The 104636-nt window shown below is 38.6% G+C and overlaps 3 protein-coding genes and 1 pseudogene across 5 annotated transcripts; 1 reads left to right on the top strand and 3 right to left on the bottom strand.

Moving 5' to 3' along the window:
- Positions 1–685: 685 nt before the first annotated feature.
- Positions 686–11353, bottom strand: Rbm22 (RNA binding motif protein 22). The gene is made up of 11 exons (XM_076855926.2): positions 11191–11353; positions 10703–10756; positions 9757–9786; positions 8904–9036; positions 7208–7308; positions 6909–7081; positions 5968–6168; positions 4817–4981; positions 3218–3306; positions 2902–3033; positions 686–1874 (listed from the first exon to the last, which is right to left on the bottom strand). The coding sequence occupies exons 1-11, from the start codon at positions 11242–11244 to the stop codon at positions 1744–1746; spliced, it is 1263 nt and encodes a 420-aa protein (XP_076712041.1). The 5' UTR covers positions 11245–11353; the 3' UTR covers positions 686–1743.
- An 8964-nt stretch (positions 11354–20317) lies between these two features.
- On the bottom strand, positions 20318–53017 carry Dctn4 (dynactin subunit 4). The gene is made up of 13 exons (XM_076856697.2): positions 52858–53017; positions 49870–49940; positions 47692–47870; positions 43326–43369; positions 41118–41225; positions 39476–39549; positions 38715–38827; positions 38304–38413; positions 33492–33565; positions 30257–30311; positions 29029–29136; positions 27204–27301; positions 20318–22935 (listed from the first exon to the last, which is right to left on the bottom strand). The coding sequence occupies exons 1-13, from the start codon at positions 52990–52992 to the stop codon at positions 22722–22724; spliced, it is 1383 nt and encodes a 460-aa protein (XP_076712812.1). The 5' UTR covers positions 52993–53017; the 3' UTR covers positions 20318–22721.
- A 20342-nt stretch (positions 53018–73359) lies between these two features.
- Smim3 (small integral membrane protein 3) lies at positions 73360–98067 on the top strand. Of its 3 annotated transcripts, XM_076855924.2 has the most exons (3): positions 73360–73608; positions 90722–90973; positions 96738–98067. In XM_076855924.2, exon 3 carries the CDS (start codon positions 96749–96751, stop codon positions 96929–96931), a length of 183 nt encoding a protein of 60 aa, XP_076712039.1. In that variant the 5' UTR covers positions 73360–73608; positions 90722–90973; positions 96738–96748; the 3' UTR covers positions 96932–98067. The 3 variants fall into 3 exon arrangements, with proteins under 3 accessions (XP_076712039.1, XP_076712038.1, XP_076712040.1); XM_076855923.1 differs by lacking the exon at positions 90722–90973; XM_076855925.1 differs by lacking the exons at positions 73360–73608; positions 90722–90973 and adding an exon at positions 92197–92260.
- LOC143399373 (H/ACA ribonucleoprotein complex subunit 3 pseudogene) lies at positions 86811–87004 on the bottom strand (annotated as a pseudogene).
- Positions 98068–104636: the final 6569 nt, after the last annotated feature.

Here is a 104636-nt window from a genome sequence, read left to right as displayed (position 1 = left end):
GAAATAGTTTAGAAGACATGGAGAATATGAAAATGCTCATAATAGCAATGTTTTCCAACATAGTAGAAAATCATCTTGAAGAAGTGTGATGGTTAATCTTGGTTGTCACTTCTGAGTGTGTCTATGAGAGGGTTTCCAGAGAAGACTGAAGTGTGGGTCAGTGAACTAACTAGGGGAGACCCACCCCGAGTGTGGCAGAACATCCAATAGGCTGGGAGCCGGCATGGAATTGAAAATGCAGAAGGGGAAACTTGTTCCCTGCTCTGATGCATGGTCGTCTGTAAGTACACATTTTAGATAAAAGGGACATAGGATTGGCTTTAAGTAAGGGGGATTACATAAATTTCATTTGTTTCCTTTTTTAAAAATATTTATTTAGTTGTAGTTGGGACACAATACCTTTGTTTATTTATATGTGATGCCAAGAATCGAACCCAGGGCCTTGCACGTGCTAGGCAAGCTCTGTACAACTAAGCCACAATCCCAGCCCCTTGTTTGTTTCCTTTTAAAATGACTTGTATAAGGATGCCTTTTAAGGCTGCATTTATCAACATGTCAGGTTCTGGGCTAAGTGCATTATTTTAACCTCACAACCAACTTCTGACACAAGAACTAAAAAGACCTGGTCTTTATTACCATTATGAAACGGATTTAAAGATAAAAATCAAGACAATCTAAAACAAGATTTAAAAACTTCACATTTATGTATAAATTGTTTTTCAACTTCCACTAATTTAACTACTGAAGGACGAACAAAACAGAAATCTAGAAAAAAGCCAACAATATTTGGAAAATTGACCCGTTTTAATTATTTAAAAACAATACAACACAACATCAAATTTCCCTTATCATCTACAATTCAGTTATATCCAAACATTCTAAGACCAACAGTCCTCTGCCCAGAAGCAGGGGATCACAGGGGACGCTGAAGACACACGAAGGTGAATGCTGAAGATCAGAGTTCCAGTGGTAGCTCACGAGTCTTCTGTTCAAACACACTCCAAAGTTTGCCTTTTAGTTTGTTACAGACGGAATTATATGGGAAGTTCTTTAAAATAATTTCATTCCAGACACCAGATTTCTTCAATGATAGATCCATAAAATTTGTGTTTCTGATAGGAATAAAAAGTAACTTTTACTTTTGCCCCTTTTTTGGTGACACAGAGGAGTAAAATTATCAGATTCCTTTTAAAAATGAAGAAAAGAAAAATTCTGGGCTGTGCTGGGTCCTGGTTTCTTCTTGTCTGAGCATGTGACTTCAGAAGAGTTAAATCACACTTATGCCACTACGATGATTAGTACTATTTTTTTTTTTAGATGATAAAAAAAGAAAATACCCAATAGACATAAAAATGGTCAAAAGGTTTTTTTACCGCAGGTCAATTTTTGTTGCCCCCACCCCAAAAGGTACAAAATGAACATATAATTGGGATGGTAACTCCATTGGCTATTCCAATTTACCCATCTGCTCGCCCCCATACAGGTTTAAGGGGACTAGCAGTAGGTTTTCTTAGTAATATAATCAAGGTAACTAGCTGTGTTCGTGGCAGTTTATTTGAGGTCCACTGATCCTTTCAATATAAGTAGGGAAGCAAGGCTATGCTTCTCCAACTGCCCACATCTGAACACATTCAGCTACCATGGAAACTACGAAGGAAGGAAAAATATATTTATTCCAAGATCCATTTACTGGGATTTTAAAGCGCCCTTTCTTCCATGGAGCCCCAGAATGCTGGCAATGTGCTAGGGGCTGCTGTGTTTTCCAGCATGTGCTCCCATCCTCTGAGGGTCTTGAGAAGGATAGTGGATTGGTCCTGGAGCTCTCATGAAAGGAGGGGGTGGTCCCATTGGGTGGAACATGTGTGGCCCAAAGCCTGTACATGGGAGAGAATAAATTTGTTAGGTTTGTTGTTCCTTTGACAACCTTTCATATTTTTGAATCTTCCTAAGATCAAAACTACCTACATATAAATCAAGCTGACATGGGCTTAAATGAACGTCACTCCATCAGACTTGCTTAGGGAATATCTACGTGTATTATTTCCTTGGTTTTAAAACGTTTCCTCTCAGTCCAGAATACTCCTCAGGACTCAAGGCTTCTGCTAGCATATCATGTGAACCTCTGCTATGTATCAAACATGCCAGATCCTACCAAACAAGACTCATTCAGGATGTGGGAAGTGAACAAGAAATCAGGCCAATGGCAAGACCCTGTCATCATTAACTTCAATGCTTGATACCAGGATGAAAGGTGTTCAGACACCACTTTAAAGATATGTGCTCTCTGCCACAGAATTGGCCACATGGGATTTGCTTACACTGTTCATACTGTCACTGATATTTTCTAGAGCAGTGCTCTATACAAAGTGCTAGTTCTCTAAATTGTTTATTACTACCTTGGACAAAATAAAGATGTGGAGCCAAAATGTAACTCAATTACACGATCAAGTATGTTGCTTATGAACGATCTTTTTTTTTTTTTGGAATGAGACTTTCTAATGAAAAAAGTGGCTCATTGCTTTACATCCTGGCACAAGCTAAAGACCTTACTGTAGATAGTTAATACTTTGTGAAATGATAATCAAGAGCAGCCCATACTTTGAGCAACAGTGCTACAGGGGCATCAGTTAGGATTTAGTTCAGAACAGATAACAAATTAGTGGTAGATCACTGTAATCCCAGTGATTCCTATCTTGATAACACATATATTCAGATTTTCAGAAAACTGGTGCTTTTCCTCTCCTTGGCAGGCTAGGAAAAAAATGAAATATTAGAACTCTCAACCTATCAGCATTACCTATAAACTTTTTCAGGGCAAATGCAAAGGATTTAGCTGTCTTAGACATGGTGGTGAGGTGTAGGACTTTCACAGAACTTCTCGGGAAGGAAGAAGGAAGTTACCTGGGGGTGGGGGCGGGGCAATCCCAGGGGGTGGTGGCAGGGCAATGTTTACCACCGCGGGAGGACCACTTGGAGGGAGGTTGAAGTAGTTGGCAGAGGCTTCCTCTTCTGCTGCAGGAGGAGGAGGAAGAGCTGGAGAAGAGAAAACAGGCAACACTCAGAAGGGAAGACAATTGGCAATACTGTTTCTATCACCTTAATGTCCTCAAAAGGGTTCTCTAAAAGTGAGAGTTGCTGTAGGAGCCATACAAGCTTCTCTTCTAATAGAGGAACATTGGGCAAATAGCTTCAGTGGTTAGCACAAGTCTGCATTTACCTCCTGGAAGTCCTGGAACTGGCTCCAGTTTGATCCCAGAGTCTGTGGTTCCGTCCTTCTCTTTTTCTTTTCCTCTGGCTGCCTGGGATCTGGGAGATATGCATGCACACAGGACATTAGCACCTTGTCCCACCTTCTCTCATACCTTTGCTTGTCAAGTTCCCCAGTCAAATGGAGTTCCTTCAATCCTTGCCTCCTCTTCAGCAAGCAGTCTTCCCATAAATACGAAAGTGCAGAGTGGATAAGAGCGATGGTTTTGAAGGCAGAAAGATCTGGGTTCAAAACTTTCTAGAACCATTGTTTGCCAGGTTTTTGTTCTCCCGACTAAAAGGCTCAGGGATCAATCCAGTTGAACTGGGCTAACTGGGCTGCGCAAAATAACCACACAAGAGATACAAATACTTTTTTCTTTGGGGTCACTGAGACGTTTCCTCTGACCTTAAGGGTCTGCAGGAAGAGAGAGCGAGAGCATATGCTGACCCCTTTTATTGAGGAGAAGCTATTCAAATGAGGCAAGGGGTCAGGTTTCAGGGGGCTGAGTCTATCTTCATGATGATCACTGTCAGCAGGTTGACTGACATCTGGGTAGGCCACACCCAGGGGCATAGTAAGAGAAGGGGACATACACAAGGCACTTCCATGGAAGATTCCACCCTATAAACAGGGCAAGGGGTTATATTACAAAGGAACAGGTGAGCATAGCTTCACCCATGGGGCTGTAGGAAGACATAGTCACTCGAACCCTAGAAGAGCAGGGCAGTCTAGCAGCATGGGTGCCTGATGCCACATCGCTCAGCAGGGGAGTTAACTCAGTCACATATGAGGTTGGTCTCCCACAACATATATGTGTTTGGCAACGTGCTTAGCACATAAGAAGAGCTGTTCCTATTAGTCACCTCTTTCTTGGTTCCAAGCTGGAAGTAAGTTCTCCCTCTGAACTTAAAATTCAGAGTGTTTTATCTGTATCTCTTACACAATTACTGTGTCTTTCTTATGTAACCATCACTTTCAAACTTAAAATAGATATTCTTCTGTTTTATCTCTCCCCCAGTTTCTGAAGTAGAATCTAGGTCTATAGATTCTATAAACCCTTGAATCTATCTTTTATGCCTAGGCAATATAATTGGTCTATGATAGGTGGTCAAAAAAACATGAAGCTTCACAGAGGCAGATTACTAATAGCAAAACCCTGAATACATTTCCAAAGCAGAACTCTTCCAACACCCATGGGAATTAGAAAGTGACCTTCTTAAGATCTTTCTAAAGATCCTGTTGATTAAAGTCTATTTACCAAAAGCTTACTACTTTCCAAATAATTAAACAATTTATTAAAAGATTCAATATAGCCAAGTGCGGTGGTGCATGCCTGTAATCCCAGTGACTCTGGAGGCAGGGCAGGATCACAAGTAGTTCAAAGCCAGCCTCAATAACTTAGCGAGACCCTAAGCGACTAAGCAAGGCCCTACAACTCAATAAAACCCTATCTCTAAACAAAATGTAAAATAGGCTGAGGCTGGGGATGTGGCTCAGTGGTTAAGCACGGGGGTTCAATTCTCGGTACCAAAAGAAAAAAAGTCTCAATATATAGTCCATTCTTACCTTCCCCATTTCACATTGAGTCTGCGTCCATTGACAATCAACTTATTAAAGGACTTCTCAGCAGCCACTTCTGCAGCCTGCCTTGTGGCAAACTGGATGAAAGCACACTGCTGTCTCTGTACAACCGTGATTGTTCGAATCTCTCCGAACTGGTAGAAATGATTTCTGAAGGGACACAGGCAGAAAGAGAAAGGTCAACAAAACAGACGTGCCCACTAGATTGACAATGGATATGAAATCTTTCTCTGACTCACCATTAGGCAGGTGGGCCCCATGATTATGTACCTAACTACTTGCAGCTGTTTCCCCTCCATATCTTGCCCTTCTATAATTGCAGCTTACTAAGATGGGGGGAAAAAGAATAAGCAGGGTTCTCAAACATCTCAGTGTTGTTCCCATGGAAGAAAGGGGGCTCTAATAGGTTCCTTAAGGACCCTAAGCCCTACATACAATGTTGGCAAACTATAGTGCTCATGGCCCATGAGCCAAGAATGTTTTTTTTTCTTTTCAGAAAGTTGAAAGGGAAAATAGAAGACAGAAAGATTGTATGAGGCCCACAAAGTCTAAAAATATTCACTCTCTAGCCTTTCATAGAAAGTCTGCCAACCCCTGGGGATTATCTAGTTCACTAAGATAGGGTTTAATGGAGACAGGCTATCAAGGGCAGGTTATAAACTTACAGGAGTTTCTTCTCCACTTTATCTCTTTGGAAGAGGTAATTTCCATTACTATCTGCCCAGATGTCTCATCTAGCCAAGCATAATACAAGCCAAAAATAACACAAATTTATGAAATACCAGTCTCTCTTTAAAAAGCCAATAATTTAAACCATAAGAGTTTTAGAATCACAAAGCTCTCCCTCCCCTATGTAACTGATAATACTTGGAAGTGTGCCATTCTTTAAAAATTCTAATCAGCCTATTAGGTTCCATGTAATTATTATCATATACAAGGATAGATAAGCACTCCTGATGAACATTACAAATTCCTCTAGCTTCATAAAAGATAATTTTATAAAAATTTGAGGCAGCATGATACTAACTACCCAGTTAAAAAAAAAGTACTTTATATAGATGATCATTCTTGTGTTTTTGCAAATAAATAATTCCAAGGCAGTTAAAAGCAAAATAGTTCTTAAAATACCCACAAACCTGAGATCTGTCTCAGTAATAGTATCGCCCAGACCACCAACGTATAGTGTGGTGATAGTTTTATCCTCCGGTGGGTCCAGACGAGGCATTGTTGAAGCCCGCTTGAGAAGCTTATCTGCTACAGGGTCATTGATTCCATAATACCGATCTTTAATATTCTGATCAGCAAGGGGGTCATCTGGATCTGTAGGCTTCTCATGTCTATGAGAAAAAAGCATATAAAGGTGAAAAAATGCAGATATCACCCAATAGTAACTACATAGTAAAGTCCTATGCCTTTTGAACTAGAAACCAGGGCCATACCAAAATATAATTATCAAACAGTGCTGATACCAAGGGTTTTAGTCTATCAGTCTTTCCCAGCCTCCTAAAATCCATTTTAATGGTCATTTAGGGTGTGAGACTTTCCTTATAAATACTCTTGGCACAATTCATACCAAAATAAAAAGGGGCAAATGATCACCCCTTTCTATGACAATGATTCTTAACATATTTGAGGTCTTGCATCTACTGAGAATCTGAAGAAAGCTAGGGACCTAGCCCCAGAAAAATGGCTTGCTTAATTTTTAGGGAAGTGGAGTTAATCAAACTCAAGTTAAGAACTCCTAATCCAGATGCTTGGTGGTCTTAACTGGAATATACACACCCTTTTGAAGTCTGGCTCATTTTGACTTCCACTCTACATTGAGATTTAGGCCATTATATGATGACAGTGAGGATTCCCTTCTTATGCAGAAGCTTTCAGGGTTAGAATCTACTTTACACTGCATAGCAATGTAGTTTCCCAAGTTTCAGTCATAAGTCAAACCCACAATTTAATCAAGCTCTTCTAAATTTAGTAAGTTCTATGAGACAGAGTACACTAGCTTCATGAGCTTTAAATTTTAAAGTACAAACTCATTATGCAAAAGAAAATACTGAAAGTTTGTCTTAGCTCTTGCCTGTATGGACACTCTTCTCCTCTTTTACACTCTCCTTTTACCCAGAAGGAGCAAATGTGGGGCCGATTCCTTTTGTAGTAGGGTGTAGTCCGGGCCAATTTGAGCAGCATGTCACTAGTGGATGTGGCTTTCCCAAGCATGCCAACTGGCCGTGTTCCATCAGAATTAGAAATCTATATGGGTATGACAAATTATACAAAAGTACATAAGTCAAAAAGGTCTAGGCTCAATCTCTAGCACTAGAAAAACAAATAAACACCACCACCCCCGAAAAATACATCATGAAAGTGCCAGCATACTTCTCTTTCCATGTTTTGTGTGTAGTACTCTTTGTTGACATCTGACTTTGGCATGTCATCTTTAAAAGACAATCCTGCATCACGAACTTGGATGGGCAGGCCTGGTACAAAGGAATAGAGAAGAAAACCTCAAATATATTTAAAAACATGTCCATATTAAATAAACAAACAGAATAAAAATTCTTCCTTTCTCTTGGTCCTACTTGGTATCAGACACCTTAATATATATATATATATATATATATATATATATATATGGAGAGAGAGAGAGAGAAAATTTTTTAATATTTATTTTTCAGTTTTCAGTGGACACATCTTTTATTTTTATGTGGTGCTGAGGATCGAACCCAGCGCCCTGCGCATGCCAGGCAAGCGGGTTACCGCTTGAGCCACATCCCCAGCCCACTTTACTATATTTTTATTTAAATTCTTCAGCATCACCAGACTGATACAGCTACATGGCATTCTAAAGAACTGTCTAAATTCCTAAGCTGCCATAAAATTTGATGGAGTGAATATTTTAGAAAATCTTTTTGTTTTGTTATCAGGGATTGAACCCAAGGATGCTTAACCACTGAGCCACATTCCCAGCTCTTTTTCTGTAGAAGTAGTTCCAAAGTGGGAACAGAACCATGTTTCGCTAAGTTGCTTAGGACCTCACTAAGTTGTTGAGGCTGGCTTCTAATTCATGATCTTCCTGCCTCAGCCTCTGGGGTCGCTGGGAATACAGGCATGTGCCATCGCATCCAGCATTAGAAAATCTTTTTTTTTTTTAATATTTTTTATAGTAGATGGACACAATACCTTTATTTTATTTTTATGTGGTACTTAGGATTGAATCCAGTGCCTCACACATGATAAGCAACTGAGCTACAAACCCAGCCCTAGAAAATCTTTTAAATAAACTTGGGTTATAGTCATATTTGACCTGAAAATTAATAATGTATCTAAACTTTATTAACACAACTTATTTAAAATAAACGTAAAATTTATCTTAAAGAAATTTATTTCAAGGCTGATCCTACAGATGCTACAGATAGTCACAGACACACAAGGGTGATTGTACTTCAGGATCAGAATTCTCATTAACAAACATATAAATACTATTAAACAATATGTGGCTAGGAGTCTGATTACCAGAGTCCTTTCTGAGCTTAACATATATTAATACACATTTTCCTTTCCCCTCTTATTTAACTATATTGAATTCTTGTTGGCAAATTTCTTTTCTTAAAAAGTCACCTACAGTTTAAAATAAAAAAAATAATTCCCAAAGTAGCTGTTATAAAACAGTAATAATATAATATTTTGGTTCTAACAACCCAGATGAGAAAAAAGTTTAAAGCATAATTAGCCTTTGAGCTTCTGATTGGGATTGTGGGAAAAAAGCTCTGGCTGAAGAAAAAAGCCCAAGGCCAAGAATTTCCTATTACAGGATCAATGTCTTTTACCTCACCTTGGCTACAGAGATGGAGGTATAGGTCAGTTCTGTTTACTTCTCAACTGTTCCTTAAGATCCTAATATATTGTTCAGGACTCTAGAGTGGATTAATTATGATTCTACTCCTGGGAGAAGTACACCACAACAGACATTCCAAAGTAGGATCAGAGCCAGAGGCAGGGAGAGAAGTGAGAGACAAGTTTGTTGTTTAGGGAACATTTACACTTACAGACCTATTGGACATGGCAAACATACCATACTCTAGGTCTAACAGGCAGGTTTGACAGACATTCTTCAATTTACTGCAGGTTTGGCACACTTCAGTCTTCTTGAAGCGCATGCGGACTCCAGGACACCAGCGAAACACTGTGAATGGCCTGGCACAGATCTGAACACAAACAAGAGCCACAGAGTGTTATGGGTCATGATCTGGATAATCAACACAGGAGATTTAATAACAACGGGGAATTCAAGAAAGGATTCTTGAATCTAGGGTTTAGAAGAGACCTTAGCAATCACCTGTTTAAATACCAACTGTTTCAATACAATTTACAGCACACTTTGCCAATAGTTAAAAAAAATCCACATAGTATAGAAACAAAATATTTAAATAGTTAAAAGTCCTCCCACCATAGAAATGAGCAACATTAATAATCTGACTCTGCCCGGGGATGTGGCTCAGAGGTAGAGTATTTGCCTAGCAAGAGCAAGGCCCTGGGTAAAATCTCCAGTATCACAAAACAACAACAAAGACAAATAATCCTTCAATCTTTCTGAGAGAGGAGGAAGTGGGGAATATCACATAATCATTTGAGAATCTTATGTCAGCTATGACTTTCCTTCTCAGCTAAAATGCTCACATGCACAATCATAACAACACTTATTATACAAACTTCCGATGTTCAATGCCTATTCACCATCACTAGGTCAAGAATCAATACATTACAAGGTCATTTTTCTTATCTCCCACACTAAATAGTTACCAGCCAGTGATATATCGGTGACATATGAAAGTTATAGAGTACTGACTTTTATGCTTAGTATGTAAAGGCTAGTTTTGTAGAGAAAAAGAAGAAAAAAATCATTATTTCTTAACAGACATACTTACTTTGCATTCTTTCCCATACTTTTCTTTGGTCTGAAATAGAAAAAGAAAGAAAAGAACTAGTTACAGGAAGAATGTCACGCTTACCCTATAGACAACCCAAGAAATGCATCTGGAGATCTCTGGCATCCTAAAAGGGGGAAAACCAAAACCAAACTAAATAGGGGAGTTTAGTTAGAATATTTCCCCCAAAAGGGAGAGTAGGATAGAGGAAATATTCAAACAACATACTCTGAGTTATTCTCTCTCAAGAGTCTATGAATCTAATACCAGGCAAATGGTTCATTCTGGCTCCCAAGAACTAAATTCCTGATGATTTCCACAGTTCTTAAATCAGGATACAGCTATGGATGGTCCCTTTCACAAAGTTTGGTAAGAAGATAACTACTCTAGCCTATGCAGATACCTTGGCATAGAGAGCATAGAGAGTAAAGGTTCTGTTTCCATAAGTTATTCATACAACACATACTAGTCACAATAATGGAGTTCTAACTTAATTACTATTGCTCTTTTACCCTTGTTTTTTTAAGAATAGTGTCTTTTACACTAAAGACTACGAAGTACAGTGGCTGAATTGCATATGACTTAGGAGTCAGGAATCTAATCCTGGTTCTCCTCCTAATTGCTGAGGTCTCTGAAGTCAGAATATCTGAATTTAAATCCTAGTTCCACTCCTTACTTGCCATATGAGAAGACATAAGCTTTTTAGGTCTCTGGAATAGACGTATTTCCTAGCTAAATGCTCAACAAATATTAGTCGTTATGATTCCTACATTACAGGATCACTGCTAAATTCCTAAGTGAGAAAGTAAGAATGACAGTCCTTTGCAAATCATCCAGAACTCTGGGTTAGTAAAAAAGCATCATTTCTTCTGACGGAAAGGGAAACACTTTCCAGAGAATGTCAGAACATATGCAATAACTCCCGTTCACACGCGAAATCACTCACCATTCGGATATATGGGTTTTCTCCAAGACAAGTCTGGCATAGAATGGGGAAATCCTGGTGAAAATGAGAAATATGGATGAGGATCAAGCTCCAAAGATCCTGCCACCCCAGTCCCACTCGTGGGGGCGGGGGAGGGCGGGGAGAGAGAGCCGGGAGGAAAAGGCAGGAGGAAACCCAGGTCCGGCACGGGCCGGGTCGCGGGAGGGGGCGCTGTCTGCACTTCCGGCAGGCGGCGGGAGAAAGGAAAATCGGCTGGAAAAGGTTGGAGGGGGCAGGGATGGAAAGGCGGCTGTCCTGGGACCCTGGCTAAGTCCCCTCCCTCCAAGCCGCAGGAGGGCCACGCTCCAGCCTCCTGCTCCCGCCGAGTTAGGCCGCAGCATCGGGTCCTCCCTGGAGCTCCCTCGGTCGCGCCGCAGCCTCAGTCAGCCCTCCCGCTTGAGGCTGGGCTTCGTCGCCTCCTGCCGTTCTCCTCCGGCGGGTACACTCACCGCATCCTCCCAGTTCTGCCTGTTGTAGGTGTTGGAACCCAGCGAGGTCGCCATCTTGAGAGCGTCCGGGGGGCAGCGGTAGCTTCCGAGTTGGGAGACAGGACCGCCACAATCCCGTCAGGCCTGGGGCTGGCGCCCCGCTGTCAACGTCTTATTTACGCGCCTAGTGCCGCCCTCGGGGCGGGGCCTTGTGCGTCGTGACGTCACCTCTCTTGGAACGTTCGCTTAATAGTTGGGGTTTTTGTGTCCTACGCTGCGACGCTTCCTTCGCGTTGGTGTCTACTTGGGATAAAGCCACGCGCACAGGTCCCAGAGTGAAGGAGCAGATGCTGAATGAGGGGCTGGGGCTGGGGTTCAAACAGGGCTGGCCACCACTGGGCGCTAATCATGACAAACGCTGGGGGAACGTCTTGCGGTGCCAGTCTCATTTAATTCTCACAATAACCTCTCTGTATGGTTGCCAGTGTTAGCAGTAGAGAATGTCTGGTGAAGTCGAATTTGAGATAAACAAGGAATCACTTTTTTCAACATAAATACGTTTGATACATATTTTATACTAAAGTTGGTGTCATTTTTTTAAAATCTAAAAATCATATTTAACTAGGTGTCCTGTAGTATGTTGATTCCTCTTTTATAGATAAGGAAACAGATTTCGGAAGATTAAGTAATCGGCCCTTGCTTGTGGAGCTAAAATGGCGAAACACAACTGCAAAGGCATTAATACTATTTTTTTTTTTTTCTGAATTCTGACACAAGAAAGGTCTTGGGGGATATGGATATATATATATATATATATATATATGATTAATTTTTTCTTGGAGCTAGTACCGGGGATTGAATTCTGGCGCTCAAACACTCATCCATCCACATCCCCAGCCCTTTTTCGTATTTTATTTAGAGACAGGGTCTCCCTGAGTTGCTTAGTGCCTCCATGAGGCTGAGGCTGGCTTTGAACTTGTGATCCTCCCATCTTAGCCTCCTGTGCCGCCACCGTGCTGGGCTTATACATTATTTTTTCAATTTTGGAATGACTCAACAGTTCTGCCAATAGTTTTATGATCTTCAAGCCATTCTAGTGTCACTTTTATTAAACAACCTAATAAGTTCATAACTTTTAAAAATCAAGTTTATTTGAAGTATAATTTATATTTGTTAAGTTTTTATCTTTTTAGTTGTACAGTTATGAATTCTTGCATACATTCACCACAAATACAGAATAGTTCCATCATCTCCAAGGAGCTCCTTGGTGCCAGTAGAAGATTCACTTACTCCTACACTCAGCTCATCACAGCAACCATCCTATGCCTGTGTTCCTGGTTTTACATAGGAGTATGTCCTGATAGATCCGTTATTTGGAATTTGGTCGATCAGTTCAGGAACTGAGCTGGTTTTTGTTTCTTTTCCTTTTCTTTCTTTCTTTCTTATTTATTTATTTATTTATTTATTTATTTATTTATTTATTTATTTATTTATTTTGGTACTGGGGATTGAACCCAGGAGCACTTTATCACTGACCTACATCTCCAGTCCTTTTTATTTAGAGACATGGTTTTGCTAAAGTTTCTGAAATTGACCTCCAATTTGAGATCCTCATACTTTAGCCTCTCAGTGCCTGGGATTACAGTGAGTTTGGGTTTTGTTGTTGTGGTTGCTTTTAATGTCATTTTACATCCTCTAGCTTTTTTTTTTTTTTTTTTTTTTTTTTTTGCTTTAGACTGGGGCCAGAGAACTTTTCCGAAAGTTCATCCTTGAGCATATAGCTATTCTGCATAGCTGTTCAGTAGAGGTATGTTTCCTTCTGTGCCTTTGCCCATCCCCCAAGCACTGATGCTTGTTACTAGCTGCTGACTAGGCTGTTAGTGAAGGAGGGATAAAGGGGTTCTCTGTTGCTCTAATTCAATGCAGCTTAAGTCTTTAGGCCTTGTGTGTCCGGGCTTTAGGAATGGTTCCTTCCTCAGTATTCTTTCCCCTCTTCCCTCTAGCAGTTAAACTCTGTGCCTGGTATGGTAGGGGAGAGTTTCTGTCCTTTCCACAGACCTTTAAGGGCTGTCTGTCCCTCTAGAGATAAAATGCATAATCCTTGTTTTACCACAAAGGTGTCTTCTTTGTGAGATTGCCCTATTCTTTCTTCAATATGTATGTACTTTCCTAAATAAACCTCTGTCTATGCCTCTGGGTTGGGCAGGACCCTTTAATGGCATTGATAATCTGGGAAGACAGGATATTCTGTTCCTCTGTCAGTGGCTTAGGCCTTTCACTCATTATGAGGGAAGGGCCCAGGCAGGGAGGAAAAGTTTTACAACCTTTCTCACACTCAACCCTCCTACATCCCTCCTAACCAAGCAAGACTCTCTAGAGCTCCTACCTTGCCCATTTTTCTCATGAACACCTGGTGGAGGTTTTAGAAAGAGCTTGTGAGTGCTCACAAACTAGCTCCCTTTCTTGTCTTGCACTCCCAGAATGTTATGCTGTTGTGTAGCTTGTATTTGACCTTTAGCAATTCTTTAACTTTTCAGTTTATTTCCTCTTACCTTCTTGTATGTTGGCTAACACGTGTCCCACATCTGCCATTGGTGAAGCAGTCTACATGTTTTCTCTCTCCTTTGGGGGCTCTGTCTCTCATTGAAATTGAGGCCATTCAGTTACTGTGTCACATGGGCTCTCCAATAGATCCAAGAACAGTAATGATTTTGTCATCTGTTCACTCTTTGGTTTTGAGTAGGGGTAGGATTCTTTACAGATGTCTACATGATAGGCAGAAGTTCTGTAGAACTCTGGAGTCAACCAATTTTTATTTAAACTTATTTTAAGAGGAATATTTCTATCACTTCTGCAAATGGAAATCACATGCTTATATGTGGCCTTAAAAACAAGTACAATGACAATGAAACAGTGTTATTTAGCAAGTGCTATTGTTGACTTTGAAAGCTTCCATCCAGAAGTCTGATAAAAACAACAATGAAAAACAAAACAACAACAAAACAAGCAAACAAAAAACCCAGGAAACAAGGATGTATCAGCTGTCACAAACATAATAGTATGGACATTTTATTCTTAGATGTTATAAATATCATCAGTGCTGATATTTTTTTCCTTTGATTTAACCACAAAGGGGATGGGAGCATGAGAACAAGAAGGAAAAAAACAACTCTTCCACCATTTGATTTCCATATTATTTAATGTTACTTTCATTTAACACTTTAAGTTGTTGCTTTGTGTAGGAATTGAATACTGTGAAATATACTTTACTATATTATTAATGTCCTGACTACCAGAAAATGTGTCACTCAATGATAGGAGTAAGTCTGAGAAATGCATTGCTGTGTAGTTTTGTTATTGTGTGAATATCATAGAGTGTACCTTACACAAACTGAGATGGCTATAATCTCATTAGATGATATAATCTTAGGGGACCACTGTTACATATATGGATCATTGTTAACTGAAAATGTCATGTGGCACATGACTGAATTGCCATTGAACAAGCAACTTAGCTTGAGTTTTGGAGTTTGCTGTACGCTGCCCTTTGAATCGAGTGTGTGGGAGAAACAGATGGCAAAGGGACCTGGATTTGGCTCCTAGGGAATCTACTGTCCAATAAATGAGCTAGGTTCATATGAAACTCTACAATGAAAGGAAGAAAGAGGTACTTGCCTTGGAGAAATACAGTGTTGTGAATTAAGACCATATTTAGGCCAGGGGTGGTGGTGCACAAGTGTAATCCCAATGACTCCAGAGGCTGAGGCAGGAGTATGACAAGTTGAAGCCAGCCTTGGCAACTTAGATTGTCTAAATGAATGAATGAATGAATGGGGGGGGGGGCGTAAAGCTCAGTGGTAAAGCACATTTGGGCTCAATTCCCAGAACCAAAAACAAACAAAAAACCTCTCACATTTAGGTGAGAGCAGAGAAGTAATCCTAACAGTTCAGAGAGCAGGAAGAGAATCCTAGGTATAAAAAATACTAGAACAGCCGAGCACAGTGGTGCACACTACTGTAATCCCAGCAGCTTGGGAGGCTGAGGCAGGAGGATCATGAGTTCAAAGCCAACCTCAGCAAAGGCGAGGTGCTAAGCAACTCAATGAGACCCTGTCTCTAAATAAAATACAAAAAAATAGGGCTGGGGGTGTGGCTCAGTGGTTGAGTGCCCCGAGTTCAGTCCTTGGTACCAAAACAAAAACAAAAACAAAAACATCAGAACAAGAAAGCCTAAAGTAAGAAGCCCTTTGGCTTTTTTTTTTTTTTTTTTTTTTTTTTTTTTTGGTACCAGGGACTGAACCCAGAGGCGCTTAACCACTGAGACACATCCCCAGCCCTTTTTTATATTTTATTTACAGACAGGGTCTCGCTGAGTTGCTTAGGACCTCACTAAGTTGCTGAGGCTGGCTTTGAACTCTCTATCCTCCTGCCTCAGCCTCCTGAGCTGCTGGCATTATAGGTGTGCACCACTGTGCCAGGTCCCCTTTGACTTTTGACAAAGTCTCTGTCCCCCTCCTCCCTGTATATATACACATATTCAACACATACACATATTTGTGTATATATATTTTAAATGATAAAAGGTCAATATTCACTAAAAAAACAAAGAAAAAACAAAAACAAAAAAACCCCACCAACAATCAAGTTATCAAGACATGAAAACACAAGGAAAAGCCTTTAATGTATATTACTAAGTGAAAGAAGCCAGTCTGGCAAGACTGCATACTGTGATTTCAACTATAACATTCTGGAAAAGGCAAAAGTTATGGAGACAGTAAAAAGATTTATGGTTGGGGTATGAGAGGGATAAATGGACAGAGCACAGAGGATGGTACTGTAATAGTGGGTACCTATCGCATATCTTTGCCTAAATGCACAAAATGTACAACATGAATGAATTCGTGAACTATGGGCTCCGGGTGATAATGATATGCCAATATAGGCTTATTAGGGTTTTTGTTATTGGTGTATTATAATCATATATAATAGTGGAATTTATTGTGATTTTTATATATGCACGATGTAATTGGTCAGTTTCATTCCCCACTCTTCCTTCCTCCCCTTGGCTTACCTTTTTTCACTCCCATTTTCATGAGATCCCCCTCCTCCATTTTTTTCTCTAGCTTTCACATTTGAGAGAAAATATTTGACCCTTGATTTTTGAGTCTGGCTTATTTTGTTTAACATAATGCTCTCAAGTTCCATCAATTTTGCTACAAATGACATAATTTTATTCTTTATGACTGAAGAAAACTCACATTTTCTTTATCCATTCATCAGTTGATGGACACTTGGCTACAGTCAATTGTGCTGCGTTTTATAAACAGGTGTGCGTGCACGTATCACTATAGTATGTACACTTTAATTATTTTGGATAAATACCAAAGAGAGGTGTAGCTGGGTCAAATAGTGGCTTCATTTCTAGTCTTGAGGAACCTCCCTATTGGTCTCCACAGTGGCTCTCCTAATTTACAGTCTCACCAATGGTGTAGAAGCATTTCTTTCCCCTGACATTCTTGCCAGCATTTTATGTGTATTCTTGATATTGCTATTCTAACTGGAGTGAAATGAAATTTCAGTGTAGTTTTGGTTTGTATTTCCTTGATTTCTAAAGATGTTAAACATATTTTTCACACATTTGTTGGCCATTTATATTTCTTCTCTTGAGAGGTGACTATTACCCATTTGTTGATTAGATTGTTGTTTTGGTGTTCAGTTTTTTGAGTCTTTGTTTATTCTCAATATGAATCTTGTCAGAAGAATAGCTGGCAAAGATGTTCTGCCATTCTATTGGCTCTCTCTTCACACTCATTTCCTTAGCTCTGCAGGAGCTTTGTGATTTGATGCCATCCTGGGTGTTAATTCTTGGTATTATTTCCTGAGCTTTAGGAGTCCTATCGAGGGCAGTTATTTGCCTGTGCCTATAGATGTGTTGACATTTATTTTCTTCTAGCAGTTGCAAAGGCTTCTGGTCTAATTCCTAGGTCTTCAATCGATTTTGTGCAGGGTTAAGGATAGGGATCTAGTTCTATTTTTCGACATATGGATACTCATTTCACCCAGCACCATTTGTTAATGAGGCTGTCTTTTCTCTGGTGTATGTTTTTGGTGCCTTCGTCAAGGATCAGATGATTGTGTCTGTGTGTTTGTTTGTCTTCTATCCCATTAGTTTACATGTCTATTTTCATTCCAGTGCCATGGTGTTTTGTTATTATAACCCTGTTGTTTGAGATCAGGTATTGTGATGCCTCCAGCATTGTTCTTTTTACTCAGAATTGCTTTGGTTATTTTGAGTTTTTTATTCTTCCATATGAATTTTAGGAGTGTTTTTTCCAGTTCTGTTAACAATGTCATTGATATCTTTTTTCTTTTTTTTAAAGATTTGTAGTTGTAGATGGACAGAATGCCTTTATTTATTTTTATGTGGTGCTAAGGATCAAACCCAGTGCCTCACACATGCTAGGCAAACGCTCTGCCACTGAGCTACAGCCTCAGCCCCAGTCACTGATATCTTAATGGAGATTACATTGAATCTGTAGACCACTTTTGATAATATGGCCATTTTAATGATATTAATTCTGCCTGTCCAAAAATGCAGGGTTTTTCCATTTCCTTTTGTCTTCTTCAGTATCTTCTATGTTCTATAGTTTTCATTGTAGAGGTTTTTCACTTGCTAGGTTAGATTTATTCCTAGGTATTATAGTTTAAATATGAGATGTCTTTCAGAAGCTCCTGCACTGATGCAGGTAAAAAAGATTAGATTCTAAGAGATATAACCTAATCAGTGGTTTAATCCACAGGATTACTGTATTGGGTGGGAACTGCAAGCAGGTGGGGCATGGCTGGAGGAAGTAGATCTCTAAGGGCATGCCCTTAGGGTTATCTTTTTCTTCCAGCTTCTGCCTTCCTCTCTCTGCTTCCCAGATGCTGTGAGCTGAGCAGCTTTCTCTACCGCACTTGTCTGCCATGATGTTCTGCCTCACTTTGGCTCAGAGCAATGGAATCAACCAACCATTGACTGAGACCTCTGAAACCATGAACCAAAATAAACTTCTCCTATTCAAAGTTGTTATTGTTGGATATTTTGGCCACAGCAATGAAAAACACATGAGGCATTATTATTATTAGTGAACACACTAGGTATTATTATTTTTTGGCTCATCTGTTTTAACAGATGTACCTACCACAATGGTGTTATAAGCTTTAGTGGGGGAGGCTGTGTACATGTGGAGGCAAAGGGTATGCAGAAAATCTGTTTTTGCCAATTTTGCTGTGAACCTAAAATTGTTCTAAAAGCTTATTAAAAATATAGCTCAGTTGGTAAAGTGCTTGCCTCGCATGCACAAGGCCCTGGGTTCAATTCTGAGCACTACTAAATAAATAAATAGATAAAGCAGCTACATAGGGATAGTATTTATCTGTTCAAAAAAGAGAGGGTGCCCACTACTTGTTATCATTCTGTTTTGTAAAATTAACAGTTATAAAGAAAAACAAAAATCCCAGCCCTAATGGGGCTTCTGTTTTAGAATGGTGAGACAGAAAACAAACCAGAGTATACTATGTTGGAGGGCGACTAATGCTTTGGGGGGCAGGCATGAAACCAAGGGGGATAGGAAACAAAGTTGGGCATAGGAAACAATGTCAGGGAAAGCCACATGAAGGCAACATTTGAGCAAAGACCTTGTGGTGAGGGTGGGTGCTATGTGTATCTATGACAGCAGAGGCAGCCAGTGCAAAGGCCCTGAGAGTGCCTGCCTGGGGAGACTGGGGTGGCATGTGCACAAGGAGGAACAGGAGATAGATTTTGGGAAGAGGTTGGAGAATATTTCAGGTCATATAGGACCTTATATGCCACTGTAGGAATTTTATAGTTTACTGTTGAGTGAGCTAAGATGACTTTCATGGATTTTAAGCAGAGAAATGACTTAGTCACTCTGCCTTGTGTTGAAAGTGGACAAAGGTAGGTGGAGGGACCAGGGAGATTTCTATGCCACTGGGAAAACATTCTAGGGGTGTATACAGATGATGGTGACTTGATAGGATAATAATGTTGGAGATGGTGCCAAGTGGTCAGGGTGTGAGGACAGCTGGCACGATTTACTGACTTACTGGATATGGCATGTAAGAAGCAAGGGATTATTATTTAATTATTTTATTGTAACTGAAAAATACAGTTGCCATTTAATTTAGGAATCCCTGGAGAACAAATTTGGTGAGAAAATCCAGACCATGGTTCTGGACTTTCAGAGAATATTGTAGAAATGGTACTTGAATATGGGAGATGGTCTGGAAATGAGGTGATACCACTAAAAAGCACAGAAAAAAGTGTTAAGAAAGGAGACCTGGACCACTGCAAGGCTGGGAAGATAGGAGGGAACTAGCAAAGGATATGAGAGACAAGTTCCCAGTCAGGCAGAAGAAAACCAGTGTTGTGTTCTGGAAGCAAATATAGTCTTTGAAGAAGAGAGAGATCAACTGTTGGATGCCACAGATAGACAACCTAATTAAGTACTGAGAACTGACCTTTGTATTTAACAGTGTGGAGATTGCTGGTGACCTTGACAGGGGCAGTTTTGATGAAGCAGTAGGAGTGAGGGCCTAACTGGAATGGGCTTGGGTGAGGATGGCAGGAGGAAGGTAGAGTTGTTTTGCTATGAAGAGAGCAAAGCAATGGGTGGCTTTGTGGGAGGAGGGCGAGGTCCACCTCTCAAAGATGTGAGAATCATGCCAACAGAAATGATACAGACAAGGAAGGAAGCTTAAGCTAATGTGATATCCTTGAATAGGCTCAGAGGATGAGGTGAGTATTAAGAGGAGAAACAGAAATAACTCAATTGTAGCAACAGGAAGGATTATGTGGGCACAAAAAGTGGATGAGTGTCTACTTGTGGAAGTAGGACCATTTTGTACATTTGAAAGGATATTGTTGTGAACAATGACCCAGGATATAAAAGCTGGCAGATATCTAACAACAATTACATAATGGTCATAAGAATATGTGTATAAGTAGCTCAAGCAATACCTACAATGAACTACCCTTATATGAAGTTTTAGTTTAGTTCATGTAAATAAAGGGGAGGGACCACCCATCTTCTCAGTTTCAGCCATGCTACTTCCAACCAGTTGTGAAATGAAACAAAAGATACACTCAAGCTTTGTCTGCTTTATTTCACTACATTAAGCAATAAGGCAAAACAGTAACCTTTCATGAAGACCAAAGAGTGCCTCTCATTCCCAAAAGGGACCAAAAAGGAAGCTTCTTCACAATATGCATGACACTTAGCTCATTATGCCTATAACATGTACTTTGAAACAAATAAAACTTTGGTGAGTGAATCAAATCACAAATCCAAACTAACTTAGCCTTATATTTCCAAAATTTTAGTTTCCAGTGCAGACGAGGTCAAACTCTCCTGTGGTGGTGCACACTAGCATTAAAAACCTTGCACCTGATCTAATGTAAGAAAGGCAACAGACGAAATTCCTAACTCACCAGCTGCAGGTGTTGAATTGTTTCTATGAACACACAGAATATCAATTTGCACTAAAACCCATCTCAAGGAAACATTACTCCAGTGGCTCTTGTTATTCTGTGTTAATTTGGCTTCTGAAGAAAAAAATTCTATGATCAAAAATGTTTTTATGTTTCAGTATCATACTGGAGTGAGGAGACCTATTACTGCAACATTATTACTTTTGGGAACAAATACCAGCTACAAGCCATAAAGGCATGACATAAAACTGCAAGCAGCCTATGCAAATGTGTAAACATATGAAGCTACTCTCTCCTTTGTTGCCCATTTCCTCCACTGGCAAATATGAAGCAGTGGTTTCACAACAGACTCTAGTACATGGGGAAATAAAAATTAATTTTGACATTCTATGGGATCACGAAAAATCAAGCTCTTTTTATAGTCTGCAAACTTATAATAGCCATCTCCCTGCCCCAATTCCCGAGAGGCTAAACTTTAGTTATTATCACAATATTAGAGATGAGTATTTTTTCCCTTATGTTGCAGCACAATATATTGGGCTGTGAGAATATTGCTTCATAAAATTGACCTTGAGGGTGCAATTTAGTGTCCTTCAAAAGTTTCCTAAATAGCTTTGTCTTTCAAGAAGAGCTGACAAATATTATGTATCTCTATTCTAGATTACATATCTAATTTTTTTTAAGACTGAAAATTAAAAACAAAACCAGGGTAAGTAGGAAATTTTTCTTTCCTCAAAAGTCTGCTGACCACACACCAAGAATACTTTTGAGAAAATGTGGTGCAGCTGGTGGTCTACTTACTGTATTAAGTCTCATTTGAGAAAACATCACAGAAATTAAGGTTAGCAACCCAGCTAGAACCCAGGTGAAAAGAGCATGTCTGCTGTTAGGTCAGCACTCTGGGCTACTTGCTGAATTATGTTATGGTTTACAATCAAAATGGTCTTATTTGATATACCATATGACAAAAGGCTTAGACTCAGTAAGAGGTGTTTTTTGCCCCCTATCTTAATATCCAATTTTGGATTCAAGACATTGTAATAGTTCATTTCTTCTTCAAATCAGTGGGAAGAACTTCATTTCAGGTCATACTAAAAATCTAACCTTTAAAATGTTTTTTTACAGTCTCAAAGTAAACTTGTCCACTCAGGTTTCAGAGTTTTTCAAGTCCCAAATACTCAGAACAATTTATTGAATTAAAAAGGCAGAGCAGAAAAGAGAGGATGAACGGTAAGAACAAAGACTGTCTCCTGTGGCAGCATTCATTCCTAGGTATTGGGGCAAAACTTAAAACAAATGGAATTTGCTACCCTCTTGATATGACATGTAATTCCTTGCTTCTTTCACATTCTTAAAAGGAAAAGCTTCATATTCTGGGAAAAAATTAAAAGCAAGTGATAAATTAGTGTCCTATATTCATCTAGAAAGAGGGTAAATGAGAGTGCCTTATTTCACAGGTTTTTCCAAACATCACAAAACTAAAGGTAATATGTCAATTCTATTTTTTTTTTTTTTTTTTGCCAAACAGAAATCTATGACAAAATGAGAGCCATGTTGGCAAATAAAGGGGTAAGTTTTAAATGGCTAGATGATATATACTGGAATGCAGAAAGCAGCTGGTACATTGAGACCAATGCTGGATCATTAATAGCAGGTCCACCTTTGGATTATCACTGTTAAGTTTCAACTGTCGGATTATGATCCTTTGTGAGATCAGACCAAGAGATAGTATAGTCAGTTTCTCAGGTGGTAAATATAACACCATTCTGAGGAACAGCCATCCCCTTTACTGGGATGGAGCTATGTTGCTGTTATTCAACGTGCAGGGCTCAGTGAGGGAAACACAGATTGACTGGTGTCAATAGAGGTGACAGCAAGAGGAACAGCAGTTACCCTGTGTTCCTGATGCCTGGCTTGTGCTCCCACTCTTAGGAAGAGGACCGAGTAGTGCATGGGTACATCATGATAAACAAAGCCTAATGAAGCAGGAGCTTCCATGTTTTAACACAGGTCTGTGCTGACATTGTCTCAGGTGGAATCTGCCCACCAAAGTAACCTTTTAAGGAAGAAGTGGGCCCAAGCTGAGTTCCACATGCTGGGTGAGCCAGATGACTTCTGTGCTCTGGTCACTTTCTTCAATGGGGCGGATTGGGGCTGCCAGATTTTTAAAATCATGCTTCATCTTGAAGGACACGGTCACTTCACCCTCCTCGCGCTGGGGGGTAACTTTGATGAAAATGCCCACTTTGTTGGCCTTTCTGAAGGCTATAATGCTATGGAAAGAAAAAAGTAGAGTATTAGGTAGGTCACAAGTCAGCCAAACCACTAAGACTTAACAGTCATTTTATGGCACGATGGGGAATCCCTGATAAGACTACCATTTTAATTATCAACAATGAAGCATTTCTCTAGTAAATATTGATCTCTTTATTTTCTTAATATTGCAAAAGTAAATACAGTCAAGAAACATTCAAGTAGGAAAAAATAAGTTCTTCTCCTTATATTCAGTACAGAGAGACAACTCAAAACACTATTTCTTAACCTATCAGATATTTTCCCATGAGCTTATACTTTTCTGCTTTTTTAACCAAAACAAATGGGATTATATTATTATATTATAATATAATTATATTATATTATATTATATTATACTATATTATAGTTTGAATCTGAGGTGCCCCCAAAAGCTCAGATGTGAGACAATGCAAGAAGGTTCAGAGGAGAAAAGATTGGGTTGTAAAAGTCTTAACCCAATCAGTGAATTAATCCCCTGATAGAGATTAAAAACTGAGTGGTAACTTTAGTGGTAGGGTGTGGCTGGAGGAAGTGGGAATTAGGGCATGACTTTGGGATATATATTTATATCTGGAGAGTGGAGTATCTCTCTTTCTGCTTATCACCGTGATGTGAGCTGCTTCCCTCTGCTACCCTCTCCTGCCATGGGGTTCAGCCTCACCTTGAACCCCGAGTAATGGAGCCAGCCTTCTATGACTAAGACTTCTGAAACTTTGGGTCCTAAAATAAACTCTTCCTCCTTTATAATTGTGCTGGTCGGGTCCTTTAGTCACAGCAATGAAAAAGCTGACTAAAACATAGTATATAACTTGCTCCCTCCCTCCGCCCCGCTCTCTGGTTTGTACTAAACACCTTTCCATACTGGTGTCCATAAATTTTCTACATTTCATACAATTGTTGCATAGCAGTCCATCATGAATTTATCACAACTGTTATGCTGGGGTTGCTGCCAATTTTTCTCTTATAATCATGGAGTGTAAACATCCATTTACCTCATTCACCTTCATGCACATAATATTTCTATCAGTCATACGCTGATGTCTGAAGTTTTAATAACACAAAGCTTTAAGACAATGCCTTCAATTAGTGTGTTTCTATAAAACCTGTGCAAATTGGGAATTTTTAGAACAGAAAAGTCTCTTTGGTTAGGGTTCCCATTTCAGTTTTCCTTCACCTGTACCTGAAGTTTATTCTTTAATAACTTATCTTCAAAATGTAAAAAGGCAATTAAAAGAACAATTTATTATCCAAATAATACTGTTACTCGAAGAAAAGTTACTGGAATTAAGAACTTACATATTTATACAGTAGTATATAGTACATCCATATATCTGAATGTTCTGTTAAGTATAACAACATAAAATGTATTTTTTTAACCAATCTATTATGTATTCAGACTGGAATTTGATATCTCAGATGATCTTCTCAGACGTTCACCTGGCTTAACAAATGTTTGTACCTAATTACTACAACTGAAGGACCCACATAAAACAAGGATTTCAGAGAATACATTCTAAATTATATCAACTCAACACATTTTGTACTACAATAACTAACTAAATCCTTGCAAAAAAAAAAAAAAAAAGTTAAAATCAGTAAAAGGGAGGGGCTGGGGATGTGGCTCAAGCGGTAGTGCGCTCGCCTGGCATGTGTGTGGCCCGGGTTCGATCCTCAGCACCACATACAAGCAAAGATGTTGTGTCCGTTGAAAACTAAAAAATAAATATTAAAATTCTCTCTTTCTCTCTCTTAAAAAAAAAAAATCAGTAAAAGGGAAAAAGCCTTCATTGTCTTTAATTTCCAGGCAACCCCTGATATCTAGCAGGTTTTTTAAAAAACAAAACCAATTCAGATTTCTGGTCTCTAGCTAGACCTGCTAAAGAGATCCTCTGGGGGTGGAGTCTTTAATACCACACATAACAAAACAGAATACCTGCCCTGGTATCTTCTGAAGCTAATGGAAGTTTACTATATCTGTACTAATCTTTACCTTTGCCTTCACTTAGTTTTCCAACCCATCCCATGTTCTCTCTTCTCCCCAGGAGGGAGCCTTTGAACCATTCTATTATAAAAAACCTTAAATGTTCCCTGTGACTATTTGTCATGATATTGTTTTTCAGCTCCAAACCCAGCTTTTTTGACCTTGCTTTTCGACATAGGATTCCGCTTTGTAGGCTGGCTCCCACTTAGGTTCTGTCAACAGGGGACTCTAAAGGAGACAGAAGCTTAGAGGAAGAAGGGTCTTGCTTCTCCATTTCAGTTTCCTGTTTGCTTGTGGTTCTTGTAGGCATCGCTCTATCCAGATAGTGGCAGTATTCACCTAAGGTTTCCAATTCTTTTCTGAGTGGCTTTATCAGGCCACCCTGAGATGCCAATAAGATATTGTTTCCTGTACTTTCCATTAGGTCTGAATTTTAGCTCCATGGGGTGCTTCTTTCAAGTTTCTGAATTTTAATAATTCTGAATTTTCATTGTTATTTTAGTTCTACATATTTATGGGAACAGTATAATAATCTGATACATGTATACAATGCATAATCAAATCAGGTTAATTAGAATTTCCATTTCAAACATTGTTTTAAAACATTTTTTGATTATTATTCAGCTTTTTTCAAAGATTTAACCTTGAATTTTCAATACCCACTTAATGTGCAGGAGGATTCACTTACTGGCAAGCAAAATTTAATTTGATTAGTATAAAATAGATTCTACTACTATCTCTGAACTCTTAATTTTATTACAGTAATTAAAAATTACAGTGGCATTAGCACTTTTTTTTTATTTTAAGAAAGCTGGTGTGTTGTGATTTTGTGGCAAGTTCACTAGCTACAGAGACACTATTTTGTAAACGGAGAGAGATAGGTGTTATGCTTTTCTTTACATACTGGTGTTCTTGTGCTATCATTGCAAAAGACAAGTGCCAGCTCTGCTACAAATTTACATGAATAAATCTTTGCAGTTTTATGGTGCATACAAGGCACTTAGGATCTTGTTAAAATGCACACTCTGATTCAGTAGGTCAGGAATGGGACCTGAGTCTACATTTCTTATAAACTCTCAGGAGACACCCATGTTGTTCCATAGACCACACTTTGAGTAACAAGGGTCTTCGAATTTAATTACAAAATGAGAAATATTTTCTGTACCTGGGATCTGGTATTAAATCATATCTATTCTATGTTGCAAAATTTAAAAATATTTTTTTATTACCATGTAATAAAACAGTACATATTTATGAGGTATAATGTGGTATTTCAATATATGTATACAATGGGTATTGTCCAAATTATGGTAATTATTGTTTGCATCTCATTATAATTCAGAGTTTGGAGCCTTTAAATCCTCTCTTCTAGTTTGAATTTTAATATTTCTAACTATTTCCCTTTGTTCTCTTAGCCCTAAGGGAGGTGGCTGCTTCATAAAATTGCTGCATCAGAGATCTTTTTAATCTCTTAAGTAGCCAAGTTAACAATTCTTTGTATTAAATTCTCTCTGCTCAAAAAATGGATGCAGTTTCTGATTTTAGAATGGATCCTACTAATGCATTCCCTATCCAAGGAAAAATTTATTATTTTACTTCTCAATTATTAAGGATGAGAATAGGAACTATGAATTATTCTAAGGGGCTGTGAGGAACAAATCCAATAATAAATCTACAGGGATAGAATAATATCTTATCCTATTCAAAATCACTTAAAAAACATGTACATGAAACATTTTTATTAAGGTGAGAAAATATATAAGTAAAAAAACAAAGGCTGACCAGGCATGATGGTACATGCCTGTAATCCTAGTGACTTGGGAAGCTGAGGCAAGGCCAGCCTCAGCAACTTAGCAAGGCCCTAGTAACTTAGTGAGACCCTGTCTCAAAATAAAAAAAATGATAATAAAATAAAAAGGGCTGGAATGACTCAGTGGTTAAACGTTCCTGGGACTAATCCCTGGTAAGAAACAAACAAACAAAAAGAAAAGCTAAAAATTGTTCGCAGAATAATCCCAAAGATGGAAAAAATATTAGGAAGGATAAACGCTAAAATAGAAAAGATGCTCATCTTGGATAGTAGGGTAATTTTATTTTCTTCTTCATGGTTTTAGATATATTTCCCAAAGTTTACACAGTGATTATTTTTATAAACAGGCAAGGAAAAAAAGTTATTTTCAATATTCAGATAAGAAAATTTAGGCATATAAATAGACATCTTATATCAGCCAATTGTGTTCTGGGGGTCACAAAAAGATCACTCACTCAGGATCATCCTGAAAATCCTGGGGTTCTGCCAACTCATCATATTCTGCTGCTGCATCCTTGCCAGCTAAAATGAGCTCTTTGGGAGGCACCACCACCTGGAGAACACAGACAGACCTGCTTCAGAAAGGAGCAATGTGGTGTTGCACACTCATGACATGACAGAACATGACAAGTATTATACTGCTCTAGACATTCAGAGGTGAACAGCAAGTTTCAGGACTTATATAGCATATATTACTTACACAAAGTTTAAAAAAACTACTTAGGAATATGTGTATTTTCAATAAATAAGAATGAAGAAACTTATGGGAATGATACATCGATTGCTTACTTCTTCACTGGAGCTGAAGCAGGGATATCAACAGGGAGAACTGATTGCTTCAGTTATATCTTTAATGTTTCATTTCTTTTTTTTTCCTTTTAATTATTTATTTTAATATTTCCTAAGGGGATACATTAGTACATGGTGTTTATTATACTATTTTTTGGTATATCTGAAATAGCTCAACAGTTTAAAAAAACATAAAAGAGAAACAGTAGTTCAATACAACATTTTATGACAAGGGGCAGAGTATATTATGGTCATGCTGGCTTCAGACTTATCTATATGTAGCAATTAGGCCTCAACTTTGCTGTCTCAGAGTGTAATATAAACAATGCCAACCACATTTCTAATTATGGATATAAATGTAGCAGGGATGGTGTATAGAGAAACAGAGAGCGAGGGCATATATATTTTCAAGCTGGCTATCTGTTTCAGGCACTCACTCACTTCTGTCTCTATCCTAATTGGAATTGCTTATGAGTATTATTAAAAAAAAAATGAAGCAAAGACAGGTAAGTGCCTCTCTGGAGGTGATGCTAGTAAGGAAATTACTAAAAGCAGAAGAAAAGGGATAAAGAAATTCTTTAGTAATATTATTTGAATAATAGCTAAAGATATAGGTACCCTTTCTACCAATTTTTGTTGAGTATCATGCTGAATTACAAATCAGTAATAAGTGATCTATAAAGAAAAATTCTTGTCCCCAAATTTCCAGTACTAGAAGAATCACTGAATAACAAAATATAAGGAGGTTGTATTTCATTCATTCAACTCACACTAATTTTTAAAGAGTCAAAAACATCATCTTAATATTTAGTAAGTTCTATGCACAATTTAAGTAGATGAAATCTAGAAGAGACATCCCAGCTTTTAAAAGAAGATGATATTTTATATGGGTCTTGAAGAATGAGTATGCATTAGACTGAGGCTGAAAGGGCGTCTACCCTAGGGACATATGTAAGGAGGCATTCTATGTAAAATGAACAGTATATGCCATTCCCCAGTATGTAAGTTTATAAACTCACTGGATCTGCTTGGATCACAATCATTAATGTAGTAATATCGAGAGAATGCTAAATTTGAGAATCTGGAGGAAGGTCTGGCTGGAAGAAAAGTAGTGATGTTATTATAGAGCTCTTCTGCTATGCCAAGGAATTTGGACTTCATTCTAAAGCCAGAAAGATGATAAATGATCAGCATGCTGTGTAGCTGGATTTTAGAAAGATCACCCTGGTGGCAATACAAATGATGGGCTGAAACACAGGTGGGGTATGTGAAATATGGTGAGGTCAGGTAGAAAGTACTATCACAAATCAGGGCAGAAATCATGAGAGCTTCCAACAGAGCAATGGCAATATGTCTGGAGATAAAGAAAAACAATTAGAAGGTGAAAATAGAAGTTGCTGACTAGATGTGGAAATGACAGTGCAGAGTCTTTTAAGCCAGGTCAAATGAAGCTCCCACAGACAAAGTTAGGATGAGGCAAAACATTCCTACCTTAGCAGTGCTATTGATATCATCAGGATCCCCCTCCTCACACTCAAACAGAGTCACATGGGTAAGGTTTTCCACAGGATTCGTAAGAGTCAGAAGGACCTGGCTCTCCTGGAAGATGAGAAAAGCATCTCTCAGACATGTGCCACTACTGCCACCTATGTCCACTTTCTTAGCTGCTACACCAAGAATTTCACAAAATCATTCCAGTTCTCCTAGCAATGAGACCTACCTATACCTCTACATTACTGCATTCTCTGTGTTAAGTGATCTCCATTCTATTATTTATATAGTAGGCTATGTTCTCTGGACCTGCTACTTCATTGAGGAAATGAAAGATTCCAGTTACTAGATCCAGAAATTCTCAGGAATGTGTATTATCCACGCTCATCCCACCTAGATGGCCATTTAGAGACTAAAAAGAGGAAGACCTCATAAATAAAATATGGGAGCCACAGGCTAGCAAAATTTATTTAAAAAATTTTTTTAGTTGTAGATGGACATAATACCTTTATTTATTTTTATGTGATGCTGAGGGTCAAACCCAGTGCCTCACGCATGACAGGCAAGCAGTCTATCACTGAGCCACAACCCCAGCCCTAGCAAGATGTATTAACACAGAAAAAAATGACACACCAAGACAATAAGACCCTTTTAAGACTTCTTGAACCATGGTGACTTACCTCTGTTTGCTATTCTCAATATCAGCGAAATACTTTTTCAAATGAAGAGACTACATTTAAATGTTTTTATTAGCAGCATGAAAGGAAAGAGCTGTACAGATATTACAGAATATATTATAATTCACTGGAGAGAGAGAGACAGAGGTGTGAGAGAGAGGAGGGTGAGGGAAAAGGGTATACACCAGGACTTTAAGAGAAGGGCTTTGGTAGAGAAGAAATTTAGCTGATTCCCGGTGGAGATGTTTAGACACATGTAAGACCATAAGCATCTCCAGGCTGGGAAGAGTGACATATGCCTATGGGGTCCACCATCATCCTTCTTTCCCTCACTTACGATTCTATCTTTATAGAATGTGCATCTTGCTCCTTCTATATACATGCCGAAGTTGCTGCTGTTGAGAATCCCAGCTTAAAACAACTTAAAGCCTCAATCTTTATTATTCCAAACTGACTCCTTTTCTACACCTTGCTCACTGTATCCAACAGCAAACACACATGCACACATCAATAATCAGTCAATTCTTTCTGCTAATAAGTAAGGTACTAACCTTCATGTAGCGAAGGTTGGGAATTGACATGATTCTCACTTCTGGAATATAATTGCTATTGATGAATAGAAAAATGCATTAATGTTCACCGGAATCTCTTGAAATTATTATTACTTTTTAAAAAGGTAGTACAATAAATAAAGAATTTCTTATGTTAAATAGAAAATATAAGAGAAAAAAATTTTAAAGAATCTTATCGGCACAGTAACAGATAAGACACAAAAACCCAACTGGTAGCAAGTGCTTTCAGAAATCTTAGTACAAAGCCTATATGTATAGCGCTAGTTTATAGCCTATGTTGTATTTGTTTCATGACTGATATTTTCCTCATTAGATATATATTTTTTGATCTTATTTCATTTTTATAGTTCTAGAAGGCAACTGCTTATACAATCCAAATCTCATTTAATATGTTTTCAGGATATAAAAACATATTCTTACAAGTACTGCACACTAACCAATTGTGCCACTGCAGCTCCTACAAAAACACATTTTTTACCAAATACTTAAATAGCACTTGTATGCCAGCCCATGTTCTAAGCACTTTATAAGTACTGGTTAATGCAATCTTCACTGAAACTGCACGAGATGGGATTATCCCCACCATCAAATAAATAAATAAATAAATTGAAGAAACTGGGCATGGTAAATTCCAGAATTCAAACTCTGGCAGTTTAATTCCAATGACCTTGCTTTTAATCACTATGTTTTATGCTGCCTTTCTGAATAAAACAAAAGAATATTGTGTATGCTTGTAATCCCAGTGGCATGGGAAGCTGAGGCAGGAGGATTAGGAGTTCAAGGTCAGCTTCAGCAATTTAGCAAGTCCCTAATAAGCAACTTAGTGAGATCTGGTCTTAAAATATAAAAAGGGCTGAGGCTGTGGTTCAGTGCCCCTGGGTTCAATCTCTTGATACCAAAATTTTCATTTATAAAATGAGGACAATAATGGTATTTATCTTTTGTGAAGAAAAGTTAAATAATATGTACAAAAAGTGTTTGCAATGAAACGTGTAAATGTTAGCTGTGCATGTATATTAACATAAGACAAAATCTCCTGCAGTAACACTAAAAGTGAAAAAACCCACATCTTATAATCAAGGAAATAAGATATTTTAAATTCAAGCTACATATTTGTCATAGAAAACAGCAGGATTAATTGAGTAATTTAACTGAAATTCAAGGGTTCCCTAAAAAGAGTTTGGATTCAGTTGGTCTAAGCTAGGGAATCTGTATTAAGACTGTCAGACGATTCTACTGAGATGATAGGAGAAAAAAAAAAAAAAAGCACTTTTTCTCAAAGCAAGCTTAAGAAAGTGATGCTACCATTCAGGGTTTCTGTATGAAATTAGTCTTAATTAAGAAAGGAGTTAATCCTAGAATTTACATGTGCCATTTTTGTAGTTCTCTTAATTCCTAACCAGTTATATATTAAATAAAGAGTAATTAGGAAAAAGAACATATATATATTTTTATTTTTAAAACAACATTTTTAAATGGTAAGTTAGAGTTACATGGCATGCAAATAAAATAGCTTATATAATTCTTTTCAACAACCTCATGGTTGGCATTACTCCCATTTCAAGATGAGGGAAATAACTTTAGACAAATAGAGTGAGAGACCCCACACCTAACTCTCCTAACTTCCTAACTCACCAGTTTAGTACTTCCCAATGTTTTTGCCCCCCTCCCCTTTTTGCAGTATTGCAGACTGAAACTAGGGGTGCTCTACCACTGACTTATGGCCCCAGCTGCTTCTTCCTTTTCAGTTTTTCATTTTGAGACGGGGTCTTGCTAAATTGCCAAGGTTGGCCTCCAAGTTGAATCCTCCTGCCTCAGCCTCCTAAGTAGTTGGTATTACAGGTGTTTGCCACTGCATCCAGTCCAATGGCTTTTTAAAAAATTGCTGTATGATAATGTATTGTAGGAATGTATCTCAATTTAATAAGTAATTTCCTCATTGATGGCTAATCAGTCTGACACTGAAAATTGTTTCCAGTTTTTACCATTAAAATGCTACAATACATGCCAGCAATAGTGGTGCATGCCTGTATTCTCAGCAGCTTGGGAGGCTGAGGCAGGAGGATCTGGAGTTCAGAGCCAGCCTCAGCAAAACCAAGGTACTTAGCAACTCAGTGAGACCCTGTCTGTAAATAAAATACAAAATAGGGCTATGGATGTGGCTTGGTGGTCAAGTACCTCTGAGTTCAATCTCTGTTACCAAAAAAAAAAAAAAGAAAGAGAGACCGTACATCAACTTAAAAAAAAAAGCTACAATACATTTTTAGGATATATTTGTGTAAAATGAATCCTTATGTATTGCTTTTGCTTTTGTTTCTACAGAATAGATTCCCGAGATAGCACTGTTGGGTTAAAAAGTCTGTAATTTGTCTTGATATTCTCAGACCATTCTCCAAAAAGATTCTAGCAATTCATAATCCTATCAATAATGTATGTGAATAAATATTTACCTACATTCTCATGAGCATTAGATGCTATTTTTAAATCCTTTCCAATCAAATCTTAGCATTTTTCATATGTATCTTCTGGCCATTTTGAATTTCTCCTCATGCTGCCTGTTCAAACCCTTTACCCTTACAACCCATCTCACTACTTCTATTTTTATGTTGGAATTGATGAAAATCCTACAAACCAGGGCTATTAACTTTTCACGAGTGCCAAATACTCTTTCCTGTTCTACTGTCTGTTAATTTTATCTTTTACAGCTCATGTTTCATTTTGCCAATGTCAAAGGTGTTTCCTTAGTGGTTTCTTTCTTTGCTTGGAAGGAAATGCTTATTTTACATTTAGTCAATATTTTCATAATTTTTCAAAATATTTTTCTTATTTGATGGGTGATTTTTATTTACAAAATCTCCTTCCACTGACAAGCCTCAGTGAGTTAACACTACTTTAATCACTTTTATTCCACTCAAAATAAAATTAACATTGCTTCAGGCATACTCTTTAATTTGTTATACTTTATTATTTTTTAGTTTTTGAAAGTATTATCCCCAAACTTAGGTACTTTTTAATTTGTAAGGAATGAATAATGACTCTCCATCTAATAATCAACATACCACTCTGCCCCTCAAATTTCATAGAATGTAACTAAATTCAAAACTTGAACAGGAATGGAATGATAACATTATTCTGATACAATTTTTCTATTTCTTTCGTACTGAATAAAACCCCAAACCAAAATCAATACAAAACACCAACCCCAAATACTCACACAGCAACCAGTTGGATTTTGAATTTGATAGATGTTGGATTAAATTCCGGCTTGCTCAAATTATGTTCACATTTCTAGAAAGAAATATATCAGAGAAAAACAAGAATATACTTTGCTGATCCATAGAGCTGATAAATTCAGAAGGATGGCATTTAATAAGAATTTTCTTTTATCCTGCTGTAAGGCTATGGTTTGAAATACAGTGTATTCTATTGCTAACTGAAAATTATAAAAGACAAGTGATCACACTATCAAATACTATTATACCTTTATATGACTTAAAAACTACTGAAATCACTCATACATAGCAAGTAGTATTTACTGTATATGCTGAAAAATGTGGATTAAATGGATTTAAACATCACATAAACTTATAACATGGGTGTAAGTACTTTTAATGTTCCCACTTTACAGATGATTAAAATGGGACACAAGAAGCATAAATAACCTGTACAACCTCACAGAGCCAATTAGAGTGGAAAGTAAAATTTAAATCCAAGTAGCATAATTCCAGTAGTATAATCCCATGCTTCAAAATACCACAATGATTATTTACCACTTTTGTTGTCTTTTTTGGGCACTCTTTACTATCTCCTTAAAAAAAAGGGTATTATATAAAACTGGTTCAATTTTTAAAAAAAGTTTATTTATTCTAATTAGGTATACATGACAGCAGATTGTAACTCGATTCATTATACACAAAATGGAGCACAACTTTTCATTTCTCTGGTTATATGTTGTGGAGTGACACCATATGTGCAGTCATAAATGCACCTAGGGTAATGATGTCTAAATTTTTGTTTTTTTTTACCTGTACAAAAAAGGTATCCAGTGTAAAGATTACCCATTACCTGTATCCTCCCTTGTTCCTTGCTCCAGAGCCAAACTAAATCTACATAAGCCTATACACATAAAGACATAAGATCTTTCTTTCTTTACAATAATACAAAAAGGAACATTTTATACATTCTTTTGCCTTCTGCTTTTTTTCACTTAATCTAGCTTGGTATTAATTGCATTCCAGCATACAAAGAAAAGCCTTTCAGTCCCACTCTAACAATTTTTGTTAATTTATTTAACCAGACATGATTTGATGGATATATAGTATATTTCCACTATTTTGCTATACAGGTAAAGCAGCAATGAGTATTCTTATACTTCAATTACTTTCCAATGTATACACATATCTATACGATAATTTCCTGAAACCAGATCAATGGGTGTATGCATTTATTAATAGATACTGCCAAACTGCTAGCTTTTGATAATCAGATAATTATGAAGTGGTGTCTTACAGTAGTTTTAATGTACATTTCTCTAATTACTGTGTAAGTTTGAATATTTTTCAGGTTTACTGGCTATTAGGATTTCTTGGCTATGATTTATATGTTACTATCTACTTGTTATTTTTTATATTGGACTATCTTTTCTTTGCTGATTTGCTAAAGTTCATTATATATTCTGGGTACTAATTATTAATTATATACTTTATAAATTACTCTTCTCAGTCTGTGGCCTTTTGTATAATAGGTTTTCTTTGGGATGGGAGCACAAATTTACTTTTAATGTGGTTGAATATACAGCTTTTTACTTTATAGTAAAAAATTTAAAAAAATAATTTTTTTAGTTGTAGATTAACACAATATCTTTATTTTAATTATTTTTATGTGATGTTGAGGATCGAACCCAGTGCCCCACACGTGCGAGGCAAGCATTCTACCACTGAGCCACAACCCCAGCCCCTATAATAAAAGATTTTTAACTTAAAAATTACTCTATAGTAGAAAGTTACATATTTGACGTTTTGGTCTTATTTATGGAACACTCTCCTACCTATATTTTCTTCTTAGAGGTTTTATGCTTCACATTTGCTTGAAATGTTCCTGAAATTGACTTTCATGTCAAGGTATGAACTCAATTTTTTTTCATATACTCATTTAACTTGACAAAATTTAATCATCTTATTCTTTTTCCCAATGACCTGCAACACCATATTTTATAAATATCAAATTCTCTCACATGCATAGTTCTGTTTCTACTTTTTCTATTCTGTTCTGATAGGGTATTACATATATATCTACGTATGTGTGTGTGTATATACACATACATATAAGTATGTATATATATGTGTATACACACATATGTGTGTGTATATACACATACATATAAGTATGTATATATATGTGTATACACACATATGTGTGTGTGTGTGTGTATATATATATATATATATATATATATAAAATGTATACATATAATATACACACAAAGTTTTCTTTTTTCATGTTTGTACATATCTTTAGTTTTTCTCCCTTCTTATATAAAGCCATGTATCTTCCATGTACCCTTTCTCTACTTAAAATATGTCCCATATTAATACATTATTTTTAATAAATTTATAGCATACATTGGGTGTATATACTGTAACTCTGCTTATTTTGGTTGATTCTTGTGGAAGTGCAGGGTAGAATACTAGAAGTGAGGCTGATGGGACAAAAGGTTAACTGCTTATTTACATTTGATAGATATTGGTATATTAATGCTATAATATATAACCGACAATATCTATTAATTTAATTTACTATTATTTTTACTCTCTTTTAAGGAAGTGACTTTTGATTTTGTTTCTTGTTTGCATTTTATATTGTTTTCTTAACTCATTAATATAGTATCTGTTCATCTTTCTGGTTCCTTTAGATTTACTTTGCTATTGTAACTTCTTGAAATGGATGCTAAGAAAGGGATCTTTTAACTTTTTTAATATACACACATACCCTTACCTACATCTGTATCTCTACACACAGGTACACATACCTATAAATTTCTAAGCTTTGTTCTACAGGACTTACTGATTTCTAACTTAATTATATTATGATTAAATTCATGTAATTCAACAATATTATTTTCTGAAAAATGTTGAGACTTACTTTACAATCCAGTATATAGTCATTTTTTATAAGTGTTCTGTGTTTATTTAAAATCAATGTACATATTCTGCAGATATTAGGTAAATGCTTTATATATGCTCATTTGGTCAGGATTATAAAATTGTCCAAAGATTCCATATTCCTTAATGATTTTTTATGTTTGTTCTCAGTTACTGATTATTTATGTCTATTTATGTAATTTTCTCAAACGTTACTTTATGTATTTTGAGTTTTATTTTATTTGGTACATACAAATGTAGTCTCTTGGGTGGGGCTGGGGCTCAGCAGTAGAGCACTCGCCTAACATGTGTGAGGCCCTGGGTTTGAACCTCAGCACCACATATAAATAAATAAAACAAAGGTATTGTGTCCACTTACAACTAAAAAAAAAAAAGTAGTCTCTTAGTTTCTTAGTGAGCTAAATATTTTTTTTAATAAATTATTCTTTTATAAAAGTCTATAAAATATCTTTTTCCATATATCTATAACTTCAACTTTTCTGAATTCTCCATGTTTGTGTTTCTTGTAATCAGCATAAAGATGAGTTGTTTCAATTTGTTCATTTTATTAGTGTGGTAATCTTTATCTTTTAATGGAAGCATTCAGTTTATTAGTATTAAATGAAAATAGTAAAATATCTGGTTTTTAATCTAACTACATGCTTTCTAACTGAACCACCAAGTTATAGGTTACTTTGCCTCTTATTTTCTTTAAAAAAAGGTTCTTCATTATCACAAATTCTTAGGTCCTTATCATCTAACTTCAACCATCACTACTTTGATACTCAATCTTGCTGCTTCTATTCTTTCATCTTACTCCTTATCCTTAATAGCTTTGCTTTGTGATGTCAGACATCATGACATTTGATCCATAAATATTTCAGTATCTCCCAAAGATAAAGTTATTTTTAAAAATAGCAATACTATTATTGTCTCTAAAACAAACCAAACCAAACCAAAAAAAAGCAACAATTTTTTTTTTTGGGGGGGGTACTGGGGATTGACCCAGGGGCACTTTACCACTAAGTGACATCCCCAGTCCATTTATATCTTAATTTTGAGACAGGGTCTTGCTAAGTTACTGAGGCTAGCCTTGAACTTTGATTCTTCTGCCTTAGCCTCCTGAGTTGCTTAAATAACAGATATGCACCATCACATCCAGTAAAAAAAGAACAATTCTTTAATAACATCAAAAACTCTGTCAGTGTTTAAATTTCTCCAAAGATTTGATACATTCTTTTTCATTTTTTCCTCTTTCCCTTCCTCTCAAGATCCCTTTTTTTCTCTTAATTTAAATCAGGATCTACATAAAGTCTGTACAGTTTTTTTGGTTGCTCTTAATCAACAGCTGCATTATTTGGTAACATTAGCTCAGTATCCATATGTGGTTATTTAAATGAGCAAAAGATTTAATGTCTTAGTTGCACTATCACATTTCAAGTGCTCAGTCCATATGTGACTAGTGGATACCATGCTGAACTGTACAGATTCAGATGTTGTTTGTCCTATAGATTTCTAGAGCCTGAATTTTGCTCATTTTTCTTATTTTTTGCTCTCTTTTAAATTTCTTATTTTGTATTAGTGTTTTCCCCCATCTCTACCAGCCTAAAAGCTATACACTCTTTCAGGGATTAGCACTGTGCATTAAACCTTCAGATATTTCAGACTCCACATTTGTAAAGTAGGATAACAACAGTATTTACCTCCATAGGATTGTGAGGTTTGAGTTTATATTGAAAGCAGATCAACTGAAATATATTGAAATAATGACTGGGTTCCTGATATATTCTCTGTTTTCTGTATTTACCACATTGGTCAGATACCAATTCTATTTATTTCTGCTTTTCTCTTGTACAAATGCCAACTCTACAGAAAAGAATACTTACTCGGCAGCGCAGGGACCGTTTGATCAGAAGATGTTTGTGACGAGGATAGAGTTGTGAAGCACAAATTGGTTGGAAGTCAGGCTGTAAGAGGCGCTGCTGAAGGGTAGTTACTATAGTGAAAGGCAGAAACTAAGTTTAGTGACTTTAAAAATGTTTAGTTTAGTGACTTTCAAAATCTGACTTATGTAGTCAGTAGTTACACGGAGCAATACTACCATTATAGATAGTGTTGTTCAAAAAACTACAATTCAGAAACTTGATAGACATTTTATAGTTCTTCAAATGATTACATCTATTTTATTTTCTATGTATAATTTTACCACTAACAACTAGTCCATTAAACATCTCAGTCACCAGGCAAATAAATAACAAAAAGTAAGTATGTGTATAATAGAAACAGTGTAAAATTACCCTCTGTTAAATTTACTGGTCTTGTGTAATAGTCTTCAGGTAAAGGTTCCACTTCATCCACAGCTTGAGCTGGCTCAATCTTTATCTCTTTCTGGTCCTCTCCTTCTTTAAGGCTAAAAGATAAGAGATTAATTTCCCAAGGATCCATATGATCATCCTCCGAGTTGTACCAATATTTGACATATTCTTCTATTGTAGAATATTCATTAGTTTTGATCTTTTCTTTTTTTGGTACTGGGCATTGAATCCAGGGTACTTAACCATTGAGCCACATCTCCAGCCCTTTTTATATTTTATTTAGATACAGCATTTTGCTGAATTGCTTATGGCCTCACGAAGTTGCTGAGACTGGCTTTAAACTCATGATCCACCTACCTCAGCCTCTTGAGCCGCTGGAATTACAGGCCTGTGCCACCACATCTGGTTTTTTTTTTTTTTTTCTAAGTATGAAAATCTCTTTCCCCATTGACATATATCCTTTTTCTCTTTTGGGGGGCACACCTGCAGTGGCTCAGGGGACTGAGACAGGAGGATCACAAGTTCAAAACCAGCCTCAGTAATGTGATATACTAAGCAACCCAGTGAGACCCTGTCTCTAAATAAAATACAAAATAGGGCTAGGAATGTGGTGCAGTGGTTGAGTACTCCTGAGTTCAATCCCTGGTACCCCCCATGGCCTGGCAAAAAAAAAAAAAAAAAAGTTCCTTAAATATTAATTTTGATACCTGCTTTTCTTTTCAAAATCTAATGTTCAAACTTACGAAAGTCCAGCAAGGGTACTGATGGATGCACCAGCTCGGGGTCGCTGAAGCCTGGTTCCAAGACCATATTTATCCTAAACAAAATTCAAAAATCCCTATTAGAAAATCCATTTATACATTGTATTCACTGAAACAAAGAATTTGGGGTGGGATAGCATGAGAAGCTTCGGGAAATAAGCAAACACAAAACAAAACAAAACAAAACCCAAAAACTAATTTAAAAGCTGCTTTTAAAGATGGTGGTTTGTAAACCCACACCATTATTCTATTCCTAAAATAATAAAAGCACCAAAATGGAGACTGAAACTACATTAATACCAGTAAAAGTGAATTAAATGTGAGTTTTTGCTATTAAGCTAAAAAATCTAAGCTGTGGCTCAGGCAAGAACTATGTGGAGTGTCTAAGACAGGTGATGAATTTCGTCCTGGAACACCAGTGACCATCTGCTAACTTCTTCAGGGTTAGCAAGAATTATAAAAGAGAACTTACCACTACATGAATAGTATGTTGCTGTAGAGCCCCCAAATAGCAGCAGGTTGCAACAGAGACAAAAAAATGCAGCATAAGATAGAAGCAAACTCATACAGCAGGCAGGTATATGGGAAAGTTGGAAGGATAATGCATTTAATTTAAATTCCTCTCCTAAATATATAGTACCGCATGTGCTGATTATACCTTTGGACTTGAAAAAAATCTGGTTGCTTTGCAAATATCAGTGTTTTATTAAATTCCAATCTAAATATTTTCATATGAACCTTACCAATCTTTAGGGTTATAATGGCTTAACTCATTCTCATGTCTATACAGTATGACAAGTTAGTTCATCCTGCCAGCTCTCATTATGTCAAGTGTAAAATGGGGATACATTATCTGTCCCACAAGATTGTCGTGAGGATTAAATAAAATAATACAAACAGAGTGCTAAGCATGTGCTTGACACATCATTGACATTCAATAATACAAACAAAGTGCTTAGCACAGTGCTTGACACATCACTGACATTCAATAAATGTTCTTTATTGAATGTCAATCTGTTGGATCTCAAGCAAGCACAAAGAAACCAAATTGTTCCATAAAAGCAAATAAAACTTGGGGGACAACAACAAAAACTCAAAACTTTCATCTCTTGCTTCTACCTACTAGTATAAAAACTGATTAAAGAATAACTTCCATAAATAATTCCTATAAAAAATTGCATGTGTATCTATTACTATTTAACCACTCAAATGCACTGTGTAAAAGTCAGTGTTTCTGATTTTGGAGAAATATGGGAAGGTATCAAAAAATAAATAAATAAATAAATAAAATAACTAGAGTTGGGAAACTACTACTACCAGGGTGTCAAAGGTAGGCTATACGGGTAATCTCAATAAAATCTACCACTTGCCCACCTTCTTCTTCTCAGACTTTCTCGAATACACAAAAGTTGCAAGTTGAGTTAGGCGGTGCCTATAAAATTAAATAGTAGCCTTTTGAGGGGAAATATTCAAAAGATAGAAATAATGGTGAAAAAAACACAAATGTCCTTTGGGCTCAAGCGTCTGCTACCCAACACTCAGGAATATAGGACAATGGCCACTTTTTGAAATGTTATGTCCCACAAGTTTTGCAATGTCCATTTTTTTGGTACCAAATCCTCACCGAAAAAGCCAGAGGCATATAGTTTCTACGTCGTGCCAATTTCTTGCGATCTCGCTCAACCTTCTCTTTCTGAGCAAGCTGCTGGTAATATTCAATCAATTTGTTCATCTGTAATAAATCAAAGGCTTAGTATTTGTTTTGCAAAAAAAGCTAACAGGAAACATACAAAATAGATAAACCACATTGACTAGTTACATAATCAGTATAGAGAAGACAAATTAGTTAAGATGGGCAAGTATGTGCTTTTTCTTTAAAGAGAATTTCTTCACTACATGATCTGCTTTTAGAATCGAAATGAAACCTTCAAGTTCAACCACAGAAAGAAATGGGCAATAAAAAGACTTGAAAATTTCAGGTTCTTTTTTTCATTGTTGTTTTATTTTACTGCTTATTTCTTCTTCCAATTGCTCCTATTTTTTTCTGCATGAATCATTTATTTCCAAGAATAAGACATTTCATATTCTATCTTATACTCTTCCATCATACTCTTTTACTTTTAAAGTATTTTAATCATAAAGCAGCATACATTATTTACAAACAGTTCAAATAATATATAAACATAAATAAACCATAAAACTTCTCTTTCATCTCTGTGTGCCTAAGTAGACATCTTTACTCAGTTATCCACTACTATCAGTTTAGATATCATTCTCATACACTAGAGACATAGCACATTATATTTTGCATAATTTCAAAACACCTGTGTATAGACATACAACTTGAATTTCCATGTAAAATGGAATGAAAATTATAACATTCTTTTTCACTGCAAATATCCTGAACTTTCTATCCAGTACAAATACATTGGGTTCATCTTTCTATCCAGTGCAAATAGATCAATGTCATTTTTTTAAAAAGGTTGTAACTTATTAGAAAGAGATACCCTACAAGGTATTTAACCAATTCCTACAACTGAATCAACTAGACTTATGGTGCCCATGACTGTACTCTGAATTCAGCAGTAACTACTTTTTAGGAACACTAATCTGATCCTGTTATCTCCTCCAGGCTTAAAAGCACTTAATAGTTTCTCAAACTCCTTAATTTGGTCCACATGTATGTCCTGCATGGTTAGACCCTAAATTCCTCTTTGTTGTGACTATGCTCCACTCTAGTGACACTCCCTTTCTTACCTACCATATGTTTTGCTTCCTTCACTTACAAGATCTTTGCATATGTTGTTTCCCTGCCTTACATTCTTTCCCCTCTGTGCCTGTTCTCCTCAATTCTCAGTGGATGTCCCTTACCCCTTCACATGTTCACATGGCACAATTTCTCTCCTTTACATTACTTACCATGGTTTTCTCTTTATCTGGGAATTATCGGAATGATTGATTTGACACCCCCCCCCCCATTAGACTTAATCTCTATGAAAGTAGGGACCATATATCCTATAATTCAATATAGTCTTTGGCATATATTCACTTTTTATGTCTGAAATGTGTGTGCGCGCGCGTATGCATACATGTAAGCATTTCTATAATTCATGCAAGAATTCAAGAAGTATATACAGCCAGGAGCTCAAGAAATCTATATCAACCTACACTAATATTATAATAGTACAAAAAAGAAAACCCATTTCCCCACACTTTGACCCAGGATATTTTCATATTTCTAATTTTTGCTGATATTATAGATGAATAATTACTGTTTAATTTGTACTGACAGGACACTTCATTTCTATAGCAGTTCTTTACCCTACTCATAGTGTTCTAATTCAAGAGGATTACAAAAAAAATCAGATATAATACACAGATCAAGTCACTACAAATTGCTAAAGGATGCTCAAGTCATGATCTTATAAGAAACCACTACTGAGACCAAAGGTATTTTCTAAATCAGTAGTGTTTCCAGTGGTTGAAATGTCTCCATGTTTATATTTCCAAAAATATTTGATAACAAATGAAACTTTAACTCACTGGTGGGTATGTGAAGAAAAGACAAAATGCTATCTTTCCTTTTTTGGACATATAACTCAAACACAGAACTAAAACTATATCTAGATGTTTCCGTTAACTTCTAAAAGAAGTGAGATTGTGATTTAATATCTTACAACGAGAAGCATTTTCTATTTGTAAAACATAACAAAATAGACATCATGGACTTCTAGGCATAGGTCATATGCACCGATAAAATGGAAGATGTTTAGTCTTTTATTCTATATTTTCTTATTTCATTTTTTTTTTGGTCATATGACCCTTTACTTACCCGTTGTGTGTGAGGATTTTCTGGTTCCTGCCAACCACCACTAGCTAGAAAATAAAGAAACATTAAATGAGACTTTCATTATTTGACCATTTTCATAAAAATAGGTCATTTGTAGGCCATAAAATGAAACTTAAAGACAAACTCCAAGAATTTCCTAGAAAGAATTCTATAAATTTTATAGACTAGCATGCTGAGAATAACATTTTTTTCTTTAGCTATAATGATGCTGATAATGCCCACCTCTTTCATTCCTACGCACAGCCTCCACAGTAGGCATTTGAAAAGTAATAAATTTCTTTCTATTCCCATAATAACCTAAGGAAGGGACTCTTATTACTAGTTTCATTTTTGCAGATAGAAAACTGAGGCTGATTGAATAACTTGCTTAAAGTCATATGGATAGTAAATGGTAGTCTTAGGCTTAAACTGAAGCAAGCAGCCTAACTCCAGAGACCCAGTTATTATCTGCATTATTATACAGATTCTATATTCTATTACTTTCAAGTTATAAAAAAATAGATTACTCAAGAGAATTGAAAATAAAATCATAATGAAAAATTTCAACTAATGATGCTAAAACAATTGAATAACCACATATAAAATAAAGAAAAAAGAATCTGAATGCTTACCTCACAACATGTATAAAACTTATCCTGAAAAGAACAAGAACTTTAACTCTCAGAGCTAAAACTAACATGTAGAAAGCACAGAAGTAAATCTTAGTGACAGTGGATAAAATTTTTTCAATAGGACACAGCAAAGTATAAAATAAAGAAAAAAAACCTGATAAACTAGACGTCACTGAATTTATAATCTTATGTTCTTCAATAGACAATGCTGAAAAAAATATAAAGGCACACTACAGATTGGGGAGCTTTAGAAGATATTTCTAAAATGCATATATGACAAAGAACTTATATCCAGAATATGCAACTCTTACAACACAACACAAAGACAAAAAGAAAAAAAAAAGATCTGTTAAAAAAATGAGCAAAAGTTCGATCCTCAGCACCACATACAAATATGTTGTGTCCGCCAAAAACTAAAAAATGAATATTAAAAAATTCTCTCTCTTAAAAAAAAAAAAGTTTGGAAATGAAAACTTGACTCAAAAGCCCTGTGACTACTAAAAGTCTATATTTAAAAAAAAATGAGCAAAAGATTTCTAACAAGTTCACTAAATATGCTAAATAGATAGCATATAAACACATAAAGAAAACATAAACTAAAGTCACAATGAAGAATCACTATTCAAGTACCAGAATGGTTAAAAACGAAGAAATCAAAAGCATCAAGGATTGTCAAAGAATTTAAACTCTCCTATTTTACTGATTAGGATCCAAAACTTCATAGACACTTTGTTAAATAGTTTGGCAGTTTCTAGTTAAAGTTAAGCTACACTTACCCCATGACCCAGCAATTCCACTTCTAGGTATTTTCTCAATTAAAAAAATAAAATAAAACATATACCTACACAAAGATTTGTAAGCAAATGTTCACAGCAGCTTTACTCATTTAAGCCCAAACTGCCAAACACCCACATTTATCAAATGAAGAATGGATAAACAATCTGTGTTATAGCCAAACAAGAGGAACAATAAAAAAGAAATCTTACGAAGCAAAAATATAGATGAACCTTAAAATATTATGCTGAAGTGAAAGACGCCAGATACAAAGGACTATGGACTACAAGACACCAATTATATAAGCTTCTAGGAAAGGTAAAATCATAGTGATAGAAAGCATATCAGCCAGGTGTGGTGGTGCATGCCTATAATCCCAGCGGCTCAGGGGCTGAGGCAGGAGAATGGTAAGTTCAAGGCAACCTCAGCTACTAAGTGAGGCCTTAAGCAACTTAGCAAGAGACCCTGTCTCAAAAAATAAAAACGGCTGGGTATGTGGTTCAGTGGTTAAGCACTCTTGGGTTTAATCTCCAGTAAGAAGGGGGGAAAAAAAAGAAAAGAAAGTATATCAGGGTAGTCAGGAACCAATGATGTGGAAAAGGAACTGATTAAAGGAACTAGAGGAAACAACTCTGGAGTGATGGAAATGGTGTGTGGTGGTGGTTATGACTACATTATGGTGGTGGTTATGACTACATATTTATTAAGCAGAACAGATTTCTACACTTAAAATTGGTAAGCTTCATTATATGTAATTATCTCAAGACTAAATAAAAATAAACTATAATGAAATATGATTTCACACCATAAGTTTGGAAAAATTGGTTTAAGTTTGCCCTAAATTGGTAAGAGCAACTCAGTGAGACTCTGTCTCTAAATGTAACACAAAAAAAGGATTGGGGATGTGGCTTAGTGGTCTAGTGCCCAAGTTCAATCCTTGGTACCAAAAAAAAAAAAAAAAAAGCAAAAACAAAAAAATTCCCCAAAACCTGGTATAGCATTTTGGAGAACAAAGGAAGTTTACATCTTCTGATGGGCAATTTTACTTCCAGTTATGGCAGAAAAATGCTTCTTTTTGTGTCTGAATAAACACATACATATTTTTCTAGCAGCACTGTTTTCAACAACAAAAAACTGCAATATCCTAAATGTTCATTGAAAACAACTGAATAAAGTACACTGTGGTAAGTCATGTGCAAATCAATCATGTAGGAGAAATAATGTTGAGGAAAAAATGTGGTAGCAGTACCTATACAGTATATTTCTCCTTGCTTAAAATTAAAAAATACTATTTGTTAGTGGCTACATACAGATTCAGAGAAGTATAAAGACAAGCATGGACACTAGCAAACACAGAATTCAGGATTGAGATTATTTCCTGGAGAGGAAGATGAGGCAGAGAGGAAGAGGAATAAAGTAGGGGAAAGATTACAAGAGTCTTAAAACTGCTTTGGTTATGTTTCATTTCCTAGGCTGGATAAGTATACAAATACTCTATATTTAAAAATAATCCCCCCCCCCCAACAAAAAGGACTTTTACATACCTTGCTGATGGTAGCATTTTACTCTTTTGCAAAAAATGGTTGAAATAACACCTTGTAGCACAATATTCGTATTTTAGAGGCTGTCTTACTCAAGGCAGTCATGAAAAATATTTTTAGAAGTCGGTACAGTGGTGCTTGCCTGTATTCTCAGTGGCTCAGGAGGCTAAGACAGGAGATCCCGAGTTCAAAGCTAGCCTCGGCAACTTAGCGAGGCCCTAAGCAACCTAGGGAGACTCTGTCTCAAAAATAAAAAGGGCTGGGGATGTGGTTCAGTGGTTAAGTAACCCTGGGTTTAATCCCTGGTCAAAAAAAAAAAAAAAAAATCCATATGTTTTAGCTACTTGCTTCTTCAGAACTAGTAATTTCTTCTAAATAGCAATTTGACAAGACTACTATATGATGTCATTATAAATTTTTCTCTGTACATTAAAGAGAAGTACTTAAAAATAATCAAATAAATAAAAGTGATTTCAGGGCTTCTTAGGCACCAATGACATCATGGAGGAAATGAAATTATCTATACTATTATTCAATTATCACTTCTAGATACCCCAGAAGAGATAGGTTTCTAGAAGTCATCATAAGTTTTAAGTTCTGAAATAAAAATTCTCCAATCCTTAATGGCTCATAATATAAAAGGCTAATATAAAACATTCACTTACAGAGTAACAAACTGAGACATCTATCTGGATTTCTGGGTGTTTCTCTTACTTGAAAACAAGAAAAATAGCTGGATCATATATCACAGACTATAAATGAATAACCAAAAATGTGGAACCAATATAAATAAATAATGAAAAGTCAGAAGGACAATGGGCAAAGATTATGAACAGCAACTCTCATAAATGGAAATAAAAATGTTCAATAAATATATCAAAGGTTCAAGTTCATTAATGCTCATGAAATGCAAATTAAAACTTCCTTCCTTTCTTTATTTTGTGTACTGAGGATTGAACTCAGGGGCACTTGACCACTGAGCCACATCCACAGCCCTATTTTGTATTTTATTTAGAGACAGGGTCTCTCTGAATTGCTTAGTGCCTCACTAAGTTGCTGAGGCTGGCTTTGAACTCGGGATCCTCCAGTCTCAGCCTCCTGAGCCGCTGGGATTACAGGCATGAAGCACCACGCCCCGCTAAAACTTCCTTTATTTGGCAAAAATTTTTAAATTTGGTTATATAAAGTGTTGGCTACAAAAAAAGAAAAATGGTTCTCCCATACATTTCCATCTTGGCAAACAGTTTGACAACATCTATAAAAGTTTTAAATTGCTTTTATCTCTTCTGCTTGGCAATTCCATATCCAAGTATCCATCCTGGAGTATCCAAACATGTTTAAAAAAAAAGACTCACACACATGGATGAATACAGAGCTGACAGTTGCATTTTATGAACTCATGTTCAAGTCCACTTCACTCACCTACAGATTTGTCTGCCATGCCCACATCTCTAGATGTCCAGCGACAAAATCCACAGGCCAAGTAATAGGCTTTCTTCATGGTAGTTTTGGCTGGGTCATCTGGGAGCTGTGTGGAGATGCTTGTTGCCCGGGTGGATAGTGTGTGCATGCAGCCAGGACAGTCAAAGCAGTTGGCACATCTGCAACGTGACAAACACAACCATTTGTTCATTCAACAAATATTTATCAAACTATATACCAGACACTGTTCTACATGTTAGGAATTCAACAGAGTACATGTTCAATTTGGAATAGCTCCCAAGAAAAAAGATAAAAAATTATTCCTGGGGCCTGTTTTCAACTTTAGTATTTTGAAAGAATTATATATTATTTTAAAAAATGTATGCAATTATTACCAAAGCTTTTGAAGAATTAGAACCTGATCCAATCCTGCTCCAGAGAGGAAATCACTGTTAACAGGTAGAATTCACTATTTCAAAATCTTTTTATGCTTAGCAGGTTACAAAGATTTCTAAGGGAAAGGCAACTGTCACAGCATAAGCCTTGAAAGGAGAGCCCAATTATATGATGGAAAACAGAGTCAACAGCTCAAAGAGTTGTGAAACTGGATTTAGAAAATAAGGGCTTGATTGCTGTGCCAGAGAGCTGAAACAGAAACCAAATAATGCCACTAAACTGCAAGGATTCAGAAACTGTATGCTTTCAGGGTTTTTTCTTCTCAGATGCTATTCTTCCTAGCCTCAGACAAGATTTTCCTTCTAGGAGTCCTGTGCCTTGCTTCTTTTAACCTTCCCACCACCTGAGATTACCAATACCTCTAGTCTTGTATCACTTCCATTATCTGCAACATTTTGCCATCTGTATATTATCCTTAGGTGAGTATAATAGTATCCACCTCACAGAGATCCTCTGAGTATGAAATGATAAAATTAACATTCGGGAAGCAAACAAAACAGCATCTGGTTATCAGGAGCTCTTTCTTGGGGCAGGAAAAATAAATAACACATCCACAAAGGTATAGAAGTATGACAGGTAGCAAAAGTACTTTCATGCCAAACTAAAAACTATCATCCAGTAGCAATGAGCAGGTCTAGCAGCCAGATCTTGGTTTCTAATACTATTCTCCAATAAAAGAAACCAAAGTTCCTTTGAGAAATGGCCAATTATAAGACAGACACAGAAAAATACATGAGACAAGCATGGAGTATTTTGTAGTACTAGTAATAAAGCACTCAAACTAATGAACAGAACACTTCCCCCTAACTACCAATTATAGGGGTATGTCGAAGGAATACAGAAGTAAACTGAAAGAGCTCCATGGCCAAAGCTGGAACAACATGGGCAAAATAAATAAACAAACAAACAAGCAAAAATATAAATAAAGCAGTACTGGATTACAATCCAAGGTATAAAATAAATATTCATGAGCTCAAAGTGAAATATGATTTACATGATAAATAAATAAATAGAGAAGAGATAAATCTTTCATGCAAAATAAATTTTAAATATTTTATGCAGAAAGCTTTCAAGAAGGGGGAAATTTCCCACTGAGTGTGGGCTATGATGTGATTTTTTTATTCAAAGGAGTAAAGAAAAGGAGGGGAAAAAAGACTAGCCTTACAATTGAGAAACCTGACAACACTAGCTCAGGCCAGGTAAGTGAGGTTAACATCCAGAGAGATAAATCATATGGACAGTTAATTCATCCTTGATCTGATGTGATGAGAGATGGCACTTTATCTCTGTGGTCCTCTTCCTTCCCTAAAACATATCCCTCAGTCTGGCGAGGAAAACATCACACAAATTTTAATTGAGGTACATTCTATAAAGTTCTTCTCCAGTACTCCTCAAAATTCCTAATGTCATCAGATTTAAAGTCTAAAAAACTGTCACAGTCAAGAGAAGCCCAAGGATATATGACTAATATAATGTGGTTTCCTAACAACAGGGGAGACTGGGTTGGAGGTGACAAAGAATTCTCTGTACTATCTTTACAATAATTCTTAAATCTGCAACTGTTCTAAAATAGAAAGTTTATTTAAAAAAAATCAAAGGGCATTTGATCTGAGGCAGTGATGAAATAAAGAGCAATTAAAAAAAAGAAAGTAATTCCATGTGCTTCCTTACCAGTTATTTAAAAATAGTTGAGGAAAACAGAAAAACTGATTATGTTCTTACCTATTTTTTTTTAGTTTGGCTTCAGCTGATGGCATATTTTCTAAGCAACTGGGACAATAATGGGAGTCCACCTAAGAGCAAATAAGAAATAATTAAAAAACAAAAACAAAAACAGAGAAGCTCGGTTTAGCACGTAGAAATGTCAAATTACGAATTTTAAAATACCCCAGCAAAAGGTGAAATATCACTGATCTAGGAAAAAAAAAACCTTCTGTTTTTCATTTTGAATATTTCCTGTTCCCTTTTATTGTTAGATATGTCAAAAGTTGTCTATACCATAATTTAAAATTTTCAAATGAAAAACTCTATGATAACTTAATGAACAGATTAATTAAACAATACAATTATAAAGCTGTGATCAAATACCCTCTTATCTAGTCCAGCTTTATTTTTTAACTTTTTATTTCTTTTGAAGTACTGGGGATAGAACCCAGGGTCCCATTACTAGGCTACATTCCCACTGAGCTACATCCCCAGCCATATTCCTTTAAAATTTTTTTGAATTTTGAGACAAGATTTCACTAAGCTGCCCAGGCTGACCTTAAACTTGTATCCTCCTGCCTCAGCTTTCTGAGTACCTGGGATTGCAGGCATGTGCCACTGCACCTGACTAGTTCAGCTTTATTTGAATACACTTTAACTGCTGAGGGAGACTTATAAAAAAAGTTTTCTCATCAGTGAAGTAACATATTTAGTAAACGTAATTAATTGCTTTAACTAGTTTATTTTAAAATGAAAAATTAAATAGGATAATTTTATCATATTTAATGCAATGCACAGTCCAAACATTAAATTTACTATATTTTTTAAAGATCTGAAAGATCTGAATAAGTCTTTTCTTTAATGCAGGTAGATCCTATTCGACAATTATAGAATTCTACTCACCTCCATCTGGAAAGAAAGTAATTTGAATGTAATTACTGTGATAGAAACCATCCGCTATAAATAGGCCCAATTTGAAAAGATCAATACAATTGCTTTTCAATATAAAGGACAATATTGCTAACTAATATTTCCACTGTGTTATGGTTTGGATTGAGGTATCTCCCAAAGACTCCTGTGTCAAAGTTTAGAGTTGAATGATTAGATTATACGAGCTGCTACCTACTCAGCAGATTAATTCATTTGATGAATTAATAATTTGAATGGCCTAATTGGGTGATGACTGTCATGGCTGGAGGAAGTTAGGTCACTGGCAGCATGCTTTTGGGGTTTATATTGTATCTCGGCTCCCTGGTTGACTCTCTCTGTTTCCTGGTTGTCATAAATTGAGCAGCTTTTCTCTGCAGCACCCTTCCACCATGATGTTGTCTCACCTTGGGCCCAGAGAAATGGAGTTAGTCAATCATGAACTAAGACTTTTGAAGCTATGAGCCATAAAAAACTTTTGCTCTTAAGTTGTTAAGTTGTTCTTGTCAGGTATTTTGGTCACAGCAATGAAAAGCTAATACACACTGACATATCATAAAAGACAAAATGCAATTAATTCCTTATTGCCCCTTTTCCAAATTGTCCCTTCACATGCAGCTCTAGGCTCAGGTTTTCCATTAGTGCTTATTGGACTTCCCTGACTCTTAGTAGCCTCATCCTTTCTAAACGAATGACTTCCACAACACAGGTACACACCACATTGTAAAAGATGCTGTTACAGTCTGAAATGTCTTAGCTAAAGAGATCCTTAGAAATCATGGAGACTAAACTCCATAATATCCGCCACAGGAAATTTGATCCAGTAAGTTCTGGGGTTGAGATGGAATAGGGAAACATCTAAGAATGAAAGGACCTGCCAAGGAGATACATGAACAGTGCTAATGGAGAATATATTATATATATATGACATTGATTTTTCTTGTGTTTTCCAATTGCTTCCCTTGATTCATCTTAATATTACCTCAAGTAAAATAACTGTGAATGTGTAAAATAGTTTATAGTACAAGACACATTTCAGGTGCATTCTGACAGTCCAGTGATCTTTAATAAAATTCTGTGTGTCAGGTTGTTTAGGTCCAAATCCTGATTCTTTCTTCCACCACCAAATTATTATCTGTGTGACATAAGGCAAACACTCGTTTCTTTGCCTGCAAAATGTTTTTTTTTTTCTTCATTGGTTTGAAGAGATTACATAATACATATGCCATATAGCAAGTACCCAACAAATATAACTATTATTATCATCAGGTTTTTCTTCACTAAACTGAGTTATCAACAGCAGGGTTTGTCTTATTCCTCATTTAATTCCTAAAGCTCAATGAATGATTAAATTGTGTCAAGTGCTTTGAAAGTTTTGGGATTTTGTTATTTGGTGATTTTTTTTTTTTACTGGCCAGGTCTCCTATTTCTGAGCAATTCTCTTACACTAACCACTTGTGCTTGGGAAGGATAGCACCAGTACCATCAAGAGAAGCGCCATGAATATAATTCTTTGAGCTTCTTTCTCACTTTATTCTAGGTGTCTTTCACTCAACTCACCCACTCAATTTAATCTCTTCCCTGCGGTAGGCCTTAACCTGAGCCAGGAAACAACCGGTTGAAGAGCAACCAGTTTCCTGGCTAAAACAGGGGCGGACCTTCCATGCTGGGAGGACTACGAATGAGAATGTCTGTCTCTCCCTTCCATCAATTCTGCAACGACAGGTATTTCGTCCAAGTGGCCTGAACTAAGTATCCCAGATCTTTCTCCCAAGCCCACTCAATTACCAAGGCCTACAGGAGACAGCCAGAATCTAAGTCAAATTTGCCCAACCAGAGGCTGCTCTAGAAAAAGAAGATCCGCTCAGCCCCACCCGGGGCCGCACTTCCTTTCTAAGTGACAGGTTATAAGCAAATAAAATCGCAGGCGAAGCTGAGTGACGGGAGACAGAGCCAATCAGTAAGCTAGTAAAATGACTGCCCGCCTCCACCAGGCGGGACTTCCCCACCAGTCGCAGTGACTAGAATGAACACCCCCCCACCCCAACACACACACACTCTCTACGGAACGACTATTACCTCGTGAGACACACATTCCAGCGACCGCAGCTCGCTACAATAGCGGCAGAAGTAGAGCTGCGAAAGCGGAGCCCGAACCTTCTTTTCTCCTTGGACTAGATAGAGAACCCGCTCCGACTGCAGCAAGGACGCCATCTTGGAGAGGGAGGAGCCAACGGCCCTCCCGCCGCCTCACGTGATCACCGAGCCGGTGGCATCCTCGCCGCCTACTTTACGTCTCTCTACGTGGAATTTGACGCAGTTGGGGTTTGCTCTGGTTGAATATCAAAGTGCTGGCGCGCAGCTGGCGTCCCAGATTTCGTCCCCACCCACGTCCGGCTCGGCGAAGTTTCAGTGCGCGTCAGCTGCCCGGAGCTAGCTCAGACCTATGATTACGCCCAGACCTGCAGCTCAAACCCTAACAGGCTCAGCGCTCTCCCCTTTCTTTATTTTCTTCCAGAGAAGAAGGACCTTCCTCACTTTGAAGGCAGAAATGCCGGAGACAGATCAAAGGTCTCAAAGAGATAGATTCCTTGGGAACTGGAAAATTAAGACCAGCACTTTCTTCAATCAGTTTTGTCAATGATTCCTAGGAAACTTTCGCATATATTATTTTGTTTGAAACATTATGCACCCTCACGCGGAGTAGGTACATTTATTTCCGTGTTTAGATTTAAGTCTGTATTGTGGGCATTCAATAAGTATCAATGAATGAAAAACTAAATCCACGAACAGTGTTGTTGGCAGACGTCATTTCTGAAGTGTAAACCAAAGCTTGAAGGACCACCTAAGATGCTTAGCAGAGACTGGATCCCATGTTGCCTGCAGCCATGCCTGTAATTTTCTCATTATACTAGTGTGGTGTTGTATTATTTCCCATCTGACATTAGTGTTGGTAATAGAGGAGAAAGGGAACTGACAACAAATCTTTATTGAAAACTTATTAGTGCAAGTTACTGTGTCTAACTTCATATACATTCTTTCATTGAATTCTCACAAAAACTCAGTCAGGAGAAGGAGGCTTAGGGAAGCGCAGTGACTTGTTTTAAGATTTCATAGAGAGGTTATTTTAATAAGCTTATTTTAGCTTATTTTCTAATATGATGTTAATAATGCCTTACAGTTTATATAATGCCTTTCAATTTATACAGTGCTTTCATATATATTATCTCACAAATTATGTCTTACTTTATCAATTTAAGCCTAAAAGTTATTAAATTTCATTTACTCCTTTACCAAGCTATCGCCTAGTACTGATTTCATAAGTAGATTTTGCTCTTATGAGAAAATATATTATTAGCCCACTGATTTTCAGTTTTTTCTTTGGGTTAAAGAACTCTTCGGCATTATGGTTTATCAGTTAGCCTCTGCTGAGTTTGCATGCTTTTTCCTGAACTAATCTCCCCTGGTAAAATGAAGTCCTAGAATCTGCAGGTGCAGAGAGACCACAGACTTGAGCTGGCTCTGTGTGAAAAACACACTTTCTTGAGGACTGGCTTTGACCAATTAAATAAACAATGTATGTGGTCTCTGGGTTGTGCCAGGTATTTGGGAGGGAACCAGGGATAAATGAGATACTTTCTCCATTCGTAGGGCTTAGAGGCAAGGTCCTGGGGCAGTGTTTCTCAAGTGTGGTTCCTGATCACCAACATAGGAATCACCTGAAGGGTTTATAACTGAAGGTTACAAATATAGATTTATATATGTAGATTCCCAAGACCCAGATAGGAATTTCTGGGATGGGGCCCAAGAATTTAAATTTATAAGAAGCTGCCTACTAAAGTGGAAAAGTACTTCTTTTTGATAATCACTCCTTAAATTTGCTGTCTTTGACCTTGAGACTGGGCATGGAGAGCCTTACCTTTGCTGCCTTCTGGTTATTCGTAGCATTCACTAGCAGAATATCAGGAATTTTGTGGCCATCGTGTTATTGAATGTGGAAAGTCTCTATGTTGGTCAGTTTTCCATCGCTGGGACAAAATACTTGAGAAAAGCAACTTAGAGGAGGAAAGATTTATTTTAATTCACAGTTTCAGAAGTTTCAGCCTGTGTTCAGCTGGCTGTATTGCTTCGGTCCTAAAGTGAGGCAGAACATCCTGGTAAAAGGATGAAGTGGAGGAAAGCTGTTCATCTCATGATAACATGAAAGCAGAGGGCAAGCACACCAGCGAAAATGCGCGAGAGTGCTAGTACTCATGCATGGGATTGGAGACATGATGTAGTCCCCAAGGGCACACCCCAAGGACCCATTTCCAGTTACTAGCTTCTACCTACTATAGTTTACACTACTTCCCAAAGCCCATTCAGCTATGAATCCCTCAGTGGATTAATACTTGATAAAGTCAGAGGCCTCATAAACCCCACCTGGGAACACTGCTGCACTGGGGATTGAGCCTTCAACAGTTGAGCCTTTGAGAGACATTCCAGATCCAAGCCATAGTAGTCTCCCATAGCAGAAAACTAAAACACCTTGCCTGGCTTTTGCCAGGCTCTTCTTCCCACCTCCAAGGGGCCTGGATTCTATTTTCCATAATTCAAATTCTACAGATCCCTAGTTTTGACCTCTGAAGATTTGGGAGATCTGTGTTCCAGTGACCTAGGCTGAGGCTTTCCCTTGATCTTTTAAACTTTTTAACATATATATAATTAATACATGAAAACAGTTTTGAGATACCTCTGAGAATCCACTTGGCAAACCTGGAAGTGTGAAAGAGTTAACATTCTTTGGGGTAAAAGTTGACCACCATAGGGTGGGATTCCGTGATTTAATGTCTCCCCCCCCATTTCTGCCTTTATACATTCTCTATGGTTCTGTTAGAGGACAGATGGATGAGTATGTGGAAACATGGGATTAAGAGAATAATTCTATAAAATGGGCCCACTGTACTGACTCCACATGTTTTCTTTGCCAAAAACAATTTACTTGCAGCAGTGCCTGGACAGGATATGTCACATTCCTCAGCCAACTACCTGTTATCTGCAAGGAAATGCAGGCAGGAAATAACATTGATAAGTAAAAATCAACAAACTCAACATACAAATCAGTTGTGTTTCTATATACTAATAGCAAACTGCCTGAAAAAAGAAATTAAGAAAATATTATTTATAGTAACTTCAAATACTTCATAATAAACGTAAGGTGGTTAAAAAATTTATACACTATGAAACTATAAAACATTGGTGAAAAAAATTGAAGAATACACAAGTATATGGAAAGATATCAGTATTGATGGATTAAAAGAATTGTTAAAATTGTTAACATACTACCCAAAGTGTTTGTTACTTGATGCTGTCTGTGTCCTAATAATATGGTAAATTTATTTATTTAGAAATATTACTTTCATTGCATAATGTAGAAAAACTCCATAAATAATAAATTTCTATGAGAATAAAAAAAAATAAAGGGAACCCAAGTTACTTTGAAGGGAGAGACTTTTGTGATCCTTTTTACAGACTAGATCCTGGAAGATAAGGATAATTCCTCCTAACCATAGAACTGTAAAAATGATTAAGAATCCAATTAGAACTAGTCAGCATGAACCAAGGTGGCATAGCATTGTCATGGCAATGGGGACTTGAAAGTCTGTCACCCTCCTGTCAGTCAAAAGTCAAGAGGTGGACCTGGGCAGGACTCTCTGGGGTCCCCAGTAAAGCTGGAGTGCAGGAGAGCCACATGGTACCTCTCCTCTCTGAGAAGACCAACTCTCTCCCTTGGGAGTGTCCCCTTGCCCTATCCCTCCAATAAACTAATTCCTGTTACTCTGAACAACATGTCTGAAATCATTCTGACTTGGTCACAAGAATTGGGGCCTGAAGGGGGTCTTTGCATTGCCTCAGTTTCTCGGAACGCCCCAGCTCTGTAACAGTTTCTTACACAGTTTCAGAATTATCAAGCCCTGTTTACACAAAATAGTGAGCAGCTTGATAATGCCGGATGTGTTCCTTCTTTCTCCTCCCAGCCCTGAGCTCACTGCAGGTCACTGGGATCACTTTGCAGCCCTGGATTCCGGTCTGCAAGCTCTCATTTTCAACTCTGCCTTCTAGGGTGAGTTCAGATCAAAGGGTAACAATATTGAATAAATATTGACACCGGTTGTGGAAATCTGGGCCAATTTACACTCACCATAATTGTATGAAATTTCCATTTTTCTATTGTTTTGCCAAAATGGACTATCAAATCGTTTTGGCACTTCCTAGCTATGAAATCTTGAAAAAACATTACACCTCTATTTTATAACACATAGGATAGGAAGATAATTCCTGTCTCAATGAAAATAGAAAATATTCATGTTTGCAAAAACACTTTGTAAGCTATGAAGCACTAGAGATGTGTAACAAAAGGTTCCTATATGTTCAACATATGAAAAATCTGGAGTGTTTTTCATTTCTCTCAAGAGTCCTTCAGAGAAAATTCACAATAACAACTGAAAAAACTGGGAGCTAGGCTTTGGTCAAATACTCTCCCACAGAAAAGGCTCATGGGCTTCTACAGTTTCAGACAACTGTCGCTGACCGATGTTGGCCATCTGCCAGGGCTGCCTTCCCTGCCTTTGCTTTCTTATTGAAAACGACATTTGTCACAGGTTTTCTTGCACTGAATCTCTCAGACGTATCTAAAAGTCACAGTAAGTGAACAGAAGGGAACAAACAAAAGAAGCCACCATCTCAACACCCATCTGGCACCTGCAGGATCTTCACCCAGGAAATGTGGTGTTAGCAAAATCCTATTTCCCAAATGTAAGCATGGCAAAGGGCCGCAGCGTGCCTTCATTCTGGGAAACATTTTATGGGCATGGGACTTTAAGTTTTGGGGTTCTTGCTTGTTTGTAATGGAGGTGATTATTCTCTACCGGCTCCTTGCCCCCATGTCCCTGCCCTACCTATTGTAGTTATTTCATTCTCTCACCTACCCACCCCAGCACAAAGCCCAGGAACTTCCTGGGTGATTCCCTTTTGATTCTGCCTCCTCAATAGTTCACTCCCCTTGTCATTCTCATGGCCTCTGCCTTAATTCAGAGTTGTACTGATTTCCTTCTGGACTTACTGCAGCATCCTGCCTGCTGCCTCACTTGTTCTCTACATTGAGTTAGGGTGGTCTTTCTCAAACCCATCTTTTGATTTTGATCCTATTTTGCTATTGCTTGGATTTCTTCAGTGATTCTTCATCACACAGGATAAACCCCCAAACTCTTGGCATAGGAGATAAGGCCTCTAGTATCTTCCTACCTTTTCAGCCTCATCTGAAGATGGGCGCTGCACTCATGGCCTATCTAACTCTTGTTGACCAACTAATGAAAACATGCAGTATTTTTTTTTATGTCTTTAGGACCCTGCAAAAGCAATTACCTCAACCAGGAATAATCTTTTTATCTGCTTGCCAGCTCATGGGTATTTTTCTTTTGTGAAATCTTGTCCATCCCTGGCAATGAGGGAGTTGACCATTGCTTGCCTTTCTCCTGCAATGATGTCCCATTAGAGTAACTTGCAAACTGCATTTGCCTTCATTTTCCAAAAAGTATCAGTCTAATTTCTAGACCATGAGCTCTGTGAGGGCCTGGAAAAGGGCCTGCTTCCAAAGTAGGCACACAATAAATTTTGTTTAATGTTTTTTTTTTTTTTTTTTACATTGGAACATATGGGTAATATCATGTTCTCATTGCTAAATTTGCTATGATTATCTGATAGGTATACACACATAAAACCACCTCATGAGGAAGGCACTATATTTATAAACCCAATTTTGCAGGTAAGAAAACAGGCTCAGAGAGGTTATTTTCTCAAGGTCACACCTAGAAGTGGTAGAGATAGGATTTGAACCCACATCATCTAATCACTCTGTACCCTACTCTGATTCTGCTATAGCCCATGGATTGGCAAACATTTTCTATAAAGGACCACATAGAAGTAGGTTGGGATTTGTAGGCCAAGGCAAAATCAAGGACATTATGTATCTATATAAACAGAGAGACAACTTTGCCCCATCCCTCTGGCTTGCTGATTGCCTGGTTGTGGGTACACTTTGAACCCAGTTGGAGAGAAACCAGCTAAGGGAGAAAGACCAACGGGAGGAGGTGGGGAAAAGTGGGATAAGAAGAGAAAGAAGGAGAGAGGTCAGTTTAACTCTCTTCCCTGGTAACACCCAGCTTCCAGTACCCTTCTTTCTTCCCGGAAGCCAGGCTGTCTCAGCTTGGGCATGCTCAGTGACCAGCAGTTATCATCAGTGGAATTCCCAGTGCATTGGTGGCAGCCAGCAGTAGTCCTGGGCAGCAGGGAGGCACAGCCCAGGAAGAGGAGCAGAGGGAGGAGGGACCCAGGAGAATAAGTGGCTTGGTTTCTGAGGCGCACAGTGCCAGTTTCAGTGGTGCTTCCAGGCTGTACAAAAACAAGCACTGACCAGATTTTACCAGGGTATGGAGTTTACTGATGCTCACTCTAGTCTCCAGGCATAGCAGGCTGTGTATGATCAAGTGTCAGTACATAGTAGTAAGATTCTAGTTCAATCCCTGTATTTTTTCAGATGAAAAAAATGAAGCCCAGAGAATTAAAGGGACAAGCCCACATAGTTTCTCACTCTTGATACAGCTTCCTGTTTTCTGGTTGCACACATGTGGCTCTCTGCTTCACACCACATGCCTGCAACACAGTAAGAAACTAGTTGCTCTTCTGACAAGGCTTAAAAAGAAAAGAAAGCCAATGCAGAGGAAAGCAAATGCAAATAGATAGCCCATTTATTTTGCCTTGGAAATCTGTTGGACATCTCATTCCCACTTTGGGGACATGAGTGTCCCATCTCTCCCCCTTGGCTTCACCAGGAGTTTCCTAAGTGTACTCAAAGCCTCACCAAAGCTCACCCCTGTCATTGGCCTCTCTATGCTTAGTTAATGTCAATTCTGTGGGACCCTGGTTCACTTCTCTTTGCTCTGCTGAGGCAGCAGGGATGTGGGTTGTGCATTTGCTTTCAATGGGAGGATGTGCCTCGTGTACTCAGGTTAACCACTGAGTAGTCACCCTAACTGCTTAAGGCAGATGCCTGGTCCCTGAAATGATGGCTCACATGAGACAGAGTGTGGCCACACGCTCTGTTCCACCCACCCTTGTGAGCTCAGTTGACTCAACGGGCTCTAACTCTGTGAAATGAGTGTACAATCATGAAATAATAGAGTCAGAAATGACCTTAGCAATTAACTAGTCCAATCCCCTTATTTTAAGATAGAAAAGAGTTAGAGTAAACCTGGGGTTGGAACTCAGGTCCTGGTTCCAAATTTCTTTTGCTGGACTTGGCTGGCCCTCTACTTCTACACAGCTCACTGCCCAATCTTGAGGCTTGCTACTAGAGGGCCAATAGTGTACTTTCTACTGCTTGCTGAATTGAATACAATTAAGGATTGAATTCCTGCTTAACTCAGTACCTGGCATAGAGCAGGTAGTCAGTAAATGTTTGTAGAATGAATGAATATTGTCTTCAACTATCTGAAGCTAGTAGCAGATGGAAGTTAGCAACTAGAAGTTCTTTATCAACCAGGTGTGATGGTGCACACTTGAAGTTCTAGCTACTATGGGGCTGAGGTAGGAGGATCGTGAGTCGGAGGGTGTCTGGGTAAATCAATAAGACCGTATCTCAAAAACTAATTTTTTAAATAGTTGTAGATGGACACAATATCTTTATTTTTGTTTATTTTTATGTCGTGCTGGGGATTGAACCCAGAGCCTCATGCATGTGAGGCAAGCAACCACTGAGCTACAACCCCAGCATCCTTTTTGTTTTTGATCTTTAAGCAGTTTCTTATCCTAGAAGGTAGATAAGAAGTGGAGAGAAGGAGGAATCTTGCAATTTTAAATAGAGTGGCAGGGTAGGACTAATGAGAAAGTCAGATTTGAGCAAAGATTGAAAGAGGTGGGGAGAGAGCTGAGTGGATATCTTGGGGAAGAGTCCCAGATAGAGGCTGATCAAAGTCTCTAAGGTTCTAATCAGGGAAGCAGCAGGGGAAGCTTATTGAAGTCTTGAAGAACATTTAAAAGGACATTGGGCTTTGCTTTGTGGAGAATGGGGAGCAAATGCATGATGTCAAGCAGAGCAGTGACATGATGTAACCCACATTTTACAAGGGTCACGCTGGACACTGTTTGGGGAATGTTTTGTGAAGAGAGAGACAGAAAATGATGGAAGCAGAGATCAGCTAGGAGATTGCTATAGTGATCAGGCAAAAGGCCATAGGGTCTTGAAGCAGGGGCTCTGGCTATATTTTGAAGGTAGACCCTATGGGATTTCCCAAGTGAGCTCTGAGGCATCGTGGATGTAGACTGCCCAGTGAAGGTGCAGCTTGAAGCCATGGAACAGGGAGGCTCTGGTAGGTCCAGGGGATGATTTATTTTACGATTTGGATGAATTCAATCACTACTAATACTATCTGTTTCTTCTCCCTGAGGTCAAAATAAAAAGACCCAGGAAAGAATCAGACTCTTTTATGTTTAAGAGAAGGGAATAAAACTAACTTGTTCCATCTCTCATTTGCTTTGTTCCAACTCACAGAACATGATGATTACCACACAGGAAAGGATATTTCACAAGAGACCCAGAGAAAGAGCCAGTCGGTTGCTAAACACATTAATCAGATCTTCAGTGCTTCAACCCAGGCTGAGGAGACGCTGCTGTTCAAGAGCCCAGCCCATCTGGAATGGGGCCAGCGCTCTTCCCAACAAGCTTCACCCCTTGCCGTGAGGGTAAAATGAGTTAATGAAAGTAGGTAGAGTGTAGAGCACCATTAAGCCTTGGAGTGCAGCCCAACCCTTTCATTTACAAGTAGAAAACAGGTCTGGAGAGAGGAAGTGATCAGTGCTCCAGCTCTTTTAGACTTTGAGCTGTCTCATCTGAGAATCTCTCTAGCCTCCCAGGAAAGATCGCTGGGAGGATGACCACCATAGCGGTTTACCTTTGTTGTACTATGTACTTCTCTTTTCATCCAGGCCCTGGCTGCCATTCTTGATATTGTGCCTTGTGCCCTCCCCATATATTTTCAAAACCAACTGTCCTCTCTCAGGCCAAACCCAGAAGTCATCAAACCTGCTGTATTAGTCACGGTATCAACAGGAAACAGGTGGTGGGATAACATTGGTAATTTGAGAAAAATTTAACATAGGGACTATTTGCAAATTGTGCTTGTGGATTGCACATTCTGATTGTGCATTACCCAGGGCAGGAATGAGTGCATTTCATAGAGCACAAAGTAGAGGCATGGAGGGAGAGGACTTAGAAGAGCAAGCAGGCATTTAGAATCAGAACTCCCACTCGATGGCAAGTAATTATAGACAAATGAACTTATCTTCTTTGGGTGTCTGTTTTTCCAGGTGTAAAATGAAGTTAAATAACATTTTTCAACATGGAATTGTTTAAGGACTAAGTGGTACAATGCATGTAAAATCTTGCTATATAGTAAGTGCTAAAGATTTTTTTTTAAGTAAATAATCTTTTCTAAAAAACTCACTAAAAACAGATACTTTTCTTACATATTTTTCTTGAGAACACAGTTTACTTCCAAAATTAGACTGGCTGAACTGAGATATATGCCAGTAATATTTCTCTCTTAGCTACATTACTGTGTAATTGAACACATTGGAATTAGGCCACAGGAATTGATTCAAGTAATTACAACCACACTAATGAGACCATGTGACCATCTCTCAACTTCAAAGCTATAAAATGGATTTTTTCTATTTCCTTTTCTTTTTTTTCTGTCTGCTCAACATCTTGTTTAATCTCATATTCCATGTATTTGGACAATTCTATCATCTTACATTCCTTGCTGATCATCAATTCAGTGAAGTCATTCAGCCATAATAAAAAAGTTTTAATTAAAGTAGAAGTTTCCGCATGTAGTTTTCAGGCTAAAAGCTTATTTCTTTTGAGAGTTAGCCAGCTAGCGAAGCTTCTCCAAAGAGTCTGAGGGCATTTTGCCCAAGGATCTGTAGACCAAAAAAAAAAAAAAAACCTTTGGAATTTTTCCAGGAAGAAAGAAGAAGAGAGGGAAACCAGTAATTTCAGGAGGCCTCATGCCCAGTGTCTGACGTTTCTGGAAGAATTGAGCTACTCAAGGGCCTGTAAGGGGGTTACAGCTGTCTGAACCAGGACATATCCATCAGTGGGCCAAGATGGATCACCCTGTACAGATTGCTTTTACTTCAAAACTATAGAAATATTAAGAGCCTTGACCCTAAGCTTTAAAAGAATTTTTAAAAACATATACACAGTTTCTAGTTGGTAATGTATCTTTATTTTTTATTTATTTATATGTGGTGCTGAGGATCGAACCCAGTGCCTCACACATGCTGGGCAAGTACCGCTTTAAAAGAATTTTGAAAGTGCATGTGACTTCTTTTCATTTCTGGAGCCTAAATACCTAGGAAGACTCACTCAAGGTAACATGACAAAACAGGGACAAAGTCAGGATAAAAAGTCATGACAGTTTGGTGCCATTACATTGTTCCAGTATCCCCCATTCTCTCACTATCCCGAGGACATCTTCTTGCAACATTGCCCGCATAGCACACCTCCAGCAGTGGGGAGCTCAGGACGTCCCAGGGAAGCACTTTCTGTCCATTTCAGGTAGCTATCTTACTAAACTCTTTATTAAAATGAACTGAGATCTGCTTCTCCTCTACTGACACTCTTTGGTTCTAGGTCAGTTTTCTTTGTCTTAGGACATTCTTCAGGTTTGCTCAGAGTCTCCATAGTGGACCTTCCCCTACATCTCTAGACCAAACATCCTGTTTTCTTATAATTCTGTCTTTTTGTTCCATTTTGGAAGAACATTGTATTCTAGACAGATCATTACCTAGTTGATGTTTTCTTCAGATTGTGGTGGCTAGAAAAGGACACAAGTGTGATGGTAAATTTTATGTTTCAACTTGGCTAGGCCACAGCTCCCAGATATTTAGTCAAATACAACTAGATGTTGCTATGAAGGTTTCTTTTTAAATTTGTTCTTTTTAGGTATACATGACAGTAGAATGTATTCTGACATATTGTATATACAAAGAGTATAGCTTCCCATTTTTCTGTGGTTGTACATGATGTGGATGGTCGTGTATAATGAGAATAGACCTTATCCAACCAGTTGAAGGCCTTAAGAAAAAGATTGACCTTCCCCAAGGCAATGGGAATTCTGTCAATGGTCTGCCTTTGGACTCCAGCAGCAATATCATCTTTTTCTGGGTTTTTAGTCTGTTGGCCCACCCTGCAGATTTTGGACTTACCAGTCTTCATAGTCCTATGAGCCAATTCCTTGATTCTCTTACTCTGTCTCTCCATACCAAACACATCTAATGAACTCTGATTTATCTGAGTTTTCAAGCACACAACTGTGTTCTAGGCACAACCTCAGAACTGGAAAAAGAAGTCTTGATTGACCTTTCTTCTTCCTCTCATTCATTCATTCCTTCAAGGAATGGAACATTTATTTATTTTTTCCCCACAATTTTTTATTTGTGCATTATAGTCGTACATACTGATGGGATTTGTTGTTACATATTTCTACATGCACACAATACATAATATCAAGATAATCTTGCTAATATCACTCCCTAGGAATGGCGTACTTAGTTTGCCCCCCAGATACAGGTAATAAAAAGGAAAATATCACAATCAGGGTTTTGAACATAAAGAAGACCTTGATAAAATCAGACCCACCTCAAAATTGTTGTGCAGAGCAGCATAAAATTTAGGCTCAGCAGCCAGATAGCCCTGGATTTATATTTTGGTTCTTTTGCCAGCTAGTGACCATGGCAATTAACTCAATCTTCCCAAGCCTCAGTTTCCCTATCTCTAAAAGGAGGGGTTTGGATAAGATCTTTAATTTTCCCTTTAATTTTGGATATGCAGTGTTTCAATTTAGTGAAAATCTAGGAAGGGAAGAATTGCAGCTGTATGAGGGATCTACTTCAGGGCCCAAGAAGTAAACTCATATTGATATGTCATTCATATGTACAGTGAATACAATGAGTGCTGTTTTCCAGTCACATGCTCTTTCACATTCATGATTTTACTTCTTCCTATTTCAGCCCCACTAACACCCTAAAGTAGGCAGTAGTATTCCCAGTTTGTAGAAACTGAGCCTCATAGACATTAAATACTTTGTCCAAGGCCACACAACTAGTAAGTATCAGAAACAGTATGCAAACTCAATTTTCAAAATTCTGAAGTACATAATCTTACATTTCCTTGTTTTGTTTGGAAATTCTTGGTATTCGGGAAGAATGGCATATATTCAAGAAGTCCAGGATCTGTTTCAGCACTGTGTTCTCTTCAAATGGTTTGTCAAAGTATGATTTTCTAAATTTAAATAACATGATTTGTATACATATACATAGAGAGCATGTGTATGGTTTGGATATGAGGTGTCTCCCCAAAGCTCATGATAGACAAAGCAGAAACTTTCACAGATAAAATAATTAGATTGTGAGAGCTATAATCTAATCAATGGATTAATCCATTTGATGGAATAAAAATTAATAATTTGAATGGACTAATTGACTAATTGGGTGGGAAATACAGCCAGGCGGGTATGGCTGGATGTAACTGGGGACATGCATTTGGGGTTTATATTTTTCCCTGGTGAGCAGAGCTCTTTTTCTGTGTTTCCTGGCTGATTTATGCTAGTATCAGGCTGTTTTGATTACTCTGTAGTTTGTAGTAAGTTTTGAAATTGAAAGTGTGAATCCTCCAACTTTCTCTATTTTTTTTTTTTTTTTAGGATATTTTTGACTCCTTGGGTTCCTTTGCATTTTTTTTTTTTTTTGGGAGAGAGAAAGAGAGAGAGAGAGAGAGAGAGAGAGAGAGAGAGAGAGAGAGAGAGAGAGAGAGAGAGAGAATTTTTTTAATATTTATTTTTTTAAGTTTTCGGTGGACACAACATCTTTATTTTATTTTTATGTGGTGCTGATGATCGAACCCAGCGCCCCGCGCATGCCAGACTTGTGCATTACTGCTTGAGCCACATCCCCAGCCCCCTTTGCATTTTTATATAAATTTAGTTTATAAGCTTGTCCATTTTTGCAAATAAGAGTTGGGCTTTGATAGAAATTGCATTGAATCTTCCATCTATGACATGATCATGTCATTTTTATCCTTTATTTTCTTGATGTGGTATATTACATTGTTTTTGGATATTCAACCAACCTTCCATTCTAGGGATAAGTCCAAGTTGATCATATAATTCCACTTGGTCAAAAGCCTTCTATTTTGTTGAGGAGTTTTGTGAATATATTCATGAGAAATATTGATCTACAATGTCTTTGTCTTGTTTTGGTATCATGGTAATACTGATTTCATAAAATAAGCTGAGAAACACACTTCTTTTGTTCTTTGGAAGAATTGGTATTAATTCTTAAATGTTTAGTAGATTCACCAGTGAAGCCATCTGGTCTTGGGCTTTTTTGTTTGTTTGTTTGTTGTTTTTGGATTACCAATTCTCTCTTAATTTGTTAGGAGTTTATTCTGATTTCCTATTACTTCTTCATTAAGTTTTAGTAGTTTGTTATCATTCTAGGAATTTTTCCATTTCATCTAAATGATCTCATTTGTTGGCAAAAAGTTGTTCATACCGTTTCCTTATAATTCTTGTTACTTATGAATGGTCTATGGTAATGTCCTTTCTTCCATTTCCAACTTCCATTTCATAAATTACTTTTAGTAATCTGGGTCTTTGTCTTTCATGTTCAGTCTAGCTAACAATTAGGCAATTTCACTGAGGAGATCAAAGAAATCACTTTTGGTTTTGTTGATTTTCTTGATTTTTTTCCCCATTCTTTATTTTTGTTAATTTCCATTGTAACTATTATTTCTTTCCTTCTGCTTGCTTTTGGTTTAGTTTGTTCTTTTTCTCATTCTCTAAGGTGGTAGGTTAGGTTGTCGATGTGTTATCTGTCTTCATTCTTTCTTTTTTTTTTTTTTTTTTTTTTGTGGTGCTGGGGATTGAACCCAGGGCTTTGTGCATGTGAGGCAAGCACTCTACCAACTGAGCTGTATCCCCAGCCCCTGGCTTCTTTCTTAATGTAGACACTTATAGTTATGGATTTTCCTCTATGCACTGCTTTAGCTGTATTCCCTAGGTTTTTGTGTAGTATCTTTTGTTGTTATTGTGGTATTGGGGATTGAACCTAGGCAAGCACTTTATCTCTGAGTCATATTCCCAGTCCTTTAAAGAAAACAATCTTTATTTTGAGTCAGGATATTATTAAGTTGCTTAGGCTGGACTTGAGTTTGGGATCCTCCTACCTCAGGCTTTCTAGAAGCTGGGATTATAGGTGTGAACCACCATGCCCACCTTGTTTTGTCTTCATTTTATTTTAAAATACTCTCTATTTTTCTTTGTGACTTCTTCATTGGTGTACTGATTATTTAGTATTATGTTTTTAAATTTCCACGTATTTGTTAATGACCCAAACTTTTTTCTGTTATAAATTTCTAATTTCAATACATCATGATTAGAGGATATACTCTGTAATATTTAAGTCTATTTAAATTTACTGGGACTTGTTTTATGGTCTGGCATGTTTATCTTGGATAATGTTCTGTGTATACATGCAAAAGATGTATATTCTGTTGTTTAGAGTGTTATACAGATGTCTTTTAGGTCTATCTTGTTCATAGTATTGTTCAATTCTTCTGTTTCTTTTGATCTTCTGCCTTGTTGTTCAATCTGATATTGAAAGTGAGGTATTAGAGTCTGGACAATTATTACTAAATTGTCTTATTTCTTCTCTCAATTCTATCAACCTTTGTGTTATGTCATTTTTCTTTGGTTGTTAGGTGCATATGTTTATAATTGTGATAATTTTCTGATGGGTTGACTTCTTAACATTAAAAAATGTGCCTCTTTATCTCTAATAACATGTTTGTTTTATAGTCTATTTTTTGCTCTTCTTGTTGTAAATGTAACCACTTCAGCTTTCTTGTGGTTGCTGTTTGCATCATGTTTTATTCCATTCTTTTACTTTCAATCTATTATACCTTTGAATATGAAGTGTACCTCTCTTCTAGATACCGTATAACTTTGATTCTGCATTTAAAAAATCCAAACTGAGAATCACCACCTTTTGATTGAATTGCTTAGTTCATTTGCATTTAACATTATTATTGATAATAGTTGTATTTTTATCTCTCATTTCACATTTTTAAATAGTTTTCTGTATTTTTTGTTCTTCTATTCCTCTTTTACTACCTTCTTTAACATTGAATGAATATTTTTTAATGTAATGATTGATACTTTTATCAAAGCTCATCTTTGCTCATATATTCCAATACCCCCAAACCAAAGCCAAGAAATTAATCTCCACTAGGTTTTATATGCAGTACCTAAAAGTGAGCAATTTCCTTTTTTTCTCAAGGTCTACTCTATTTGCTAACATTACTGGCCTGCCAGCAAGTAAATTTCCTTACTGACTTATCAGCATAATGTTGGAACACTTAAGCCAAATAATAGACACCAGACCGGTTTCCTCAGAGGGCTATAGCCTTGCTTCCACACAGGAAGTATAATTCTTGTTCCTCAGTGGTTATGTAATTATAACAGATTAAATGACATTTATTCCAGTATAAAACTCTTTGGAGGTTATGATTGTGTAATAGATTTATCCAATATATCCTGGTAAAGAGGAGAGCAAAGTCTGTGAATCTTTTCAAATAATTATAATAGCCAGAGACTCTGTGAAAATATTTACTCCTCTTTTCTAAGGGTCAGTGGGAACAAGAGATCATTAAAAACTATTTCTTTTCAGGTTGCATAAGCATAGTTTGCTAGGTTGAGGATTATCCATAGACCACGAAGTCAGCAAATAAGTAAAAATGAAAGAGAAAAGAGCTTTCTTATGCACATCAGAAAACAGAACATTCAAAACAATCCACCAGTATAATAAAACAAATAACCATGATTATATTTCCCTCATTAGCTTATTAAGCTTATGTGATTTATTCTTGACTCACAAATCTGCAGTGTACTTCCGTGGCCATTTGCTTCTGGACTAAAAAGTGTCCTAGCAGTCCTAAAATAGCCCTATGGTTTAGTTTATAGATGTCCACTTGGGGTCAGTGAATGCTGAGAAGCCTGGCTCCACATCTCTCTCCCAGTTAAGAGTCACTGCTGCAGTGTTTTCTGTGAAGGCACAGGGACTGTCTTTGTTGAAGACTCTAGCACAGGTCTTCAAGGCAAACATGAAAAGAAAGCAGAAGCCATCTGTTGTTGATTAAAATGAAGTTTCTATTAGTTTATTACTGTAGGCACTTATATCAGAATAGGGTGAATAAAATCCTTTGTTAGTATTTCCTCAAGAGCAAGAATATACTGTGGACATGGGGAAAATGACATATGTATTTAAAAAAGTCACATAGGGAAGTGTGTTAGTCAGCTTTTTTGCTGCTGGGACTAAAAGAGCTGGCCAGAACAATTTTAGAAGAGGAAAAATTTGGTTGAGGGCTCACGGTTTTAGAGGTCTTAGTCCACAGAAGGGTAGCTTCATTCCTTGGTGCTCAAAGTGAGCCAAAAGAGTATGGTGGAGGCGAGCAGCTCCCATGTTGATCAGAAAGGAGAGAGAGAGAGAGAGAGAGAGAGAGAGAGAGAGAGAGAGAGAGAGAGAACTCTCCAGGTACAAAATATATACTCCACAGCTACGTCCCCAGTGAACCACTTCCTCCAGCCACATCCCACCTGCCTCCATGTACCAGCCAGTTAATCCCATTAGGGATTAATTCACTGATTAGATTAAGGCTATAACCCAATCATTTCCCCTTCAAAACTTCTTGCATTGTTTCACACATGAGCTTTTGGAGGGACTCCTTACATATAAGCCACATCAGGAAGATAAACATTATTTTTTGATTGGACAGCATGTCTGCTTTTGTGGGCTTAATATGTAATGCAATTCTTAGATTATTAGCCAGTCAAGAAATATGGAGCATATAAACCATAGTTAGTTAATACTAGTATCCCTCCTGCTTGTGAATGACACATATACGTCATATGTAGATACTAAAATATTAAAGCCTTTATTATTTGAGCTAACTGGGAAGCATCAAAGATGGTTTGGCATGTAAAAACACATTAACAATTACACCTTTCTAAATTCTGAAACTGAATCTGGGAAGGCAGCCTTAAAAATAATAATAATAAAAAACTATCACTGACCTAAAACAAAAATGTATATGCTGGGAAACAATGAATGGTTGTAGCTTGGCTAGTTATTAACCAGAATGACGATATGCTATTGCTAGATAAATATAACTGGAGGTGAAATGAGAAGGAACTTTAGCTATTTCACAATGAGGGAACTTTTCTGTTGTTTTGTTTTTAAATAATCAATGGTATGATGAAGTCAGCACAAAGCACAGAAGGTTATTCTGGTTTGGGTATACAATGTCTGCTATTTGGGCAGATTACACAGAAGTTAAAAATAACTTTTACTATCTTTTGTTAAGAACAAAGTGAATGTTCCAAGACTAGTTTGCTATTTTCCATAGAGAAAAAGAAAACCAAATTCTGTTTATGCATTACAATTGAATAACAATTGAAAGTAAAGGATTCATAGTCCTTGAATTTTTTTTTTATGAGTAAGCCTATTAAAGCAGAGCCAATTTGGGCTGTTTTAATGCATTTCATTATTTCTTTCCAGACTCATTACTTGAAAGTATTATAAACCAAAGAAAACAATGGTTTTCTTTTCCTCAATTTCTACAGCTTGCCCATTCAAATTTTGTCTTTTACCAATCTTTCACATTCTGGCATATTTATTTCCAGACAAAACTACTCACTTTTCCCCTTTATGACTCAAACCATATGCATAATTGTACATACACATTCATGTGTCTTAGCTACTTCAATTCTTAGTATAGTCTCAGTTAGGCCCATAAATTGTCACTTTTAACCAAAGTGGCCTATCTATCTCTTATTTCTTCTCTGAGGTAACTCTAGGCAAGTAACTGAGTATGGTTTGAAATATTAATCAAAATCAATTGTTATAAAACTTTCCATGGCCACACATCCCTTCTACACTTCTTAAAGTGATAAATGGAACACACATAATAATATAACCCAAAGGTTGTCCACTCTCAAACACATAAAAATGAGAGGCCAAGGTGTACACATGTGTGATGAAAACATACTATGTTTGATGAATAATGTTTTGTAGTCTAGCTTCCTTAGAAATAAATTAGATGATATTAGTTTGTAAAACTATAAAGAATATAAAGCAAGATGATGTGATAGAGTGATGGAGAGTGTTTTTTTTTTAACCAGGGATTGAACTCAGGGGTAGTCAACCACTGAGTTACATCCCCAGCCCAATTTTGTATTTTTATTAGAGACAGGGTATCACTGAATTGCTTAGCACCTTGCTTTTGCTGAAGCTGGTTTTGAATTCGTGATCCTCCTGTGTCAGGCTCTGGGTTTATAGGTGTGTGCCACTGAACCTGGCTGGAGAGTTTTTATTATGTATATTATAACTAATATAAATTTCTTAGGTGTAAGCACAATAAATGAAGATAATTTCTGTTCTTCATGCCTAGAATGTTTAGGAGTTATTTATAAATAAATGCATGAATGAAATATTTACTCACAATAATTGTATTAAGAGGAATAGTTCTCATTTTCCTAATTTAAAGTTAGAAAATGAGGAATTAATGATTCTTTAACTACTGAGTGACAGACTCAGAAAATTGGTTTCCTCGCTTCCATTTTGATGTGTCACTTTATTCTCAATTGAATATATAAATATACTTTATAGGTGAAAAAGGAAATGAAAGGTCTTAGGTAGATCTAACTTAAAACGAGTCTAGCTGAGGCTGCTGACAGAGCTATAAACTTCCCACAGGACATTCAAACTGTCTTTTGGCTTGTGTTTTGGGTACCAGAGTGAATCAATATTAAAAAGATATTAATACTCTGCTAAATGGAAAAAGCAGACTAAGCATGGCTGATACTTGCTCCAGTCTGGGGGCCTCTGCATTGTCCCAGAGGGAAGCCAGCATTCATATCAGGGTCACATTCAATTATGAACTGTCCACCCAAAGGATCCCACCCACTTCTACCAGGGAACACTGTAATAAATCAATATTGTCCTCCTTTAACTTATTTTTTTTTCTTATTAAATGAGAGTTTTGTATTGAAAAATTTAGAATTGGGTTGTACTTGTTTTTAGGGTGCCATTATTTTCTCTATGATTAAAACATGTTGTTAGCCAGGCCTGGTGGCGCAGGCCTGGAGTAATTCCAGCAGCTCAGGAGACTGAGGCAGGAGGATTGCAAGTTCAAAGCCAGCCTCAGCAATTTAGGGAGGCCCTAAGCAACTTAGCTAGACCCTATCTCAAAATATAAACAAACAACAACAACAACAACAACAACAAAATAAACAGGCTGGGGATGTGGCTCAGTGGTTAAGTGCCCTGGTTCAATCCCCAGTACCAGCCCCCCCCCCCCCCCCCCCGAAAAAAATAGAAACATGCTGTTAGATGATAACCCTTACAATTTTTGTCAAATCACTTCTCACGTCTATCTGGTTCATCCTCATTGCCCTCCCTCTAAAAAATGTCATGGCATGGGGTAATGATTTGGTGTCATTTCTGCTGACTTCATCTGTGAGTCAGAGGAAATGATAGCGGGTAAGTTCAGGGCTTACATCATCTCAAATTTAGGCCTGGGTAGGTCAGTATGGTTCTTGTTAAGTGGGTAAATAACTGGGCTCAGAACTTTTCACTGGAAGTCAAAACTTATGCTCCTTTATTTCAGAAGAGTAAGACTGAAGTAAACTCTGCTGTGGAATTAAGAAGTGTGGGTGGGTGCTGAGGTGGGATGGGAGTCCTCCCTCATTCCATAGATTGTGTGTGTGTGTGTGTGTGTGTGTGTGTGTGTGTAAGGAACTTGCAGAATCGTCATGTCTGTGTGGAAGATGGGCCATGAATAAAGAGATGGGAAGTCTTTTAGAGGTTGAATTTCAATGGGCCTCTGACCACCTTGGACTTCATTGTCATCACAAAATAATCAGGAAGTCTGGAGTTTCGTTATGGCAACCAAGCAGCTTCACACTGGTCCTCTAAAGTCAATCCTTAAAAGAGGGCTGGGAGACAGGCGTTATTTATCCTCTTTTACAGAGAGAATGAACAGAGAGGCAGTCTCCTAAGGATCCTACACGCTGCACACTGCAAAGCAGGAACTCTTGAGTCCTGGCTCCAACATCCATCCCTCACTAGACTTTCCCATGTCTAGACTGCATCTTGGACACGCTGTAGACCAACCCTCTCTGTCTACAATAGAGTGGAGCTGGAGAAGCCAAGTGACTTGTTTAAGGCCACACAGCGACTGTGTGGCAAGATGACGACGGGAACCTGAGACTCCTTTCTTTCCCTTGAAGGTTCCTTTTTTTCCCTCTCTACCAGTCAGCGAGGGAGGCTGGGGAGGAGCTGAGCAAGGTTTGCACCCAGGCTGGGGGCCGTGGCTTTCCGGGGGCGGTCCTCAGAGGCCCGGCATTCCACAGCCACTCGAGCGCCGCGCGCTGGGGGTTGAGCACTGTCCTAGCAGTGCCCGAGCGCTCCTGGGCTCCGAGGAGCCTGGACTCGTTCCTGGCGCTGGCTGGGGTTGGGATTCTAGGGCTGGGGGCCACTTCCGGATCCCGCTTGATCCTGGAGACCTGGAGAAGCGCAGGGCAGTCCCGGCGCCAGGAACTTTCCGCAGACCTGCTGCGATTCGGCGGTGGCGGGGGCCTCAGGGTTTGAAAGCAGCACCGCGGCTCCGGGGTGAGTGAGGCCATGGGGTGTGGATTGTGGGGCTCCGGTGGAGTGGACCTCTTCAGACTCGCGACCTAGCTCTCAGCTGCTCCTACTCCAGTGCCCTCCCAGCGCTCCTCTTTCTGCCCTGGCCTCCCGCATTTCTTCCCCTTCACTTTTGCATTTCTTCCTCAACAGTCCCCCTTGTGCTGCCAGCCCCTAAGTTCCAGCCACTTTTTGCACGCAATCTTGGGCCCTTGGGGAGGCTGGAATTTGGATCGGGAGCCGCAGCCTTACCCGCAGAAGGGCTGCTCCCAGGGTTGCCCTGCTCCTGCGATTTCGGAAAGCGGTCCCCCTCCTCCGGCAGAGGCTGCCCCTCTTGCCTCCCCTGGCCCGCCGTCAGGGCTCAGCCACCCAGCCTGAAGGCGCTTGGCCACTGCGCTGGATTTTGTCTTTGAAGCCAAATCAGCGGGCCGTCTGTCCTGCTTTTCTCAGAACTCCAAGTAGAAAGTGCCGGGAGTTTGGATTGATGGGTTCTAGCCCCAGTGGTGTTCCTAGCTGCTTCACCATTATCTGTCTGTCTTGTTTCTCCATCTGTGAAATGAAGAAAACACGGTTTGCTAACTGAAAGCAAGGAGAAGGTATCTTGGAAAAGAGCCTTTCTTCCCAGTTCCTTCCTCCTCCAGGTTAACTGCTCCTTAAATTAGAATGGCTGGTTCTTTTAGAATCCTTGCCCCCACCCCCACCCCCACCTCCCCCATTTATTGAGTGTTGCACTCCCCATCTGTCCTTATTTCTGAGCCATCCTCAGCACGTGGCACAGAACGTGGCAAATTGTAGCGCTCAATACATGCTCACTGTGTGAAAAGTCAAAAGATGTGAGCCACGAACCTGAGCAAATGTCAGGAGTTGTTATTCGGACTGAATGGACTGGCCTTTCATTCCCACAGCCTCCCCTTCCCTTCCTGACTGGTAGTTATCCCTGGCTCCTGAGGGCTGATGATTCTCTGGATTGTGTGGACAGTGGAGCAGGCTCTAGTGGAGGAAGCTGCTCAGTCATTAACTTATCATAGAGTCCTAGAACATCTGGTATGATCTGTGGTGTCACAGCCAGAAGGTTGGTGAACGTCTGATTGAAGTGGGTGGGGGTGGGAAGAGCAATTCTCTGTGGGTTAGGAGTTTCTCTGAGTTACCATGACTTAGGCAATTTGCCCTTTCTGGACTTTGTCTTCCCTGTCTGTAAAATGGGAAGTGGGAGTGGGGCAGATGTGTTATTGTGGGTGAGTATAGCGAGCTCTGTGGGTTGTGTGGTGCACCCATTAACCATTTGAACACACGGGAGACAGCCTTAGGACTAGCTTTAGGACAATCTGCACTTTTTCAGTGAGAACAGAAGAAACTACAAAGTGCTTCTCTGTTCTAGTGGAGACATCTTGTTTCCAGGTCTTGTGGGTTGTGAATCATGCTGTGGGGTGACGAGACATGCTCCATCAAGCTCCCACACTGACCTTTCAGGACCTTAGAACTGTGGGGCTCCATTTCTCACAAAGTCTGGGGATTCCCCCTCTCTTGTGTAACTGGAGGAGACTGGAGCTGTGATGAAGTGTTAGAGACACAAAACAAATGGACAGGATCTTGGGGCTGTGGTTGGGTCAGATCCTGGGACTAAGGGGTGACAGAACAAGAGTGTAAGGGGTAGTCACAGCCCAGATCATTCCCAGTTGTTTTCTGATACTCCTCTAAATGTGTACTTCTGTTTCTTCTCTATGGATTAAAACATACAAATGAAGGATATATCTCTAAGAAAAAAAGGTCTTTATTTTGGTTGTTCTTACACTATTGTCCGTGGGAAGATAGATGGACACAAGTTTTACTCTCCAATGTTTCTAGAAATAAGTCTTGACATCACCACACTCTGCAGTCCCCCACCCACATTGTCCAGGCATGCTGAATGATGGAATCATAATTCTACGTGACATACCATGAGCCAGGCATAATTCTTTTTTTTTTTTTTTTTTTTATTCTTCTTGGTCCTGGGAATTGAATCCAGCATTGCTTAACATCCATAGTTCTTCAAACTTAATTTTTTTTGGTACTGGGGATTTAACCCAGGGGTGCTTTACCACTGAGCCACATCCCCAGCTCTTTTTATTTTGAAACAGGGCCTCACTAAATTACTTATGGCCTCGATAAGTTGCTGAGGCTGTTCTTGAGAACTTGTGATCTTCCTGTCTCAGCCTCCCAGGTTGCTGAGATTATAGGCATGTCCAACCTCATTCATTTGGTCTTGACCACAGTTCTATTAGGGAGGGATGATCATTCCCTCCATTTAATAAATGAGGAAACTGAGCTCCAGAAAGAGGAATGAACTCATCCATGATCACACAGGAAGTGGCAGAGTGAGGTTTGAGTCCAGGCAGTCTGACTTCAGGATCTGTCCTCTGAACTTCATTGGAATTTGGGGGAAGCAGGATTCAGATCTTGCCTCTGTTACTTACTTGCAGGATGACCTGGGGGAAATCAGGTGACAATTTGACAGTGTACTAGAAGGTCACTAACCCTAGTCCCCTTATAGCTCTTTAGGGAGGCAGAAGGGGAGTCTCAAGAGAGAATGGAATGGTAAAGTCTGTTGGGTAGCCAGGAAGGGGAACAGGTGAGAATTAGAATTGCCTGGCATATTAAGCAATAGCAAGCCAGATTCAAACTGAGTACATTGCTTGATTGTGTGTAGCTTTCTTATTTTATTCGTTTGTACTATGATTAGCTGATGGATCTATGTTTTGCTGGTGACCCCACCATACAAGATCAGGGTGAATGAAATAAAGGAAGGACAGGAGATGCAGAGAAAATTGAATTTTCCAAATCAGTTTCAACTAATGATGACAAATGTCTGGGACACTTGTCACTACTTCTGATCCCTTCTCAGACAGACCTTGATGATCAGAATTTTTCACCTTATCTCCACAAGGCCCTGGAAACTTAAAAAAAAATTTAAAAATGTTTTGATTATACATTATAATTATATATAATAGTGGGGCTCATTTTGACATATTCATAAATGCATATAATATAATTTCCTCCATTTCAATCCCCAGTACTTCCCATTTTCCTGTCCTCTTTCCTCCTCCTGATCCCCTTCCTCCACATTAATGGTCTTACTTCTGTTTATTTATTGCTTTTTAAAAATTGGTACATTAAAATTATACATAAAATGGAATTCACTGTGATGTATTTATACATGCACATAATTTGGTCCATATCATTTCATAGTTCCTTTCCTTTCCTATTCCTTCTCTCTCCTCTATTCCCTTCCTCTACTGTCCTCCCTTCTATTTTCATGAGATTGCCTTTTTTAAATTCCTTGCTTCTCTCTTTCTTCCAAATAATGAGAGAAAAATCTGATTCCTGACTTTCCTTTTTTTGGTACTGGGGATGGAATCAGGGGCACTCTACCATTGAGCTACATCCCAAGTCCTTTTTGATTTTTGATTAGTGAGACAGAGTCTCACTAAGTTGCTGAGGTTCTTGCCACGTTACTGAGTTTGGCCTCAAACTTGTGATCCTCCTGCCTCAATCTCCTTAGTTGCTAGGATTATAGGTGTGTACCACTGACCCTTGATTTTCTGAGTGTGGCTTATTTTACATAGCATAATGTTTTCCAGATCCATCCATTTACCAGCAAATAACATAATTTCATTTTTCTTTATGACTGAGGAGAACTCCACGGTGTATATATACACTGCACTTTCTTTGTCCGTCTATTTGTTGACAGACATCTAGGCTGGTTCCATAACATGACAATTGTGAACTGCACTTTAGGTATCACTGGGGACTTCCGGTATCACTAAAGTATGCTTCTTTCAGTTATTTTGGATAAATACCAAGGAGTAGCATAGCTGGGTCATATGGTGGTTTCATTCTTAGTCTACTGCTTTTCAAGGTGGTTGTTCATAGTTTGCAGTACTACCAATTATCTATATGTGTTCTTCTCTCCCCACATCTTTACCAATGTTTGTTTATATTCTTGATGCTTGCCAATTCAATCCAAACGGTGTGAGATGAAATCTCAGCGTAGTTTGATTTGCATTTCCTTGACTGCTGAGGATGTTGAACATTTTTTCATATATTTGCTGGCCATTTGTACTTTTGAGAAATGGCTGTTTACTTCATTTGTCCATTGATCGGCAATAATTATTTGTTTTTCTGGTGTCAAGTTTTTTAAGTTCTTTTTATTTCGGATATCAGTCCTCTGTCAGAAGAGTAGCTGGAAAAGATTATCTCCCATTCTACAGATTCTTTCTTCATGCTTGTAATTGTTTCCTTTGCTGTGGGGAAGCTTTTTAATTTGATGCCATCCCACTTATGGACTCTTGGTTTTATTTCTTGAAATTTAGGAGTCTTATTAAAGAAGTCAATGCCTATATGTTGAAGTGTTGACTCTGTGTTTTCTTCTGGCAGTTTCAGTGTTTCTGGCCTAATATTTAGATCTTTGATCCACTTTGAGTTCACTTTTGTGCCGAGTGAGGGATAGGGACCTATTTTTATTCTTCTACATATTCAATTTTCCCAGCACTATTGGTTAAATGGTGCTTTTTGTTTTTTTGGTGTTTTATGTTTTTTGGTGCCTTTGTCAAAGGTCACATGTGTGGGTGTGTCTCTGTGTCTTATTCTATTCCATTGGTCTTCATGTCTATTTTTATAGCAATACCACCCTATTTCTGTTCCTATAGCTCTGTAGTATAATTTGAGATTGAGTATTGTGATAAGATCTCAAAATATTTAGCTCCCTGCTCTGGACTGCTTCTACCAATTGAAGCTGGAGCCTTCTGCTGCCTTTCCCAGACTTCCCACTTTATTCCTCTAAGGTAGTTCAAGAAAGAAACAAATGACAGAATAGGAGACCCTCTGTTTAGTGTCTTAGACGTTATCTTAGGAAACATCTTGGAGCTTTTTAAAGATGGCTTTTCTCTTTATTTCACTCTCTTCTGTTTTTTCTTAAATGGTTTTCAACCCAATTTCATCCTGGAACCAGGGACAAAGCTGTGGTGGAGGCAGAGTGTCATGAGGGTGATCGGTCTTCCAGAGGGGACCAGACTTTCAGAAATCACTTAGTCCATTCTTTCTAATGGACTGGCAGCAAACCTGGGGTCCAGTGGGAAAGAGTCATTTACTCAGGATCACACCACACCATGTATTCATTATCTAATGCAGCAATAGCAATTTATGAGTCATGAATTTAGCAGCTTTAAACATTTTTTTAAATTCAATTATAGTTTCGAAAGTCAGAGTCCAGTATGGGCCCCATGAGAATAAAATCAATCAAGGTATTGTCAAGTTGCTTTTTTTGTTGTTGTTCCCTGGAGGTTCTAGGGGAGAATTATTTTCCTGCTTATCTGAGTTACTGGAAGAATTTACTTTCTATGGTTGTGGGGCCACAGGTCACTACTTTCTTGCTGGCTGTAAACAGAGGACCTTTCCCAGCCTCTGGCAGATTCCTTGGCTCTTAGTTAGCTCCCTGAATCTTCAAGCTAGCAAGAGTGAATCAATCCTTCCCCTGTCCCATGTCTCTAACTCTCTCTTCTGCCTTGTTCTTAACTTTAAAAGTTCATGTAATAAGGTTGGGTCCACCTGGATAATCCAGGGTAATCTCCCCATCTCAAAGTCCTTAACTTTAATCACATCTGCAAAGTCCCTTTGGTCTGTGTTCTTATGTCTCTGCCCTCTGAGTCATGCTTCCTTTTTTATATTCAAGGTTCTGGGGATAAGGACATGAATGTCTTTGGTTTGGGACATCTTTATTCTATTTGCCATATATGTGAGACCCTCTTTGGGAGAGAGACTTGTTTGGGATTACTCAGTGATGCGGTGGATTAGCACCACATTCCAGTACTTCTGTAGCTCTGTCATGGACCACCCTGTGGCCCCTCTCATGGAGAGTCTCCTTTGTGAGCCCAGCACACCATAGCCCTTTGTAACTGGCAAATGACAGTGATAGATGGTAGTGGCTGAAACAGGATGCTGTTGATTTGGCCTGGGTTTTCCCTTCTACTGGCTCTCTGTTGACTTTTGAAACTATATGATTGGCTTGTCTGATAGTACGTGTAGTCTTAGACATTGCTGGTTGCATTTCTGATCTCTCTGAAACAAATGTGCTGGTGTTTTTCCATTTTTCCCCCCAGCCACAGAGGAAACAGATAGAACCCAGGCAGGGAACAGGTCTTTAACCCGCTAGCAATTTTGGAGGAGACAGGGACCAGTTGGAGTGAAATGAGAATAGAGTTTTCCCCAGAGACCTTGGGTCATTGGAGAAAGTTCTTTGATTTGATTCATTTCACATTCTTGATAGTTTGTGTGCCCTGTCTCTTTCTTCCTCTGCTTCCCCTCCCCCCCTTTTTTTTTTTTTGGAACAGAGGTCCCTAGTGAAATGACTCCATGATGGGCCAGCAAAGTTTGAGGCTGACTATTACACAATGGGACAAGAGCAGTTTCCAAGAGTAAATGTGAGGCTAAGATGTCCTCACACTGGTTTGGTCATGTGAAACCCACTTCCTCCTCCATTAGCCTCCCTGTCCTCTTATGAGAACAGAGAAAAGGTTTTACACCATGGGCAGCAAACTTCCCTTCTCCCCAGTGTCCAGCTCCTGCACACAGGGAGTCAAAACTAGGAGTGCACCAACCCAAGCTAGTGAGCAACAGGGAATTGAAGGGCTTGATTCTGAAAGGCTAGTGCTCTGCCTGGTGCATGCACAGAGTGATCCGGAAATAAAGAAGTCCCTGTAATCTTTCCTGAATGTTCAAAGTCTCCAGAAAATGAAAAGATGAGAGGATGTCATTTTGTTTTGGAGATATGGTTGTGATTTTAGTCATTGGAATTTCCGTAGAGATCAGGATTCTTTCTGGACCTCCACCACCAATTATGTCCCATGAGTTGAGCTCAGATCTGAAGTCACCCAGTTTTCCCATATTCGTGCCTTCATCCAGCTTGTGTTTATTGGCACTGACGATGTGCCAGGCCCAGGGACAGGTGCTGAGGATACACGGGTCTTCCGTTCTTTGCTTGTTTCCATTTGAGGGGTCAAAGGAGTAAGGCTTCAGCCTGATAGGAGTAAAAGTCAAAATAGATAAACAAGTGGCAGATGAGCTAATTTCTGAAAAGTATATGAAGAAAACAAAATGAGATATGAGACAAAGAATGTCTGGTGGGTGAGAGTGGCCATTTAACAGGATGGTTTTGGAAAAACTGAGCAGTAACAGTTGAGATTATAGACACTGAGGCTGTGGGCTGGAGGCCATTCTAAACATTCTTTGAACTCTAAGAGCAGGGGACAGCAATAGTCTTTAAGTGGGATATGCCCTTGGGAAACGGGTCATTATGCGTCCCTCTGGGTGACTGAGGGTGCCCGTGGGTTGTCTTCTCGGTCTTAAATGCTCCTTTCTTTCCTGGCAATCTTACAGGCTCCTTCTGAGGATGGAGTCTTGGAAAGTGGTCCTTGGAAGCGGATGATGCTGGATAAGGAGGCCTGTTGTCCCCCGCTCCCCCAAAACTATCAGCTTCACGGTTCTCAGCCTTGCAGAGTCCGGAGTCTTTACACATACCCAGCCTCCCTGACTCAGAGCTGGTTCCCGCTGCCTCCTCTCTGGCCTCTGCATCTGGTGGAAAGGAAACAGCAGTGGCTGTGTCTGCTCAGAGTTCTGGCAGTGCTGGCCTAGGGCCATACCTGCAGGATGCCACCTGCTTCTCTCCGCCTTTTCTCTCACTTTGGGATAATTCAGCTTGCCTGCTAAGCAGGAAGTCTTTTTTTTTTTTTTTTTTTTTAATTTATTGCCCTCTTCCTCTGTGAGCTCCTTGGCAGTAAAACCAGCTGGATAACCATTGGCAATCTCTCAAAAGTTAACTGTTAGCAGCAGTTTGGAGTGGAGGGGTGTGCTGTTTCCGGTAGAATGTCATAGCTGGGGACAGATTTTCAAAGGCTATTTGCTTATGAAGCATATCACTGTGGTTTCCTACATTGGACTCAGATCAGTCACAGAGCAGTCACAGCACCTTAATGAATAGTAAGGCCACTGAATTCTTTTTTTTTTTTTTTTTTGTATTGGAGATTGAACCCAGAGTGCTTTACCACTGAGTTAAGCCTCCAACCCTTTACGAATTTTTATTTTGAGACAGGGTCTTGTTAAGTTGCTTCGGGCCTCCCTAAATTGCAGAGCTGGCTTGGAACTTGTGATCCACCTGCCTCAGCCTCCTGAGTTGCTGGGATTAGAGGCGTGTACCACCGCACTAGGCTTCTGAACGCTTTAAAAAAACAATGTTTGTTTTTTTTCCTTGTCAGTTATACATGACAGCAGAATGCTATTCAATTCATTGTACACAAATGGAGCACAATTTTTCACTTCTCTGGTTGTATACCAAGTAGGGTCACACCATTTGTGCAATCATACGTGTACCTAGGATAATGATGTCCATCTCATTCCACCATCTATCTCCATGCCCTCTCTCTGAACTCTTTTTTAAGAGTTCTTTTTTCCTGTGTTCACTATTTCAAGTTTAATTCTGTGAAAACCTTTACTTTGTTTCAGATATTGTCTTGAGTGCTTGTGTTATTCAATTTTCTGCTACTGTAACAAATACCCAAGAACCACTGAGTTAAATCTCCAACCCTTTAATAGGATTAATAAACCTGTAAAGAAAAAAGGTTGATTTTGTGTCATGGTTCCGAGTTTCCAGTTCATGACTAATTGGCCCTATTACTTTGGGGTCTGATGCTTTTGGATAGGTAGCACATCACGGTGGAGCAATCTGCTTACCTCATGGCAGCCATAGTAAAGAAAGACAGGAAGAGGAAGGGGGCTGGGGTCTCAGTGTTCCTTTCAGGGGTAAACCCCCTTGACTGAAGGCCTCTCAGTAGGCCCTCCCCTCTTAAAATTTCCACCACCTCCAATAGTACATTTAACTCATTTAACCTCAACAGCATCCCAATGAAGTAGTATTATCATTCCATTTTACAAATGAGGAAACTGAAGTTCAAGCCTCTTGTCAAAGCCACCAGGACTACACTCGCCCCCAACCTCTGGGCTTTGTTGATGATGTCTATTCCGCCTAGCCTGCCTTTCCCCTCATTTCTTCCTTTTGAATTTCAGTTTATACTTCTAAACCTATATCAAAGCCCCTGTTTTTGTGGTCTTCCATTTTACTTAGGCACGAGAAAGGAATGAGGATTGAGCCCAGATGTACATGTTGTGTCACTTCACCTTCATGGCAGGACGCTGTGCTATAGTACTTTAAATATTTTTTTTCAGTTTTAGGTGAAGGAATGGAGGCTATTTATCTTTATTTTTCATTTATGTGGTGCTGAGGATCGAACCCAGTGCCTCATGCATGCCAGGTGAGCGCGCTACCACTGAGCCACAACCCCAGCCCCTGTGCTATAGTACTTTTAATGTCCCTCCTTCACGGAAGAGAAGGTCAAGGTTCAAAGATTCTTATATAACTTTGCCGAAGTCTCACCTCTCATGAGGGTGGAAGACAGGGCTCAAATCAAGACCCTCCATTCTAGAATCCATGCTCTTGCTATTTCATTCCTCTTCTGGTGGTGAGTGGCTTATACCATTAGCGTAGTAGTCCAGGTGTTCTGCACTGCTCTGCAATTAGTGATTATAATGGATATCTTGTTCTTTCAAAAGAGGGTGAACTTATTTAAGGGCAAAATCTGTATTTTTTTTTATGTCTGTCTCTTAATCCACTCCTATTCAACTGGAGGAATAGGTCAGTTTAATCACAGTGTTGTTAATAAAAAAAAATCATTAATATAGATTACATGTAGCTTATTTTGTATTGCTATAACAAAATACTCAAGGCTGGGTAAGTTCTAAGACAAGGTTTATTTCGCTCACAGTTCTGGAAGTTCAAGAGCATGACATCAGTATCTGCTTTGCTTTTGGTGAGAGCCTCATGGGAGAAAAGTAGAAAGGGAAGTAAGTGTCAAAAAGACTCAGCATGTGGGGTGACCATGCTGTGTAACAACTATCTCTTGTGGTAACTAACCAACTTCTGTGAGATGGGCATTTATCTTTTTTAAGAGTGGCAGCCCCAGGCCCTAATCACCTCTGGGTACTGTATATTGAGGACCAGCTTCCAGCACAGGAGCCTTTGGGGGCACAAACCATATCCAAACCATAGTATCCTCTGTCATCTTTATTGATGAACTAAAGACATGTTCCAAGTCTGGGATGTTAATATACTAGCTGAAGGAATGGAGGCTATTTATTTGCTGAGTTTAGTGAGTCCCTACAGCCAGGAATTTCTAACCATATTAAGAATTAACATTTGTAGAGTGTTATTCTGTTAGAACCCTGTTCAATGCTGTGTGTGATTTTCTTATCTAATACTCTTCATCTTATGAAGCAGATAACTATTTTCCCATATTTGGTTATGTTTTCAGTCGTGCTACTTTCACGAGGAAGTGGAAGTAGCATTTAAGCCAGAAAGTGGTGGAGCCATATTTAAATCCAAGCAGACTGGCCTCGGAGTCTGGGTTTTTAACACGACTCTGTAGCGTGACTCTAAAGGAAAGAATCTCTTTATATTCCTTCTTGTTACAAAATATTCTCTCCACTTGAAAGAGTTTCCATGGCCTTATGAGAATATAAGATCTTGAGGATTTGTTGATTTAATAAATGTTTACTTAGTACCTCTTCCTGAGTAGAGGAGGCATTCTGGACAGAAGCAGGCAGGAGCAGTATTGGGTGACGTCAGTGCTGGGGCAGGGTTGGAACCTAGGCAAAGTTGTCTCTGCCATTCTTCTCCCTCTTGTTCTGTGTGCATGTGGATTTTCCCTGTTTGGTGGAATCTCCCACCATAAGTGGATTCTATTGCCTTTTCCTCTCTTCTTTGATGTTTGCACCCACAGTAGGAAATAAGTGACTTACAAGGTTTGTCCATTACTATCTTCAGTAGATTCAATTACATTTGGGCCTCAAGCCAATGGATGAAGCGTAAATGTAGGACTGAGTCACTGATTCTGATGGCGTGTGTGTGTGTGTGTGTGTGTGTGTGTGTGTACATTTGATCCTGGAATACCACTCAGCTCACCTTTTGTGACATTCTTTATGGCTCTGGGCCTTCAGCAATCTCACATGCTCTTACGTAGCAGAAAGACACAGTCAGGAACCTGCCTGGCTTTCATTGTTTGCATCAGTTTATTGTACCACCTCTCTACCACTGTGTTTTCCAGCCAGCACCCCACTTGGCATCCCCCCTCTACCCCTGCCCTCTCACCTCCCATCTCAAAAAGATGATGAAGGAATTGAAAACAGCTCTGCCAGTCAGAGCGCGAGTTCTCTTAGTTCTGCCATTAGCTTACTCGGGCCAGTCATTTCCTTTCTTAGACCCTTATTTTCCTCAAGTATAAAATGGGAGTCAGTTTACATGGTTTAAACTGGATAGTGTCTGAATTCTGTGCAGATTTCTAGAACATCCTTAGTTTCATTTCTACAGAACAAAACCAGTCGGATATATGGAATTGCTGTGTTAGTTTTCATTGGTGCATAACAAGTAATCACAAACTTAAAATAATATCTTTATCATCTTATAGTGTCATTAGGTCAGGAGTCCAAGCACATCTTAGCTAGATCTCACAAAGCTGCAGTCGAGGTCTTGGCTAGGTTGCTTTTTCATTTGGAAGATTAACAATCTGTCTCCAGCCTCATCCAGGTGTGGGCCGGATTCTTTTCCCTTGCTGCTTTAACATTCATGGTGCGTCATTTCTTTGAGGACAGCCGGAGACTTGACCTGAAGGAAATCCTAAACTCTCTTTTGAAAGACTTCCAACTGTCCCACTTTAGACAAACTTTTGACTAAAGTCATCTAAAATCTACTCCACAATGAGGAATGAATAACTTTCAAGGGTTACCAGTACCTTCTTCATTAGCTGTATTTGTAACTGGGCCTTCAGCCAAAGTGATTAAAAGGAAGAGTGGCATTTTGTACATCAGTGATTCAGTGGAACCTTAAATTACATCTGCAAAGGTCCTTCACCTTTGCTGAATAACTGGGGTAATACTAGGAGACAGAATTCATGGGGACCATCCTAGAATTTTGCATGCCATAATTGCTTTCTAGTAATATATTATTTATGGTTGTACCTGAAACATGCTAGAACCAGCTCCCTATTTTCTGAGTCAGGTCAAACAAATTCACTTGAGAAATTAATTCAAAAGTTACCTGTTCCTAGACTAAAACTATTCTGTTTGGAACTTTTTTTTTTTTTTTTTTTTAAACAATATGTCATGCTTTCTTTTAATGTAATTATTCATTACATTAATTTTTTCCCCCAAACCATTAAATGAAAATAGTTATTCTCAGAGGAAACCTTTTAAATGTTAACTTTTCATATTTAATTCTCTTTGATGTGTTTTTTTTCTTTTTTGGAAACTGGGATTGAACCCAGGGGTGCTTAACCACTGAACCACATCTCCAGCCCTTTGAAATTTTTAATTTTTGTGAGAGTCTTGCTAAGTTGTGTAGGGCCTCACTAAGTTGCCGAGACTGGCCTTGAACTTGCAATCCTCTTCCATTTCCTTCCATAGCCACTGGGATTACAGGAGTGCACCACTGTGCCTGTTTCTAGATGGTTTCCTATTGGAAATAATATATTACAGAAACTATTAATTTAGGAAATCTTCTATGTCCATAGTTAATTTTTTAAAAAATATTTTTAGTTGTAGATGGACACAATAACAATAAAAACAAAATGTACATCTATTTTTTTTTTTACAAGAGACATGGGGATTAGAAAGGTTGTTATTGTCTATCACTGAGCTACAACCCCAGCTCCCATAGTTGATTTTTAAAAACCTTTTTGTTATGTATTTGAGAGACATATGTTGTAACTTTCCAACCACAGTATTGAATTTGTCACTTTCTGCTTATAATTCTGCAATTAGGTACATAAAAATTAAAGATCATTTTACCTCTCTTGTATCTTTGGTAATCCTCCCTCCCCAAATAATTTAATCTTTAGTAATGTGGCAATAATTCAAAATATGAAAAACATGTTCACTTTAAAAAGACGCCACCATGATGGCCTCATACAAGCATGACAAAGGCAAGGAGGAGACTGGACTCCCAAGGGTATGGGTGGTAAGAAGGCTTCATGCTCACAGATTGACGACGTAGGTTACAGATTCTCCAAAATGGAGCGGGCAACAGAAGAGACATGAAATTTAAGGGACCCTCAGAGAACACGGTATGGTTGCTGGGTCGTGAGCACCTTGAAGCATTTCTTGATGATGATTCAGTGTCATTAGTATTTGTTGTTGGGGAGAGCCGAGCAGGATGGGCTGAGCAGGTCTGTTGCCCTAAAGGGTCAAATGCCTTCAGTGTTTAGACCTGATCTCCTTGCTTGTTGAGGTAATACTGGAGAAACATGACCGTGCTTAAACCCGAGGCTCCAAGCCTGGTTATACTTTTTGCTTAAGTCTACTTTGTGTGATAGTCGTATAGGTCTACTAGTTGACATAATTCATAGTTCCATGGTGTTTCTTTAAAAAAATTTAAATATATTTTTAAAATTTTTAGTTATGGATGGACACAATATCTTTATTTTGTTTACTTATTTTTATGTGATGCTGAGGATTGAACCCAGTGCCTCACATGTGTGAACCAAGCGCTCTGCCACGGAGCCACAACCCCAGCCCTTACATGGTGTTTTGTTTATACCTTTTTAATTTCAACCTTTCCTACCCCCATGTCTCTTGTAAAAAATAGATGTACATTTTGTTTTTTATTGTTATTTACTGGAATAGTCTTTGTTTGGATTTAAGTCTGCCATCTTTCTCTGTGCTTTCTCTGTGTCCCATCTGTTCTATGCTGCTATTATTTTCCTGCTGCTTCCCCACTCATGGAAGTTGTGTGCTCTTTTAATATTTTTCTTAATGACTAAAGATTATGTATTTTTTGATTATTAATCCCATTTGAAGATAACTTGTCTTATTTTTCTGTTATCTTTGGGTTTTAGCAGATTTACTAATTTGTGCTTAATTATGGATTTACAGTTATTTTTCAGTGCCATTAAATGAAAATGTAGTTATTCTCATTCCATCCTTCTAGGAATCCCTAAGGCTTCTAATTTAGCATGTGGATTGATGTCTTTAGTTAACTTTGGAACATTCCAAGCTATTCTTTATTCCAATTTTGTTTCTGCCCCATTCTCCTTTCCTTCTGGTGTTCCAGTTACAATGGTATTATATCTTGTCACTATTTCCTGTGTTCCTTACACAGTTTTCAGAATTTTCTACCCTTTTGTTTCTTTCTGTTTCATTCAAAGGATTCTTCTTTATCTATCCTCCAATTCGCTAATTCTGTTTTCAAGGGTGTCTACTTTGTATGCTGTGAAGCTCATCTATTGTATTTTTAATTCCTTAAATTATATCTTCAGTTCTAATATTTCTATTTGGCTTTAAAACTTTTTTTTTAAAATGTGAACCTTCAGTTCATTAATCCTCTTTTCATCTATGTCTGGTATGCTATTAAGTCTACCTACTGAATTTATAATATCTACTATTTTATTTTTATAATTTCTAATAGTTATTCTGCAGTTCTTGTATTTCTGTTTGATTCTTTGAGAAACCTGATGTGTTCTTTATTGTACTTTCAAGTTCTCTATAAAAATTCATATCCTTAGATTTTTTTCCCCCAAAACATAGTAAATAAGTTTATTCCGTGTGTGTGTGTGTCTTTGTGTGTGTGTGTGTGTGTGTGTGTGTGTGTGTGTGAGAGAGAGAGAGAGAGAGAGAGAGAGAGAGAGAGAGAGAGAGAGAAACTCCAATATCTGGAGTCCCTAAAGTTTTTTTCTATTTTCTGCTTTCTAATGGTTTCACTTTTGCCATGTTTTCCCCTCCATTTCTGGTTACTTTTGGTTATGTATTGGACATTGTATATGAAAAAAAAAATGAGTCTTATCATGATGTTATTGTTTCCAGAGAGGATGTATGTTTGCTTCTGTCAGGTACAGGAAGATACCAGAAATGAAACAATCTGAATCAGTTTTAGAAACTGATCATTCCAGCTGGTTACTGTCTCTGGGAGGACAGTTGTATTTCCAGGTCACCCCTAGTGCCAAGGGTGCTCCTGAGTTCCCAGCTCAAAGTGCAGAGGGTCTCCTTCCCCTGCTTTGGCTGTCTTGGACTCCAGGTTTTGTCCCCTGAGCTTTTTGAGTCTGTCAGCAGCACTATTCAGTCTCCATTTCCCGCTGAGAGAAATGCTGCCCCAAATGCCAAGTTCACCTCCTGGAGTTTTACTTCTCCCAGATCTTAGCCTGTTATTCTTCATTGTTTTGTTAGTTCTTAGTGATTTCAAGTAGATTTTTTTTTCCCTTTTTGCCTACTTTTCTAATTGTCTTCAGTAAAAGGACTTGTCCAGTTGTCTAGTTTGCCACTACTAGATTTGGAAATCCTGATCCTTGTAAACCATATACCTCTTCTTATTCTTTTCAATCTGGAAAAGCCTTTGGTGAGAAACAATGGGAATCTGACCTGAACTGGGAAGAGAGCTCTGGGTCTGACACGCTCTGTGCTTATTCATGAGGGTGTGTGTGTGTGTGGAGGGGAGTGGTGGGTACAGGTTCAGGAGACCTGAGTTTGAATCCTGTTCAAACTTTATGATCTCTGGCCAATTAACTTCTCTTAGCTGTAGTGTTCACAGCAGTAAAAGAATATGTCCCATATAGGATTATTGTGAAGGTTTAATATGTTAATATATGGGGCAAGAGTAGAATAGTACTTAATATTTGCTTTTGCTATAAGTTTGCTAAACAAAATAAAGCTTTAAAGAGATTTAAATGAACAGCATTTGTTAACTGTTGGTTTTTATGATCATACATTTGAGGAAACAAGGGGAGGCTACTTTACTTCTCTGTGCTTCTTGGAAGTAAAACAGTCATAATGAGTAAGTCATAGTTATTCCTAACAGAACATCTTGCTTATAAGCAAGTCCTTGACAGATGAATAAATAAATGACTATTCTGGGCAGAATGACTTGTTCTAATAGTTCTCAAACAAAAGTAAAAACAATATCACCCTGTCAGAGAAGAAAAAAGTTGCTTGCTAAGGAATCTCATAGTTGAAAAGTGGATAGATAGTATAGCATTGTTGCCTTGAATCCCCTTATTCTAAAATTATCCACTTGTGGGAAATTTTTCTTTATGAAATGTATTATTTTTTCACATAAATAGAAAATTGGTTGTACCTTGAGATTGGTTGGAACAATGATTCATTTGCCAAAGAGTTTAGTTGCTTAATAAAAAGAGTACCAGGAGTAGAATTTAGAATTCGTCTAAACACACAGTAGGACATCTCCTTTCCTGCCTGAAGGAGATCAAGTGGAGAACTTGATAGATTGGATAAATTTTCCACCTTTAGAAAAAGTACAAAATTTCCCTCTTTAGAGACTCTTTTGCCCTTACACTTAATCTTGTTAGAGGATACAAAATTCAGCATTTTGTGGTAATTAACTTTTCCTTTGCATTGGCTAAATTGCTTGAGTCCTGTGGACTGAGGAGCAGCAGTTCACTGAATTGACAGTGCAGGACCTGATAGGGTGACATATTTGGTATCAGAGGCTTCTCTGCTGTGAGCTCAGGGAGGTGTTGAGGCAATTTCTTAGACAAATTTACATTGAACATATGTCAAGCATTTCTTATTAATTAATGAGGTAAATAGTAGATAAAGGATACTAGTTCAAAATGACAGGGGTTCAGGCCTGGCTGCTGTTTTCCTTCCCAGGGTTATTGAAACATAATTTTCTTATCAGTGGACAGGGTTAAATTTGTGACGCAAATGGTTTCAGCTAAATCCCTTCATGACCCATTAATCAGAAATAACAAACAGTCTATCTGTGAAGCAAATTATTAGCAAAGTAATCTGTGAGTATTAATTAGATGTATTTAGAAGAAAGTTTTGAAGCCCTGATAAGGAGCCAGTGCCCTGGATGCCAGATAAGATCAAACAGAAGTCAGCTCACAGAAACTTCAGAGTTCTGCTTTTTTTTTTTTTTCCAAGCAAATTCATCCAGCATGAGATTAAAGATACTGACTATATGATTTGCATACTTCTTATTTTGGGGTCAAATATTTTTCTTTATTCATAGTGTCTAAAAACCCTCCTACATGGGAAGGAACAGCCTGTAGAAAGACACGTGTTTGAGGACTGGAAAGAGGAAACAGGGAAATAGAGTACCCTGTGTCCTCCTGACCACATGTCTGGCCAGCCTTGGAGTCCTGGAACAGTAGCTGTGGAAGGTCCAGTCCCTTGGAAAACATCGTGACCTGTGGTTTTCCAACTGTGTTCGGGGAAGCCCAAGGAGTCAAGAGGAAGCTGAACAGCTGTCCTAGACCATTGTGTAAGCAGACTGCACTACAGAGGGACACCAAAAAACAAAAACCAAAAAAACTGGGTAAAATTATTTTCACAGAAGAAAAAAAAAAAACCCGCTTGAATTTCATACCATATAAATTTTGTGTGTTATAATTTAATATTGCTTTTAGTTTGAATTGCATATTGTAAAGTGGGTGGGTACCCTAATATCTAGTGCCTAGGCACCTGAGGATATTTATCCTGCGTGGCTGAGTAGGTAGGAACACAGCCCCATCCCCAGTCTCTCTGCATTTCTACTAGAGCAGTTTTACTTTTATTTGTTTTTGTGACTGTGGTTTTAATATGATTTCATTTGCACAAGAGTAATATTGGTCTAGGATACCGGTTACAGAAAATGTTTCATTTATTCACCTTTTGTTTGGTTGTAGTTAGGGACAGTGATATGATTAGATTATGTATTTCAATGATTATTTTGGAAGGAGGAAGGAGTGAAAGTGGTAGGGACCCCAGGACGTCTGTTTCACTGTCTGTAAAACAGGACTGGCTGTAGCTGTAGTATTCCATGATCAAGTATGGATGAGCCTCAAAGCTTGCGTTCCTGTAAATGACAGGTTTTGCTTAGGAAAATCAGTCAGGGAGATTATGAATTCCTGGCATTTGGAGTCCCAGCGACTGTTTGATGTTAATGGATTTACTGGAAAGTGCTTTTGCAGGGTTCCTCTGGCTTAAGGCAGGCTTGCTGTTGATGTAAGTAGGAGACCACAAAGAATGATTTCTCCCACCCTCATCCCTCTTTAACCATTTGCAGTTTGCTGGCTCCTGTGACTCAGGCTTGTGTGTCTGAGATCTTGGAGGAAATGACTCCATCTCCACCCCTGAGTCAGGGCCGGCCTCTGCCTCTCCCTCTTCTGCAGGCCCCAGCCTGATTATCCTGGGACCTTGGGGACCTTTGCCAGAGGCTTCTCCTTCATCTTGGAACTTGCCCAGGTATGGCCAACCTGGCTACAAGAGCCCCTAGAAATCTGTTCCCAAATCTTAGTGCTAGAAAAAGTTTGAGAGACCTTGGTGATGGACCTCCCAAACTGGGCTGCGCATTCAGATTACCTGAGCTATGGGGGAAAATGTGCCTTCCCATCTGCTTTTTTTTTTTTTTTTTGTATCAGGGATTGAACTCAGGGGCACTTGATGACTGATCCACACCCCCAGCCCTATTTTGTATTTTATTTAGAGACAGGGTCTGAGTTGCTAAGCACCTCTCTGGCTTTGAACTCGTGATCCTCCTGCCTCAGCCTCCCATGCACTGGGATTACAGGTATGTGCCACTGCACCTGGCCCATCTGCTTATGAGTCTCATTCATTGAGTCTGGGTTGGGACCCAGAAGTCAGTTTTTTAATACTATCCTGAGGTGATACTCATTTACTATGTGGGCAATGGGGGGAGATGCTGGTCAAAGGGTACATGTTCATTTCAATTAAGAGGAGAAAAATTGTCTTTGAGGTGAAAAAGATAACTTATTTAATAGCTATTTAAAAGAATCTACATTAGTGAGCTCCAGTGAGATATTAGTGTTTTTAATACCATCCTAAGGTGACTCTCATTCATGGCATTTGGTAATCTTTGATCTAGTCTCATATCTTAATTTTATTTAAAAAGTATATATGTTTTTACTTTTAAAAAAAATATATCTATCTATCTATATATATCTATCTATATATATATATAAAATTTTTTGGACTAAGCTATATCCCCAAATCTTTTAAAAAATCTTAAATTTTGAGACAGGGTCTCACTAAGTTGCTTAGGGTCTTGCTAAGTTGCTGAGACTGCCTTGAACCTGTGATCCACCTACATCAGCCTCCCAGGTGCTGAGATTAGAGGCATGTACCACCACACTTGGCTTTATTGACCCTTTTTAAATATGAGAATTTTAAATAAAACTCCCCAAATCCCATTTTCCCCTCAATGGGGTAAAAAGATTAGAATACATACTTATGTTTAGAAAATTCAAATGGTATAAAAACATGAAGAATGAAAAGCAAAAATGTATCTTATATTCCTGGTCCAACTTCCCAGAGGGTAACCACTATTAACCAATCTTCCTTGGGATTATACTCAGAATTATTTTTCATGGATATGATCTTACCTATCCATCTACTTAATTCTACAAAGTCTGACCCCCCCTCCCCCGCCAATCATCCTATGCATTCTATTTATTGTTTTTCCAACTTAAAATATTTTGGAGCTCACCAGTGTTAGATTCCTTTTAATAATCATTAAAACTTATTTTTTTCACTTCATAGACTTACATTTTTCCTCCTGTTTAACTGAAACATTGTATCCTTTGACCAATATGTTTTCCCCCAACTCCCAAGCTCCAGGTACCACTATTTTGCTCTGCTTCTAGGTGATTTTTTTTTTTTTTTTTTTTAGCTTCTATAGATAAGTAAGAATATGTAAGTCTTTCTGTGCCTGTTTTATTTCACTTAGCATAATGACCTACAGGTTTGGCCATGTTATCACAAATGGCAAGTTTTCTTCTTTTTAAAGGCTAAATTGTATACCATTGTGTATATTTACAATGTTTCTTTATCCTCTCATGTTGATGGACATTTGGTTCATTCTATAACTTGGCTATTGTGATTAATGTTGCAATAAATATGAAAATAAAGATGTTTCTTCCACGTATTAATATCACATCCTCTGGTTATATACCCAGAGTTGGGGTTGCTGGATCTTAAAATAGTTCTGTTTTTGTAAAATGTATGTGGAACATTCCTGGTGTGTACTCAACACTAAATATTTGTTAAATGAATGAGTGAATGTATGACAATTGCTGCCTGGTATTCCATTTATGGTATTAGTTCATTTTTAATGTTAATAACAAAATATCTGAGGCAGGCTAACTTCTAACTTTATAAATAAAAGATGTTTATTTAGCTTACAGTTCTGACAGAAGGGCAAAGGGTGCATCTGGTGATGACTTTCTGGCTGACAGAGTCAAGGTGTAACAGATGGGGTCTATTTTGGTCTCTCTTCTTATAAAGTAACCAGGATTCAATTTTGGGGGCTGTATCTCGATGATCTTGTATGATCCTAGTTACCTCTAAAAAGCCCCACCCCCAAATATTGAAGTTAGATTAAATATCACCCACGTAATACCCTCCATTGAGGATTGAATGAACTCATGAACCCTTGGAAGACACACTGAACCTATCTACACCATAGCATATGGGTATGTCCCACTTTACTATTTGCAGACACTTCTGTGTTGGTTATGATAACAGATAATGCAGAATCACCCGTGCATGGGTATCTTGGATACTTATGTAGGGTGGCAACAGTGCGCATGGAGCCAAAGGCACTAGAAAATGAAAGCAGTGACTGAGTAAGAAAAGGAAATAAAACTGGAATGGGGAATTTTTTTCTGGGACTTAGGGTTACAGAATTACAGAACTTAGGGCTGGGGTTGTGGCTCAGTGGTAGAGTGCTCGCCTCGAACGTGCGAGACCCTGGGTTCCATCCCCAGCACCACATAAAAATAAATGAATAAAATAAAGGTATTGTGTCCAACTACAACTAAAAAATAAATATTAAAAAAAAAAGAATTAGAGAACTCAGGTTTAGAGAGAACAGTAGAAGATTGTTCCTGCCTCTTGCCCTCTGCAGGGAAGGGACTACCTCTTTGGTTGCCAGGTTCTGCACTGAAGTAGCTTTGGGGAGCCACAGTGAACTCCCTGGACCAAGGGAAGGGGTGCTGCAGCATCTTTAATATTTTGGGCAGAAAGACTGATCTCAGACATTATGCAAAGTGGTATTTTGCAGTTCAACTTGAAACATACTACATTCCTTTTGGTGATGTCATCTTTTATGAAGTTAAGTTTTTGATGGTTGCCATGATACAACAACTGTTGGGCAAAAATTACTGAGAAATAAGAAAAGAGGATAGCACTGTCCAAAGTTTGAAAAGTTGTACAGAGCCCAACAGTGCACACATTCCGTTAGTAAGTAACTAGTTAAGAATGAAATAATATTTTTTTCTTTTAAATTGTGTGTTTTCCAAACAGCTGCTAAAGTGTTAGGACACAGATACTTATTGAACTGTTTCAGCCTAACTATTTAGTATATAGGACTTTTAGGTATTTCTTTTGGCCCAGAATGCTGTGAGAAAAATAAGATCCTAAGATTGTATAGAAGGTGAATAAAAAATAATTAGGGATGACTGATTTACATTCTGTTTTAGTCAGATTTTTCACTGCTGTGACTAAAAGACCCAACCAGACCAACAGTAGAGGAGGAACAACTTATTTGGGGGCTCATGGTTTCAGTCCATAGATGGTGGCTTCATTCTTTAGGTCTCAAGGTGAGGCTAAACATCATGGCGGAAGAGTGTGGCAGAGGGAAGCAGCTCACATGAGGATTGGAAAGCAGAGAGACTCCACTCTCCAGATCAAAATATATACCCCAAAGCCACCATCCCGGTGAACCACTTCCTCGAGCCACACCCCACCTGCCTCCAGTTAACTACTCAGTGAATCCCATTAGGGATCAATTCACTGATTAGTTTAAGGCTACAATCTAATCATTTCTCCTCCAGATCTTTTGGCATTGTCTCACATGTGAGCTTTTGGGGGACACTACATCTAAACTACAACACATCCTCACTCATCTGAATTATCTTAGCTGCAATGGAGAGACACCAAATGAGCTGTGGGTTAAGAAGAAACAGGGAATTATCGGCTCCCACAACTGGGGTGTCCAGGGTTACAGATGGCATCAAATTCTCTGAGTTCAAGTGCTCACATGAGCATTGAGGCTGGTCTGTCTTTCCAAATCTAGGACCAACTCTCCAAATGTAAGGAAGGCAGTCCTGGGCCCTTCCTTTCCAGACTCACGTCCTTTTATTTTAGTAACCCCCTAGGAGAAATAATCCTTTGTTCCAAGAGCTTGTGCATGAAAGTACTGGGGAGGACCTTGGTTGACCAGCCTGGGTCACTCGCCTACCCCCGGACCCCCTGACTGTGGGTATTTGTAGTGGGCAAGGCTAGGTCGCATCTCCATCCCTGTGCTCAAGTAAGGTCCCACCTAACCCTCAGGTAGGTTCTCCTTAGAAAAGAGGGGCTTCTGTTACAGGATAATGAGAAAGGAACACTGGACAAAAACAGCACGTTTTTCATTTCACAGCTGAGGGGAACAGACTGGTAATATGGTGGTTTAATAAGTCAGTGTGGAAACTCTGGAGTGCCACGCAGCTAGGTTCACTCCTTGGTCAAATTAGAAGCCTGTCCTTCTTTCAAGGATTTGACTCCTTTTCTGTAAATTGGGCATAAGGGAAGATAAAGGTGAAGAAACGAAATATGGATCATTAGTACAGTCCCTCCGTCACAGATGGTTGATGTGAGTTCTGAATGAGTAATAGGAAGTCCCTTGCAAGACATGGTCATAGGAAGCCTTCAGCAAGGAAGCCATTACAATTACTGATCAAGAAACCATGAGGATGCCAGGCGCAGTGGCACCTGCCTATAATCCCAGCGGCTAGGGAGGCTGAGACAGGAGGATCACGAGTTCAAACCTAGCCTCAGCAATGGTGAGGCGCTAAGCAACTCAGTGAGACTCTGTTTCTAAATAAGATACAAAATAGGGCTGAGGATGTGGCTTAGTGGTCAAGTGCCCCTGAGTTCAATCCCTGGTACCCGCCCCCCTCCCCCAAAAATAAAGAAACCATAAGGATCACATGCTAAAAAGTGACCTAAGCCTCTGACTGCTGACTTTCCTTTCCTGTGTGTTGCAGAGTGAGGCGGCATGGATGCCATCAGCCAATCCCCCATGGAAGCTGTGCTTCCCAAGCACATCCTGGATATCTGGGCCATTGTCCTCATCATTCTGGCCACCATCGTCATCATGACCTCCTTGTTGCTGTGTCCAGCCACTGCCGTCATCATCTACCGCATGCGGACTCATCCAGTGCTCAATGGAGCTGTTTGAGAACCACCCAAAGCCCTGGTGGGGACGAGGATGCAAGTCCCTTGCCCCAGCCTGTTCTCAGAAAGACAGTGGGAAGGACTTGGGAGGTTGCATTCTGGTCTTGGTTCTGCCACTGGCCAGCTGTGTGGACTGGGTCGAGGGACCTACCTCTGTGACTTCCGGGTTCACTGGCTTTCAACCAGGGATCATGATGTCTGCCCTTCCTACCTCATAGGGTTGTGAGAACCAAGTGACAAAGCTGTTTGAGAACAGTGAAGCCACCACAGATGTCCAAGTGTCACGCCAAGAGCTGAGAAGCTTTGAAGAAGCAAAGAGCCTAAAAGCTGGTGATGGCCTTCAAGGTGGTGAGGGAGACACTGGGGACACAGCAGCCTTTTCCTGTGCCCCTCAAACCAAGCGAAGGGTACCCTGCCCCCATCCCCAGGGGCTAGAGACACACTGGCTCAGCGTTGGTTTCTTTGAAGCATCACTCCCTTAAATTTTCTCCCTTGTCAAGGAGGGCAGGAGCTGAACATGGCAGAGAGAAGGGAGTTGAGTTAAGCTGTCCAGAATCTCTTCTGTGCCCGAGGTTTTGCCCCTGTATATTCTGGAGGAAGGCTCTGCCATTGTTTGGCAATGTCCAGGGAGTTAGGGTTATGGGCTTCTTTCTGCAGGGGAGTCTCGTTTCTCTGTAGCTTTGCCACTCAGGCAGTGTTGGAAAATGCAGGGTGTCCAATACCCTGCTTAGCTTTCAGGATCTGCAGTCCCCAACCCCTGTGTGCCCCACACTAGAGATGCTATGTCCCTCTGTCCCAGCTCCTGCTGTCATTAGCTCCACATATACTCCTTACTCCCTCCCGCCAGAACTGCAGTCAAATCCAAGGTATTTATATTTTAAGAGACGTTCTCAAGACTTTTGGAACCAACTCAAGCCAGTAATGATAATTTTAGATGCTATGATTTGTATTTATATAGAGATATTTCTGGACCACTCAAGCTGTTTGATATCCACATCAGGAGCATCCTGGGATTTATTAAACTATGTAACAAGATAGCACAGATATTCGGATATTATTGTGTAAAAATGATGCTTTTACTTTGATCTTATTTCATTGACGTACACAACCAATTTCCAATAAAGTGCTAGAATGACCTTGTCTGATGTCTTTCTTTCAAGAGCACCTACTGAACTCAGAACGCAGATAAAAGGATTCCACTGAGTTTAATGGGCCTTAGTGACTATTTGGATGGAGGAACAGAAGGGAAAACAGGAGAATCACATTAACTTCCAGGGTTCTAACTTCAGAAAATGGATGAAGTTATATGGTTTACACAAATAAATAATTCCAGGAGCAAAAATTGATTTTGGATGTAAGATAATGGATTTAGGACTGGACATGTTGAGTATGAGGTGCCTGTTATGCAGGTGGATACTTTCAGGGTGTAGTGAAAATCTTGCTCTATTCCTTAGGGAAGATTTTGATGTTGGAGTAATGGTTTGGGGGATCGTCATGCTACTCCAGGGGACAGGATGAGAGTATGCAGGCCAAGAGGAGTGAGGTGCTAGGTTCAGAATGCAGAGAATGCTAAGTAGAAGTGGTAAGGGAGTCAGGAAAATAATTATATTAGTCAGCTTCTTGTCATGGTGCCCAAAATTTCCAAGAAGGCAACTTAGATGAGGAAAATATTATTTTGTTTTATCTTATTTTTTGGTACTTGTAATTGAACCCAGGGGTACTGAACCACTGAGCCACATCCCCAGACTTTTAAAAATTTTTTATTTTGAGACAGTGTCTCACTAAGTTGCTGAGGCTGGCTTTGAACTTGCGATCCTTCTGCCTCAGCCTTCAAGCTGCTGGGATTACAGGGGTGTGCCATCATGCCCAGCAGAAAAAGTTTATTTTCAGCTTACTCCTCCCAGGAATAGCATGATAGTGAAGAGGGGGGACAGGGGAAGAGCTAGACAGAATTTCTATCTTAGTCCATTTGACCTGCCAATAAAATACATCAGACTGGATGATATGTAAACAATACAAATTTATTGTTTACAGTTCTGGAGACTATGAAGTCCAACATCAGAACACTAGCAGATCCCGTGTCCCCTGAGGGTCCTTCCCTCAAAGATGGAGTCTTCTATGTGTCCTCATATGGTGGCAGGGTGCTAAAAAGCCCCCTCAAGCTTTTACAAGTCACCAATGTCATTCATGAGAGCAGAGTCCTCTTGACCTGATCATCTACCTCAGGCCCCACCTCTCAAGGTCGTCATTTTGGAGGTTCCTGTTCAACACATGAATTTTGAGGGGGACACAAACATTCAGACCACAGCAGGGGACACATATTCGTGATGAGATTCTGATTGGTTTGCTCAGCATTTCTTCCAACTCCTGGTGTGCATTTCTGGATGTCACAGGCTGGAAAGTGAAAAACTACATCAAGGGTGAAAGCCTGCACTGCCCTCACAGCCCTGTTGCTAGAGAGTCCAATGTGCTTGGAGGCTCCGCTGTTCAGAAGCCTGCCTGCCTGCCAGGTTTACTGTGGAGCTCAGTGGAGTTGGGAGGGACGTGATGAGGTGTGAGGCATTCACAGTGCTGGTGGAACTCCAGCTGCATCAGCATGGCTCTGAGGACAGGCTGGTAGCATTCTGATACCTGGATGGCAGATGAGGTGGGACAGTCCTGCTGCCCACAGCTGAGACTGTAGCTTTCTTATTCCCTAGGCTCCCAATGGTCACACTGAAATTGCAGTTCTTCGAGATGGCCAGCTTCACAGTGCTGATCTGGGAGGGATTCTGGTAACCCTTACCTTCTCTGTTCCTCCAATTCTCTCAATGAATTTAAGCACATATTTTCCTATGCTGAAACCTTTTTGCTTAAGCATGCTAGAGTACATCTTGATTGGTCCAGATGGGAAAATCTATTAATTATTGACCTAGCTGTTTCATTTCCAAGTCCAGCATGTGGTCTGGCATCAGTGAGGAGAGAACTGTGTTAATGAGGGGCAGATGGGTTTGAACAAATAGAGATGCCAGGAGGCTGTTGGTCTCAGGGTCTCAGAGAGGTCCATGAGTGGTGATGGAATGAGAAATTTGCCAACAGTTGCTGGAACGAAGCCTTTAAGAACAAGGAGACAGTTATTTTTGGATCATCCAAAAATATATAGAATATATAGAGACAATATATAGAATCTTTTGACAAAAAAGAGTGAAAATAAAAATTTTAAATCTATATTTGTTAGCTACCTGGAAAAGTAGTCTAATAATAAATAATAATAGAGTTCCAAATTGTTTTATCTATTGATATTAGTGCTTACTTTATGTTATTCAGCTCTGAGGAATGATTTATATCCATAAATGTAGGAAACATATGTATGCTTGTAAGTAAGAACAATACATGAATATAATTTTTATACACTCCCAATACATGTTTTCCCATTTAAGATCCTTACTAATATTAGCAGAAGTAACATTTTGGGGAGACAAGGATATTTGGTAAATCAGACAGAATACTACTTATTGCTATAACTAAAGAGCCTTAGTGTGTTTTTCTCTAAAATCCCTCCACCACAACCCCAACTCCAGAAATAACCAACTCATTGGAAAATGACTAGGAGGAAAAGAAGAAACAATTGCAACATTTATACAGTCATAGAGGAGTGGTCTGGAAAATATAGCAAAATAATAGGATAAAAAATTACAACAATTAAAGCACTATTCGGTATAAATGGTAAGCAACAAAAAATAAATTTCAAAAATGTACCTTTTCAGTGGCACTCCCAGCATTTTTATATAATGGGCTAAGAGGGGATAATTTTCTTGAAGAAGGTAACATGATTCTATATTTTTTCATAAACCTTTATGTAAGACTTGGAAAAGGCCAATTGCTCCTGCAAAAAAAAAAATTGGGGGAACTACAAATAGAGTTAATATTTTGAACATATATGCATCCACACAAGAATGGCAAGGAGCATAGAGGAGATCTAGACAACTTCAGCTGGGGCAGAGAGATTATAGTAAGCACTTTTTTTCTTGTTGATATTTCATTAGTTACAATTATCTATAATAAAATTATGAATGCGTATATTGTCACTAGTGAATTTATTCCTGTGATATTTGTTTCATTTCTTGTTACACGGTAATTCCTGCTATTGTATTTCAAACGTAAACTGAGTTCCTCAGATTTCTTTTTTAAACTAAACCTATGTCTTTGGAAACCTACATTCCAAGGGCTTGATTCTACACATACCTACCTAGTCCAAATGAATGCAGTTTGGAAGATTCTGTGTACTGCTGTGTGTGTTAAGGAGTAACAGGATCCACCTGAAATACTCGGCAGCTTTTCACATTATTTGCTTAACTATCTATTTAGTGATAAATATGTTTGGTAATACACATATTTTATAGTGTTACCTACCACGTGCTCACATAGCAAATCTTACCTTTTTTTTTTCTTTCTAGAAACAGTATCTAGTATTAACTGTCACTAATATGAGTTATTTTTATTTTGCCGATAGAAATGTCATTGACTTTGGTTGATCCTGGACAATCTAGCTATGACGATAACAATGTTTGGGTCAGGAGTAGATAGGTGGATGGCTGGAAATTCTTCATGGTTGAAAGCTTCTTTCTTTCTTTCTTTTTCTCTCTCTCTCCTTCCTTCTTTCTTTCCTTCCTTTCTTCTTTCTTTCTTTCTTAAAGATGGATACAATATCTTTTATTTTATTTATTGTATTTATTTTTATACGTGGTACTGAAGATGGAACTCAGTGCCTCACCTGTGGAAGGCAAGCACTCTACCACTGAGCTATAACCCCAGCCCCTCCACCTTTTTTTTTTTTTTTTAAACGAAAACTTTTTGGAAGAATCTTGTAATCAGAAGTTGATGTCTGTTTTTTTTTTTTTTTTTAAACCCATCAAAGTGTTTCTACACTGGTTGTGATCCTTGGTGATCATATGGGTGACTTTAATTTGCTTTCTATATGCCAAGAGTTGATCTGAGCAGATGCCAGTGCCATGCTCTTGGACTTCCTAGCCCCAAGAATTGGGAGCTAAATAGACCTCAGTTCTTTTGTAAATTGCTCAGCCTCAGGTATTCTGTTATAGATAGGAAACAGACTAAGTGCATTGCTGAAATTTTAAAACTCAACAAATGTTTTATTTAGTATTTTGAAACATGATATGCTTTCTTAATAACAGCTCTGTCACAGAGAATGTGAATCTTGCGCATGTCAGGTGTGGGTGAGGGAAAGGGTTCCCATTGAAGGGATGGGCTGGCTGAGAAATAAAAGCTATGAAAATTGTACCATGAAATAAACATGAAAGACCGGAAAAAAAAAAAGACAGTTGAAAAAGAGGGCACAGTGACGGGTTAAGCCTACCAGAGGGGTAAAGCATCTAACAAAGATGGAGCCCTTGCTTGCTTTATTTATAGCGGCACAGATCAAAGTGGATTGGTAGGAATAAGGTTTCAGTGTGATGATTCTTGTCTCTGTGCTTGCTTCTTCAAGAAAAACAGGCTGTAGGTGGGGGTAGGCAGGCTGTTTGGTTCTTAGTGGGTCCTGCCCATCTCCCATGCTGTGCTGAACTTGAGATGGCCCTAGGCAGGATGCCCCAGGAACCAGGCATTCCCAAACCAGTGGGATTGCTACTGGGAGTTCCTGATGCTGGGATTTCCTGCCTAATGGCCTCAACATCGCTTTTAGTTCATGCATAGTTCAAGGGTGGCTCCCCATACCTGAATATTTCTATGTCAGTACTACACAATTGAGAGAGATGGAGATTCTGGTAGAGATGGCTAATTAACTACCCAATATCCATTATTGCTGAACTTACCAGTGTTAGACCAGGACGCAAGAAAAGACCACTGACTCCAATTAACATCAAATTAAAGCAAGCTTATTATTTCGACTGGCCGGGCTGCCTCTCCCTCCCAAAATGGCGGGAACAAGACAGCAGCCCCAGCTTTCCTGAAGCCCAGCTTTATAGCCCAGAAAGTTACACAAAGGGGGTTACAGATAACAGAACTCTGAGGAGCATCACACTGATGGTAGTTTACATTTTTTGCTGGCCCCAACATCAGAATTTATGAGGACCATTAGAGCCTCAGAGAGGGTCGTTGTCTGGCCAAGCAAGGCCAATATTTATGAGGTGTCACTAAGTTTCAGAGAGGGCTGCTATCTGGTCAGAGAGCCAGGCATGGGTGAGTTCAAGGCATGGGCAGGCATTCCAAGCAGGTTCAGAATTTGCAGTAATTTATAGTAAAGCCGAAATTATCTTTTCATGGTTTTGTGGCGAGATGCCACAGGTTGAGTCTATCACCAGTAAGATAGCTGGGGACCACCACAGGGACAAAAGGAAACTGCATTCTTGGGCCTGTCAGTCATTAAAAAAGTCCCAGTTTAACCCACAATTTGTTAGATAGCAAATGTGCTTCATTTATCCACCTTCAGACTGTCTTTCCACATGCATTATAGAGCCAGGGTGCCCAGGCCACAGCTCTTCCAATGCTAAAAGGGAAAAGCCCTTGAGGAGACACTAAAATGGAAAATTCCCAGGCCCTTGACTTGCTAGTTGCTCTTTCACTTAGCTCATGCTTCTCACAGGGCAAAGAGCTTAATGTAGAACCCCTAAAGCCAATTCACACCCCAGACTCCAGCCCACCCTTGCAAGCTCTCAATAAACCTAGCTCCCTTCTTCTGTTTCATCAAGCCAGCCTGTCACTTTTAGGGGGGTAAGGGTGCGTTGGGGATTTGACCTAGGGGTCTTTTATCACCAAGCCATATCCAGCTCTTTTTTTTTTTTAATTTGCTCTAATTAGTTACATATGACAGTAGAATGCACTTTGACACATCCTGTTGTAGGGACAAATGAGGCAAGGCACCAAAGGTAGCAGGAAACAGTTTTATTTGGCTGCAGCCAGGTTCAGAGGGCACAGCTTTTGCTGTACTCAATCAATCCCCTGAACCCCAAGTTCAGATAGTTTTAGAACTTTATACCCAGCATGGAAGGGGAGGGGCTCAGAAGTTCGAAGTCTGCAGAAGTTTCATAAAAGCAGTTTTTTCTCTCACTGTTTTGGGCAAGTTAACCCTTCAAGGACAACACCTGAGAAGGGGAGAGCTTCTTCTCCCCTTTTTTTCCTCCCCTTGCTGTTACCATGGAGCCTAATTGGTAATTTATCTTAAAAATATAGACATCTCTGTGAAGCCCAGCTCAAGGCCAGAGGTCTTGTTTGCACATTTCTACAAACTACTATACTGGATAAACGTTTGTGAAAAACTAGTAAGGGGGTGTCCACACCTGGAGTGCTGATTTCTTCCCAGCCCGTGGCCATGTAAGATAGGGCAACACGGAAATAGGAACTTTATCTACATTGAACTCTTTTGTAGAGACTCTTTTGCTGACAGTCCCCAAATCAGCCATGGTGAAGATTTCTGGAGAAGCCCAGTTAAGACTTTTCTGTGGAGAAAGGGGGTGCCACTACAATCATACATAAGTGGGGTATAATTTCTCATTCTTCTGGTACTACGTGATGTAGAATCACACTAGCTGTTTGGTCATATATGTACATAGGGTAATAATGTCAGATTCATTCTGCTATCTTTCCTACCATACCTCTCCCCTCCCTTCACTTCTCTCTACCAATACAAAATAACTCTATTCTTCCTTAGTGCTCCCCACACCTTAATGTGAATTGGCATCTGTATATTAGAGAAAACATTCAGCCTTTGTTTT

Source organism: Callospermophilus lateralis, chromosome 5 (assembly GCF_048772815.1).
Source record: "Callospermophilus lateralis isolate mCalLat2 chromosome 5, mCalLat2.hap1, whole genome shotgun sequence".
NCBI lineage: Eukaryota > Metazoa > Chordata > Mammalia > Rodentia > Sciuridae > Callospermophilus > Callospermophilus lateralis.
This window is presented reverse-complemented; position numbering and strand designations above follow the sequence as displayed.

What these genes read in the sequence shown, in the direction of transcription:
- Rbm22 (XM_076855926.2), bottom strand. Translation starts at nt 11,244, where the DNA reads ATGGCGACCTCGCTGGGTTCCAACACCTACAACAGGCAGAACTGGGAG. An exon ending in AGTATGGGAAAGAATGCAAA is followed by an intron (nt 9,037 to 9,756) that starts GTAAGTATGTCT and finishes GTTTGTGTTCAG; the next exon opens with ATCTGTGCCAGGCCATTCAC. An exon ending in TGCCCCGCCCCCACCCCCAG is followed by an intron (nt 1,875 to 2,901) that starts GTAACTTCCTTC and finishes TCCCATGTACAG; the next exon opens with GCTTTGGGCCACACATGTTC.
- Dctn4 (XM_076856697.2), bottom strand. Translation starts at nt 52,992, where the DNA reads ATGGCGTCCTTGCTGCAGTCGGAGCGGGTTCTCTATCTAGTCCAAGGA. An exon ending in CATGGCAGACAAATCTGTAG is followed by an intron (nt 43,370 to 47,691) that starts GTGAGTGAAGTG and finishes TTTATTTTCTAG; the next exon opens with CTAGTGGTGGTTGGCAGGAA. An exon ending in ATATGCCTCTGGCTTTTTCG is followed by an intron (nt 39,550 to 41,117) that starts GTGAGGATTTGG and finishes AATTTTGTTTAG; the next exon opens with GATAAATATGGTCTTGGAAC.
- Smim3 (XM_076855923.1), top strand. Translation starts at nt 96,749, where the DNA reads ATGGATGCCATCAGCCAATCCCCCATGGAAGCTGTGCTTCCCAAGCAC.